The sequence below is a fragment of the Bos indicus x Bos taurus genome, chromosome 1 (assembly GCF_003369695.1).
Source record: "Bos indicus x Bos taurus breed Angus x Brahman F1 hybrid chromosome 1, Bos_hybrid_MaternalHap_v2.0, whole genome shotgun sequence".
NCBI classification, from domain to species: domain Eukaryota; kingdom Metazoa; phylum Chordata; class Mammalia; order Artiodactyla; family Bovidae; genus Bos; species Bos indicus x Bos taurus.
In genome coordinates, this window is record NC_040076.1 from 46,634,260 (window position 1) to 46,778,438 (window position 144,179).

The 144,179-nt window shown below is 37.7% G+C and overlaps 1 protein-coding gene across 1 annotated transcript; it reads left to right on the forward strand.

Annotated features, from left to right (window-relative positions):
• Positions 1 to 29,616: 29,616 nt before the first annotated feature.
• Positions 29,617 to 81,211, forward strand: ZPLD1 (zona pellucida like domain containing 1). Its single transcript, XM_027552117.1, has 10 exons — positions 29,617 to 29,722; positions 53,498 to 53,718; positions 58,699 to 58,880; positions 61,239 to 61,311; positions 65,768 to 65,865; positions 67,277 to 67,357; positions 71,079 to 71,250; positions 73,232 to 73,340; positions 80,064 to 80,093; positions 80,733 to 81,211. Exons 1-10 carry the CDS (start codon positions 29,617 to 29,619, stop codon positions 80,906 to 80,908), a joined length of 1,248 nt encoding a protein of 415 aa, XP_027407918.1. The 3' UTR covers positions 80,909 to 81,211.
• The last annotated feature ends 62,968 nt before the right edge of the window (positions 81,212 to 144,179 follow it).

The following is a 144,179-nucleotide window of genomic DNA, read 5'->3' on the forward strand; positions in this document are numbered from 1 at the left end:
GACAAGGGAGTCATTTTACTTTCATTTTTCAGCTGGAGGAATTCAGTCATTGGGATTTTAGTTACATAATCTTTAAAGGAAGTTGGGAAGGAGCCATCTAATTTAAGGAAACAGTTACGAATCAGGGTGCCTCCATAACCTAAATTCAGCCTTTTTAGGAACTAAAGGGTATTGGTCATGTCCTCTGATTATGAAACATTAAGTAAGTCCTTTTCTGGACAGGATGACAGTCAGATTTCCACTTCTGGTGCTATCAGATACTGATGAATATTTTATAAGGCTAAAATTATTCTTTGATACAAGCATATACTACATGGACAACTAAGTATATTTTCAACCAAGTCTCACAGACTGTAAGACAGGAAATCCTGTTAATAAAAGGCTCAGAGTTTTCAAACAACTGGTAAAAATTTCCCCTTGGAAGTCTGTAGAACATACAACATTGCTGCTCACTGCGTTTTTAAAGCAAAGTAGTAACAAATAATGTCAACCACTTCATCTTAACTATTTTATATCTTCCTTGCTGAAAGCCTCTAATGGAATTACTATCTTTTTAGCTAACCAACTAATGGTAATGGTATTCAATATTTATGAAATGCTTATTTTCAAATAGGATAGAAGCTACTGGTTTTTTTTTTTTTTTTTTTTTGCTATAAATGACAGAATTTATTAATTGCTACTTGATGTTGCATTTCTATTTAACTTTTAAAATAGTAGAAACCATGGCAGAAACCATGGCATTCAAGGTAAAACCTGAAACGTTACTTGAAAACATCTAACTGAAAAGTTTCATTATAAAGTAAAATAGCCTCTGGAGAATAAAGCTGCAGTTCTGTCAACATAATTCAGTTCAGTTCAGTTCAGTTCAATTGCTCAGTCATGTCCGACTCTTTGCAACCCCACGAATCGCAGCACGCCAGGCCTCCCTGTCCATCACCAACTCCCGGAGTTCACTCAAACTCACATCCATCGAGTCGGTGATGCCATCCAGCCATCTCATCCTCTGTCATCCCCTTCTCCTCCTGCCCCCAATCCCTCCCAGCATCAGGATCTTTTCCAATGAGTCAACTCTTCACACGAGGTGGCCAAAGTACTGGAGTTTCAGCTTTAGCATCATTCCTTCCAAAGAAATCCCAGCGCTGATCTCCTTCAGAATGGACTGGTTGGATCTCCTTGCAGTCCAAGAGACTCTCAAGAGTCTTCTCCAACACCACAGTTCAACATAATTAGGAAGGCCTAAAAAGAGGTTTCTTAGGATCATTTTTATGTTTTTAACCAAAAAAATACAAGGAATTTTATATTGATGGGATTCAAAAAATTGGTAGATTCATGTACCTCATATTTGCTCATGAGTAGAATAGTATTATAACTATGCTTGTTTATGCAGCTGACACCTCCCTGAAAAACATGAACCTGAATTTGTTAGGTATAGAAAGCACCAAACTCTTCTTCAATACTAAATAGGATATAGAAGGCAATGTGAAAAGCCCTGGCTATTTTTTTTTTTTTTTTTTTAGTAGTTATATTAGCTTTAAATTCATTCACCATTTAGGGAAAGAGGTTGGTTCAGGGGATTTACTAGACATCTTAAAAGGCTGAACTCTTGGATTTTAATCTCAGTTCACAGAAGCTATAGGCAACTTGCCTCTATCACAGAGGCAACTGAGAATGTAAATGTTAAAGTACCCTGAGCCAATTGAATAAAGTAAAATTTTATAAAGGTATGAGCTAGTGATATTACTGATAAGATAATGTGATTTTTCAGGATAGCCATTATTATTTAATAGCCTATGGAATAATATAAATCTATACAATGGGCTTCAATCTAGCTCACAGTCATTCCTAAGCACAGTAGTACATGAAGAAAAGCTTTACTCTGATCAGAATATTTCAAAAAACTTTCCCCGTGGCATCCAAGACTCAGGTTCCCACTTTTTACTCAAGGAGAAATATAATAGCTATTGGGGTGAAATAAATGAAGTCCAAACCTATCCCAAGGCTCCAAAGCCTGGTGGAGGCCTCTAATCAAAAGCAGAGAATATGAAGCAGGTTCAGTGTCTGGTTCTTTATTCATAATTGGTTCCTATTGGGTTTTTTGCATTGATGGCTTCTTAGTCATTATTATCCCAATCAAACCAGCTTTCACTATGATATTCCATATCCCATTTTCATCGCTGCATGAAGTATAGTATTGAAAGGACCAGGCATCTTTCACGAAGCACAACAGGACATTGATAACCATGCAGATTAACTCCCAATCCAGTCTCAGGTCTTGTTTCTTACTTTATGATTTTTTTTTTCTACACCAGCAGACTTTCCCTCATCAGGCTGATGATGGCTCACTTCATGCATACCACTCGAGACTTCTCTATAGTATAAAATAGAAGATCAAAAGCAGGTAGGAAAAAAGAGGGAATGAAATGAAAATTGAAAGAGATATAGTTGGAAGGAAACAAAAGTTTATAAAAGATGAGCTCAAGTTTCATGTTGGTGATGATTAGTCTTGTAAAACCTTCTGGGGCCTGTGGAAACATCTGCTTGTCTAAAATCCAGTTTTTTTTTTTTTTTTTTTAGACTTCTCATAATGAGCAGCTCTTCTCCCATTTGAAGGATACAGACTTTTCTGAATAAGTGTGGTAGGGCCAGGGATTTGAGCACTCAGCCACACGCCACAGAGCCAGGCACATGGAAGACAGCTGATTCCACCGATCTGAGGACTTGGGTAAGTGCCCAGCACTTAAGCCACCTAATGTGACTGCAAATGTTCCCCTTTTAGTAAGCATGGAAATTCATATTAATTTAATAGTGTTTTATGATGCAAGGAAGCCTCTAGTAAAACTCTTCTGATAGTGTGATTCCAGGGACGTGTAGAAGCTAGACTGGGAATTAAATATACCAAAAGGAAAAACATCTTCCCATATTTGGGAGCAGAAAGATAGAAACAAAACTTTACTTTGTGAACTGTATTCCCATGCATCCAAAATATTTTGATTAAATTTGTAGAAAGAACTGACCTTTTAGGAAACTTCTTCAATTCTAATGTTAGAGCTTCAGGTCAAATGTTGGACAGGTTTTTCCACACCATTGTATTCCAGGCTTGAGTCCTATACATGGTCCACCAACAATTGGCTTCGGCCCACAGATGTTCCATTAATAGAAACAAGCAGGCAATTTACATTTGAGATTTCTTATCTGAGTTCTATCATACCATAAAATGTTGGCTGAATATGGCATCATCGCTCACTGCAAAAATGATATGATAGTTAAAAATAATTATAATATATTTTTTTAATGAAAATTATTTTAAAGATGAACCTAGTATTGTTAGAATTGACATGGAATCTCACATAACCTGGGAAAAGTCATCCGTGACTTAGAGGGAATGTTGTGATTTCCATTTCTTGGGTGATCTCTAAGGCTCCTTCTTTCCAAGATTGCCTTTGGTAAAACCGGTTGTTTGGGGTGTTAAGAAAGATACCTCACTTCTTAGATTCCAGTGTTGGAGATAATAATCTTTTTGGTTTTTAGGAGTGTGACATTATTTGTTTTGCTACTGTAAATTGGTTTCTCATAATTCATTTTAAGGGCCAAACAAAAACAATTCTAAACTGTTTGTTTAAATAAACTTGGTAGCAAAACAAAGGAGTTGATTTTAGTTAAAACCTTAATATTTCTTTTAATACACAGTAGAAAATACTTCTTTATTATGCTTTCTTATGAGGCACGTATTAGAACTATTATTTGAACCATTGCTCCTAGTTATACATTTTTTAATGTCCCTAAATGAATTTTGATTTTTCTTCACTGATAGTTATAATGGTTAGAAGAATATATGTCTCTATGTCCATTTTCTTTAGAGATTTTCAGAAATGTCCTGAAAATCAAATATAGTCATCATTCGGTTCAGTTCAGTTCAGTCGCTCAGTTGTGTCTGACTCTTTGTGACTCCACGGACTGCAGAACACCAGGCTTCAGTTAATAGTCATATAATGTAGTAGCAAGATCATGTAAAATATTAAAACAAATTCTACATTCCTTGTAAGACATTTAAAACTTTTGCCCCCTCTTTAAAGAAGGCCTATAATAATATGAGAAGATAATAAAAATTGAATTTTTCTGCAAGGAAATCTTGTTTTAAAGGTAACTTTTGAACTATGAGCAGATGCTCAGACTATTATCTATTTAGTTAGGGTATCAAAGAGAATTACTGGCAATTTATGCTTCTGTAGCTTTTTCAAAAGCTTGAATAGTGTTAAGTTCATTAGGAGAGAATGATAAATCTTCTGCATCATTTAAACACCTATTAGCAGTATTGCTTCAATGAATTCAACTTTTTGTTTAATTTACCAAATTCATGTGCTTTTTCTTTTCCTGTATTTAAACTGGAATGTAAACTGAGTCAAGAATAAAAATTAAACTTGATCTGGATTGTTATGTTTTGTCTTCATTACAAAATGATATACCTGGAAACCAGGCGTAACAGCTTCACTGCTGCTGCTGCTCCTAAGTCAGTTCAGTCGTGTCTGACTCTGTATGACCCCATAGAAGGCAACCCACCAGGCTCCCTTGTCCCTGGGATTCTCCAGGCAAGAACACTGGAGTGGGTTGCCATTTCCTCTCCAATGCATGAAAGTGAAAAGTGAAAGGGAAGTTGCTCAGTCGTGTCCGACTCTTCACGACCTCATGGACTGCAGCCCACCAGGCTCCTCTGTCCATGGGATTTTCCAGGCAAGAGTACTGGAGTGGGGTGCCATCGCTTTCTCCGAACAGCTTCACTAAAATATGATAAAGTTAATATTAGCCTGAGTTTACAGATTCAGAGTCATTGATGATTGTTATTAGATATCTTGTTATTTGACTTCAAGTGAGGAAATATAGGAATTTCAAACTCTAAAGACTTCAGTGATGAGGTAAAAGAAAAAAAAAAAGTATGCCTCAAAAAAGTAAATGGTCAATTCCCTAGTTCAGTAGTAGTTTTCCAAATATTTTAAGAACATTGTAGTAAGTATTTGGTGGTAAAGAACCCATTTGCAAATTCAGGAGATATAAGAGACTCAGGTTCAATTTCTGGGTCAGGAAGATCCTCTGGAGGAAGAAATGGCAATCCACTCCAGGATTTTGCCCGGAGAATCCCATCGACAGAGTTGCCTGGTTGGCTATAGTCCATGGGGTCACAAAGAGTCCTACACGACTGAAGCCACTTAGCACACAATGGCCTTTAACCAAGGTTTACAGAAAAAATATGTTACTGCGAAAACAATATTGACTGAAAGAAATCCCCTTAGAAATGTACTGTGTCCTATTTCATAGATTTACATGTTGTATGTATGATATCCGTATACTAATTGTTTAAAGCAGGATCTCTAAACTCTGTAAAGGGTAGACAGTGACAATTTTAGTCTTTTTGGTCTCAGTCATGACTACTCAAATTTGATATGGTAGCCTTAGAAAAATACATACACAAGTGAGTGTAGTGATATTTCAATAATATTTCATTTGCAGATAATGGAATTTTAAAAAAGTGGCATTGAAACATGTGAAACGTCATGTATGAAACGAGATGCCAGTCAGGGTTTAGTGCACGATGCTGGATGCTTGGGGCTGGTGCACTGGGACGACCCAGAGGGATGGTGTGGGGAGGGAGGAGGGAGGAGGATTCAGGATGGGGAACACATGTATACTAATTAAATAAAAAAAAAAAAAATAAAATAAATATTTAGGTTAGCAGAGTAAAATTTATTTACTTTGTAAATAAATTAATTCATACTCTGGATTATCTCTATAAATTCATGTGACTTGTATTCTAATATGCTTTTCTGAGTAGAAGAGGAATAAATGGAGTTATAAATAGCCACCAAAAAAATAAATAAATAAAAATAAAAAAAATAAAAAAGTTTTTTGGCCAAACTCCACCTTTGCTTGGATCTTAGTTCCTTGATCAGGGATTAAACCCTTGCCTCTTGCAGTGGAAGCACAATCGTAACTACTGGGCAACCAGGGAATTCCAAAAAGTCTAGAATTTTAAAATTTCATATAATTTTGGCTTTTCATGAAATGAAAGAAATGAAAGATTTTTTCAATCATTTAAAAATGTGAAAACTGCTTTTGTTCATGATACATACAAAAATAGAGGATGGGTAGAATTCAGCCTACTGTTTACTGAGCCCTGGTTTAAAGCATTAATTTTCTAGAATTCACAGTAGGCTATATGTAAGGAATATGAAAACCAAAATTAGATACATGTTTATTTATGGGCTTTTTTATTTTTATTTTTTTAAGACTCAATGCAGCCAATAATTTATTTATTTATTTATATTTATAAGTAAATACTTTTTATTTTTAATATAAATTTATTTATTTTAATTGGAGGCTAATTACTTTACAATATTGTATTGGTTTTGCCATACATTGACATGAATCTGCCACGGATGTACATGTGTTCCCCATCCTGAACCCCCCTCCCACATCCCTCCCCATCTCATCCCTCTGGGTCATCCCAGTGCACCAGCCCCGAGCACCCTGTATCATGCATCAAACCTGGACTGGCGATTCGTTTCACATATAATATACATGTTTTAATGCCGTTCTCCCTAATCATCCCAACCTCTCCCTCTCCCACAGAGTCCAAAAGACTGTTCTATGGGCTTTTTTAAAGTAACAAAGTCATATAGAGAACCAACTCAGCAAAGTTAAATTTAGATTAATATGACATTTTGTTATTTTTATTGCTGTGTATGTGAAAAATTCAGATACTGGATACACAAAAAGTTTTGCTTGTTTAAAAGGTAACTGAGACCAAATGAAAATGTCACTGGCTTTATTTGTTATGTTAAGATTTTCTTTAAAATGAGGTTAACTTTAAACTTTCAATAATATTATAGTCATTTAATATGAAATCAAATCATTAGTATAAGAAGGAAGACCATTTATTGTCAAAATGTAGAATTTAAAATATGATATTTGTTTAAATATGCTTATCTAATAAATAGCCAGTGTTCATATAACTGCACTCTTATTGGAACATACCATCATTAAACCACTGAATGAAAATTTTTTGTACATTACATGAATTATACTTTCAAATTAAGCCATTTTCTTGTAGGTAAGATACACTATGGAATTGGAAAGAAAAAAACTCATGGCTAACTTTTCTTTTTGTTTCAAATGTAATTAATAATACTTTGGATATAAGAAATTAATATATTTGATAGTTTTTAAAATACTAATCTTCTAGAAATTTTAAGTCATTATCATAGAATACATTTTAAAAACTTACCTTTATTAGTGTACTATGTATATTTGTATTCATATGGTTGAATTCTGGCACAGCAACTCTATTTAAGAACTTATTTTGAATAAGTATTTAAAATTAAAGTATATATATCTGCATTTTAAAATTCCTTACTTTATCAATTCTATCATAGAATGTGTTCCATCAATGATAGCGGAGTGAAAGGAGACTTAGGAAGGGACTATAATTAATTAACTTTTGTGGGTTTTAGTTTGTAAAAAATTTAAGAGCTTAGAAATGTTATTTACAGGACATAAAGGTATTAGATGAACTTTTTTTTTTAAAGTGAAGTAATTAAAGCTATTCAAAGAACATAAAAATGCTAGCTGAATGTTTAAAAAAACTTGGAATCAGGTAACTAAACTCAATCAATTTTTACTCTAAGTTTTATAGGTGTAATTTCAAATCAGAGTTCTAGACCTAAAATCTCATTTTAAAAAAATTCAGTTCAGTTGCTGAGTCGTGTTCAACTCTTTGGACTTCAGCATTCCAGACTTCCTTGTCCATTACCAACTCCCAGAGCCTACTCAAACTCATGTCTATTGAGTTGATGATGCCATACAACCATCTCATCCTCTGTCGTTCCCTTCTCCTCTTGCCTTCAATCTTTCCCAGCATCAGGGTCTTTTCTACAGAGTCAGTTCTTCACATCAGGTGGCCAAATTATTGGAGTTTCAGCTTCGACATCAGTCCTTCCAATGAATATTCAAGACTGATTTCCTTTAGAATGGACTGGTTGGGTCTCCTTGCAGTCCAAGGGACTCTCAAGAGTCTTCTCCAACACCACAGTTCAAAAGAATCAATTCTTCGGCGCTCAGCTTTCTTTAGAGTCCAACTCTCACATCCATACATGACCACTGGAAAAACCATAGCTTTGACTAGACAGACCTTTGTTGCAAAGTAATGTCTCTGCTTTTTAATATGCTGTCTAAGTTGGTCATAACTTTGCTTCCAAGGAGTAAGCATCTTTTAATTTCATGGCTGCAGTCACCATCTGCAGTGATTTTGGAGCCCCCCAAATAAAATTTGTCACTGTTTCTATTGCTTTCCCATCTATTTGCCATGAAGTAATGGGACTGGATGCCATGATCTTAGTTTTCTGAATGTTGAGTTTTAAGCCAACTTTTTCACTCTCCTCTTTCACTTTCATCAAGAGACTCTGTAGTTCTTCTTCACTTTCTGCCCTAAAGGTGGTGTCATCTGCATATCTGAGATTATTGATATTTCTCTGAGCAATCTTGATTCCAGTTTGTGCTTCATCCATCCCAGCACTTCTCATGATGTACTCTGCATATAAGTTAAATAAGCAGGGTGACAATATATAGCCTTGACGTACTCCTTTTCCTAGTTTAATGTCCAGTTCTAACTGTTGCTTCCTGACCTGCATACAGATTTCTCAGGAAGCAGGTCAGGTGGTCTGGTATTCCCATCTCTTTCAGAATTTTCCAGTTTGTTTTGATCCACACAGTCAAGGGCTTTAGTGTTATCAATAAAGCAGAAATAGATGTTTTTCTGGAACTCTCTGGCTTTTTCTATGATCCAACACATGTTGGCTACTTGATCTCTGATTCCCCTGCCTTTTCTAAATGCAGCTTGAACATCTGGAAGTCCACAGTTCACGTACTGTTGAAGCCCGGCTTGGAGAATTTTGAGAATTACTTTACTAGCGTGTGAGATAAGTGCAACTGTGTGGTAGTTTGAACGTCCTTTGCAGTGCCTTTCTTTGATATTGGAATGAAAACTGACCGTTTCCAGTCCTGTGGCCATTGCTGATTTTTCCAATTTTGCTGGCATATTGAGTGCAGCACTTTCACAGCATTGTCTTTTAGGGTTTGAAATACTTCAGGTGGAATTCCATCACCTCCACTAATTTAATTTAAAAATTAAAGCCACATAAAAATCAATACAAATAATTTCTAGTGATGAGTGTGTGAATTTGAGGATTTTAATTTAAGTGACATTTTGCTGAAATTAAAAATTTTAACTTCATTAGTGATGTGATTCTTAAATTAAGTATTATCATGGTTCTACATTTTTACAGTGTTTTACTATCAGTAGCACTTTTGTAACAAGATAATCATTCATTGGGAAAAGGCAATGGCACCCCACTCCAGTATTGTTGCCCGGAAAATCCCATGGATGGAGGAGCCTGGTAGGCTGCAATCCATGGGGTTGCTAAGAGTCAAACACGACTGTGCGACTTCACTTTCACTTTCCACTTTCATGCATTGGAGAAGGAAATGGCAACCCACTCCAGTGTTCTTGCCTGGAGAATCCCATGGATGGAGAAGCCTGGTAGGCTCCAGTCCATGGGGTCGCACAGAGTCGGACATGACTGAAGTGACTTAGCAGCAGCAGCAGTAATCATTCATTTAACAAACATATCTTGAGAATCTACAGTGGACCTCGCATTATGCTAAATTCTAAATACAAAGATGAATATAATGTTCTTGCCTTCATGAAATTTACAGGTTTATTAAGGGATATCAATGGAGAAAGCAATGGCACCCCACTCCAGTACTCTTGCCTGGAAAATCCCATGGATGGAGGAGCCTGGTAGGCTGCAGTCCATGGGGTCGCTGAGAGTCGGGCACGACTGAGCGACTTCACTTTCACTTTTCACTTTCATGCATTGGAGAAGGAAATGGCAACCCACTCCAGTGTTCTTGCCTGGAGAATCCCAGGGACGGGGAGCCTGGTGGGCTGCCGTCTATGGGGTCGCACAGAGTTGGACATGACTGAAGTGACTTAGCAGCAGCAGCAGCAGCAAGGAATATCAAAGATGCCAAAATCTGGGATGATTTTGACAGCAGGAGGCATTTGGCAGTGTCTGGGATATGAAGTGCTCATTACTTGAGGGGGAGTTCCAGTAGACAGTTGGTAGAAGCCAGGGATGCCTTTAAACATCCTACAATTCTATTAAAACATCCTACAACAAAGAATTTATCCAGTCTAAAATGTCAATAGTGCTGGCTTTGATAAACCTTGTTCTAAGTGTAACACATTTTTAAAACTATTATAGAATGCTGTAAAGACTCTGATGGTCAATTTGACAACTCAATAAACAAGAACAGTTGTCATGATAGAGGAATATATTGAAAAAAGACCTGTGTTTGAGCTGATTCTTGAAAGGCTGAATGGAATTGGAAAGAAGAGTTTTCCAAACAAAGTCAGCCAAGTGAGCAAAGCTATAGATGTGTAAAATAACCTCTAATTTTTGGGAACTATGCAAAGTCTAGAGTGGGTTGGTTGGTTGGATGTTGGAGTTTAAAGACCTGAAGTTGGGCAGGTGAGTAGGAAAAGGTATTAGAAATGATGAAGCAATTTGAGCAGGTGCATATGATCAAAGCAGTCCATTTGTAGGATTCATCAGCCATGGTGTGAAGTGTCATGATTATTTGAGGAAACAATAAAATCCTACTTCACTTGACTAGAGAAGAACCACAAGAGGATAAGTCTCCCAGTGGGAAAGAAGATTCCCTACTTCTTTTCCTATAAATGTTTTGCTTCTGATTCAATATCTTTCACTTTATTTGTCAGAACTATATCAAAGCAACCATAGTTGAACCTTAACTCATTTTCTGTAGTTTCATAAATATGTTATGTTGCTGACTGGCTGACTCTTGTGGACAAAAGCTGCATGTTGTAACATCAGGTGGCACTGCCCTTCTTTGGAGGTTCTATTTTCAGACTCCTGTTGCAAAGCCATGGTGAAGAAAAAAAATAATCTGCTTACCAATAAAAAATAGACAACTATAAATGAAATCTTAATTGTATCAAAACCTTATTCTTCTGTCTCAGTGGTTCTCAATTTTGGATGCTGCATGCATGCTAAGTCACTTCATTCGTGTCTGACTCTTTGCAACCCATGGACAATAGCCCGCCAGGCTCCTCTGTCCATGGGATTCTCCAGGCAAGAATACTGGAGTGGATTGCCACGCCCTTCTCCAGGGGATCTTCCCAACCCAGGTATTGAACCTGAGTCTCTTACATTTCCTGCATTGGCTGGTTCTTTACCACTAGCACCATCTGGGAGGGATACGTACTCATTAGAATCACTGGAGGGAGAGATTTAGGTTTCAGTATTTCTTAAAACTCCCGAGGTTAATGCAGACAGCTCTGCTATGGATACAGAAAATTAACCTCATACTTTGGCTTTGCAATGATTTCTTTTTAGATTTTTTTCATTGTAAACACATCTTATTTTCATTAAAAGTTAAAATGACTCTTTTTTCTTTTTTTTTTTTTTTTTTTGCATACGCCAACTTTCAAAGAGTAGCTTTCTGGTTACAAGTGTAACATAACAAGAGGGAACTAGTCTGTAATTTCTTACATGATTCACAAGTTGAATGAGTCTCATGTATGTCACAGAGCAATAACTAGAGATTTGAACATGAAGCTTTGAACAATGATATTTACATTTTCAAAAAGTCTTATTGTGTGCCCGTTTCTGTGATCATATGGTTCACATGGCTAGTGAGTGTGGTGCAATGAAGCAGGGCTGAGTTTGATCTTCCTATGGCTCATTCCATCTTCTTTAGCCATAGATTATATTCTCTGGTCTAGACAGCACTTTTGAAATTGTTGAGTTTTCTTGGTAAAATGCTGGAGAAAATTGTACAGTGCTACTGTGGTTGTATTGACATGAATTCATTCCTGTAAAGAGTAACTAAAAATACCAGCCCCAGTCTTTTGTTTGGGCTTCCCAGGTGGCTCAGTGGTAAAGAATCCGCCTGCCAGTGCAGGAAACATAAGAGATGTGAGTTTGATTCCTCGGTCAGGAAGATCCCTGGGAGAAGGAAATTCTAGTATTCTTGCCTGGGAAATTCCATGGACAGATGAGCCTGGTGGGCTACAGTCAATGGGTTCAGGAAGTTAGACACGACTTAGCAACAACAATTTTTTGTTTACTCATCAGATAGATATTAATTATCTAATTCTGTGCAAGAGGCTGCCTTTTTTTTTTCTCCCTCTATCAAGAAACAGAATCTAGGCAAAGAGGGTTCAGTCTTCATTCTTTATGGATTTACAACATTGTACCAGTGAGCAAAAGAGGAATTTATCATTACAAATTGTCTTCTCTCCAGCCCTCAAGGGGTTTTTCAACTGTATTTCTCTTTTCTAGTATCAGTGATCCCTTTGTGAAAAATTTCCTCTAGATACTAACTGCCCTTTAGCTATCTTCCTCATTTTCTCCTTAAATTCAGAAGATTCCTTATATAAGTATTTATCACCTCTACTTCCTTAATATATATTTATAACATTAATCCTCTAAGACATAAATAATGACTCTATAATCCAGCTTTGAGTCCTTACTCAGAACATGGAATATGTTTTCTTTCATCATTGTTCTTGTGAACAGTTAAGGCTGGGAATGCTGTCTTCCTTTTGCTTGCTTCTTTTGTGTGGCAACATGTTTGTGGGTAGGGACCATGTAACCCATGGGTACCATGTTTCTACATTTAGTCTGTAGTCTCTTATGTTTCCAATTTGAGTACCTTTAGACTCTTACGTTCTAAACTCCTGAGTTTCAAACCTCTGACTATAACTCACAGTAAGATATTTTGCATTGTGGACTAGTAAACACACATCCATCTATACATGTACAGCACATACACATTTTACAAAAATAGTCTATCCACTCCATCCTATACTATCCCATATATAGTATGGGATATACACTATCTTGTATATAGTATGGGATATATACAGCAACATTGTTGTTGTTCCTGACCCACTAATATACTAGCACAGTAATTATTTCAAAAGGTTTTTCTAACCTAAACCCACCATTTTCAGCACAGCCTTTGGGTTATAGCATTCTTCTAAATGGGTCAGATAAACTCAAGGGATATTCAGATAGATTGAAAACAAAGCTGTTCTTTGTTTCATTGTTTTGATTTCTGTTTGTGAAGGGAGTTTATTTATTTAGATTTTCAAATATCACAAGAAGGAGAAAATGAGATTATTTTAATGTTTTTGAAAGATCTAATTCCTCCTTTTCTTTAAATCCCATTTATAATTTATCTTTTTCATGGAGTCCTTTAATGAATGGACCACACTAAACACCCACTGAAATTTACTTAGCATTTAAGTATGTATTGCTGTATAACACTTTTTGTGTAATTCTTTGGGTCAGAGACATTTGTCATGATAAGCCTTGGTTTTCATGCTGCTCCTGATAGACTGTTAACCAAAATGATCTTAAGAGGTGTGGTCTCCTCACCTCTGAGGATTTATGTTTAAATTTGCCAAAGGTACTAGCTACAATGAAACACTGTCTGGAATTCATCCACTTAAATAATACATCCTTTTGCTCACCTTTTACCTTTGCTCACCTCCTTCCCCTCACTTACCTTTGCTTGGAGAGTGACCATAAGGGCAGTTCACCTTGTCTCTTGTGACCCACAGCTATCTTTAGAGCTTGCTTGGTGCTTCAGATCCCAGAATCCATTTTGGTTTGTGAGAGAGAGCTGAAAATTGTATTTAAAATTATGTCTTTGTTCCTAATTCTGGATATTGTAGGGATATAATTTTATTGGAATTGTGTTCGTCTCATCTGGAATACAAAAAGCTCATAAGCTATCTTCTTAAGAAGTGATAATTTTCCTCCCCTTCAAACTCTCATTCTCTAATATCTTGACATCATTGACTCATCCTGTAAATGTAAGGTTGACTTCTGCCTTTTCCCCCACTAACTTTCCTTAATAAAAGATGAAATGTCCTTTTTCAAAGGTTCTATAACCCAGCTTTAGGCCATCACTTAGATCATGTGGGCCCTTATTTTACAGATAACAAGAAAGACCAAGAGAAGCAAAGTGAGTGCTCCTTATCACAGAGAATAAGCAACCAATAGTTTCCTTAATTTGAGTTTTTATTAAGATAAATTGCAAATAAAAAAGGCAAAACCAATACAATATTGTAAAGTAAAAAAAAAATAATAAAAAATATAAAAAAAGATATTGAAATAACAGGATAATCTTTAATATTTTTACTGTATTTCCTACACATACAAACTTTTTTTTTGATGAGTCATTTTAAAACAGAAATACTGCCTTTCCTTGAAAGTCAAGATTAATGCTTAATCTTTTCCCTTAATTATGATTTTTGGAGTAAGAATTTGATATAATAATCACTTCCAGTGATTGATGACTAACCTTTTAAATTCATAAAACAGAAACAATGTGGTGCTTATTGAAATGTTTAAATAGAAAGATTTACATTTTAGGTTTTCTTGGCTTTAACATCGATTCTTGAGTAATGCTTTTGTGCGTATATGCTACTAGATCCAACTACTAAACCTTTGCTGGATCTCATTTCATTATGTCCCAAGTGTTGTACTTTGTGGATGCAATTTTGTTAGCAGATAACTGAGTTAGAGATATTAGAAGTTATTACTATGAAAGCTGCTTTTAGTTACCTCCTTTTATATTACCTATTACAAGCATGCACTGCCTAGCAAAAAATTTAGCCGTTTGGCATCAATTCCCACGTCTAAAACACAAAAGCAGCTCTGTTCACCTCAATGTATTCCTCAGAGTGATGTCATGAAAGTTAATATTACAATCCCCCCCAAATAGTTCAACATGACAAAAAAATTATGAATGTTAATGAGAACCAGGGTTGAAAATGCATTTGAGGCAGAATAAAGCACTATTATAAATTACCAGCAACCTATTTTATTTTGTGATTATTGCTTCTTAAAAGCTTTTGAGACCTTTGAGAAACAAACAAAGATGTAGATGCAAGGAGAAATAAAAGTGTAAAACCAATAGCAACTTATTTTCATGTAGTTTTAATTTTACCACTTTTGTCTGTGGAAGGACAGTGCTGTTCAAAAGGCTATTGCCTTTTTGAAACATTATTGAGATTAGGCTGAGAGACCTCTTATGGTTTTGTTTCTTATAAAATGACAAGAGATAGACATGAGGGTGTTATAGATGCAATATTTGCCACCTCATTGATGGCTGTAGACAGAGTGAAAAAGGCAGTAGAGTATCTCTAAATCCTCCTGAAATGGTAAAGCCTAAATTCTGATAAGGGAAGTGATTTTAAAAAGAAGGCTCCAGGGAATTTGTCATTATATTCTCCTACAGTTGTTAAAACGTCATACATTCATTGGCTCTTTATAACTGGAAGTCATCTCACTCATTTCTACCCAAACACTTCATTTCACACATGAAGTAACTGAGGGTAAGGCACATTAAGTGACTTCCCTGAGACCACAATTAGTGATGAAACGGGAACTGGAGCCCAAGCCTATGGTTATATTTATTCAAAGGTATATTAGTGTAGCATAAATGTCACATTATATGAATTAATGGGTAACGTGAAAACAAAAATATCTCAATAAGCCTCTAGAAGGAAGTTGTTGGGGGGCCCAGCCTATAATTTATGATGATACAACAATGTTTTTTCCTAAGAAAGCTTTCATTGCCCCAAGATCAAAAAGATATTGTCCCAGGTCATGAAGAAATCTTTCATTATCCCAAGGTCGTAAGGATGTTCTACATAAATTAGCCTCCAGAAGCCCTAATGCTGATAATGTAATTTATGAAGCTGAAATGTCTCCCTTTTTATTAGAAACTTTCAGAGGAGAGAAACACATATTCAGAATGCATATTCTGTGTGTTTAGTGAAGTTGCATCAAACCGGCATTTATCATCAACAAATTCAACTATATAATCTTGGACAAAGAAGAAAGCAGAATTAATTTAGAAAGCATGTGCAGTCTCCCTGTTATTCCAGTCAACATATTTATTTATGATTTTATGTAAGTGTGAGAGAGACAACATCAAACTGATATCCCTCACTTGATCTTAGTTCCCCTGTAACTGAGTGTAAACATCTCAAGGTCTGGTATATGATTTTAGCGTTGTAAAGATATGATTCTATTTTGGCTTTTATCATGGCTTCAGAAGCAAAGCAACCATTTGCTTAGTGTTTAGTGTGAAATTTTCTTGATGTCCTATGAGTAATTGAAAATTATATTCTGAAAATTTTAAGGATTAATAAGTAATTAAAACTATAAATGACCAAACTTAGCTATTCTTGAAGATTTCAAGCTCAAATTCTGACTATTTGTCTGTAAGTATAAGCAGACTTTAATAGTCATTTTTAATGGGACTTTGAGTAATATTTGATTTCATAGGCAAGTAGTTAATTGGTGTACAAATAAGAGGTTGAATACACTATTTTTTTAATAAAATTCAAGTAAATATGTTTGAAAGAGTTTAATTATCTTCCATAATAATCCATCTATATTTAGTGCTTATAATAGATTTTAAAACTTATTCAATCTTACATTTTCTTAAATATCTCAATAATATATATGATCTTGGTAGCATGTTAATTTTACATTAAAAGTCTAAATTGTTTCCTCAGTTACACATCTCAAAAAAAAAAAAAAAAAAAGACCAACTTATTAGTTACATAGAGTAAATTCTCTAACACATTTGCATTATTAAGAATACCAACATGTATAGATTCTATAGCATGAAAAAAACGATTCTCTATTATCATTTTTAACATTTCTATGCCTATGTAATCCTGGGATTAATAGATGCTAACACACTTGGAAAGCAATTATCTTCTAACTGAAATTGCTTAATAGCCAGAGGCTTTGAATGGGACAAATCACCATACAGCATAACCTTATTTACAGTCTTTACAAGGACTTAATAAATTAGGGAAGAATTGTTGTACCCCACATGACTCATCTATCCCATATAATCCACACTTCTAATGTGCTTTGGATTCATATTACCTATTACTCAGATTTTCTCTCTACAGTCTCAGTCATGCAGCTCTTTTTTTTTTTTTTTTCCTGCAAGGCCCCACTGAAAAATAATTTTTTAAAAATTAATCTTTATTAAAGTATTGTTTTACAATGTGTGTGAGTTTCTACTCATAGCAGAATGAATCAGCCATATATATATGTATCTCCCCTCCCTTTTGGACTCCCTTCCCATTCAAGGGACAGTCTCCACAGTGCACTAAGTAGAGTTCCCTGTGATACACAGTATGTTCTCTATTTTATACACAGTGTCAATATTGTATATATTTGATTAACTTTTATACTTATGGACTCAAGCTATTTGAATGAATTTCATCTATTGTATTTCTGACTTGGACACAGTCTTGCATTTTCTCACATTGTTTGAACTGGTAGGAATATAGGATTCTTACCAATGTAAAGTGCTGCAAAACAGTCAGATTTTCTATATTACAAGAGACTAAAGGGCTATCATAAACTAAATGCAAAGCATAAACCTTTGCATTTAGTTATATTACCTCTTTCATCTCTTTTTTTGGATCTTGGATAAGGGAAATATAAAAAGTATATTTAGGACCTAAAGTCAGTTATTTAACCGTACTGTACTTCAATTTCCTCACCTTTAAAATGGGGGCAATTATAGTACTTGTTTCATAAGTTTTCAGTGAGAATTTAAATAGTATTTAATAATTATTAAATAATGGTTATCATGAGTTTGGGTGAACTCCGGGAGTTGGTGATGGACAGGGAGGCCTGGCATGCTGCAGTTCATGGTGTTGCAAAGAGTCAGACACAACTGAGCTACTGAACTGAACTGAACTGAATTGTTGTCAATAGTAATTATGTAAACAGATAAATTATAAGAATTGATAAAGAATATGATGAACAATTTCTTGCCTAAGTGGCTTATTAGAGCTTTTGGGGGAAAGCTATCAGAGTGAGATTTGTCAAAGTCAGTTCAGTATTCAGTATTACTAACTACTGGTAGGATTTTAGGCAAACTAAGATCTTCCCTGGTGGCTCAAACAGTAAAGAATCTGCTTGCAATGCAGGGAACCCAGGTTCAATACCTGGGTTGGGAAGATCTCCTGGAGAAGGGAATGGCAACCTACTCCAGTATTCTTGCCTGGCAAATTCCATGGACAGAAGAACCTGGTGGGCTACAGTCCATGGGGTCACACAGAGTCGGATATGACCTAGCATGCACTCATGTAGCAACATAGCAAGACCTCTTTCAGTTCAGTTCAGTTCAGTTCAATTCAGTCGCTCAGTCGTGTCTGACTCTTTGTGACCCCATGAATTGCAGCACGCCAGGCATCCCTGTCCATCACCAACTCCTGGAGTTCACTCAAACTCACGTCCGAGTTGGTAATGCCTTCCAGCTATCTCATCCTCTGTGGTCCCCTTCTCCTCCTGCCCCCAGTCCCTCCCAGCATCAGAGTCTTTTTCAATGAGTCAACTCTGCATGAGGTGGCCAAAGTACTGGAGTTTCAGCTTTAGCATCATTCCTTCCAAAGAACACCCAGGGCTGATCTTTAGAATGGACTAGTTGGATCTCCTTGCAGTCCAAGGGACTCTCAAGAGTTTTCTCCAACACCACAGCTCAAAAACATCAATTCTTCGGCACTCAGCTTTCTTCACAGTGCTAATCTCGCATCCATACATGATCTCTTTGGGTTTTAGTAAATGCAGGTGTCAGAAAAATGATTTCCAAGGAATTTTCCAGCTCTAAGGCTTTATGGTGTTACAGGAGAGATGTAAGTTCCCAATAAATGGATAAATATCAAAGTCAGTTGAACAGCATAATATATTTGATAAATGAATGTTACAAAAATCATCCTGTGAAGTACACTCACAGTGTGCTGAAAGGAACAGAATCCTGGGAGGAGAATGGCCAGAAACATTGCTGCTTGCTGACATCTTTTGCTATTTGGCCTCTGGCTTTCAGCCTGCTCAGTCATACACACTGCTTATTTTGCCCACATCTGCCTTCCAAATGAGAATTAATCTCAATGCTAAGGTCTCATGTGGCCATCAAGCTCTATCTCCATAGAGATAGAAGAGAAGCTTTTTGACAAATCACCTGCAGCCATGGAGATTGTAGAGCTGTCCTCAGATTGATTTGTTTTCTCAAGACAAAATTGGAAATTCAAATATTATGTTATAGACACTGTGTCTCCGTGTCACTATATACCCCACGTCTTTCCTTGCTATCTGTCTCTGTTTTGTTAGTTATTTCCATCATAATGCAGCAAGGCTAACAATGTGGGCATGGTACCAGTTCCTATTGCTGTCTGATTCCTAATGGGTTTTGGATGGTTATGTGCATGGTGAGGGAACATTTAAATGACTTTTGTGTGTTGCACAGTCAGGAAAACAACATTTCCACACCAGCTCTTTTGATCCCTCAAAAAACAGCTATCGTAATACAAGCAGATGTTTGAATGGGTAAAAATAAATCCAGGTGGCTCCATTCTACCCCAGGAGCCTCATACGACTCCACTGGGTCATCTAGGTTTGTCATTCTCCTGATCTTAGTGGGCACAATTATCACATTTCAAGTAGGCCTGAGTTCCAACCACAAACTTTAAACAAACAAAAAATACTTTTCTACCAGGATGATAAAGGGTCAATGTGAGAGTTGGGGGGAAAAGCCAAGGAAAATCAGTTTCTTTCATAGGAAAAATCAAAGAGAACAGTCTATGTCATGGATTATTAGCAGCTCTGGAGCAAAAGATGTACTTGACTTTAGTTTGAACCTGATCCAGTGTTAAAATACAGATAGCAACAAACTGTAAATACTTAGCAGGTTGCCAAATATGTTCAAAGCAAATTAGAAGTGAGAATAACTCAGGAGGGAAGCAGAATCAGAAAAGTCTCCACAAAGGAGGCATCTGACCTAGAGAAAAAGAGCATTTGAGCAGAGGAGAATGCATATGAGAACAAGAAAGCAAACACAAATGTGACATGTTCTGGAATTTGTGACAAGAGCAAATGCTGGACCATGTATTGTGTGAAGTTGGGGTGAATAAGGAAGAGGTAAAATAAACTAATAGGTAACATTGTAGTCTGATAGAGAAATGATGAGAAACTTAAACAAAGATGCCAGTAAGGTTGCAGATGGGCTTCCCTGGTGGTTCAGATGGTAAAGAATCTGTCTGCAACGAAGGAGACCCAGGTTTGATCCCTGGGTTGGGAAGATCCCCTGGAGAAGTAAATAGCAACCCCCTCCAGTATTCTTGCTTGGAGAATTCTATGGACAGAGGAGTCTGGCGGGCTACAGTCCATGGGGTTGCAAAGAGTCAGACACGACAGAGTGACTAACACGTTTACACTTTCAAGGTTGCAGATACAGGAGTGAAGCCTTTGGCATCTATGTGAGAAGGAGGATCAATAAAGTTACAAATAACTGTAAAAACTGTAGTTGGAGTTACTGAGTGAAATATAGGGCTAAAAATACAGGAGAAAAATGTGATTGGGTGAAAAGTTAAGGTTTGTGTGTACTGGATACAGAATGCTTAGACTGGAAATACAAGTCTGAATGTTAGGAGAGAGAGAATGGCTGAGAATTTGATGACAAGAGAAGTATAGGGACTGGAACTTTAAATTTCTATAAAGTTGGGAATTTTCAAGCATAGACAGACTAGGAGTGTGATTTCTATGGTAGTAAGTGAGAAATCATAAATGAAGGAGAAACAGTATAGAGGCCATGAACACTAGGGCAGGAAAGCATTTCTCAAGGTATGTAAACAACACTGCAAATGTCACAAAGAATCACAAAGTTGCGTGAGAAAGAGGTTGCTGGACTTGGTCATGAGAGGGTTCCTAGAACAAATAGAAGAGTAATTTTAGCAGAAATAAAGGAACAAGGAAACTCCCAGGGGAGAGCGGACAAAAGTTAGTGAACTAGAGATTTAGAATGTACTAATTTTTGAAGCAAGTTTCCAAGTAAAGAGACGAGCAGTAGGGCAGTACCTTTGTCTTTTGAGAAGGAGGTTATAGGGGAGAGGAAACAGCCTGGTGAAAGGAGAACATGAAGTGTGTGACAGGTGTCAGTTCTAACCAACAAACCTTTGATTATCTCTTTGCAGAAATTTTGAAAGAGGAAGTGTCTCAAATATTCTAGATTATGACCTTGGCTTCCATTTCTTCAATTACCCCTTTTAACTGTTATAACTACTAGAATCCTTGAACACTGTTCCCTTGATGTGATGTTGTATCCTCCGCCCAGGTCTAAGGAAAGGGACACATTGCAGTTTTTCCACATACCCATAGGCCAAATGGAGAAGGCAATGGCAACCCACTCCAGTACTCTTGCCTGGAAAATCCCATGGACAGAGGAGCCTGGTGGGCTGCAGTCCACGGGGTTGCTAAGAGTCGGACACGACTGAAGTGACTTAGCAGTAGCAGCATAGGCCAAATGTGTCAGTCAGTCTGTTAATGTGTTGGAGTAACTAAATAAAAATTTTTAAAAGGAAAAAATTAAAATAAAAAAATAAATTAAAAGTAGTAAATTATTCTATACATTAGTTACTTTAAAACTATTTATTGTTCTGGCATTGGTAAGGGCATTTAGTCCTATGTATCATCATGTGGTCCTATGGGCCTTAGCATGTGATGCTCATCTGTTTGGTCTTTAGGTAGCATCATTGCCCTTGCTGTATCCACCATGGCTGGCATATCTCACATCTTCTCTGTGGACTTTAACACTAACTCTAGGCTTCCAACCTCTTCAGTCTTCCAACTCTGGTTCTTAAAGCCAAGATGTTGAGAACCAAAATCTTCTTTGTCTCTGGCAGTCAAAAACTATGCAGTTTTCTTCACCTTGAGTTAAAATAAGACTCTTTGGAAGTCAGAGTTAGGCAATGTTTTTCTTTTAATATAGGTTCTATTCTCATCTTCCTAAAAGGATCAAGAACTGAGGGGCAACAGAGATGATTGGCAGGAAACCCATTCAAAATATTGTCATATTACTCAGGAATTCTGCACGAAGATGGGGAACTTGAGGAATTTCAAGAGTAATTTTGACTATATGAGGTACGACTCATATATGAATATATGAGCTGAAGATCCTAACTAATCAATAGAGTGCTATCCCTCTGAATGTGTAAGAAATATTCTCCTGTAAATACATACTATATACTTTCTTTAGTCACTCCTTGACTTCTTTCCATAGCACTTACCAAATATATTTTAATGTATGCCATTATTGACTTTCCCCTCTCTAGTTGTTAAACTCTGTGAGGGTAAAGACCATGTTTGTTTTGTTCACTACTGGATTAATTCCAAGTACCTTGAGTCTAACATAGAAACTGCTTATAAAAATTTTTGGAATGAATAAATAAATGAAAGAATTAACCAAGGAATACCAAATAGTGGAGTACAGATAGAAGAGGGCTCTTCTATTCTTATGCAAAAGTGTACCAAAGTATGAAGTAATCTTTATTGTTATTGGTACTCATACAAATACCATTGATTTTTTTGGAGGTGGGTTGATATTCAGCCAGAAAATATCAGCACAGTGTCCCTTCTCTTTGGCTGATTACTGTGCTATGCTTGCTCATATGTATTTTGTGTATCACCTCTATTGAGAAATATTATCATTCCAAAATGATCACACTAATAGTCAATTGTTTAATTAATTGAAGGAAATGAGCATTTAAGATAAATAGCTAAATTATCACTTTATTATTAATTTGTTATGATATTTCATGAAAGGATAAAGAAAGTCAATATACTAATATGTATCTTCAAAGCTGCTTCAGAATAATAAAATGTACACATATCTTAAAAATGAATGTAGTAAATTATTTAAAAAGGAGTTTTTAGAGTGACTTAGTTCAATCTGTCAGTAGCCCCAGAACTAAGGTACAGAATAAATGTTCTAAACTAAACACTGTAGATCATTTAAATGCTATAGACTGCTTGAGAAAACCCTCAACAAAAAGACAAATGAGAAACGCAAGCAAAGGGAAATAAATGAACACTCACTTTGTGTCAGAGAAAATTGGAGTAGGTTTTACTCTAAGGAACAGCCTTCAGCATTCATATTTCCTCATGGTATACATTAGGATCTTCAGAGTCATAAAATTTCTAGATGTCTTCTTGATGACTAAACCGGTTTCCTTCTTTGTTTGAGGCATTATTCAGGAAGCACACAGTGTATTTTATTCCTTGCTGAGCAAGACAAGAATGTTCTATGTTAAGGAATGTATATACAAAATAATATATTTGTTGAAATATATTTCTGATGAAAGTTTTATATTTTCATTTCCCTTTTATTATATATGTTGCCTCTAATGTCTCAGTGCAACACAGAAATAAAGAACATAGAGCTTCAGTCTAGACACCTGATCAGAAAACAGATTACTGTATTAGAGTATTCTTCAAATAGTATTGTCTCTAGCATGGTAAAACTGGTGATTTTGGAGGGTGAGCTAATATGTCTTTCTTCTAGAGGCAAGACCATGTAACACTGTAAAACTTGACTGAGAAAGATAGCTGCCTACCTGTACAACTACAGTGCACTTTGCCTCAGATCTTACCTGGGTCCCACTGGCTCCTTTGAAGGCTAACATAGGACTTTATTCTTTTGATTTAAACTTTGATCTCTTTTAAAATAACACATTCCTTCTCCTTTTCTCTGCAAACTCTTCCATCTATTTGTAGTCAATTAAAGCTTAATCAACTTTTTCTGAGGAACAGACTTGAGTGCGTACCATAGAAGCACCAGAAAAGAGGTTAAGCTCCCTGTAGGGGACAGCAAGTCCGTACAGGTCAGTAAGTGCAGAGGAGGGCTCAGAATGAGAGGATTAGGGTGATCTCCGATGTCTAAGAGCCAATTTCCTATTTTTGTGAATCTGTATGATTAAACAGTATGCTTTGGTTTACTAAAAAATTCACATCTTAGATTGATGATTAAATATTTGAAGAAATGATTTTTGGTTTAAATTTTCTATTTTTTCCCAACTAGAAATGTATTATATAGAGTGGCACATATAAAGGCAATAAAATTAAACACATATGAAACTTTGATGAATTGTTTCTGCAAAAGTTATTTCTCAAGAGTAGATAAAGTGCTTTTGAACAGATTCACTTTTTCTCAGGTCACAGGAGTGCTATTTAATAAATTACTCTTCTTGGGTGCTAAGAGCCACCTTTATTCATCTGAAAAGGTTAATGCAGCTGTTAAAAGTGTCCAAGTTGTTCTCAGAGAATAATTTATACACTGAAACTCTGTTTTATTTAGGAAATTCCTAACAAGAAAAGAAAATGTGCAGTACAAATTAAACACAAGTAGTTATAGTAGTTCATAACTGAAGTTGTTTTTTTTCCCCCTGAGCTCCATTTATATGGACTGATTTATATCCCTGACCATGTATAATTTTAGAATTCCCTGTCTTTCACCCCAGGATTTCCTATCTTTCCTTTTACTTAATTTTTTTCCATAGTACTTATTATAAATATACTGTGTTTCACATATAGATTTTGTTTTCTTCTGACTTCCTTCACTAGAATGTAAGTTCCATGCAAATAACTTTTTTTCTGATTGCATTACCTCAGTTTCCCTGGACAGTACTAGGCATATGTAAACATTCAATAAATGAATGTAGGGATAAATCAATATTGATCAAATTTATCAAGTAATTACCAGATTTCCATTTGATGTACCATTGAGAGCATAATTTACCTGTCTCATGATTAGAAAATATAGTAAGAAAACATGGTTAGAAAAGTGCTTTAAAAAACATTCTGATACATAGTCAGCCCTGAACACTCACTGGTACTATCATTAAATCAATTTGTGAAAAGAATACTTTTTTTTAATGACTCATTGCTTAAGTGAAATAGAGTCATGACAATTAAGTAGATATTAAACATATTTTGCCTCAATCGTCTGAATCCTTTAGTTCAAAGCATATTTTAAGAATACATTATTAATATAATTTACTTTTTGAAAAGTAACAAGACAATTAAATTTATTTGACAAACTCCAATTAAATCAAACAGAGTATTAGAATAATTCCAAAGATTAAGCTTGGTTTTGAATTGTGCTCTGCCATTTACTAGGTCTGTGACCCTGGGCAAGTCAATTAAAAACCTTAGGCTTCAGTTTTCACATGTGTAACATGGGTGAAAATTAAGTCTATGTCAGTAGTTTAATATTAAACATAGCACAGTACCTGACATATAATGATTCTTGATAAAAGGAAGATCAAAAAAATATTATTAAATGTATAAAATCTAGTGAAAAATGTTTGTGACAAAGCTATCTCAATTTACATAAAATTGAGTGAGGATTAAAAGTGAAATTATTTTTTTCTGACCCCAAGTTTAAGCAAATAAATTTGAAATTCACATTTTGGAAGAAATTATCATTTTCAAAAGAGAACTTAATACAAGAAATACTGACATTTGATGCAAATCACTTAGCATATGACTTCCTTTGTATTGCTAAGTATAAAACACAGAGCCTCTTAGTACCAGTTTAAGGATGCAGGTGTCCTTTTAAAATCAACACTTCTAAATTCCTGAAAAGCCAACATTATATATACAATCCTCTGCTTCCCTATCCCAATCAAATTTAAACTTATGGAGGTACTGAGTTAGAAAGATGTTCAAAAACCTTATGATACATGTCTTCAAGGTCATTGTTATCTAAGAATGTGTTATTAATGTTTTATTATATGGGCCATTTAGGCAGTCTTGTACAACATTTTTAGCACCAAAGTAGGGGCATTGGATGCCACACTTAGTTATGGTGGAGAAGATGGGAAATGTTTCTGCTCAGGTTCTCTACACAGATTGCTGGAGCCGCAGTGGGAAAACAAGCCTTTCAGGTCATCCCAAGGTAGACCACAGACACTGGGTTCTACCTTGTGATATAAAGCTCAACGAAGTTTCTCGAGCCAGATCAAGACTGGAATACACATGTCTATAATTGTCCAGGATCTGGGAAGCCTGAGCAAACAGGACATTGTGCTCTAATGAGTGTAAAGAGTCTCAGCATTGTCTCCAAATCCCAAGCAACCCCATTTCAGAAAAGAACTTTAGAAACTGTGACAAATAACATCTCCAAGCTTGCTACTACTGTGAGCTGATACTCGTTTCCTATGTACAAAGGAAATGATGGCGATAGGGTTGAGGATGGGGAATGTACAAGAAAATAGTCCATCTTGTTTTTAACTTGTGGATGGAATATAAAGAGCCTCTCAAAGTCTTGAAAATGCCATGCGTGCTGCTAATGTTACAAGGATCAGAATGTGGATATTGCCTACATGAGAGATGTGTGTGTCCTTCAAAATTCCCCTGCTTAATGTACCTTAATATTAAAACACAGACCAGTACAAATAATGTTTTTATATAATAATGTGATTCAACTAATCAGGGCCATTCCTAGGCTGGGGCCACCTTCATGTCATGCAGTCTAGCACAGAAAAAGATGGCTTAGCCCAAGGAACACAGGCCCTGTCGCTACCCCTCTCTATTGGATTGAGAAAATCTTCCATATGTTCAGACCATGCTATTGATAGCTTATGGTGAATGATGTCAGATTTGTGGTCTCCAAGAAAGATTTAGCTTTGGGACCAGGGGCCAGGCTTGAATACTCAGAGCTTTTGTGTGGCCGAAGTTTTATTACAGTGAATAAGGACAGAGAACGCTTCTGACACAGACATCAGAAGAGCAATGGAGAATTCCCCACTTGCTAGTCTTGTCAAGGCCTTACATACTTTTACCAGACTCACTCCCACAACATACATTTCAAATTAACAAGATTAGAACTAACAATAGAAAGGTCTTACCAGACCCACTCCCACATAAAATAACAGAATTAGTCAGAAGGTTCCTGTTAAGGAGATGTCCTTAAGCAAGATACATTGTTGTTATATAATTAGTACAGAGCTTAAGAGAAAACATACCCTTGAGAAATATGAGTTGTTTTGTTGTGTAATCATTATCTCTGGGATTAAAGAAAATAAATAATTAAAGAAAATAACTTATGTCTTATGTGACTAAGACAAAACAATGTAGAAAAAAACGTTTGTCCTTTTTTCCTGCTCCAGAGCCCTGGCCCTTTCCTTCTTGAGGGCCCCGGACTCCTTATTAACCTACTTAAGAATTAACTCTCTCACTATGTCCCTTTTGTGTTTGTAGTTTATAAAGTCTTATGATCATCATCTTGATTTTCAAATGTTACATATAGAAGATGCCTGAGGGAGGACTTGAATCTGTATCTGCTAAAATAAAAATCAGTGGGTTTTCTGTTAAAGCAAGCTGCCTTCTACCTCTACCTTCTACTCTTCAAAAAAATACTTATTAAGAATTTTAATATCTATGACAGGCTGTAAGTCTTGTTCAAAGAGTAGGGCTACATCTTTTAGACAACCTCAGATCTGATCTAAAGTTGTAAAGCAAAGGCTTTACTAAGCTGCTGTTAGTGGCCTGTTTCAAGTAACATGTGTTTCTTAACCATTTTTGGTAAACATATATGTGTCCAGTTTAGCCTGTAATAATAATTCTCAATTCTTCCACAATGAGGCCCTCCTCTCTGATTTTAAAAAATAATTTTCTTCCTCACAATGCCCATATTATAAAATACATCTATTAAACAAATTGCATTCACTACATAAGAATTTGTTTTTATATAAAAAGATTTATTAAAGGGTACACAATTTTAAAAGCTAAAAAAAAAAAACAACAAAAACAAATGATGATAAATGGCAACCAAAATAACACTAAATATATTTAATAACAGATGATGTTTAGGTAGCTTATGCAGCAAACTCTCATCAGAAAGATCTGGAGTTGAACTCTAGTCCCTCCACTTGTTTTCCATGTCACTTTAGTATCCTGAGACTTATTTTTCTTTTTCAGTACACAGAGTAGTAAATTCAATATCATCAGGTTATAAACACCTGATGTTTATATATGAATGAGGGACTATAGGAAAATTATCTGGCAATACACTGCTTTCTTTGTATACAGCATCCACTCAATAAATATTATTTTTCTCCTGTGGGAGAATATAAAAGCTAGAAAGCATTTCTGAATAATAAAAATGACTTGCCAATGAAAATTCCTGAGTCCCTCAGGCTGGGAGACCTCTCTAGATAGAGAGATAACAGTGTGTGTCTCCAGTGCCTTCTAGCAATTAATGGAATTCATCATGAGCAGGAAGTTGTGGAGACTTCACTGTGTGTGTGGTGGGATGTACCTTTCAGGCATAAGCTGCTGTCTTTCCTAACAATCTTCTGTAGACTCCAAAAGAACAAGGCTGTTGTAGTCTATCTGAAATGTCCCGAGGAGCTAGACATTGAAGGCATAGGTGTGGTCAAGAGACCCCAGGGTCTAGGTCAGCCATTTGTGTGAGCCTTTTGTTATAGAGTGTCCTACCAGATCAGGTATATGGTTGTTCTTCCAAAAGTCATTAGGTTTGTGTCTGAGTGGTAAGTGACAGTGACAAAGAAGGAAGCTCCTGTTGAATTAATATTTTTTTCTGTTTATTTTTGGGAAGAAACTTGTGCTTTCCTTTCCCACATCCTCACCAATGTGACTTTGTTAATAATAAACATGTTATACTAAAAACATGATTCAAAAGCAAGATGTATTTCCTTCCTTTTGCTAAAGGCTATGCTTGGTCATCTAAGGGCAGATCATTAAGAACAGCTTAGACGTTATTATTCCCCCAAACCCAAAAGCTTTAAACATGCAATAAATTATTTGAGTAAGCTATTTACAATTTTATTTTATTTTTGTTTTTTATTCACAGATCAAAACCACCAACCCAAAAGAATTATTTTCCCAATGCACAGACTGTGCTCTGATAACAAGCTGGCATTTCTAGAAGATATTTTAATTCTATAAGGCCAGTAAAAGACTTAGGAAAAAAAATTTAAACATCAGGCTTACTGGTATTTAAGTATTAAAGTCAATTTATATTTATTTGTTCAACACATAGACAATTTCTATTATACTCTTCTAAGAATTCAAGGTTTTCATAATTCTATATCAGATATCATCCACTAATGAGCAGTCACTGGAGGAACCATAATATTATTCCACACACAGTATTTTTCTGTTCTCCCTTTGCTTTATTCCTTTGTTTCCTGAGAAAATGATATATAAACCATCGATTTTGAGAAATATCAATATCCTGGGATTCCTTTGCTGAGAAGAAAGATTTCTTGACATTATTTGTTCATTAATAGCATTGAGGATTCTCTGAAAATCGACTCTTGGGGGTTAAATCCCTCAGACTATGGATATTCTACTTTAAATGGTATCGTTGCCTCCACATCATCAGTCTCCTTTGCTATGCTGTTCTACTCTACCAAATACTTGGTTTGAGTTCTTCCTATTTATAATAAAAATCTTTCATTTACAAATGTTTTGATTTATATCTTAGCTCTTCTACTACAAAAGTATAGCTTTGTTATACTTGGCAAACTGAAGTCAAAGAATGAGTTGAGATCAGCCTCAGTCTTCCCAGCAAGTAAGAGTGAAGGCTGGTGATGTCCACATGAAAAATAACTCTTTTCTAGGTTTTGCAATGGAACAGATATGGTTGCTGTTGCTACTAACAACTAGAGTGCTTCCAGGGTCTGCTCAGTTCAATGGCTACAATTGTGATGCCAATCTCCACAGTAGATTTCCTGGTAAGTCTGAAACCAATCTTTTCTCTAATTGTATCTGTAGAGAGTGATTATGTTTAAATAGAAAATCATTTAAATGCATATGTAAAATGAGGGGGATATCTGTCTTTATTAAGTGGATATTAACAAATGGAAAATGACAAAAGACATTTTTCTGAAGTTGTAATTTATAACCATATTAACATATAAAATGTTCATTGTATTAGTTTATATTATTATAATGGCTGCTCACAGATGTGAAAAATATTAGCTAATGATTCATAAAATTGGGAGAGGCTAATGTCATTCAAAGTTTGTCTACTTGATGGATTTTTTCACATAAATTAATTCAGACTTTAAAAATTTCCATTATATTCTAATAGATTTATTTAGGAAGAATACTTAGAAAATGATTGTGAAATATTATATAGTACTCAAACAAAATACTCTTCCAATGAAATGTTGGTCACCAAAATACACAGGCCAGCTTCAGAATGCATTTCAAGCAATCCATTAATATTTTGACAGACATGAGACTTTGACCATCTTGATGGATGTGTCCCACAGGTTGTTAAAATCTGCATTTTTTTAGAGGTAATTTAAGGTTTCACTTAAGTATTCATCTTTTTATATCAGCTGAAGTTATAGAGCCATAGTTCAATATTTACAAAAAAAGGATTAGGTAATCTGAAACTATTTTTCTACATATGTATTGCAAACTGAGATACATTCTGTCATGTTTTACATGCTCCTATGTTTGGAGCACAGCAGAGCAACAGCACATCTACACAGAGCAATCAGTAGGTAGTTATTTAGTTGATGTGAAGTATTGAACACAGGTAATCTGGCTTGCTCCAGAATAAAGAAAGAATATGTAGAAATATCTTCATAAGCCCAGATCTAGTAGGAGACTATTTGGTAGGTTAAGTAAAATAAGGAGTTCAGGATGGGGAATGTCTAAAAGCAAGTATACAAAGGTAAGTTCAGGCAGGGTTCTTAATAATTTTGAGTACACAAATGATAGGATTTTTTTTTAACTGTTTTACTATAGAAAATTTAAAACATATTCAAAAGTAGAGATTAGTAAAAAAACAAAAACAAAAACACACACCCATAGTAATCATCCAGCTTCATCAGTTGTCAGCATTTATAAATTTTGTTTCATATGTCTTTCCTACTACTCCCATCCCTAAAATATTTAAAATAAATTAATTATTCATGTTTCATTATATATAAGTGACAAGAACTTTAAAATCATTACACTTATTTGTTTAACAAACTTAATAATAATTCCTTAATATCACTCAATATTCAGTCAAGTTGCCTCTAAATCAATACGGTACATTTGTTGATGTATTTCTTGAGTCTGTTTTAATATATAGCATGCCTTAGCTTTCCTAAAATGCCATTTATCTCTGTAAGTAACTTGGTCATTTGTTTCTTAGAATTCCAACACTTTGGATCTGGTTGAGTGTAACTCCTTTGTGTCATTTAACATACTCCTCTTTCCCTATATAACCTGTTAACTTATTAGAGCTAGAGGTTTGAATAAATAAATGCAGGTTCAGTTGTTTGGGCAAAAGTAATTTGTGTAATGAAAGTGTTTCAACTTTATTTTGTAGGCAGTGAAGAGCCATTGCATCTTTTTAAACACACCTTTTTAAGGATTTTATATGGTCACATTTTATTTGAGAAAGTAGACATTGGGGGAAAATGTGAAAGACAGAATCAAGTTAGAAGAGACTAGAGGCAGAGAGCAGAGAAGGCAATGGTACCCCACTCCAGTACTCTTGCCTGGAAAATCCCATGGATGGAGGAGCCTGGTGGGCTGCAGTCCATAGCGTCGCTAAGAGTTGGACACGACTGAGCGACTTCACTTTCACTTTTCACTTTCATGCATTGGAGAAGGAAATGGCAACCCACTCCAGTGTTCTTGCCTGGAGAATCCCAGGGATGGCAGAGCCTGGTAGGCTGCCGTCTATGGGATCACACAGAGTTGGACACGACTGAAGCGACTTAGCAGCAACAGCAGCAGCAGCAGAGGCAGAGAGAAATGTCACGAAGCTATGGCAAGGGAAGCAGTATAAGGAGGCAGCTATTCAGAGATAAGTATTTTGTGGTGGATACATCAGAACTTGAGAACTGATTTGATTTGGGAGGTGAGCCAAGGAGAAGACCAGAGGGTATTTTGAAATTGAATAATTGAATGTTGATACTGTTAACTAACACTGAAAGCATAGGGCATTTACATGTTTTAGAAAGGAAGTTTGGATTTGAAAAGAATGACTTTGAAGTACTTTTAGAATGTAGAGAGGCAGCCTCTATCCAGAAATAGGAAATACAGACCTGGTTTGAGGAGAGAGGCTGAAAACGGAAAAAAGCTGTGTGAGAGTTGAATCCCCGTGCAGCGAGTGAGCAATGAATGAGAGACAGGAGAAGGCAGAAGGAAAGGTGTGGAAATACATTACTCTTTAAATAACTTTGGTGGTAAAGAAAAGAGGGGGAATAAGCTGAGCCAGCAATTAAGTGAAAAAAAAAGGATTTGGGGATTAGAGCACTAGAGACACCTAATCTATTACATAAGAATATGAATCAGCAAAGGAGAAATATTCAGAGACTGGGGATACTAACAAAAAAAATACTAACAAAGTATATACATGAGCAAAGGGAAAGTATTCAGAGATTGGAATACTAACAAAGAAATACTTCATGTAATGAGGAAAGTAAATATGGAAGAGATCAAAGGTACAGGTGGGTAGGAGTTCACTTTGGAAAAGTGGTAGCTATTTACTTGATTTAGGAAAGAAGAGAGATAAAAGATACAGGCTGAGAAGTTGAGAGGTTTTAATTGTGTTCATCTCCTCAGTGAAGTCGGAGGCTTAAGCCCTCAGAGAGGGAGGGGCCATAGGCCTGGCCGAGGCCTGGGAAGGGTAGTCAAGTCTTAATCTATTATGGATGGAAAAGAAAGCCAAAATGTAGGAAGATTGCTCAGTAGAGAGAATACAGCTGATGTTGTAGTTATTATACTTGTAAAGGTAAATTGAACATGTAAATGAGCCAAGGAGTGACTAGGACAGCAAAAGGAAGTATTTTTCATGTGAAAGTGAAAGTGAAGTCGCTCAGTTGTGTCCGACTCTTTGCAACCCTATGGTCTATAGCCTACCAGGTTTCTCTGTCCATGGGATTTTCCAGGCAAGGATACTGGAGTGCTTTGCTATTTTCTTCTGCAGGAGATCTTCCCAACCCAGGGATCAAACCCGGGTCTCACACATTGTAGGCAGATGCTTTACTATCTGAGCCACCAGGGAAGTCACCATTTTTTTTTTTAATGCGGTAAATTTTAAAAATGATGTGGAAGCTTCCATCTACAGTAGTACTTGCAGATCACCAGCATCAAAATCAGCTGAGATAGTTGTTATGTTTGGACTTCATCACTTCACCCCAGATGTGCTGTGCTGTGCTTAGTTGCTCAGTCATGTCTGACTGTTTGCGACTCCATGGACTGCAGCCCATCAGGCTCCTCTGTCCATGGGGATTCTCCAAGCAAGAATACTGGAGTGGCTTGCCATGCCTTCTCCAGGGGATCTTCCCAACCCAGGGATTGAACCCAGCTCTCCTGCATTGCGGGCAGATTCTTCACTGACTGAGCAACCAGGGAAGCCCTTACCCCCGATATGAAGTGTCAGAATCTCTGAACGTGGTACTGGGCATTTTTAAAAAATCCTGCAGGTGAGTCTCATATGCATTTTGATTGAGAACAATTGACAATAATGTGTTAGATTATTGAGTCCATTATTCCAGTCAAAAGCATAATCATGTATTAAGGAAATATAACTAAAAACAAAATCTTCTCCCAACCCAGAAATCCTTTCCACTAACATGGAAGATATGAAAACACTCATTGAATTAGCATTAAACCAGAATAGGATATTCAATACAGGCAATTCACTGAAAGTTTGCAAAGGCAGAAAGGAGTCTCACTCTTTTACATAGTCAAGCAGAGACAACAAATTATATGCATATTTTCAAAATAAGTAATAACTGTCCTAAAGTAAGAGGGCTTGGCAGCACCATTTGTCATGTATAGTTCATCCTAAATTTACCTGGTTATTGGAGTGACCATTCATGCTAGTGTATTAGCTTTATCCAGAGAAAAAATAAAATTCTCACATCTTTATGAAAGGAGGTACTTTTGCAATTTGAAGCAAGGTTCCAACTGAAGTTAGGCTCCCAGCCTTCCCAAACTGTGATATAAGGGTACTACTTTCCTTGATGTTTATATTTCTAAGAGATAGTTCCCAAGTCCTTGAGAAAGAAGTCCCTCAGTCATAAAGCTAATTTTCAAAAGAATTTATATACATTTCACGAAGATGAGAAAGTACTTATGTGTTTTCTGATTTAAAATGATCTCTTTATTTTCAACAGGGAAAATTAAAATTTGTATTTGTTCTTACACATTTTTGCATTTTTATTTCTGGTGGGCTTAGACAAGTATCCAAACTTCCCAAACCTATGCATATACAAACACATATTGTTGCAATTTAAAATTTATATTAAAAAGTATCTAAAATTCAGATAAATTAGAAAGCCCAAGAGAGGCTTTAGTTATATGGATATTCTTTTCAAGAATTTTTGCAGCCCAGTTTTTAAACCCATTTTTGCAGATTGCTTGCAAAAGAAGATCAGAGTGAATAAATAAAGCCTGAAGGTTAATTGCTCACTTCCCTCTTGACTTGTGGCTTCTCTTCCACATCAAGATCACCCTTGATGTCATCAAGAGTTCCACAAGCTGCTCAGATACTAAGCAAAGGCCTAGAATGAGAATGAGTCTGGCAAAGGAAGGAGCTATCTAAATGCAAAGTAATGTTAATAATGATGAGAGTAATCATCTCACCCTATCTGACCTTTGCTGTTTCATGATATTAGAACTATTTTCTTTAATTTCCATGGCATTTATCCTTGAGTCAAGGGAACTATCATGGTTTAATTTATTTTAAATTTAAAGGGACACCATTTAATTTTAAAGGTAGTTAACTCTTGGCTATCCAAACTAATAGTAGGGAATAGACTCTTGCCCCACTGACATTATAATTATGCTCTTCCAAGAATAAAACTCAAACCATAGTTGACTTTTCGAATACCAAGGAATTATTTGGCTGCCAAAGTGAAATATACAGGTAAGTCTTTTTGGCTCCTGCAATAATGTACACTAGTCTCTTTTTTAGAAGACGGTGTATATAAGAGTCTGCTAGAGCTTCTAAGTCCCTAAAGAAATCTGTAATGATAAAGGCACAATCAAGGAAAAGATTAGGTTTATGACACCAGAAACTTTGTGACCTGACATTGTTTTATGATGAACTAATGAGTCATAGGAAACTGAATGTTAGTGTTATATAACTTGTCATTTTGTATTCTATTTGAAATAGCACCAAGAAGGAGTAAATACAATACATTACATAATTTTCTCTTTTATTTCTTAAAACAAACCTACAAAACTGTTTTTAATTTTCATTTTACAATACAAAGATTGAGAATTAGAATTTGTCTAGTATTGGGAAGCTAGCAATTGTCAGAGATATAAAACTAGAACTCTTTTCATCAAACCATGATGCTTAAAGTAATTTTGAACACTAAGTTTAAAAAATGTTATCTGTAGAAAACCAAACAATCCAATTATAAGTGGGCAAACAAATGAATGGACATTTTTTTCAGAAAAGCTGTATAGATGGCCAAGAAACACATGAAAAGATACTCAATATCACTAATCTTCAAGGAAATGCAAGTCAAAACCACAATGAGATATTATCTTACATTTTTCATAATCGGTATTATGAAAGAGACAATAGATAACAAATGCTGGTGAGAGTGTAGGAAAAACAAGAATACTTGGGCACTACTGATGGAAATGTAAATTGGTGTAGCCCCTACGGAAAACAGTTTTATAAAGATTCCTCAAGAAAGTAAAAACAGTACCACCATACAATCCAGCAATTCCATTTCTGTGCATATTATGTGAAGGAAATAAAATCTTTGTGACAAAGAGACATCTGTACCTGTATATTCACTGTAGCATTATTTACAAATAGCCAAGACATGGAAACAATTGAAATGATTATCAATAGATGAATTGATGAAGAAGATGTGAGATACACACACACACATATGTGCACAATTCAACTATAAAAAGGAGGGAAATTCTGCCATTTGTGATAACATGGATGGGCTGTAAAGGTTATTATATTAAGCAAAATGCAATACAGAGAAATACAAATCTACATGATCTCATTCATAGGTAGAATCCAAAAGGCAAAACCAAAGCTCATAGAAAATGAGAATAGATTTTTTGTTACCAGACTCAGCGGTGGGGACATAGGAAAATGAACGAGAGTGGTGAAAAGGTACAGACTTCCCATTGTAAGATAAGTAAATACTAGGGGTGTAATGTTCATTGGAAGGACTGAGGCTGAGGCTGAAACTCCAATACTTTGGCCACCTCATGTGAAGAGTTGACTCATTGGAAAAGACTCATGCAGGGAGGGATTGGGTGCAGGAGGAAAAGGGGACAACCGAGGATGAGATGGCTGGATGGCATCACTGACTCGATGCACATGAGTTTGGGTGAACTCCAGAAGTTGGTGATGAACAGGGAGGCCTGGAGTGCTGTGATTCATGGGGTGGCAAAGAGTCAGACACGACTGAATGACTGAACTGAACTGAATGTTAAACATGAGATTATAGTTTACACTGTTGTGTATTTAAAATATATTAAAAATTGCTAAGAGAGTAAGTCCTAAAATTTCTCATTACAAGGGAAAAAAAGCACTTTTTCCTTGTTTTTTTTTTTTTTTTTGGGTATTTATATGAATGATGGCTCAATATTCAGATCAGATCAGATCAGATCAGTTGCTCAGTCGTATTTATATTAAATTTATTACTTAAATTTATTTTTATAATCATTTCACAATTAATATAAGTCAATTCATTATGCTGTAAACCTTAAACTTATATGGTGTTGTATGTCAGTTAGGAAAGAAAGCTTACAGTGAATGGTGCTGGATTCTTGATTTCCAAAGAAGATTTAGCTTTGGGACCAGAGACCAGGCTTGATCACTCAAGAGCTTTTGTGTAGCATGGTTTTATTTAAGTATGAAGAGGGACAGAGAAAGCTTCTGATATAGACTTCAAAAGGGGGACAGAGAGTGTCCCCCACTCACTAGTCTTAGCAAGGGAGCTATATACTTTTTTAGTTGGTTATTCAGTTCAGTTCAGTTTATTCACTCAATCGTTTCTGACTCTTTTTGACCCCAAGAACCACAGCACACCAGGCCTCCCTGTCCATCACCAACTCGCAGAGTTCACACAAACTCATGTCTATTGAGTCAGTGATGACATCCAGCCATCTCATCCTCTGTCGTCCCCTTCTCCTCCTGCCCTCAATCTTTCCCGGCATTAGGGTCTTTTCAAATGAGTCAGATCTTCACATCAGGTGGCCAAAGGATTGGAGTTTCAGCCTCAACATCAGTCCTTCCAATGAACACCCAGGACTGATCTCCTTTAGGATGGACGGTTGGAACTCCTTGCAGTCCAAGGGACTCTCAAGAGTCTTCTCCAACACCACAGGTCAAAAGCATCAATTCTTCTGCTCTCAGCTTTCTTTATAGTCCAACTCTCACATCCATACACAACTACTGGAAAAACCATAGCCTTGACTGGATGTACCTTTGTTGACAAAATAATGTCTCTGCTTTTTAATATGCTATTTAGGTTGGTCATAACTTTTCTCCCAAGGAGTAAGTGTCTTTTAATATCATGGCTGCAATCACCATCTGCAGTGATTTTGGAGCCCCTCAAAAATAAAATCTGACACTGTTTCCACTGTTTCCCCATCTATTTGCTATTAAGTGATCAGACTGGATGCCATGATCTTAGTTTTCTGAAATTTTTCTGAATTTTCTTAGTTTTTCTGAAGCCAATTTTTTCACTCTCCTCTTTCACTTTCATCAAGAGGCTCTTTAGTTCTTCTTCACTTTCTGCCCTAAGGGTGGTGTCATCTGCATATCTGGGGTTATTGATATTTCTCCCAGCAATCTTGATTCCAGCTTGTGCTTCCTCCAGCCCAGTGTTTCTCATGATATACTCTTCATATAAATTAAATAAGCAGGGTTAATTGGTTATTACAGTAAATCAAAAGAATGTCTCAAGGCTGTATAGATCTTACTAGACCCACTCTCACCATTTACATTTTAAGATGACAGGTTTAGAACTAACAGTAGAAAGATTTTACCAGACCAACTCTCATAAAATACAGTTTAGGATAACAGGATTAGTCAGAAGGTTTTCAAGAAGGAGAAACTCTCCTCAAGAAGGCTACATTGTTGTTATATGATCCTTAGTACAGAGTTTAAGCTGAGTTGTTTTGTTGTGTAATCATCTGCTCTGGGCTTAAACAAAAAACATTTTATGTGACTAAGACTAAGGAATGTAGAGAAAATAAATGTTTGTCCTTTTCTCCTCCTTGAGAATTCCAGATCCCTCTCTCTTCCTCTAGGACTCCGGACTTCTTATCAACCTGCCTAGGAATTGAATCAATTAATTGTATCCCAATAAAAGTGAAATTTGCTAATAACCTCAGATATGCAGATGACACCACTGTTCTGACAGGAAGCAAAGAAGAACTGAAGAGCCTCTTGATGAAAGTGAAGAGGAGAGGAAAAAGTTTGTTTAACTCACCATTCAGAAAACTAAGATCATGGCATATGGTCCCATTACTTCATGGAAAATAGTTGGGGAAACAATGGAAACAGTGACAGCCTTTATTTCTAGAGGCTCCAAAATCACTGCAGATGGTGACTGCAGCCATGAAATTCAAAGACACTTGCTCCTTGGAACAAAAGTTATGATCAACCTAGACAGGATATTAAAAATCAGAGACATTACTTTGTCAACAAAGGTCCATCTAGTCAAAGCTATGGTTTTTCCTGTAGTCATGTATGGATGTGAGAGCTGGACTACAAGGAAAGCTGAGCACTGAAGAATTGATGCTTTTGAACTGTGGTGTTGGAGAAGACTCTTGAGAGTCCCTTGGACTGCAAGGAGATCTAACCAGTCCATCCTAAAGGAAATCAACCCTGAATATTCATTGGAAGGCCTGATGCTGAAGCTGAAACTCCAATTCTTTGGCCACCTGATACAAAGAGCTGACTCATTTGAAAAGACCCTGATGGTGGGAAAGATTGAAGGCAGGAAGAGAAGGGGAAGATAGAGGATAAGATGGTTGGATGGCATCACTGGCTCAATGGACATGAGTTTGAGTAAACTCTGGGAGTTGGTGAATAACAGGGAGGCCTGGTGTGCTGCAATCCATGGACTCGCAAAGAGTCAGACATGACTGAGTGACTGAACTGAACTGAACTGAACTGAAAGGTAAAAACAGCATGTAAATGGAGAATCACAATAGAAATTTCCATATTAAAGAATTTGAAAAATGCTGTGGTAGAAAAATTTATTTAGCTTTTATCCAGGAGCATCTTTACTAAGGAAATCTTTTTTTCCTAATTCAGTTTAGTTCAGTTGCTCAGTTGTATCCAACTCTTTGCGACCCCATGAATAGCAGAGGCCTCCCTGTCCATCACCAACTCCCAGAGTTTACTCAGACTCACATCCATCGAGTCAGTGATGTCATCCAGCCACCTCATCCTCTGTTGTCCCCTTCTCCTCATGCCCACAATCCCTCCCAGCATCAGAGTCTTTTCCAATGAGTCAACTCTTCGCATGAGGTGGCCAAAATACTGGAGTTTCAGCTTTAGCATCATTCCTTCCAAAGAAACCCCAGGGCTGATCTCCTTCAGAATGGACTGGTTGGATCTCCTTGCAGTCCAAGGGACTCTCAAGAGTCTTCTCCAACACCACAGTTCAAAAGCATCATTTATTCGGCACTCAGCTTTCTTCACAGTCCAACTCTCACATCCATACATGACCACAGGAAAAACCGTAGCCTTGACTAGATGGACCTTTGTTGGCAAAGTAATGTCTTTGCTTTTGAATATGCTATCTAGGTTGGTCATAACTTTCCTTCCAAGGAGTAAGCGTCTTTTAATTTCATGGCTGCAGTCACCATCTGCAGTGATTTTGGAGCCCCCCAAAAATAAAGTCTGACACTGTTTCTACTGTTTCTTCATCTATTTCCCCTGAAGTGATGGGACTGGACGCCATGATCTTCGTTTTCTGAATGTTGAGCTTTAAGCCAACATTTTCACTCTCCTCTTTCACCTTCATCAAGAGGCTTTTTAGTTCCTCTTCACTTTCTGCCATAAGGGTGGTGTCATCTGCATATCTGAGGTTATTGATATTTCTCCCAGTCATCTTGATTCCAGCTTGTGCTTCCTCCAGCCCAGCATTTCTTATAATGTACTCTGAATATAAGTTAAATAAGCAGGGTGACAAGATACAGCCTTGACGTACTCCTTTTCCTATTTGGAACCAGTCTGTTGTTCCATGTCCAGTTCTAACTGTTGCTTCCTGACCTGCATACACATTTCTCAAGAGGCAGGTCAGGTGGTCTGCTATTCCCATCTCTTTCAGAATTTCCCACAGTTTATTGTGATCCACACAGTCACAGGCTTTGACATAGTCAATAAAGCAGAAATAGATGTTTTTCTGGAACTCTCTTGCTTTTTCCATGATCAAGCAGATGTTGGCAATTTGGTCTCTGGTTCCTCTGCCTTTTCTAAAACCAGCTTGAACATCTGGAAGTTCACAGTTCACGTATTGCTGAAGCCTAGCTTGGAGAATTTTGAGCATTTCTTTACTGGTGTGTGAGATGAGTGCAATTGTGTGGTAGTTTGAGCATTCTTTGGCACTGCCTTTCTTTGGGACTGGAATGAAAACTGACCTTTTCCAGTCCTGTGGCCACTGCTGAGTTTTCCAAATTTGCTGGCATATTGAGTGCAGCACTTTCATAGCATCATCTTTCAGGATTTGAAATAGCTCTACTGGAATTCCATCACTTCCACTAGCTTTGTTCATAGTTATACTTTCTAAGGCCCACTTGACTTCACATTCCAGGATATCTGGCTCTAGGTGAGTGATCACACCATCGTGATTATCTGGGTCGTGAAGATCTTTTTTGTACAGTTCTTCTGTGTATTCTTGCCACCTCTTCTTAATATCTTCTGCTTCTGTTAGGTCCATTTCTGTCCTTTATCGAGTCCATCTTTGCATGAAATATTCCCTTGGTATCTCTAATTTTCTTGAAGAGATCTCTAGTCTTTCCCATTCTGTTGTTTTCCTCTATTTCTTTGCATTGATCGCTGAGGAAGGCTTTCTTATCTCTTCTTGCTATTCTTTGGAACTCTGCATTCAGATGCTTATATCTTTCCTTTTTTCCTTTGCTTTTCACTTCTCTTCTTTTCACAGCTATTTGTAAGGCCTCCCCAGACAGCCATTTTGCCTTTTTGCATTTCTTTTCCATGGGGATGGTCTTGATCCCTGTCTCCTGTACAATGTCATGAACCTCCATCCATAGTTCATCAGGCACTCTATCTATCAGATCTAGTCCCTTAAATCTATTTCTCACTTCCACTGTATAATCATAAGGGGTTTGATTTAGCTCATACCTGAATGGTCTAGTGGTTTTCCCTACTTTCTTAAATTTTAGTCTGAATTTGGCAATAAGGAGTTTACGATCTGAACCACAGTCAGCTCCTCATCTTGTTTTTGTTGACTGTATAGAGCTTCTCCATCTTTGGCTGCAAAGAATATATTCTATCTGATTTTGGTGTTGACCACCTGGCGATGTGCATATGTAGAATCTTCTCTTGTGTTGTTGGAAGAGGGTGTTTGTTATGACCAGTGCATTTTCTTGGCAAAACTCTATTAGTCTTTGCCCTGCTTCATTCTGTATTCCAAGGCCAAATTTGCCTGTTACTCCAGGTGTTTCTTGACTTCCTACTTTTGCATTCCATTTCCCTATAATGAAAAGGACATCTTTTTTGGGTGTTAATTCTATAAGTTCTTGTAGGTCTTCATAGAACCATTCAACTTCAGCTTTTTCAGCGTTACTGGTTGAGGCGTCGACTTGGATTACTGTGATATTGAATAGTTTGCCTTGGAAACAGAGATCATTCTGTCATTTTTGACATTGCATCCAAGTACTGCATTTCGAACTGTTTCGTTGACCATGATGGCTACTCCATTTCTTCTGAGGGATTCCTGTTGTTTGAATGAGTACCAGTATTTCACAGGAAATACAATAGTTAATCAGCTTATTTCATTGATAGACTTCTTGGGTGAGTCAATCAAAATGAGCTGTCCTATTTTGTGTTAAACTTTGCTTGCCCATTGCACTGTTCTGTGCCCAAAGCCAGGGTGGAAAATGGGATAATTATTCCAGGGAATATGCTCTGGCCCTCTGTGCAGATCAGAAAGGCCAGCACTCCTTCTTTCCTACACAGCAGTAGTGTTTGGCCCCAAGCTGTGAAGAGGATGCCTGCTTTCACTTTGCAGAAGAACTAATCCAGACAGCGATTGCTGATCACATCCTGATTAATCTTCAGTGATGAAGTGCACTGTTGAGAAGAGGAATTCGTCAGCAAGTGCATTGACTGAACGATTCAGAGTCCCTCCCTTTCTTTATTTTAATAATGAAGTTCTTTACTGCATGAAATTTTTTATTTCTTCTACTTGTGTAAATAAAACCTATATTCCTTCTTCTGCTTGAAAAAGTCTGAACTCTTCTAATTCCAAAGAATGTGCAGCAGCAAGTTCACATAGAAGTCTGCAGTTAGTCTGAGACTGTATATTCATTTCTTACAACCCTGCAAACCACAGCTTTCACTCACTAATGAAAAACAGATGTGGAAAATTGAGGTGGCTAGGTACCTGTTCAATACAGAGAGGAAACCTGAATTCCTCATCCACTTTAAAATCTTCATCAACTGCTGATATTTGGGGTAGATAAAATATCAGTACCCCTTTAAACTTCTTGCTTTTTTAGCACCAAAACCTTAATATTGTATAAAAACTCAGGAGGAGAAGTAGTTTTCAAAAATGAGTTAAAACCACGCAAATAACATCTGTTTTCTAAGCAATTTTTAAAAAGTTTATGTGGTGTCAAATATCACTACTCTCATTTTATAGAGATAGAAATGGAAATAATATATAAATTACTTTTATAATCTGCTAAGATTATATAGTTTTGGAACATCTATTGGAGTACAAGAAATAAATAGAGTTGACCCTCTGTATCCACAGGTCCACATCTGTGGATTCAACCAAACTTGGGTTGAAAATATTGAGGAAAAAAAAATAAAAATTCCATGAAGTTCCAAAAGTAAAACTTGAATTTGCTGCATGCCAATAAATATTTACAAATAATTTACATAGCATTTACAATTACTTACATAAAATTTACATTTGGCACCCTACTCCAGTACTCTTGCCTGGAAAATCCCATGGACTGAGGAGCCTGGTAGGCTGCAATCCATTGGGTCGCTAAGAGTCAGACAGAACTGAGTGACTTCACTTTCACTTTTCACTTTCATGCATTAGAGAAGGAAATGGCAACCCACTCCAGTGTTCTTGCCTGGAGAATCCCAGGGACGGGGGAGCCTGGTGGGCTGCCATCTATGGGGTCACACAGAGTCGGACACGACTGAAGTGACTTAGCATAGCATAGCATAAGTAATCTAAAAATGATTTAAAGTATACAGGAGGATGTGCATGTAGGCTATATGCAAATACTATGCACGCTATTTTAATTAAGGGATTTGAGCATTTGTGGATTTTTATTTAATTTTGGTATCCAAGGATGGTTCTAAAGTCAACCCCACATGGATATTGAGGGATGACTGTCCTGTATTTCCAGGTGAGATTTCTATGGCACTATAAGGCAGCATGGGGCTTCCAGGTGGTAACGAATGGTAATGAATCTGCCTGCCAATGCAGGAGACCTGAATTCGATCCCTGGGTTGGGAAGATTGCCTGGAGCAAACAGCAACCCATTCCAGTCTTCTTGCCTAGGAAATCCCATGGACAGAGGAGCCTGGCTGGGTATAGTCCATGGGATTGCACAGAGTCAGACAGGACTTAGTGACTGGGCATGAACTCACAAAGTGCACTCTTCGGCTTACAGAAAAGGCTCTTCCTCTTGTATTGAATATCCAACATCCGCTGGATCATGGAAAAAGCAAGAAAGTTCCAGAAAAACATCTATTTCTGCTTTATTGACTATGCCAAAGCCTTTGACTGTGTGGATCACAATAAACTGTGGAAAATCCTGAAAGAGATGGGAATACCAGACCACCTGATCTGCCTCTTGAGAAATTTGTATGCAGATCAGGAAGCAACAGTTAGAACTGGACATGGAACAACAGACTGGTTCCAAATAGGAAAAGGAGTTCATCAAGGCTGTATATTGTCACCCTGTTTATTTAACTTATATGCAGAGTACATCATGAGAAACACTGGACTGGAAGAAACACAAACTGGAATCAAGATTGCTGGGAGAAATATCAATAACCTCAGATATGCAGATGACACCACCCTTATGGCAGAAAGTGAAGAGGAGCTAAAAAGCCTCTTGATGAAAGTGAAAGTGGAGGGTGAAAAAGTTGGCTTAAAGCTCAACATTCATATCATGTATGAAACGAGTTGCCAGTCCAGGTTCGATGCACGATACTGGATGCTCGGGGCTGGTGCACTGGGACGACCCAGAGAGATGGTATGGGGAGGGAGGAGGGAGGAGGGTTCAGGATGGGGAACACATGTATACCTGTGGCAGATTCATTTTGATATTTGGCAAAACTAACACAATATTGTAAAGTTGAAAAATAAAATAAAATTTAAAAAAATACATTAAAAAAATTGAAAAAAAATTGAAAAAAAAAGCTCAACATTCAGAAAACGAAGATCATGGCATCTGGTCCCACCACTTCATCGGAAATAGATGGGGAAACAGTGGAAACAGTGTCAGACTTTATTTTTCTGGGCTCCAAAATCACTACAGATGGTGACTGCAGCCATGAAATTAAAAGACGCTTACTCCTTGGAAGGAAAGTTATGACCAACCTAGATAGCATATTCAAAAGCAGAGACATTACTTTGCCAACAAAGGTTCGTCTAGTCAAGGCTATGGTTTTTCCTGTGGTCGTGTATGGATGTGAGAGTTGGACTGCGAAGAAGGCTGAGCACTGAAGAATTGATGCTTTTGACCTGTGGTGTTGGAGAAGACTCTTGAGAGTCCCTTGGACTGCAAGGAGATCCAACCAGTCCATTCTGAAGGAGATCAGCCCTGGGATTTCTTTGGAAGGAATGATGCTAAAGCTGAAACTCCAGTATTTTGGCCACCTCATGCAAAGAGTTGACTCATTGGAAAAGACTCTGATGCTGGGAGGGATTGGGGGCAGGAGGAGAAGGGGGCGACAGAGGATGAGATGGCTGGATGACATCACTGACTCGATGGACGTGAGTCTGAGTGAACTCCAGGAGTTGGTGATGGACAGGGAGGCCTGGCATGCTGCGATTCATGGGGTTGCAAAGAGTCGGACATGACTGAGTGACTGATCTGATCTGATTGTATTGAATAGGTTTTGGTTTCTATGATCAGTTTTAAACTAATGCTACCTTAAAACCCACTGATACAGGGACAATCATATTCACAGGAATACCTGCATCACAACTGCACAGAGCCCTTGTCTGCTCACAATAGATTCACCCAGCTCACCAGTGTCTGCTTTAATTGTTTCAAACAGTGTTCAGGGAATAGTTGCCATTTGAAGTGAAGTTCCTGCTCTTCTGGATACTAAACTGCTATGAATTGTGGAATGGGGTAGAGTAATGTAGGAGAAAAAGGTTCTATTTCTAATTTTATTTCACACATGGCCACCTGAGCACTAAAGTAGACCTATTTGGGCTCAATCTCACAAAGCCTTTCACAAGTGCTCTTTCATTGCAATTCAAACTAGTTAGTTCCTCAGAAAGAAAGTGAATGAGACACACACCCATCCCCTTCATTATTCGGGTCTCTCTCTTTCCTGTTCCTTTTCCATTTAAATCTCTCCCACTTATAAGCATATAAATCTTACAATTTGGTGGGAGTGCTTAATCCCACCAGATGGAACCCATCTAAGGATTTGTTTCTGCGTAATCAAAATGTATTGTGTAGGGGAGAAAAAATAATTTTCCCTTTACCCTTCTAAGTCCTGAGGTGAGGGCCCCTATAATAAAAGAGAGATTAACAGAAGAAAAACAAACAAAAGTTTCGTAACATGTTAATCTTTTTGGGCTCTAAAATCACTGTGGATGGTGACTGCATCCATGAAATCAGAAAATGATTGCTTTTTGTCAGGAAAGGGATGACAAACCTAGGCACTGTGTTGAAAAGCAGAGACATTACTCTGCTGACAAAGGTCTGTATAGACAAGGCTGTGGTCTTCCCAGTCACATATGGTTGGGAGATTTGGACCATAAAGAAGGCAGAACGCCAAAGAATTGATTCCTCTGAACTGTGGTGCTGGAGAAGACTCCTCAAAGTCCCTTGAACAGCAAGGAGATCAAACCAGTCAATCTTAAGGGAAATGAACCCTGAATATTCCCTGGAAGGACTGATGCTGAAGCTCCAGTATTTTGTTCATCTGATGTAAACAGCCAACTCATTGGAAAAGTCCCTGATGCTGAGAAAGATTGAGGGCAGGAGAAGAGGGCATCAGAGAACAAGATGGCTGGATGGCATCACTGATGCAACGAACATGAACTTCGGGCAAACTCCAGGAGATGGTGAGGGTCAGGGAGGCCTGGTGTGCTACAGTCCATGAGGTCTCAAAGAGTTGGATACGACTGGGCAACTGAACAACAAAACCTCCTATATTCATGGGTGATACTTAGAAAAACTGAGTAATTCCCTGAAATGGCCCAAGTCACCTCTTTAAATACTATCTCCAGTTAAAGATAAAAGAGATGTAGGGGAAGCTGGCTATGGGACATTATCAAGCAAAGCATAGCAAACAAGAGTATTGTTGTTATGCAGATTTAGGTCAGTAGCCTCCATTTTTAAGAGTTTCTGAAGATCTAGTTGTTCTACTCTTCCTTCCTGGTAGGAAGAGGGAGACACACAAATGGAGAGTTCCCTTATAAATGTAAATGTCTCTTTGAGAAGAGTAACTTCCACTTGTTTTCAGGGATTCTCTTATGTATGCTGTTTCTTAAAACTAATCAACTTAAGATAGTCCTTCTGCCCAGGAGGCATATTTTGAGGTAGCAAATTCTTCTCCCTTTCACTTACAACACTGGCATCACATGGGAACTTGTGAGAAATGCAAAAATGAGGCCTCATCCCAGATCTACTGAATCAGAATCTGCATTTTATTAAGATTCTCTGTAATGCATATTCATAAGAAGTGCTGATTGGAGCATGGTAGTCATGATGTCTTGCCAGATTTGTGTTGTTACATAACCACAGTATTTATGCTAACCTCAACTGGGTGCCACATACTTGCTCACTGTTAATGACAAGAGGGATTAGCAAATCCATTGCTATTAAAGGGAAGTGATTTGTAAGATGAATTATTAATAATAAAGCAAGATAATTAATTGCTAGACTAATACACTTAAAAAGGCTAAATACCTAAACAAATAGCAAGAATTCATTAATTTCATATTATTTACCATATTGAATTAGAAAATATCTGATGTAGAGAATTTTGATGTTCATTTAAAATTCTGAATCTCGCAATTGGCAGAGAAAGGATAGGATATATGAGTTCTGGATGAACAGTGAAGATGAGCCCATATCATTGTGTACATATTTTCTTTGTGAATCTTGAAAGCTGATATTAAAGAGTTAGACACTGTGAATGCAGTTTGTCAAAGAGTTTAATTAAACATATTTTAATAGACACTTCCTGAGTATTTGTTGGGCACTCTGACAACACCCCGGAGAAGGCAATGGCACCCCACTCCAGTACTCTTGCCTGGAAAATCCCATGGACTGAGGAGCCTGGTAGGCTGCAGACTATGGGGTCGTGAAGAGTCGGACATGACTGAGTGACTTCACTTTTACTTTTCACCTTCATGCAATGGAGAAGGAAATGGCAACCCACTCCAGTGTTCTTGCCTGGAGAATCCCAGGGATGGGGGAGCCTGGTGGGCTGCCGTCTATGGGGTCGCACAGAGTCGGACACGACTGAAGCGATTTAGCAGCTTAGCAGCTGATAAAACCCACAGCATTTAATGATTTCATAATCTAGTGGAGAAACAAATATCCACTCTCAGGAATAATGTATGCAACTTTGTAGACCCATAGGGTAATGTGGAATAGGGCAGAAGAGAATGATTATATATCATTGGAAAGATGAAGTCTTATAAAAGGACACCGTAGAAATTACTTTTCTGTTCTCAGCCCACTTCTATTACCTGACTGCTATCAATGAATATTTCATCTATTATTAATTGATATACTGAGTATTGATGATTATCAAGTTTATAATTCTTACTCTTTACTATCCTCTAAATATTAGAGGGAGGCCTGGTGTGCTGCAGTCCATGGGGTTGCAATACTCGGACACAACTGAGCGATTGAGCTGAACTCATAAATTATGAAGCAATAGACTGGTCTAAGGATTACAAAGTAGTCCTTTTTCTCAAAGAGATCACAGTCCATAATGGGAGATAAGTATGGTGCACATTTACAGAATGATTGGGCAGATAGTGGAGTGGGATAGAAAGAGAGCCTCGCCCATACTAGCTGATAAGGAACAGTTTCCTGGAGAAGATGGCACTGAGCTGAATTTTGAAGTATCAGTAGGAGGTAACAACATAAAGGAGTGGAAAACATAGCACAAAGGGGACAGCGTGAATCAGGACACAAATGTGAAGTAAACATGCTCAGGCTGGTTGGGAGCTGGATGATTCCATTTTCCTTTGACTTTAAAAAGCAAAGAAGTAAATGGTGGGGAATGAGATCAAGTAGCAAGCACACAGGCAAGACCACAGGAAACCTTCCCATGCAAAATAATCTCTGTAAGGTAGCAAAATATCTACTTAAATATGAAATCAAATTGTCAACTACTAGAGCATGCACTGAGAACTCTATTTATGCCTAGGGAAATAGAGAGTGAGTATCACTGCCTTATTTGGCATACCATAAATGTATGGAAGTGAATAGATAGCATTAAATATGTCACAAGAGAGATATCATTCCCTTAATTTAAACCAATTGAAGATTTGATCTTCTTCACCTTTGTTTGAGAGGAATTAATTGATCCTGTGCTAGCTTAACAAGGGCAATGATTGCTTTGTCCAGACTTTGTGCTCTCTTTTCTTTTCTGTTTTATAACTGGAGACTAACCCGAGGAATGGAACTGAATTTGCTACAAACTGATCCCACTTGGAGAAATGATAACAAACTAAAGACTTTACATTTTAAGAAAGGGACCTGTTCAAATCCATCCTAATCTAGCTTTCTAAAGACTTGTCACTCTCCAGAGAAACACATTCTTCCCTGGTTGTATATAGTAAAGACATCTATTCAGCACACCTTTTCCATTTGTGAGGCTGTGAGGGAAGAAAAAAATACTACTTCATGTTGCCAAAGGGCACTTCTTTGAGTAGAGACATTTTTTTTAAGTTGTTAACAGTTGCTCTCAACAACAAATTTTTTTTAGCCTTTTTATTGTCCAATCTCTGGCCAGAATTGCAACAATCCTTTGAACAATCAGTTCAATTCAGTTCACTTCAGTCGCTCAGTCATGTCTGACTCTTTGCAACTGCATGGACTGCAGCATGCCAGGCTTCCCTGTCCGTCATTAACTACCAAAGTTTATTCAGAACTCATGTCCATTGAGTCAGTGATGCCATCCAGCCATCTCATCCTCTGTCGTCCCCTTCTCCTCCTGCCTTCAATCTTTCCCACCATCAGGGTCTTTTCAAATGAGTCAGCTCTTCATATCAGGTGGCCAAAGTATTGGAGTTTCAGCTTCAACATCAGTCCTTCCAATGAATATTCAGGACTGATTTCCTTTAGGATGGACTGGATGGATCTCCTTGCAGTCCAAGGGACTCTCAAGAATCTTCTCCAACACCACAGTTCAAAAGCATCAGTTCTTTGGCACTCAGCTTTCTTCACAGTCCAACTCTTACATCCATACATGACCACTGGAAAAACCATAGCCTTGACTAGACGGACCTGTGTTGGCAAAGTCTCTGCCTTTTAATATGCTATCTAGGTTGGTCATAATTTTCCTTGCAAAGAGTAAGTGTCTTTTAATTTCATGGCTGCAGTCACCATCTGCAGTGATTTTGGGCCCCCCAAAATAAAGTCTGTCACTGTTTCCCCATCTATTTCCCATGAAGTGCTGGGACCAGATGCCATGATCTTCATTTTCTGAATGTTGAGCTTTAAGCCAACATTTTCACTCTCCTCTTTCACTTTCATCAAGAGGCTTTTTAGTTCCTCTTCACTTTCTGCCATAAGGATGGTGTCATCTGCATATCTGAGGTTGTCGATATTTCTCCCAGCAATCTTGTGGGATTTCTCCCAGCTTGTGCTTCTTCCAGTCCAGTCCAGTTTCTCATGATGTACTCTGCATATAAGTTAAATAAGCAGGGTAACAATATACAGCCTTGACGTATTCCTTTTCCTATTTGGAACCAGTCTGTTGTTCCATGTCCAGTTCTAATTATTGCTTCCTGACCTGCATATAGGTTTCTCAAGAGGCAAGTCAGGTGGTCTGGTATTCCCATCTCTTTCAGAATTTTCCACAGTTATTGTGATCCACACAGTCAAAGGCTTTGGCATAGTCAATAAAGTAGAAGTAAATGCTTTTCTGGAACTCTCTGGCTTTTTCGATGATCCAACAGATATTGGCAATTTACTCACTGGAGTGCATCATTGAATATCTTAGTTTCCTGCTCTCTGGGACTTTCAATTTATTGAGAAAACAATTATGCAAATGTGTATGTGATTCAAAGTTAATATGATAGTATAGGAACAGAGTAGCATACTTTAGGTTTGGGATCATGAATGTGTTTGGGAAAGAGACAATGAAACTTGAAACCTGAGGGGTGAGTAGGAGTTTCTCAGACAAGGACTGGGAATAAGAGAAGCATCTATGGAGGTGAAGAAGACCATTTAAAGGTCTTATGTAAGCTTTATTAGGCTTTTTAAAGTGCTCACGGTATTTTATTGAGGAAGAACATATAAAATAACATATACCAACTTTAAGCGCGTGGCTTAAAAATTTCACCATAGGTTTACACTCATTATCAACACTCAGATTAAGACAGAGAACAACTTTGTCACCCTCCAAATTTTCTTTATTTCCCCTATTCTAGACAGTTTCCCTCCGGAGGTAACCACTATTCTGGCTTCTGTCACTTAGATACATTTAAAGAACTGAAAAAAGTTCAATGAAATGGTTGTAGAGACCGAGGGGGATAGTAGAGAGATGAGAATGCAGTGGTAGGTAGGTGGCGGGCCACAGAGAATCTTGAGGAACTGGTTCAAGATTTGAACTTTTGGCTGGAATGAAATGAATAGCTGTTGAAAATCTGCACAAAGAAATAAAATGATTAGATTCACTTTTAGCAGTTGTACTAAACAGAGGGCATTAAGAGCAGAATTAAAGGAACCAGTTAGGAAGTTAATGTAATATTCTAAGAGAAAAGATAATGGTTTACATGTGCAAAGGAACAGCATGAAGATGGAGAAAAATCAACAGATTTAAGAGCTAATTTGAAGTTTAAATGTTTGAAACACTTAAACATTTGTTAAAAAGAACTCATTATTTTAATAAGAGCACCATTTAAAAATTATAGTTGCGTTTGAACAGCTACTGTCATTGAAAGCTAATAGATATATTCTCAAATTTAAAATGGTATTTATTATATTCTATCTTGGCACAGTATAACTTCACAATGAATTCATTTTATTTTCCACCTACAAAGGGAATGTTGTTTGGAGTTTACCATAAGAACTAGTCTAATATTTTCCTTTTGGCCATAAACAAGATTTTCCATCTTTCTTTCACTATGAGAAAATTTAAATTTTTTTGTATTGAGTTTAAAATCATAATCAAACATAGAAATTTCCATTTTGATTTATTCATGTCCTCAAAATATGACTCATTTTACTAACAAAAACCAGTATGGAGAATAAACACTCCAAAGAAACATGCCATTGAACATTTTTACCCTGAGGTTAGAACTGATATATTTAAGAAAATTTACTTTATGCTAAAAAATCATGAGTGAGATTTACATATTATTTAGATCATTAGCCAAAAATATTTTATTTTGCTTGTTTTACCTTTTTGGAACAATTAGGGTGATTTCTCCAAATAACCTAATCCAATTTTGTTTTTTTTTTCACATTTTGAAAACCAATTGTATGTTTCAGATTCTTTATCCCAGTGGTAATAGCAAGAGTGGTAAAGAGTAATAAGGTTACTGTATTAATTTCCTAAGTCTGCTGTAACAAAGTGCCACAAGAGAGTGACTTGAAACAACAGAAATTTATCATTTTCCAATTCCAGAGGCCAAAAGTCCAAAATCAAGGTGTTAGTAGGGCTAAGCTTCCTCAGAGGCTGAACAGAATTCTTCCTGGCATCTTCCTGGTGGTTTGCTGGTGGTCTTTGCTGTTCCTTGGGCTTTCAGGTGCATCACTGTAATTCTTTGTCTTCACATGGCATTTTTCCTGTGCCTCTGTCTCTTCAAATGATAACACCAATCATATTGAATTAGAAACCCATCCTATCCAGTATGAACTCATCTAAACTAATTACAACTTCAATAACCCTATTTCCACATAAGGTCACATTTTGAGGTACTGGGGGTTAAGATTCAATGTATCTTTTTCTTTTTTTTTCCTGAAGGGAGGGAAGTAATTCAACCTGTAACTGTTACCAAATCCAAAAAAATAACAGCTTCTGCCACTGCGAAATTACCTAGCAGCAATTGAATTGGCCATTTTTTACATATATTGTCTTCATTACATGTAGAAAAATAACTAAATAGATATATGAAAATGTTGTGCATGTATGTGTGTGTGTGTGTGTGTGTGTGTGTAGGCATGCCTGCTCACCTCTATAGACCTGGAATGGATCCCATCACTGATAACTCATGGAATCATGGAAAAGTGCAAATTTGTCTTACGTTTTAATGCTGAGCTCATTGCTTTTATTCAGTCATAGTCACTGGAAAATTTTTTTAGGATTGAGTATGCATTTCTGAATGAAATATCAACAGGTTAGTTTTCATTTTCTTCCTCTCTAGCATAGCTTAGTAAAATAAAACAATCTGGATGGATGGCTTCTGTTTCTATATCCTGGATAAGATGGGTTACAAAACACCAAGGTGCTCAAAACTTTGGCTTAGGAGATTTCTTCCTTACACTTGGGAAAATGCATCGTTTGTAGTGAGTCTCTCTACTCTAGACATGTGTTCTAAATAATTCAGTTACTTTCTTCTGAATTTCCTCGAGACCTAATTTTTTCCACTCAATTCTCCAACAATCATTTTACACCACTTGACCAACATTTAATGCACATCCACTGTATACCAAGCACTAGGAAACAGAGATGAAATATAATATCTACACTCGAAGATCTCTCCGGAAATAACAAAGTCAACGACTGCTTTTACTGGGTATTTATCTTAATACTTTCACAGTGGATTATGGTGTGTTCAAGTATACAAGCCAGTTAAACAGACAGAGGGGATGAAAATAACTCAGAGGATGTTAAAGTTATTCTTGGACCCTGTGCTATGCTTTTGTGACTTGTTTGTTTTTTATATTTTTTATTTCAGCTGAGAGAGATATCAATGTCTACTGTGGGGTCCAGGCCATTACAATGAAGATTAATTTTTGCACAGTTCTTTTCTCCGGTTATTCTGAAGCAGACCTGGCACTGAACGGAAGGCATGGGGATTCCCACTGCAGGGGGTTCATCAATAACAACACCTTTCCTGCTGTGGTCATTTTCATCATCAATCTCAGCACCTTGGAGGGCTGTGGAAACAGTTTAGTGGTAAGATTAGAGTGAAACTATGTGCTAGGTTTGGCGATCATAACTAAAAAAACCAAAACAAAACTCCCCATATCATGAAATACTCAAAAACCCAATCTATCTTTTAACAACAAAACCCCAATAAAACTGAACAAACCGCTTTCCTTTGCCTGTTTGAGGCTTCTGATCCCAAACGTATGATTTCATTTTCCAGTAGTGGTTCTGTTTATTGTAGCTGGTGGTTGAGGGGCCTGAGATTAACTGTGCTACTCTAACCAGCATTATTTTGTATGAGAGACACTGAGGAGTATTTCTCTACAGTTTTTCATTAGCTGTGTTCCTCATGCTTTTTATGGAAGTATCTTTTATATTCCAGTGAGTTTGGCACTGAATCACTTGGCCTATTATTTCTTAGTGACCTCGTTCAGGAAGAAAGATGGAATACCGAATGAGAGAATCATCTAGGTATCGTGTTTACCATTGAATAAGCCACAACACTGTTTTGTAAAAGAGGGCTGTTAGCATTTCCAGCATGAGTTTCTTCATACTGTGGATCTATCCTTTGAATTAAAAAATGCTTATCATATGAAATCTTACCCATGAAATCCCTGCAACATGCTCCATCCAGTCATTGTGAAAATTAAAGCACCACTTCAGATATTTCTACCTTGAATGAGAGCCACTTATCTACACTATTCATTTACTTATTCATGTATTGAATACAAAAAATAGAATTATAACAGGCATTCACTCTCCTGGGACTTAAAAGTTAATTGAAGTAAAAGATAATTGTGATTTGGTGGGGGTGTTAGGCTAAAATTTATTTAAAACAGTTTTTCCTTTTGCTTGTTTAAATATAGTTTTATTGGTTAATCCTAGCAAAGACAAAAAGAAGATTCATTGAACATGTCCACTTAGGCCAGTAAAGAAGGAGAGATTGGCTTTTCCTCTTGATAAGTTATTGTTTGGGACTAAGGGGGAAAGCTTGATTATTCTAAGGACAGAGCTTTTAAGACCTGATGGGAGATAGGAGACAGGAAAAAGGGATTTCTTTGAATCTCCTTTATCTTTTCTCAGAGGGCAGTTAGAATATTGTGCCCATGACAGTTTCCAAATATACAGCTTGAGTATTGTTGACTCTTTTTATTAAAAACGTTTATTCATCTCTCGCGGTTGTGTGCAGAGAGGTTATGAAGTGGGCCTAAGGGACAGTGAGGGGAAGTGAGGCAGGTTGATTATTATACATCCAAGTTTCCTTGTGGAGGGAGGGAGGGAGGGGGAAAGGAAGGGACAGAGGGAAGTAGGGAAGAAGGGAGGGAGCTCAAGTGGAGAGAAGCAGCACAGCCTCTCCCCTCAAGGACTTTGCTTCAGGGAGCTTCCTATTCTCCATTTCAGTCTTATCTTGCTCCCTGTTGCCAAAAAAAGAAAACAATTCCAGAGAAATGCCAGGCAAAGCACCCACGTGTGTGTGTGCATGTGTGTGTGTGTATGTATCATTTCTTTGTGTGTGTTTTTTTTTTTTAAACTGAATGAGCCTGGTATGTAATGTACATGTATGTTTGTACACACATACTTTTTTTTCATAGATAGAATTTGCATGTTTAGCTAGCCAGTCAGGCAGGCAATGTGTAGAGAGGAAGATTTACTTAGTTTATATTTTTGTCTTAGATATCACCAGCTTTGGTATCTGCTCCAAGGACAGTTCTATATGGGAAAAATTAAGTAGACTACTAAATCATATGGATTAGAATCAAAATGTTTTTTCATAAGGGTTCTGGTTCTCTTCATGAATCAGTTAGATAATTGCTTCAGCTTTGCCCATGTGCTCTTAGGTCCATGTATAAAGTGTATTCTCTTGTTGAAAATTAAATGTTATAGGTCTCCATAATAGCTGCTAGAATATTAATTGATCATCATATTGTATTTGACATGGGGGGAGAAGTTCAACGGTATTATGACAACCAAGAACATTATTGATGTCAGAATTGTTAGTTCTCCATGAGCACAGGGGAGGCTACCCTTCCCAGCCCCTTTGCAGTTAGTGAGGGCTTTGTAACTGGTTCAGTCCTGTAGACTCTTATTGGACTTGACATGTACACAGCAAAAAGCCTCTACATGACCTACTAGCTCTGGCATTTTCTGTCTTAGCAGTACTAGAAGCCACATGCTGAGATGGCAGTGCTACAGGGAAATAGACCCAGTCTGAGGCAAAAACACTGTGTAAACACTTGGAATGGAACCCCCTTTACCAAACTATATTGGACATGTAGCATAAACAAAAGGTGAACTTTTGTTGTGTTAATATACTGAGATATAGGGGTTGAATTGTTACTCCCATATTACATAGCCTGTGCTGACTCAAATAATATGTTACCATGGTTTAAAAATCCTCAGAGTTTAATGATCATAGGCCCATATAAAGTTTGTTTCACTGGAGAGCCTGAATTTTGACAAACATACTGCTAGTAGTCACTGTTGATAAAAGAAGTATTCAGGCGACCCTCTACTTGGTAATTCACACATGAGAACAGAGAGCCTGGGCAATAATAACCTTAGAGCTGAGTCACTTAGTCATGTCCGACTCTTTGCAGCCCCTTGGACTGTAGGCTGCCAGGCTCCTGTGCCCATGGAATTTTCCAGGCAAGAATACCAGAGTGAATTGTCATTTCCTTCTCCAGGGATCTGCTGAACCCAGGGATCAAACCCATGTCTTTTATGTCCCTGCATTGGCAGGTAGATTCTTTACTATCAGTGCCATCTAAGAAGTCTAATAGGCAGTCATTCCTGTATGTCATTACCATCTGAGTGTTTTAAGATATTGATACTATCATCAGAGACAGAATTCATCCAAAATCCTTGACCTCCAGGTTAAAATATGTGACCGTGAGCCTGTGCTGTGCTATGCTTAGTCTCTCAGTCATGTCTGACTCTTTGCAACCCCAAGGACTGTAGCTTGCCGGGCTCCTCTGTCCATGGTGATTCTCCAGGCAAGAATACTGGAATGAGTTGCCATGCTGTCTTTCAGAGGATCTTCTCAACCCAGGTCTCTCACATTGCAGTTAGATTCTTTACCAGCTGAGCCACCAGGGAAGCCTAAGAATACTGGAGTAGGTAGTCTGTCCCTTCTCCAGAGGATCTTCCTTACTCAGGAATCGAATCAGGGTCTCTTGCATTGCAGGTGGATTCTTTACCATCTGAGCTACAAGGAAGCCCAACTGTGAGCCTAGTGCTTCCCAATAAAATGTATGATGTCAACTTCACCCAAACAATATTTCATCAGAAAAACCTTCATCTAGTTATAGACTTGAAAAACATCTATAACTATGGTAACATAATTTAAGGCCTCAGTTTTTGAAAGTCTTCCTTCTTTGACTTATTCTAGATATTTCAGACTCGGAATTGCAATTTAAATGTTTGAATTTTCTATTAACTTTTTAATTAAGATATTAACATGTAATAAAATAAGTGGCAGAGGATGAGATGCTTAGATAGCATTAACAACTCAATGGACATGAATTTGAGCAAACTCCGGGAGACAATGAAGGACAGGGAAACCTGGTGTGTTGCAGCTATGGGGTAGCAAAGAGTTGGACATGATTTAGCAACTGAACAACAAGAATAAAATCATTTGTGTTAAGTGTAACAAAAAATATTAACAATTCCTTAAATGATGTTTATTAAATTTTAGTGGAATTGGAGAATCCAGTGAAAACTGTTCAGTCCCAAGAGAATACACACATGGACAATATTTTTATATAAATTCTAGAAGTTCATGATCCCTCTGCATCATCCCTGTGAACTATTGCCCTGAAAGGAGATGAGAATCTCCATGTACCAGAGGAAGACCCTAGGGAGATCGATCATCAGAAAATTTGTGACCTTCATTCATTTGTTTAAAATTTATCTCAGGGGTCCCAGGATGCTGTTGTCACTGAAGGGACAAAGGCAAATAAGACCTAGAGGGTCTCTGCCTGCAAAGAGCTCTCTGATTATGGATGGAGGTGTGCTGAGTCAGACCACTCATGCGCTATGACTGCTTCTGTGAGACAGAAAGTATGTGGGGTCAGGAGAAGTTCCCAAGGAAGATGAGATCCAGGGAAGTAGGATATGTTGTGGTGAAGAGGGCCAGAGAGGAGGCAGTAGTATGCACAAATGCTAGAGCAACAAGGGCCTTGATGCTGGGGCATTACTAACCAAGAATGGGAGCCTGGAGATATGAAGCTAACACTGAAAACAAGATCATGTTAACAGGGGTCTTTTAGTCCAGGCCATGAAATTTGGCTTTACCCGTGAGTATTTTCAAATTACTTGCTCTTGCACAACAAGTAACATATAGTTTCTCTCCTTTCTTATTTATGAAATATGAGTAAACCATCTCTGGTAATATGAAGCTTTATTTATTTAAAAGAAACATATGAGTCAGATAGAGAAAGACAAATATGATACTGCTTATATGTTGAATCTAAAAAAATGTTACAAATGAACTTATGTACAAAGCAGAAATAGAGCTACAGATATAGAAAATAAAGTTACAGGTACCAAGGGGGAAAGTGGCAGGCGAGGGAAAAATTGGGAGACTGGGACTGACATATGCATACTACTATATATGAGATAGATAACTAATAAGAATCTACTGTATAGCACAGGGAACTCTACTCAATACTCTGTAATGATCTACATGGGAATAACATTTAAAAAAGAGTAAATATATGTATAATCGATTCACGTTGCTATATCACAGAAACTAACACATTGTAAACTAACATTGTAAATCAACTATACTTCAATAAAAATTAATTAAAAAATTAAATCACCCTCTTATTGAGAGAAAAAAAGACATATGATCACTTAGAATTATGTGTGTATAATTTCAAAATTATGTCATGTTATAGTTGCAACAGCCCCTGGAAATGATCTGATCTAATGTTTTATTTTGCATATGAAATGCCTAGATTTATGAGTAACTATTTAATCACTGAGCTTGACCTACAATTCTAACAGGTATCCACAGTTCCTGGAGTCAGTGCTTACGGAAATGCAACTTCAGTACAAATAGGAAATATTTCAGGATATATTGATACTCCAGACCCACCAACAATCATCAGCTATCTACCTGGGCTTCTTTACAAATTTAGCTGTAGTTATCCATTGGAATACCTGGTTAATAATACCCAACTGGCTTCGTAAGTCGCATTTTATTCTTACTTTCTCATGTTGTCTTTTTATTTGGGTCATTTTTATCCTTGAGGAACTTACAAAGATATTAATAGCAGGATTTGTTGAGAAAGTTCAACTGAATCTAATGGAAACTGTATATGGTCTTATGTATCTATCTACTTAAGGCTATGGTTTTTCCAGTGGTCATGTATGGATGTGAGAGTTGGACTGTAAAGAAAGCTGACCACTGAAGAATTGATGCTTTTGAACTGTGGTGTTGGAGAAGATTCTTGAGAGTCCCTTGGACTGCAAGGAGATCCAACCAGTCCATCCTAAAGGAGATCAGTTTTGGGTGTTCATTGGAAGGACTGATGCTGAAGCTGAAACTCCAATACTTTGGCCACCTGATGCAGAGAGCTGACTCATTGGAAAAGACCCTGATGCTAGGAAAGATTGAGGGCAGGAGGAGAAGGGGATGACAGAGGATGAGATGGTTGGATAGCATCACCGACACAATGGGCATGGGTTTGGGTGGACTCTGGGAGTTGGTGATGGACAGGGAGGCCTGGTGTGCTGTAGTTCATGGGGTCACAAAGAGTCAGACATGACTGAGCTACAGAACTGAACTGAACTTATCCATCTATAACGATTATTGTTTTGAAGAACATCAACAGTTCAGTTTTAATCTGTTCCCTAAATTAATACCAGCTCATGTTAGTCAAATATTTGCCTTTGGTTCTCCTGGCTCCCTTTAGAACTGCCCAAGAACCCAAGAATCCTGGGGGCTTATGCAGTCCAGAGGATCTGTCATGTTTCCAGTGTGTAGATCATTTGGTCACTGTAGTGTTGGGTCCTGCTTGGGTTCAGTCTCTGCCGTCTGTGCTCACTGTTGGACTGCTGCCTCAGAATCTGAGGTCTCCATGCCTCCTGCTAAGGTGTCCCCTGCACAGATGCTGATGATTCCCGGCAAAGGTGGTATCACTCATAGCCAAAGAGCTTCAGACATGGATTCATTGCCCAGGTGGCTCAATGGTAAAGAATGCACCTGCCAAGCAGGAGATGCAGGCTTAAAATCCCTGGGTCAGGAAGATCTCTGGAGGAGGAAATGGCATCCTCTCCAGTTGCCATAGGAAATCCCATGGACAGAAGAACTCGGCAGGCTATAGTCCATGGGATCTCAGAGAGTCATATCAGACTTAGCGACTAAACCACTACCACATTTATTCATTACTCCCAAAGCACACACTCCAAGACGTGTTTACATCCATATTGCAATATAATCATATGGATTTGTGAAATATTTTTGACAAAATGGGGTGATTAAATAAAAACTTTCCCTCTTCAGCTGTAGGGTTTTCTTTCACAAAAGTGAAGTTATTGTTTAATCTCAGTCGTAAGGGAACATGGAGGACACATTTTGCTTCAGTTTAAAAAATATTCATAGATAATTTAATGGTACAGTTATGATAAATGGCTTGGTCAAAAGCAAGATTTTGATGTAGAAAACAAGAAAAGAAAGACATTGAGTCAAAAAGAAGCAGGTGCAAGAGAAATGGGTCATAGTCTTTCACTCTGCTCCCCTCAACTTCCTCACTAAATTCATTCCTGAACTTCAGTGCACATGGATATGCATTCATTTAAATGGGACTTCCCTGATAGCTCAGTTGGTAAAGAATCTGCCTGCAATGCAGGAGACCCTCAATTCCTCAGATGGAAGATCTGCTGGAGAAGCTAAAAAGCTACCCACTCCATTATTCTGGCCTGGAGAACTAGTCCATGGGGTCGTAAAGAGTCGGACAGGACTGAGCAACTTTCTCTTTTGGAGAAGGAAATAGCAACTCACTCCAGTATTCTTGCCTGGAAAATCCCATGGATGGAGGAGCCTGGTGGGCTATAGTCCATGGGGTTGCAAAGAGTCGGACAGGACTGAGCGACTTTACTTTCACTGTTTCTTTATTCAACAAATATTTATTATACACCTAATATGTACCATGCAAAGTTCTAACAGTGAAAAAAGTAAAACAAAATTCCTGGTCTCATGAAGCTTGTATAGAAATGGAATTGATGAAAATGTATTCACATTAGATTCAGACTTTATTGGAATGACTTTTTTTTTCTGCAAGTCTCATATAGGTAATAAAAATGTAAAAAAAAAAGTTTCCTTTATAAATAAAAAGATCAGAAAGAGCAGTTTGCCTTTATTTAGTCCCTCTTGCTTTCTGATTACTTATCTGTTCAGTGTTTTAAACAATATGCTCTTTCCAGACCTAGTTATGTCAGGATTGCTCAAGAATTTTGGTGCCTTGAATCTAACATTAAGGTGTGATTGAAGCTGTTAATTTAAAAATCTCATCAGTGCCTCTCTTTTCCTCAATCTGTTTTAGGTCCTCAGCTGCTATTTCTGTGAGGGAGAACAATGGTACGTTTGTCAGCACTTTGAACCTGCTCCTTTATAATGTAAGTTGATCGTTGAAGGATGCTATTTTTTTTTCTCTCACTGTTCTGAGGAGCCATTTATGTGAATGGCTTTCCTATAAAGATCCACCAAAAGTTACATTAACCCTGTTATACTTTGGTAACATTTATTCATCTTCACCACCATTTCCAAATATCTTAGTGATAAAGGTATGCTAACGATTCCATTATTTTCCAGAAGTTGATAAATGATTTAAATTTTACTTCATATATGTGATTCTGCATAGTTACTCCAAGTGTCTATCTACATTTATATGTATATATTTATTTGTGTGTGTGTGTGTGTAAACATATTCAGGGTCAAGATTTTGGAAATAATATATATGTGATAAAAAGGTAGGAAAAGTCCAGACGATACTTCATTTGAAGGCAAGATACTTGGTGTTCAGTGTGTTACCATTCCCAGTGTGGGTTTTGACTGTTGTCAATTCTGTCATATCTGAAATAGTTTGGGTTTGACTACATAGTATTGTCTAAACTTTTGTCATATAAATATTGACAGTGGCAGCAAAATGTGAAAAATATATGAATTTCTATTTATAACTCTAACGTTAATCCCCCAAATGATATTTTCATGTTGATTAAAAATTTTATTCATACATTTTAAATGCCTGATTTAAATATCAATTTTTCAATATATCAACCAACATTTTTGTAAATTATGAATCTGATTTTTACATTATTATTCATGTCATCATGGCACTGAGTTATAATTCATGCAACTGATTTAAAAGTCAGTGCTTTATACTTTGCATATAATGAGCTATAAATATTGTAGTAGGACACTTTCCAAAGGCATTTAAAAAATCATGTTTATAAGTTTGTAGTCTGACACCACAGAGTTCTAAACAACAAATTAAAATGTGTTGGAATGAAGATTGCCTTTCTGTCATTTCTAAACTTTCTTCTGCAAGGAGAAGCGGCCAAGATACTTGGTTTTACAATACTCAGCAAATATGTGCCAATATTAATTCCCAGTATGACCAGATATTTATTATTGTTGTAAACAATATTTTTAAATTGGAAAGTTTCTATCTGTTAATTTATATGTGTAATCTTCCTGAGATAGCACTGTGATGACTGCCTTGGATTCAATATTATTTGTTCCAATTGACTGAAACAAAGATGAGAATTCCTGATCAAAAGAGTGAAAAATATACTCACATGACATTTAAGGATACCACTATTTTCTGTGAAATTAAGCTATTCTCTTAATAAAAATTAGAAGTGTGGACTTGAGGAGAGCTTTGCTATTAAGCTCTTTCCTTTATCATTAGAAATAGTATAGTAGTCCTATTGTTAAACTACACCTAATCCTTCAAAGAGTTCCTAGAATCTTAGTGCCAAATGAAAGCCTATAATCTGATGATAACCTAAGATTTTAATTTGATGGTTAAAAGGTAATTATTTGATATGACTATAAACAAAATACATAGTATCAAAATCATTCTCATTTTTAACCAATTTGCAATGATATTACTAATGGTTGAATTAACACATTGAAATTTAAAATTTGTTTACTAAACAGTTATTTAATAAAATTCAACCACTTCCCTACAAACCAGTTTTTTTTTTTTTAATCAGCAGACTATTTTTTAAGAGCAGTTTTAGGTTTATAGAAAAATTGATCTAAAAGTACAGAGAATTCCTATAGACCTCCAGGGCCTACATACAATTTCCTTTATTACTTACACCTTGCATTATGGGGCATGTAGCATATTTCTTATAACTTATGAGCCAATATTGATATATTAAGTAATTTTCATAATTTACATTTAGGTTAATGCTTCATGTTATATATCCTATGGGTTTTGAAAACTGTGAATGGCATGTGCCCATTATTGTTGCATCATACAGAAGACTTTCACTGCCTCAAACTAGTTTTTTAACTTGGCACCATTGTAGTATTTTGCCATCTTTCAGGACATTAAAAAAAACTAGCAATTTATACTGGAAAAGAATTTTTGTTATTGTTCAGTCACTAAGTCACGTCTGACTCTTTGCAACCCCATGAACAGCAGCATGCCAGGGTTCCCTTTCCTTTACTATCTCCCGGAGTTTGCTCAAATTCATGTCCATTGAGTCAGTGATGCCATCCAATCATCATCCTCTGTCGCCCCCTTATCTTCCTGCCCTCAATCTTTCCCAGCATCAGGGTCTTTTTCAATGACTCGGCTCTTCAAATCAGGTGGCCAAGGTATTGGAGCTTCAATTCAGCAGCAGTCCTTCCAATGAATATTTTGAGTTGATTTCCTTTAGGATTGTCTGGTTTGATCTTCTTGCTTTCCCAGGGATTCTCAAGAGTCTTCTCCAGCACCACCATTTGAAAACATCAATTCTTTCGTGCTCAGCCTTCTTTCTGGTCCAACTTTTACATCTGTACATGACTACTGAAAAAAAACTATAGTTTTAACTAAACAGACCTTTGGTATACTTTAATGAAATTATCCAAAACCATATTTATTATTTGTTTGGAACTCTAACACTTAGCTACCCAAATGTGATTTTATTGCAGCATTTCAAACTAAGTATTATGTTACAACCATTTGGGGCCGTATTTTCCTATTTTACATGCAAAGGTTTTGATTTCTAACCCTTGGGAATTACGAAAAGTTATATTATTCACCTACTACTCTTATTCTGTGGTTAGCTATTTGAAAAGGAAAAGTTGTACTGAATATGGATTCAGTACAATTATTTCTGTGTGTTATGGGATTCATTGAATGTACTTATGAAAATTTTACCTGTAAAAAAATGACATTTATTGATTTTGTGATTTCAATATGTGCAGTTTACTTCGAGTTGACCTTGGCCCTTATTCTTACATAGTATAAATATATTAGTTTTCTTCTCTGTGGAAATTAAGTGAGGATGATTTTGAATTTGAATTGCACCTAAGTAATAGTGTCTTCTGAGCAGATAAAGAAACAGAGTAAATCTAAAACTGTGCTATGGTAATTATGAATTATTTTTAAAGTTGAAGAAAAAATCTAAAATAAATATCATTGATTTTAGGGACAATATTTACTAACAGGAGTAAGGCAACTATACAAAATAAAATCTAAACATTACTGTTTAGAAGAATTTTAGAAGAAAAAGGTGATAATTAAGATTAAACCATAGCTGAGTCATATCATTTGCAAATGACTTTGTAGTATAATATTTGTAAAAAAAAATGAAGTAATATCCTTTGGGACAATACTGATGCAAGTACAAGATGAATGAGCCATAATAGTCGATGAAGTGTGTATAACTTGAAGAAGTTGGAAAAGGGAGCCAGGAAGAGAATTAATTAAAAATACTACCTATGAGAAATGGTTAGAGGAGCTGTTATCATTTATCACAGAAATCTAGAAAATAAGTACAGCAAATAATCCCTCACTTATCAGGCTTAATTTGGGAATGAAATACTCCACATGAATACAACCCTTTTAAAAGTGAAGCATCCAAGTTACTACTGCGTTAAGTTTCAAAATTCGGTATCTGTTGTTTCTTCCCAGCCTTCTGAAACAGAGTGAGCTCTGTATTCCGCCTTTGCTTGATGATACTGAGATTTCATTAAATATTTCCCTTTGCTGCAAAATAGCTTTATCTTCAGAGTTACTAAATTTGGGGGAAACAATTTGCCTCCATGATAAATGATTTGACAACTTAGATTTTGAGTTTCTTCTTTATTCTTCATTTTTTTTTCTGCTTTTCTTTACTATCAATTTCTAATTTACTGCCTTAATCTACTGTAAATTGGGGAATTATATAAATAAACTCTGCAGAATTGATCTAAACTAACAGTAAAAGGTAAAAATTAAGCCCTAAGACACCCTTCTGTAAGTCCTCACCACGTTATCTAGTACAGGAATTCCATGGCATGCATTTTTGGCAACTTGGAGAACACACTGGTCCCTTTTTTGTTTTTGTTTTCAGTTAAATTATTGTAATTTAAAATTGCGAGATAAGTGACTTTGGGTTAATGAGAGATTATTAAGAGTATAAAGATTTACAACTCCAGTGGCAAAGGGCTTAAACTGAAGCAGATATAATTTAAATAAACTGAATATTAGCTACTAATATAATTTAAATAAATGAAATATGAATTTAAATAAACTGAATAGTGATAGTTGAATATTAGCCAAACTAAATACTAACCTCTTACTAGTAACCATTGCATGTAATTTAAATACATTGAACATAAATCATCATAAATGATAAACTATGGACATGAAAAGATTTATGCATGGAAGTGAGTTTGTTACTTGGATATGATTTAAGAACAGTTCTGCCAAAAACTAGAGGATTAACTAGGTCCTTTTAGGAGATGGTTCAGTAAATTTATGTTGATTTGCTCTCTCTTTTTTTTAATAGGCCATTATTGTCTTAAGTAAACGTGCTGTTGTTGGGAAGGCAATGACGGGTTAATTGCTTATTTATTTTTTATTATTAGGATTCGACCTACAATCAGCAGTTAATTATCCCAAGTATAGGACTACCTTTGAAAACCAAAGTATTTGCAGCTGTACAAGCCACTAATCTGGATGGCAGGTAATTTCAAGCTCCCATCTTTTGTTGGTTAATACATTTTGGCTGCCTAAAGCCTGATGTTGGAGAAGGCAATGGCACTCCACTCCAATACTCTTGCCTGGAAAATCCCATGGAAGGAGGAGCCTGGTAGGCTGCAGTCCATGGGATCGCGAAGAGTCGGACATGACTGAGCGACTTCACTTTCACTTTTCATTTTCATGCATTGGAGAAGGAAATGGCAACCCACTCCAGTGTTCTTGCCTGGAGAATCCCAGGGACGGGGGAGCCTGGTGGGCTGCCGTCTATGGGGTCGCACAGAGTCGGACACGACTGAAGCGACTTAGCAGCAGCAAAGCCTGATGAATCATAAAGTTAGCTTATTCACAAAAAAAATATTGTCATTGCCGCATCATTTAGGAATGCCTAATAAATAGAAATAAATTATAGGATTAAAGGGTGATACTTTAAGTCATTAATTGGAAAATAACATTTTTTGCCTTAAAGAAGGAGAGATAGTGATGGGAAGAGGGCATGGGGAGAGCTCTGGGATACCAGAATATTCTGCTTTTTCATTGAAAGGTGATTAGTCAGATACAGTAATTTTGTGAACACGTGGTCTGTACATTTTCTATGTACACATTTTCTATGTGTGTGTGTCCGCGTGCTCAATTGCTCTAGTCATGTCCGACTCTTTGTGACCCTGTGGACTATAGCCCACCAAGCTCCTCTGTTCATGGGATTCTCCAGGAAAGAATACTGGAATGGATTGCCATGCCCTCATCCAAGGGATCTTCCTGACCCAGGAATTGCACCTGCATCTCCTGCATTTTCTGCTTTACAGGTGGATTCTTAATTGCTGAGCCACAGGGGAAGCCATCCTATGTTTGTGCTAATATTCAATAAATGTTTATTTAAAACAACAAAAGAACTCTGGCCCACAAAATATTTAACAATCCCCAGAAACATCTCTTCAAAATAACCAAATAAGTCATTTCGTCTGATTCTTAGAAAATCAGGATGATCAAAATTGAAAGGAAATTCAAAAGTAAAGATCCAGTTCTACCTTAATAAAAAATTGTAACATGCATATGATTTATTTTGGGTTTCTCGTATATTATTATTTAAACTTTGCATCCTGAAGAGATTGGTGGTCTTGAGAAATTTGGTTCTACTTTGCCTTCTCCCTTTTTGTCTTCTTGGCATTTCTGTTCTTGGTTTTATGTGATAGTTGATGTGCAATGGCAATCTGTTGCAGACTTTTAAACATTCTGAGTTTAGGAGAACATTTTATTAAACTAGAAGTCTCAGGAAATAATTAGTTAAACAACTATATTCCCTGGAGTAAATGTTTGTGAATATCTACTTCCTTTGGGTTAATAACTAATATCCAAAGGAGACTCTGACTCTAGATTATTCTTCCTTTTCCTTGCAGATGGAATGTCTTAATGGATTATTGCTACACGACCCCATCAGGGAACCCAAATGATGATACTCGATATGATCTCTTCCTTAGGTAGGTGTCTAAGTCTTGTATTGATAGCAATAATTCAATTGTAGATAATTCCAATAGAAAATTGAAGACAGATGAATTACAAGGTACTTTTATAGCTTTTAAATTTAAAGTTCTGAACATTCTGAACAAAAATTAAAATATAGTTGGAAGTGTAAAAGTGGAGAACAGTTTTCAACATGAAATGCTGAAAGGGCTATTGTTGGATGAAAGTTACAAGTAAGTTTGGCACATCAAAGATGTTTTATTCATGTTTAGGTCATACGGGAATATTTCATTGTCTTAGGAAAAGCATGGTTAAGAGATTATTGGCAATAAGAGAAAGGCAGTGACTATTTTTATGAAACTAGACTGTCTCATGGTATGTCAAAAGGAGAGTAAAATTAAAGTAATGGTCTAGATAATTTAGACCCCATAATGCTTTTCTTCATTTATCAGCATTTAAAATGAAAACCTACCACTTTTTTTTTTTTTAAATCAGATGCAATAACTTTGACTTCATTCCCCAATAGACAGTGATAGAGTGAACGTAATCTACATTTGGGAAAAAGGGACATGGATCATAAAAACATTCAATCATCCTAGTTCCTTTTCAGCTTTTTTATCTGACAGGAGAACAGACTTGAGAGTCAAGCAATGGCTTCTAATCATGCTTATAAAATACAGTTGGCTCTGATCACTGCTGCTTATTGACACATGATGGGAATAATATGATGGGAAATCAAAAGAATAAATTTTATTGGTTAATCAAGGTTAAGGTGCTACTCAGAGTGTATGATCAAACTGACACTCATCCTATTGCTGGAAGTGTTCATTTGGTTAACATTTTTGGGAAACAATATCCTTAAAAAAAATTCTTAAAAGATTTCATATCTTTTGATTCTACATTTGTGAGTTAGGAAGCATATTCTAAAAGTATTTATCATCTTCTTGTCTATCAGTGCTATTTAGAATAGTAAAAATAGGAACCAACTGCATGTTCAGCAGCAAGGAAAGGGGTAGGCAAATTATGGAGAAGCAGCAAGTTGAAAGCTCACATAGGCATTATAATCACACAAAGTTATTTATAAAATATAAAAAAAGATTTGTTCTATTTTATCTCTTTCCCTTCTGTCTTCTCGATAGTCCTATCTTTATAAATATGTGGTTGTTTACAATTTAAATGTATTAAAATATGAAATGAAAGAATTAGCATACACAATTGTACAATTGACCTCATTTATATATTATAGAAAAGAGTGTAAGGAAATATTAATACATCCAAAGATTCACCATGGTTATGTATGCACAATGAGATTGTGGATCATTTTGCTTTGACATTTTTGTTTTTCTATAATCTATAGAAATTTCACAATTTCTATAATCATTGCATATTATAATCTGGAATATGATCGTTAGACTTCTAGTATGACTATGGTTTCAGCTTAGTTCTTTCAGTTTTCTTCTTGGAAACTATAGAGACCGAAATGGTTCCCCAAATGACATTTTCAGTGAGATTAGGATGAAAAGAAAACCTAGAAATTACAAAATATTTGTTAGTGTTGATAAAATTAGTTAATAAGACCAAAACATACAGTATAGGAAAAGGCTGGGAGGAAGTGGTGTGGGAAGAGGTGGCAGGAGAAGTGGGGAAGAAAAGTGAATGCTGAGGGTGCCAGTGCTGTAGAACCTAGAAACAGTCTGGAGAAATGCACACCTACAAGGACAGAGAATCATAAGCTAACTGAATCGAGAAAAAACAGATGAACAAAAAATTTATAAAATACAAAAGAAAGGGGGAAATCTACAAGGAAATGAGAAGGATATGATACTACCAGAGGCTGCAGTTAATAGACACTCTAAAGTTATTAAGAAGTATGATATTATGTGAGGCTAGACACGTAGATAAAAATTTACAATACTCAGTTGAAAATAGATCCAAAGCATGGTCATTTATTAGGTGATCAGTCAGTTCAGTTCAGTCGCTCAGTCGTGTCCAACTCTTTAAGACCCCATGAATCGCAGCACGCCAGGCCTCCCTGTCCATCACCAACTCCCGGAGTTCACTCAGACTCACGTCCATCGAGTCAGTGATGCCATCCAGCCATCTCATCCTCTGTCTTCCCCTTCTCCTCCTGCCCCCAATCCCTCCCAGCATCAGAGTCTTTTTCAATGAGTCAACTCTTCGCATGAAGTGGCCAAAGTACTGGAGTTTCAGCTTTAGCATCATTCCTTCCAAAGAAATCCCAATAGAGTGCGATAATTGCAAATCAGTGGGATTGACAGAGAGTTTTAAAAACAGTGCAGGGCAGTAGATAATCATAAGAAAAATAAAGTATGAGATCTGTACTTTGCTCATTATACCATGATAAACTTTAAATGGATTATTAATTTAAATGTAAAAACTACAGATTTAAAAGTGATGGGAGAGAAAATGCAAAATATCATTAGAACTTTGGAGTATGGAAAATCATCTTTAGCCCACATACTAGAAGCCATAAAATAAAACATTTAAAATTAAATTATATAAAAATAAAATTTCTCAAACATATGTACATAGGCACATGCACACACAGACACACACACACAGTGAGGACTGGCCAAAGCCAAGCAACAAAGTAAAACAATTCACAATTTATAAAACAAACAAGGAACCACATTTCTTAAAAACCAAGGATTTAAAGGAATCAGAAAGGAAAGGCCAATAATACAATTAAAATTTGGGCAAAAAACATAAACAAATTTCAGATAAAGAAATACGAATGGCTCTAATATATATGATAAATGCACATATCCATTCACACTAACAAAAAGCTGAAATAATATTACATGATGATGGTTTATTGTCCCTGTCAAATAGGGAATAATCCAGAATTTTATGCATATACTTTGTTGATATAGCTCTGAGGGAAATTAAGTATTTTTTATACATTACTGGGACAGTACAAAATGTGGCAATACTTAGGGCAATATGGCAAAGTCTGTTGAATGATCCTTACAGACATATAAGGATATATGTAAGATATATATATATAAGATAAGATAACCCTGCACATTTTCCAAATGATGCATTGTAATGCTGTTCATTATTATTTGTAAAATTCAAAAGATTCAAAACAAAGCAAGGAAATATACATGGGACACAGGTTTTGTCAACTCCAGCACATGTGCATGATGAAATAGTATACAACTGTGAGAAAAGATGAAGGAGGGTCTCTACTGATACAGAGAGATCTCTAAGTTACATTGTTAAACTTTAAAAAGGCAAGATACAAAACAATATAGAGAGTTTGCTATGATTTGTTTAAGAAGAGGGGAACATTGAGAATATGGCTTCTGTTTCTACTTGCATATGTCCTGTGAGGCTGCAGTAACATGTGAGATCACCTCAGGCAGGTTTGTGTGTGGGCGTGCAAGGGCATGGCCAAGGGCAAAGACAGATGTTTTACTTTGTATATTTTATGCTGTTTGGATTTTTCAACATATAAGGGTATGATTCCTCTAAAATTTGGCAGAAATATTGTAATCATAAACTGATTTGTTTAAATTTTATGAACTATGTCACTCCTACCTCTGTTGAGTTAGCTTGTTTTCCTATTACAAATCTGTAACACGGCATAATTTTGTTAGCTCTTAATGTAATGGGCGCTGGGGAAACCCTCTTAATATTGCAGAAATTAATGTACAAGTCATGGTGGGTTCGTACTTTCCAGTATTAATTGTTGTCACTTTCTCTAACATGCAGCTGTGACAAAGATCCTCAAACTACCGTCATTGAAAACGGCAGAAGCCAGCGGGGCCGCTTTTCTTTTGAAGTGTTCCGATTTGTGAAACACAAGAATCAGAAAATGTCTACTGTCTTCCTGCACTGCGTTACCAAGCTCTGCAGAGCTGATGACTGCCCCTTCCTCATGCCAGTAGGTTTTTGATAACTTTATTCTGAACTGTTGTATTAAACTAAGCTGAAGGTTATCAAGTGTTAGGAACTTATTTCTACATAGAAAGTGAATATGCATCAGGTCAGATAGTTTGAAGTACAATTTTTTCATTCATCCAGTAAAGATGTCTTGAATACCTACTTTGTGCCAAGCATTATACTGGGAATACAGAGATGCGTGCATGAATTCTGAATTTAATTAGCTTAATTGTTATAAGCATGAGATAGTCAAGGAATAAAATATGACAAAATGTTATGATGCAAAGGCAAACATATATATGCGTTGTAGCAAAAGGCACTATTCATCATTGTGAGAGAGGTGAAACAGAAGAAGATGAGAGACTTGATTGAAGAGATGTGATTTTGAAGACAGAGACATTCTACACCAAAGGATGGTCAAAGCACAGACACAAGAAACAGAGTAACCTGCGAACTTCCAGTCTCAGTAGGGCTACGGAGCAGATCAGAGGATGATGGGCAAGCCTGTGGTGGGGGCAGCACTGACACTAGAAAGGTTGATTGACCAGATGGCCAGGGAATCCCTGGTATTAAAAGATAAAAACTATAAAAGATGTGGATCTGTACTACATATCTGTTAGTCACTCAGTCATGTTCGACTCTGCAATCCCATGGGCTGTAGCCCAGTAAACTCCTCTGTCCATAGAGTTCTCCATGCAAAATTACTGGAATGAGTAGCCATTTCCTTTTTCAGGGGGTCTTGCCTATCCAGGGATTGAAACCTGGGTCTCCAGCATTGCAGGCAGATTCTTTACTATCTGAGCCACCAGGGAAGCTCATATAGCTGCCACTAAAATATACACCCATTTACTAGTGAAGAAATAAAATTCTATTTCTGATAGGCCCTCTAGGATCATACCAATATTAACATGGATTAAATAATGGCAAGCCAATCTGGTATTCTTGCCTGGAAAATTCCCTGGGCAGAGGAGCTTGGTGGGCTACAGTCCATAGGATTGGAGAGTTGGACATGACTAAATGACTGAGGATACACACACAAACTCAATATTAACCTGAGAAAAATGCAGCCTTTTTTTTGATTTAAAATAGCTTTAATGTCTGTATAGTCAACGCTATGTTTTTTTCAGTAGTCATATATGAATGTGAGAGCTGAGTGCTGAAGAGTTGATGCTTTTGAACTGTGGTGTTGGAGAAGACTCTTGAGAGTCCCTTGGACTGCAAGGAGATCCAACCAGTTAATCCTAAAGGAAATCAATCCTGGCTATTCATTGGAAGGATTGATGCTGAGGCTGAAGCTCCAATACTTTGGCCACCTGATCCAAAGAGCTGACTCATTGGAAAAGACTCTGATGCTGGGAAAGATTGAAGGCAGGAGAAGGGGACAACAGAGGACGAGATGTTTGGATGGCATCACTAACTCAATGGACATGAGTTTGAGCAAGCTCTGGGAGATGGTGAAGGACAAGGGAAGCCTTGGGTGCTGCAGTCCATGGGGTCACAAAGAGTTAGGCATGACTGAGCAGCTGAACAACAACAAGCTTTAATGTGTTTATATGTGTGCTCAAATTCATGTATTTCTTTACAATCATTGATTATATTCATTCTGTATCAGGTGGGGTTAAATGATGAGTCTGCATTTCCTTGGCTCTATGCTGACCAATTTTTCAGGGAAAAATTTACTAAAGGCTTGAGAGAAATAAAAGTAGAAAAGTTTGATAAACACATCTCTTTTTCAGGAGAGCTGTTGAGCTATGTAAATTAATGAGGCGATGCACAATTACATCAGAAGGAAATAAGAAATGTGGCCCAAGCCAGGATAAGAAACACTGTAGCAGTTATATGCAAAGTAATTAAATGCACAGAAGTAACTGAATAAAATTAAACATGTGGTATCTCTTCTAAAAGAATCTGCTTTCCAAATGGCCATAAAGAACCAATTTAGTGCTGGTGTGGAATTTCACTTCTTTTCATTAACTCCTTAGGTTTGTGGCCACAGAGAAAGGCGAGATGTGGGGAGGAGGACCACTTTGAATCCCCAGAGTATTTCTGGAAACGCCGTACTCTCTGCGGGTCCCATCATTACTCGGAGTGGTAAGAGTGCGCCTCCTTTTGTGTGTAGTAATAGATGGTTCCAAAACAGCTTGTTCTTTGGCTTATAGGCATAACTCAAAATAGTTCCTAAATAGCATTAATTAACTGTGAGACAAGATAAATTGCTAGACAACTTTAATTTCATGGTAGTTTCCTCTTTATTCAACTGACTCACAAAGGGCAATATTGTCTTTACCACATTTCCCTTCACACATACACACACACATACACAAACACACACACACAGTACGCTTCTGGACATGTTTCATTTGCCCATCCAGATCTACTCTGCCCTTCCCAGCCCCTCTCTGACCTAAAACACTTATCTCTGTGAACTGCATCCGCTGGATGGATGCCTTGCCAAGTATAGTTTCTGGTTGGACTAGACCCATAGGTGGCGCTGTCAGAGGATGGGTGTGAGGTTCACATGGCTCCCACCAGACAACAGTCTCCATTCAACTACTCTCTCAGAGTTCTGGAATCTCTCCCTTTAACCCATAGTCCTAGTAACTTGACTTTCTCTTGTGAATTCCCTCCATCTTTATAAAGTGAGTGAAGTGAAAATCTCTCAGTCCTGTCCTACTCTTTGCGACCCCATGGATTGTTCATGGAATTTTCCATGCCAGAATACTGGAGTGAGTAGCCTTTCCCTTCTCCAGGGGATCTTCCCAACCTAGGGATTGAACCCAGGTCTCCCACATTGCAGGCAGATGTTTTACCAGCTGAGCCACACGTTAAGCCCAAGAACACTGGAGTAGGTAGCCTATCCCTTCTCCAGGGGATTTTCCCAACCCAGGAATCAAATCAGGGTCTCCCACATTGCAGGCAATTCTTTGCCAACTGAGCTATCAGGGAAGCCCCCATTTTTATAAATTGTCCTAGTCGGTTCAGTTCAGTCGCTCAGTCGTGTCCGACTCTTTGTGACCCCATGAATTGCAGCACGCCAGGCCTCCCTGTCCATCACCAACTCCCGGAGTTCACCCAAACTCATGTCCATCGAGTCGGTGATGCCATCCAGCCATCTCATCCTCTGTCGTCCCCTTCTCCTCCTGCCCCCAATCCCTCCCAACATCAGGGTCTTTTCCAATGAGTCAATTCTTCACATGAGGTGGCCAAAGTACTGGAGTTTCAGCTTTAGCATCATTCCTTTCAAAGAACACCCAGGGCTGATCTTTAGAATGGACTGGTTGGATCTCCTTGCAGTCTAAGGGACTCTCAAGAGTCTTCTCCAACACCACAGTTCAATAGCACCAATTCTTCGGCGCTCAGCTTTCTTCACAGTCCAACTTTCACATCCATACATGACCACTGGAAAAACCATAGCCTTGACTAGAAGGACTGTCTTATTAAATCTCCTTAAATTACCAGTTTGAATACCAATTGCTTCCTTTCAGGATCCTGAATAGCAATAGTATGTAAATACCCCTACCAGTACACACATTTGTGCTCTTGAATCTAATGGCCACAGTTGTTTATATAATACATTCTCATATATACAATTATCTGTGCATGTGCGTCCATACACATACACTTACAAACACTCTCCAAAGGGATACTGCTTTTATGAATGTGAACCCAGAGACATCCAGAATTACTTGGATCAGGATTCCCCAGCCTCTGGGATCTAATGCCTGAAGTAGATCTGAGGTAAAGCTGATATAATAATAATAAAAATAAAGTACACAATAAATGTATTTCTCTTGACTCATCCAGAAACCATGCTCCTATTCCAACCATGGTCCATGGAAAAATTGTCTTCAATGAAACTGGTCCCTGGTGCCAAAAGTTTGGGGACTGCTGAGTTGGATGAAACAGACATGCATTATAAATAACACACACTGAAGTTTGAAAAATTGGTTCTAGTTCAGCTTATGTCCTAATAAGATGTAGGACTTGGGATATTACTTCACTTCCCTGGGAAAATGTTTCTTTATTTCTTTATTTTTAAAATAAAAGGTTTGAAAAAGTGGACTTTCAGATTCTATCTAACTCTATTGTTCTAAATTTGTCTAAAAAGAAAAGTGGAGTTCTGATTTGGATTATATGGTAATCATTTTTCTCCATTTTATATTAGGCATAGGTTATTATTATGTTTCAATTAGATTATCTTTACCTTTTCTCCCATACCTCCTATCCCAAAGTGAAAAGAAAGTTTCATCTGAAAGAGATAATTAGGAAAAAAGTCACTTGGTTCTGAAAAATCCAGATAATTGCTTTAATTATTTACTTCTTTGTGTTTGTGTAGACATATTAGTAATTAAAAAAAGCAAACAAACTAATAGGCCATTAAAAAAATTCATGAATTTATTAAATATAAAATTTCAAACTTAGTTCATCCTCCTTGATAATTTGGAATATTTTGAATGGTTTGAAAATGACTGGTTTGTGGTTTGTCAGAGGCCCAATTCTTATCTCTAGCTGTCAGAAATAGCTCATAGAGTTATGCTGCATGGAAACTCAGTTCTTATTGCCAATAATTATGAATGCTTTTGAGTAGGCACAAAGAAAAATATTCTTATTTCTATGGAGCATTTCAGTTTGTTGTAAGAAAAGAACCTTGAAAATCACATCTCTCTGCGGATGTTGAGATGTAGGAAAGTGGATTACTTTCTTCCTTATTAACCTCCTTGCTTCTTTCTTACATGGATCAAATCAAACTAATGATAACAAATTTTAAATAATTTGCAATTATAATATAGGGCTTCTCTGCTGGCTCAGTGGTAAAAAATCCTCCTGCAATGCAGGAGACCCAGTTTCAATCCCTGGGTTGGAAAGATTCCCTGGAGGAGGAAATGGCAACCCATTTCAGTATTCTTGCCTGGAGAATCCCATGGATAGAGAAGCCTGGTAGAGTCCATAGGGTCCCAAAGAGTTGGACATGACTGAGTGACTAACACTTTCACTTTCAGTATAATATAATTTTAAAAACAGATCAAAATTATTAAGATATCCAAATCCCAGTAGCAGTTTCTATTCCTACTGTAGCTAACCAGCTATCCAGGTTTATAAGTTTCACCCATATCATGTCTAGTCATCCAAAATATCTATGTTAAAACCTCAGAGAACTAATGCTTTTGATAACAGTACATCTGATGTCATGCCTGAATTTCTTCCTTTCCAACTGAGACTTATTTCCACCTCAGAGATGACATTTATTTCCCAAAGCACTAAGATTGTCTCTTAGTCACCTTGGTCTCTCTACTGGTACAGCTCCACAGGGTCATGTTTAAAGTTCATTTCTCTCTCACTCTCTGTGGATTTATTTATCATGATTTTGATAAATAACAGTAGGATGGTCTTTATTTGGATATCATGGTGACCTCACTACCTAGAGGACCATGTATAATAATGTTTTTGCTATAATACTATAATATCCTTACAATTAAAAAACTTTAATTCCATGTAAACACGACTCTGGAGAAGGAAATGGCAACCTACTCTAGTATTCCTGCCTGAGAAATCCTATGGCTAGAGGAGCCTGGTAGGCTACAGCACATGGGGTCGCAAAAGAGTCAGACATGACTTAGCAACTAAGCAACCAATGCAACTCAAAAATCAAGCCGTATCCATCCACGGGCAAATTCTATATAAATTATATGTCCAGCTTAATGATCAGGGATACCTTATTCCCTGAGTTTCACTTTATTTTTACCTTAGTTCAGCTAGAATTTCTCTCTGCAGATCCTGTGACTTTCAAAAGCAAGTCTAATTTCAGGCATGATTTCCTCTCTTTAGAGTTCTCTGATACTTGGAATTTTTGCTCTGTTTACTCATTGAACCACTCCTTCCCATAGACATCTGTCTTGGATCAAGTTCAAAAAGTTGTTAAACCTCAGAACTTCCGTCTTGTTTTTATTTTAATGAAATCAAATCCATTCTGGTTATTTTTTACCCAATATTGTTTATCTTTTGTTAGCTGATTTAGAAAATTATATACATCCTCAGAATTCAAAATCCTCAAAGTTCATGAAGTGTTCTTATTTTAGGCTCTAAAAGGCTATAATTATTTGGTAGGGAAATGCTTATCATGGGGTACAATTCTGGAAATTTAAAGGTACAATCACTGAAAAACAATAGTACCTAATTTTTTAAAATATAAATTCCTGTGGAGAAGTCCAAGCCAAACACTTGTTAAACTAGGGTCATTGAGTTTCATGGATAGGGAATAATTCACTCTAGCCTATTTATTTAGTCCCTCCACGGACAGCAACTCTTCTAGGAACTGGAAATAAAGCAGAGAAGAGGCCACAGTCTTTGCCCTCGGGGATCTTAGAATTCAAAGGTAGAGATGAAATGGCTACTCCATGACACAGTGGAGAGTAAAAACTTCCAAGGTTCTCAACTTGAAATATGTGGTTCCTTTTACCACATAGGTAATTGAAGACTTAAAAAAAAAAAAAAAGTTTGCTTGTGCTAAGAAAGGAGAATATTCATTCTGTATATATCTTTGTACAGATGTTTACGTTTTCCATCTATTTCAGCTACTTATCTGAGAGAAAAGCAGAGAATGACAATTTATCTGCCACTTCTGGCTTTTAAACAGCTGTGGTATTGCTGCCATCACTTTCCTGCTATGAGTCCTCAGCTAGCTATGTGTTTTTTTGAAGATCTCCCCAGGTTTAGATTTCCAATCTGGTCAAATTCCATAAGATGACTTTTAGTGTAGAAGTGTGTAAGACCAAGTTGGTGTGAGAAAAAAACTGAAGTGTGTGGTGATAGAAAGTTCCTGGAAAATCACTACCACCTCTTTCTAGACAGAGCTTTGATTTTCCTTTTAATTGCAATGATCCTAACATTGCAGGATGCCAGGAAACAGCAGATAACGGATAACCTTATTCTCTCTGACCTTATTTAGTATCAAGTACACTTGCAAACAATATTCAAGTGTTACACATTCTGATTTCAGCCATCTGCCAAAGGTAGGATGCTTTCCGTTTTTCAGAGTCCTGGAACCTGCAGCGCATGTAGCTCCTTCGGCACTTCTGTCTCCACATGGAGATTTTGTCCACATCCAAGTCCTCGTGGGTGACAACTGGGATGTTGTTCTTACAAAAGTGCTGGTAGTAACGTAAAAGACGAGGGGATATTCTGATTTCTTCTGTGAATCTGAAAGTGCAAAAAATAGGTCATTACAGTCATGGAACTTTTGCTTAATTTGAGATATATACCAGGAAGCTTTTCATTCTTTAAGAGAAACCTTTTTTAAAATAACAAATAAATGTAATTCCTAAACAAAGAATAACTTTTAGAAAGGAATTTTACAGCATTAGATATCCTCTTCCATATCCTAGTGAGGCATCTCATTTTGGGAACATGGATCTTTTGGATCAATTAATCACAGTGTGCAAATCCTATCTGTTTCCATGAGAAGCAGTTGTCCTTGTAGGATAGTGTTAGTTGGAGGTAAGGATTTTCCTGAACATGTCTTATAATGAAAACCGATATTTTTTTCTATTTGTCCTATAACAATGCACTACACCATTTAAAGAATACTATGAATGAGTGCTCTATTTATTTTGGACATTGTACTTCAGGACCAAACAGCAGAACCATCATTTCTGCCAACACTCATATGTTTGAAAAGAAATGCCATCAGCTGTTTTATAAACATCTCACAAGCTTCTCCCATCAATTGTTTCAAATATTAATCCTAGAGTTTTGTCACTTGAGATATTTATCTTTTTACTAAAAACATTTTTCACACTTGCTAGTTTATATTATTTTAGGAAAAGGATTCTGAAACTAAGCTTTTATTTAAGTGTATGTTTACTTTATTATAAAGGCTGTGATGGAAGTTTCTTCATCTGTAAAATGGGAGTAGCAATAATATCTAAACCATATGGCAATTATGAAAATAAATGTGATAACATATGAGATAGCACTTTGTATACTGTGTGGCATTACACACATATTAATTATAATAATATTTATATTCCAGAAGCACTAGCCAACTGCACACACTTTGTGATTCAAATAATACAGGCACACATATACACCCACATGTTTAAACACAAATATAAAATCCACTGGTTGTATAAGTTCAAGGGTTAATTGCTATATGATTAAAAAATGGGTAACAAAAACTGGGAAACCAAGTGAGAGTGGTCACTGCATCTGCTGTGTTTGTCAGGGAAAAGTGAAGAACCAACAGCTTCAGTCTCTTACTTAACAAATGCAAATAATTACAACTCAAGCTCAAGAGTCATGTTTTCCTTTCATTTAGTTATTAAGTATGAATTTATCTTCTGGGAACTTGATGTTTTCTGCAGAATATGATGGAAAAATCAGCATTACTTAAAATAGAGTGGCACTAAATAATGACTATTTCTCTATAAAAGAATTAAATAGCACGTTATACTGCTCTAAAAAATGTATTAATAGTAAGATGTTAACAATTACTTCCCCCACTAACCTGACTAGAGATATAATAATAAAGTGAAGTCAGCAGGAAAGAATTTAGCATAGTATGTTGTACGATTTTATTTGTACACTCAGAGTAGTGTCAGAGTATAGATATGGAGGAATGGATAGATGAAGAAATCTTGGACATGTGGAACAGGAAATGAGAAAGCAGAGAGTCTAGGAGACTTTCATTATTGCCTTTCGCAAGGAGCTTGTGGATGAAGGTGAGGGGACATATAGGTGAAAAGCAATTACAGAATTAGACATTGGTAAATATTTGGAGACACAATATTACTTTCATTTCTCTCTTCTTCCCCTCAGATGAGACACCGACTAACAATTCACAGCTTGGTAAGATAATTAACATATATTGAGAGTGAAAGTATAATTTTTAAAAATGTTAAGTATTTTTTGGTAATTAGTTGCAAAACTGTCATCAACTAAATATAATGAGCTCTGGTTTTACAAGTTTACTGCATTTTAAATAACAGTTCACTGAGAATTTCTGAACTCATATGCAATCTGTTGGTCAATTTTTTAACATATTATAAGTAAAATTTTTGGCTACTCAGGGGATACCAGGCCTCTAAATTGTACAGTCCTTTGGGCTTCCCTGGTAGCTCAGATTGTAAAGAATCTGCCTGCGATGCAGGAGACCAGGTTCAATCCCTAGGTCAGGAAAATTCCCTGGAGAAGGGAATGGCTACCCAATCCATTATTCTTACCTGGAGAATTCCATGGACAGAGGAGCCTGGCAGGCCTACAGGCCATGGAGTCACAAAGATCTGGACATGACTGAGTGACTAACACTTTTGGGTAGTGAATTGAAGTCAAATAAATTGTAGCATAATCTGATGCTACTATTGTAGCATAGTCTGATGCTATTATTCTACAAGATACTGCTGACAGAGGCTTTGCAGGCATAAATTGGGATAAGTTAAGATAAATCTGATGTTGAACCTTTCTATTGAGTGTGTTTATTACTTGCAGGTTCTCCGAATGAACCTCCTTTTCAGCTGAACGCTGTCACCAGTGCCCTGATATCAGGAATGGTCATTCTGGGAGTCATAAGCTTTTCCCTTCTTCTGTGCTCACTGGCCCTGTTACATAGGAAGGCACCCACCAGTTTGGTGTTGAATGGCATACGCAACCCAGTCTTTGACTGACTGTCACAGGCCCCAGCTCTCGAGAAAGGGCTTCACTGACTCTACAGTGTGTGACTGCAGTTGAATGCCAGCCAGCATTTGATATTTGCAGGCTGGATAGAGTGTAGCTTGTTAGCATAACAATAGTGAGAGAATTTTGATAATATTACTTTTGTCACGTATGTTTGTGGTCAACCCTATTTGTATGGCACCTCTGGGTATACTGACAATAAGCAAACAACATTCAGGATTTAGATCTTACAAGATCTGTCATTATTTCATTTCATTTCAATTTTCTTTTGATTATTGGTTTTGGAGAGAAAAGGTGGCCATAGGAAAAAAAATTGTTGCATTTTATCCCCTAAGTATTAAAAATTATTGTGATGGCACTTAGATTTGCATATATAGTCCTGAAATGAAAGTTGTTTTTTGTTTTATTCAGATAACTGCAGCTTGGGGATAGGTTTTAATTGGATTAGCCAATTTGGACACCTGAGATTTAATTTCTCATTCTATGACCTCCTACATTTTTGGGTGATTTCCATGTCTGAAAACATATATTAAAAAAAACAAAAATAAAAACTCGGGTAATGTATCCTAACCTGGAGGGAGCATCCATTTTTGCAGCAAACAGTAAAAGTAGTTGTAAGCCTCTAAAGGATACTAAGTGACACTTGATCATTATTCATCTGGTAGAAGAAGCTGTGATCAGTTTTCTCCTGGTTCAAGCAAGAACATCAGCACGTGTTCACTCTGCTCCCAGGTAAACCCCTCAGCTGCTTCTGCAGCTGTGCAACAACTGCAGATTATTCTTAATTCAGGAACCATCATGTGGGAAAACAAATAGTAATTGTGGGAGAGGACATTGTCCCCACACACAAGCATAGTGTTCCTATGCGGGTTTTTAACAACCTAGGTTCCTTTCTTTCCCTAGAACAAAGAGGAAACAGGTTAAATATGTTTTGCAGAACTTTGTTGGGGTCTGCATGGGGGAAAAAAAGTTTCTTTTCTTACAAATTTTTCATGTAGAGAAAACATATAGTCTGGAGGAGGCCTACTTTTTCAGAAATAGTATTTTCCTCTAATAGTAACCTACAAGAAGCATTTTATTTTTTATCAGTTTTGGAAAAAGTTTTAAAAAGCCAACTTTTAAACCTATATTCTTACAGAAAAAAATCAACCTTTCCTTTGTCTAATTTATTCATGCAGTGGAGCAAATAAAACAACTCAGTGATAAACACCAAAACCTAGCACATGCAGCTACTCAAAGTGCTGTTTTAACTGTAAAAACTGCTGTACAGACTAGTTACTATTTAATATTTGTGACCCATTATTCAGGACTCAATTTTACCAAACAAGTTTGTGATGCAAAGCACTATGCAAGTTTAGATTTGTTTTAAATGAAGTGCCTATGCGCTAAAGTTAATAATTAAATCAGTTATCAAATCAAAAAACACCTTTTTTCCAATTTTCCTGAACAGTTCAGAAAAAAGTATTTGTATTACACTAATTAGCTATAGAGTAATAACTGCCTCAACTTTCTCTTTCAAGGAAAAGACACAATCAGAGGAAAGTGGGGTCTATAAAGTCTCTGGATAATTTCTTCAATATAACAAAGTCTAAGACTTAAAAAGCCAATCTCCTCTTCCTCATGTTACTTCAAACTAACTTCAAAATGATTGAAGTAACCATTCTGAACTTTGTCTGTATTAGCAATTTATTTACTAATATAAAGGGAAAAATCTTACAGAAAAAGCATGAACCGTGCTATTTATATGACCCTCCATATACATGGATAGCATTGGAATATTCTGGTAAATCTGTTTCAGATACTGTAAATGACTTGACATTGATCTAAGTATTAAATCCCGTGAATAGGACATTATATCATTGAAACTGGTTTGTCAGTTTGGTTTTTGTGCTTTGGGGATAACTACCATTTCAGTTGTTAACCTTTCAAATTCTAGACACTGTTCTCTAAAACAGAATAATGGGCATATCAATTTGCAAGCAATTTAAATTACATATTATTTTTGCCACCTTTAATGTCACAAAGGTGAGGTCCAAAACTATAATGAGACAAACCAGTTTGCTTTAAATAACTTTATTCTTATATATGTGCAGTTATATGTAGCATTTAGTTATACTGAATATTCCAGTTATTATAGTGTGAAAACCTTACAAAATATGTGCAAATATTCCTTCAGTTTTAATACCTCAAACTGTTTTTTGCACTTCAGGGGTAAGGTGTGATGACATGTAAAAGATGATTGTTTAATAAAATAATCGTAAATGAATATCTTTTAAAAAGTGACTTTTCTGTTGGGTGTTTTTTATTTTTTTAAGATATATTTCTTGTGTTGTTTTTAAGTCATAATGGAAATATATTGTGTCCTACTCTCAACATTTTATTCCTACTTTTACCAACTTTAAGAAAGATTAAACTTGAAATAAGCTGCCTAATGCAACAGGGAAGGGCAGTAGCTCTGGGCGAGATGAAGCCTGCCCTCTCCACCCTGAGCTTCAGCAGCCCTGTGATGGGAGCATATTCATGAGATCAGCCGAGGGTAAAGAAATACTTTACCTTGAGTTTGGGCTCTGATTAAAACTGAGCCTACGGTTTTTTTTGTTTTTGTTTTTTGAAATTCTGAGGGGAAAGTAAAAACTGGAAAGACAGGAACTCAGCTTCAGCCCAAAGTTGCATAGTCTCTCATGACAGTTCTGTCAGGGTCTGGCTGTCATTCCTTGTTTTGGAATATGACATAGAGCTGAGGAGAAATCCTTTTCCTCACTTAGGGAGAATCCAATCTTACAGAAGTGAGTACTTCTCTGGGTCCTCAACTATTGGCAATTAGTTTTGGGAGCAGCACAGACATCATGGTCCATGAAGGAGCATTATTCCCTCTGGAGAATGTAAGGCAGAGAATTTCTAGAAGTTAGAAAACAGCAGCAGAGAAGTATATGGGAGACATTTGTTTGCAAACACACATGAGGCATAGTCTGAAGGATTCTCAGAGCACTTGGCAGGAGAGAGCTGTAACAGGATGGAGAGCCTTCTGTCAAGGCAGTGGGGGCTATTAGGCTAGCACACATTTGCTTTCATTTTATATTTATAAGGGAAATAGCAAGCTGACCATAGATCAATTGCTTTCAAAAATTAAGTTCCTCAATTATTTATGAGTGGGGAGACATTTAATACAAACCAATCCAAATCTGTAATTTAAAAAATATATATACTTGGGTAGTAAACAAAACAAATACCAGGATTAGCTGGTGTTTTAGGGTTCTCCAGAGGAAAAGAACAAATAGGATGTATGTATTTAAGGAATTGGCTTTCTTTATTATGGAGGCTGACAAGTCCCAAGGTTACAAAGGGCAAGATGGAGACCCAGGCGAGCTGATGATGTGTTTCCAGTCTGAAAGGCAGCAGGCTCAAGCCCCCAGAAGAGCCCTTGTTTCAGTTCTAAAGGAAGGACTAAACCAGTGTCCCAGTTAGAAAGGCAATCAGGCCTTCCTGGGCCTTTCAGGGAGGAATTTCTCCTAGTCATGGGAGAGATAGACTTTTGTTCTATACTGACTTTCAACTGAATAAATGGGGTCCAACTCACATTAGGGAGGGCAGTCTGCTTTACTTGTGTATTCAAATATTAGGTCTCACCCAGAAACATTCTACAGACACACCCAGGGTAATGTTTGACCAAATGTCTGGGCAAGCTGTGACCCAGTCAAATTGACACAAAATGAACCATCACAGCTGGTAAGGTTGCAAACATACCATCAATATGTGTCACACTACTAAAAGAGAACACGTCCTAATGTTCTCTTTTTAGGGGGAACTAAGGAAATGAATAAATACAAATAGCACACAATTTGATAATCTCCACTTGAAATTATTTTGAAATATTTAATGTCTTGAGGTAGGGGCTTGTAAGCAGGGGGTCCTCTTTTACCTTAGCTAAAAATACAGATCAAATAGAGAAAAAACAGGGCCATGAGTTGGTGGGCAGCAATGTGCTTGAAAATTACAGTGAATTATCTCCCTCCTCTTATCAGGAGAAACAGAGCAGAAGAAGACCTGGCATCAAAGTACTGATTGGATCTACATCCTGCAGGCTTGGCATTGAGGGTGCTGGGAGCCAAGGATTGGATTGAGGGAAATCATCAGCTGTGACAACAGGCCAGAAGCACTAAGCAACATAAAACAGCAAAGCAGAATAATAGGAGCAAATGCAACAAGGCAATTGCTGAAATCTGGGAAGAGAGGCAGCTTCTCAGAGGGTATGAGTTCACTAAAAGTGAAAATGTTAGTTGCTCAGTCGTGTCCCACTTTTGGGGACCCATAAACTGTAGCCCACCAGGCTCTTCTGTCCATGGAATTCTCCAGGCAAGAATACTGGAGTAAGTAGCCATTCCTTTCTCCAGGGGATCTTCCTGACCCAGGGGTTGAACCTGGATCTCCTGAATTGCAGGCAGATTCTTTACCATCTGAGCCACTAGGGAAGCCCATGAATTCACTGGTAGATGACAAAAAACAAATCTCCTGGAATTGTTACCCATATTCCTCATGACAGTGACTTGTCTCCTCCAGACGCTCAAAGGAAGTGAAAACTTGATAAATATAAATTATACTTTCATGTTTCTGAGAATACCTTGCCTGATAGCTTATAAAAAGCACTAGTCTCTACAAATTTGAATGACACAGGAGAACTAAGATAGCCTTGATTAATACTACTTTTTGCTTAGATAGAAAAGAGAGAATTCGTTTTGGGTTCTAGACATAGTATTTGGAAATCTCTGTTCAATAAACTTCACTTAAAAAGTGCTTTGTATTCTTGGCAAAGTGAAATTGAGAACTCAGATTTTCTGCACAGTTCAAACCTCCAGTTCCTTTTTGACCTGAGGATCTGGCTATTTTTTGTTTTACTTAAATTGCCAACATAATCACCTCAATTTTCTCTTCCATTTTCCATGTTGAAAAGAGAAGTGACATCACTATAAGGAAGTTTAGTCAAAGGCAACTTGGCCCAGATGTTGACATTAGTTTTCATCAGGAGCTTAGCTGTTTAGGGCTTCCCTGATGGCTCAGATGGTAAAGAATCCACCTGCAATGCAAGAGACCCAGCTTTGATCCCTGGGTTGGGAAGATCCCCTGGAGAAAAGAATGGCTACCCATTCCAGTATTCTTGCCTGGAGAATTCCATGGACAGAGGAGCTTGGCAGGCTACAGTCCATGGGGTCACAAAGAGTCAGACACAACTGAGTGACTGAACTGATAACTTTTTTAGCAATGCCCAAAGTGGAATCCATTACTAAATAATCCTGCTGGTTTGGCTAATCAATTAACACTGGAAGATGCTGGGAGAGTTTGGGTTTGACAATTTCATGCAACTCTTATAAAGGTCCTGAAGCTATTTTTCCCTTAGTACTTAGTTTTCTAACTTTAGAAATTATTTACCACTTGGGGATTGGAACTGATTTTATTTTAAAAGCTATTGATTTGCTAATATATATTTTGTTGTTCATAAACCGAGATGGCAGAGAATAAGGCAGAGTGCCCACTGAGAGAGAACTGAACAAATTTTATCTCAAATTCTCTAAAGGTAAGTCACAATTTGTTTTTGCATAACACTCACTCTCAAAACTCAATATGGAACAAAGGTTATTCACTATCTCTCATTAAAAGATTTTTCAATATTTTAGTTTTGATACTGCCTTCTTTCCAGTTTGTCAACAGATCCATAATGAGAATTTCTCTTATTTCACACTCCATAATCCCTGGTCTGCAGCCCTTGTCCTATGGTCCAAAATGGAAAAAAGGTCCAAAAATAGAGATAAAAGCCATACACACACCATAAATACTTTAAGGAAATTTCATGAAAGCTGCTGCTGCTGCTGCTAAGTCACTTCAGTCATGTCTGTGCCACCTCATAGACCGCAGCCCACCAGGCTCCCCCACCCCTGGGATTCTCCAGGCAAGAATACTGGAGTGGGTTGCCATTTCCTTCTCCAGTGCATGAAAGTGAAAAGTGAAAGTGAAGTTGCTCAGTCGTGTCCGGCTCTTAGCGACCCCATGGACTGCAGCCTACCAGGCTCCTCAGTCCATGGGATTTTCCAGGCAAGAGTACTGGAGTGGGGTGCCATTGCCTTCTCCAGGACAATTTCATTATTTCACTGGTTGGAACTTAGTCACATGGTCACACTACCAACACGGGTGTCCCGGAAATGTACTGTGGGTGTTCATGTGCCCAGCTGTCAACAGAGGATCTCACTTAAACCTATGTTACCAAAATAGTGTCATTATTTACTCACAGCTTTAAAACATTAAATATATTGATGTATGTACAAAGACTTTTATCACCATTATTTTTAATAAAAATATTAGATGCCACAAACATTTCTAAATACAGAATTCTTAGATGTATTATGGTACTTTGCTGTGATTTAATGATATGTAAGCACTAAAATCAGTTATAAAAATCCTTTGTGTGCTCAGTCACTCAGTTGTGTCTGACTTTTTGTGATCCCATGGACTGTGCAGCCCACCAGGCTCCTCTGTCCATGGGATTTTCCAGGGAAAAATACTGGAGTGGGTTGCCATTTCCTTTTCCAGGAAAAAATCTACCCAAATAGAAAATGCATATATGACAGAACGTGAAAAGTAGCAGAATAGAATAGAAGGGGAAGAAGTGGAAGAAGTGACAGACTTTATTTTCTTGGGCTCCAAAATCACCACTGATGGTGACTGCAGCCATGAAATTAAGAGATGCTTGCTCCTTGGAAGGAAAGCTATGACAAATCTAGACAGTGTGTTAAAAAGCAGAGACATTACTTTGCCAAAAAGGCCTGTATAGTCAAAGTTCTAGTCTTTATGGTAGTGATGTATAGATGTGAGAGTTGGACCACAAAGAAGGCTGAGCACCAAAGAATTGACGCTTTCAAATTGTGGTGCTGGAGAAGGCTCTTGAGAGTCCCATGGACAGCAAGGAGATCAAACCAGTCAATCTTAAAGGAAATCAACCCTGAATATTCACTGGAAGGACTGATGCTGAAGCTGGAGCTCCAATACTTCGGCCACCTGATGCAAAAAGCTGACTCATTGGAAAAGACTCTGATGCTGGGAAAGATTGAAGGCAGGAGGAGAAGAGGGCAGCAGAGGATGAGATGGTAAGAAGACATTTCCAACTCAATGGACATGAATCTGAGCAAACTCTGGGAGATAGTGAAAGACAGGGAAGCCTTATGTGCTGTAGTCATGGGGACACAACTTAGTGACTGAATAATAGCAACATATATAATATGAGCTCACACAGAAAAAAGATAGGCAGGAAATTGATAGAAAGGTTAACTATGGTCAGTTTGGGAAAGTAATTGGTTTTGAGATTAGCCTTCCTATATTACTACTCTCTAACATGGTTTCTTTTTTTCTGTTTTTTTTTTTTTTTTTCTTTTTTGAGAAAGTATCCAGATAATTTAAACTACCAGAAGGTAGTTTCAGTGGTCTGGTAATTTGGAAGCTGAAGAAAGTGTTTTGTCTATATTATAATTGTCTATAGATAATTGTATCAATTCTTGGCTTTATTTCATCTACTGAAAAAAAAAATTCTTTGAATGTAATCTAATGAACATATAGGAAGAAAACAAAAATCCAAACCTTTCTGAGAGACAATGGAAATGCAACTACTCTATTTATTCTAAAACAATTCTAACATTTTACTCAACATGAAAATGGTCTGCAAAGTACTTAAGATTATACAGTGGAAGACACTAAGCAAATTTGGGGAACTCAGGATTCCTGACAACAATAAATGAGCTGTTTTACTTGTTTTTCATTTGTGCATTTGTTTCTCCCATATCACTAGTATTCATTATGGTCACACAGCCAGGCTCACAATGAAACTGAGTTTATGCTCTGGGAAATGCTGGAAAGCACCATCTTCATTATGTCAACAATGAAAATTACGTTTGTCCATGTTCTCTGGAGCTGGTGGCTGAAATGTCTGAAAACAACATGCAGGCATTTTCCCTCTCACTCTGGGGGAAAAATATACCTACTGACATTATTATTATTATTATTTTTACTAATAATCTGTTTCCCCTTTGCCCTTTAAGACTGAGAAAAACTGCATGTAATGAATGCTATTTGTACATAAAGGCAATTTCCAGAATAAGTATAATGCCACAGCCTGTCAATTCTTGAGAGAAATGGCTTATGAAACATTATCCCCTTTAGCTGAACACTACTCATATTTTGTAATGAACAAATGACCATTTTCTGTGCATTTTTGCCTTACCCTGTCATCTCATCACACCCTGAAAATTGCTTTGTTGTTGTTGTTCAGTCACTAAGTCGTGTGCCACTCTTTGGGACCTCCTGGACTGCAGCATGCGAGGCTTCCGTGTCCTTCACTATCTCTCAGAGTTTGCTCAAACTCATGTCCATTGAGTCAGTGATACTATCGAACCATCTTATCCTCTGTTGCTATCTTCTCTTTCTGAGTTCAGTCTTTCCCAGCATCAGAGTCTTTTCCAGTGAGTCAGCTCTTCCCATCAAGGGGCCAAAGCACTGGAACTTCAGCTTCAGCATCAATCCTTCCAGTGAAACTTCAGGGTTGATTTCCTTTAAGATTGACTGGTTTGATCTCCTTGCAGTCCAAGGCACTCTCAAGAGTCTTCCCAGCACAACAGTTCGAAAGCATCAATTCTTTGGTGCTCAGCCTTATTTATGGTCCAACTCTACATCCATACATGACTACTGGAAAAACCAGAACTTTGACTACACAGGCCCTTGTTGGCAAAGTAACGTCTCTGCTTTTTAATACACTGTCTAGGTTTGTCATAGCTTTTCTTCCAAGGAGCAGGCATCTTTTAATTTTGTGGCCGCAGTCAGCATCTGCAGTGATTTTGGAGCTCAATAAAATAAAATCTGTCACTGTTTCCACTTTTTCCCCATCTATTGACATAAAATGACGGGACTGGATGCCATGACCTTAGTTTTTTGAAACTTGAGTTTTAGCCAGATTTTTCACTCTCCTCTCACACCCTCATCAAGATACCCTTTAGTTCCTCTTCATTTTTTGAGAGGAGAGTGGTATCATCAGCATATCTGCAGTTGTAGGTGTTTCTCCTGGCACTCTTGATTCCAGCTTGAGCTTCATCTAGCCAGCATTTAACATGTTGTACTCTGCACAAATAAGCAGGGTGATAATATACAGCCTTGATGTACTCCTTTCCCAATTTTGAATCAATCCATTGTTCCATGTCCGAGTCTAAGTGTTGCCTCTTGACCTGCATACAGATTTCTCAGGACACAGGTAAGGTGATCTGGTATCCTCATCTCTTGAAGAATTTTCCACTTTGTTTTGACCCATGCAGTCAAAGGGTTTAGCATAGTCAATGAAGTAGAAGTAGTTTCTTTTTTTTTTTTTTAAATTCCCTTGCCTTTTCTATGTATGATCCAAGGGATGTTGGCAATTTGATCTTTGGTTCCTCTACCTTTTCTATATCTAGCTTGCACATCTGGAATTTTTTGGTTCACAGACTGCTGCAGCCTAGCTTGAAGGATTTTGAGTATTACCTTGCTAGCATGTGAAGTGCAATTGTACATTAGTTTGAAGATTCTTTGGTGTTGCCTTTCTTTGGGATTTGAATGAAAACTGATATTTTCCACCTGTGGACACTGCTGATTTTTCAAATTTGCTGGCATAATGAATGTAGCACTTTAATAGCATCATCTTTTAGGTTAGAAATAGCTTGGCTGGAATTTCTTCACTTTTAGTAGTTTTGTTCCTAGTAATGCTTCCCAGCCGCTCACTTGACTTCATGCTACAGGATGTCTGGCTCTAGGGGAGTGATTACACCATCCTGGTTATCCAGGTTATTAAGATCTTTTTTGTATAGTTGCTCTGTGTATTCTTGCCACCTGTTCTTAATCTGTTCTCCTTCTGTTAGGTCTTTCTGCTAGTTACCCTTTCTGTCCTATATTTTGCCCATCTTTGTTTATATTCCCTCCATGCCCTACTCAGTATCCTTTGGATAGGGTGGCCAGGACTCCATTATAAAAAAAGCAGTAAGGTCTGAATCCCTGCACCTTTCAGGCAAAAGGCTGTAGCAGCTTCCCTGCATTAACTCAAGAAATCTTTGAGTTAAATTTTTTAAAGCAGAGATCTTTTCTTAAAATGTCAACCAGTGACAGTATCTTCATATATACCCAGAGGGTTTGAAATAATGCCTTGAATACTACATGGTTTTTTCTACATTGGTAACTGCAGAGTTCAAAGGGATCACATCTTGCCTCAGCCAAAAATCATCGTTTTTCTTTCTTGGAATGGGATTCAGAGAATTTTGGGGACCCAGGGGCGCGGGGTTGGGCGAGGCCAAGCCACTGGGCACCAGGCATGCTAGGGCCCGCTCAGGAGAGCTGCTGGGAAGAGGGTTTAGCTGCTCTGTGTATCAAGAGGGCCAGGCAGCCGACTTGAGGGACACGTTGTTTGTCGTATGGCATTACAAGACTGCCATCTTTACAGACGCCAAGGAGTTAGACGTCATATAGAAGCCGCAGCGCATCTTGAAGGGCACCGTCAAGCCGCTGCCAGACGAGCTGCGCCAGCTTCTGGACGCCTGTGAGTGTGGCTCTCAGGCCAGCCTCTGTGGGACTAGCCTTCGGGGCAGATGGAGCATTTGAGGCCCTGTGCATGGAGCCCTTCTCCAGCTCACCTGAGCTGCGGATGTGATCACTCAAGAAGCAGCGCCAAGGAGCAAACAAGCTGTGCAGTGAGAGACCCTTCCCTCACCACTCCTTCCACCTACCAACACCCACGTTCCGCGCCCCCCACCCCCCACCCCCGTGTGCATAAAACAAATTTGGGTGTCTAAAAAAAAAAAAGATTATTCTCTTAATCCCATCAGAAGAAAGAAAATGTATATCTTTTGCTCTTCAGTTTAAATGACTTGCCCCAATATCTGAACTCTGGGCTAACTCTAAATGCAAGGCGAGAAGCAAAGAATAATGTGCTGTTTTAAATGTAGATGGAAGATAAGATGTTGAGGCTAAATTTTAAAACCACACCAAGATATATTCATTCCCCTCTCACATTTAAATAATGCTCACATTAAATAATTGTTCCAAAGGAACTGTCAAATGAAACAGTCAGTTATAGCTTTTCCTAGCTGAGCTCTGACAACCATAAGAGTCTAAGGCTTACAGTGAAGCTATGAAAATAATTTTTTAAAAAACTCATTTGCAAAACATGAGCAAAACCTTATTTCTATCTGATATTGGCAGAAAAATGAGCAAGTTCTACAATATTGATTAGGTGAAGCTTTCTAGATTATATTGATTATGCAGGGCTAGCTCAAGGAATCTAAACCACGTAGGACAAAATTGAGTTTTGAGGACCTATGCATAAATTGCAAAGACACAGGCATTATTGTTTTTAACTTTTATCTTAGATGATATCTTTATCTGTGCTTTCTACTCTCAGGGAAAATGTAGAATTGACTATGAAATGCAGAAGCTCTGAAAATCAGTGCTTAGAGCTTCCTGGGGGCCTTACTTGAAGTCAAGAGATTGAGCACTTTGCTTGTAAAACAAGTTGCTCATTCCTGAGAGCTGATAGCACATCATGGCCAACATTGGTCTGGAATAAAGAGAAATAAATTGGAAACTTACAATAACCCTAGAATGCTAGTCCTGGATGTATGATCCCCTGACCCTCACTTGTCAGAAATGGAATTTCTCAGAACTCAGTTCAGATCTATTCAGTCAGAAACTCCAGAGGTGGAACCCCGTATTTTCTATTTAGCAAGCTGTCTAGTTGATTTTGGTGCTTTTTAAAGTTTGAGAACCACTGCTTGGAAATAAGCTTGAAGGCAATTCCAGAAAGCTGAAAAGAGATGACCGTGGATATATGGCATCATCTGTATAACCCCAAACAGAAAGAAGGAGCCACTACCTAGTGTGTGGAGCTCTTAACACCTCGATTAAGAAGTCCTCTATTATGTATAGCATTTTGACTCGAATGTTTACAATTATCCATCATTTATGATTACCGGGGCTGATTCAGAACTGGCTGGGCAGGTGTGTACCTTCTCCCTTATTTCTCCTTGCTTATTATCTATGCTTAGTATTTTATATGCTTAGTGAAAGGGGATGAACATTCCAGATTGAGGAGGATGGTTCTTTGGTCAAAAACGTCCACACCCCTGAATTCCTCTGTACCATATTCTTTAAGGACAGAGAGTGCTCCAGAATTTGGAAAGTTTTTATTGTCTAGATTGTGTTGATTTGGTCTCTAGAAATATTCTGTAGTAGAAGAAAATAGGCAGACCTGATTTCAATCAGTTGTAACTTGTTAGCTGTATGACCTTGAGAAAGTCATCTAGGTTCTTTGAACTTCAGATTCTTTATCTAGGAAAGTGAAGATTCTTATACCAACTTTTGGGGTTAATTTGAAGACTAGAGATAATCTGAAATGAAAGTCACTCAGTCATGTTCAACTCTCTGGGACTCCATGGTCTGTAACTCATCAGCCTTCTCCTTCCATGAAATTCTCCAGGCAAGAATACTGGAGTGGGTTGCTATTTCCTTATCCAAGGGACTCTTCCCCACCCAGAGATTGAACCCTGGTCTCCTGCATTGTAGGTAGACTCTTTATTATCTGAGCCACCAGGGAAAGGCCTGCCACTTGGAAGATATTAGACCCTCCACTCAACTTGATTTCCCCTTCCTTTTGCATCTTTGTTGGCTATTATTGTGATTTCTGATTTAATTTTGTTTCTAATAGGGTGGTGAGAAGTTAAGAGCATGGGCTGTGGGTTTGAATCCCACATATTTGTGTTTTCCTCGTGTGTACAGTGTGAAAAATAATACTGTTTACCTTCACAAGGGAAGGGAATAAATGAATATAAGGTGCTTTTCAAATGACTGACAGACAGTAAGCATGCCATTAATGTTAGCTATTACTTTTAACCTCATTCCTCAGCCTGTTGTGATTTCACTTTTATTTATTATTCTGCTTGTACCCTGAAAATAGTACTTTAGTGGAAAGAAATCATCTATTCACTCATTCATTCAGCACTTATTTTTGAAGATCTACTATGTGACTGAACTGAACTGTGTGAAAGGACTACAGCAGGAATAGATGGCTGCCTCAACCTGTCTGTTCAAAATCTGTTTTTAAAGACGTATTTGAATTTACCACTTACTTCTTCTCCAGGTCTCCAGGTTAGTTTTCTAATCTGTAAAACATGGATAACAATAATTCTTTCTGTATCCATGTTAGAGTGTTGTAAATAAAATGAGATAGTAAATGAGATTCCAAAAACTGAAATGAGAAGCCTCAAGACCTTACATATATAATCAAATCATATACAAATAGCATAGCGTCAGGGTAGAGGAATACAACTACTGCTCCTCCTTTCCAAACACATCCCCCAGCTTCCTACTTGTATTTTCTTTAACAACCTTCGTGCTCTTAGTAGGATGAGATGAGTGAGAACAAACTATTTAACAAGTGTGAAATAAAGTAGACAGGCCAAATTCACAAGATTTTCCTCTTTTTCAAAAACTTAAAGCTCTAGACACTACTGTAATGTTGCATATTACCAAGGTTATTTGTTGGAAAGAAAGTTTATCAACCACCAAGATAACACTCTGAAAACGAGGACTGGATTCTTGCACCCTGAATGACATCTGAGTGTTGGGGGAAGTGTGGCTCCTTGACTGCTCCAGGCTGCTGAACTACAGGTTACTACAGATCCACTTCGGAGCCAAGAAACATGGCAGTGATGAGGGCCCTTTCTCCCTCAGGGCTGTGATGACAGGGTCTTAAGTTTGACTTGCTGCTTTTCAGATTCATTGCTGCTGGATCTTTGGGAACTCCCTGGACATCTGTGTGTTCATCAGGGCGCATGCTTTCCTGTTACTTGTCACATTCCACGACTGGATTCTAATTCCTGACTTGTTCTCCATTTTCCTGACAGCCTGCATAGCACTTTTCTCTGCCTCTACTCCTATCAGTTGCTGCCAGGTCCTGTCCTGCTGTTAACTAGAATCATGAGCTGCATTGTTCCTGACCAAAGGTGTCACTCGTATTAGAAGATTTCCCTCTGGGGACTCTTCTTTCACTTCTCCCCCATGGAATTTTACACCAGCCCAGCTTATGTCTAACTCTGACCATGGTTTGATTTTTAATTTTAGATGGTTGGCCTTCAGGGGAGTCACTGCATGTAGGTTCTTAACCGTGTACATTTTTGGCTTATTTCTTTTATGTTGTAGTCTGCTGAGCAGTTTCAGAATCTTACAGCCTGGAACATGTGGGTCAAGGCAGGGAATCTATTGAGGAGAAAGGGTCATTTCAAACTTTCCTAAACAGCAATTTAGGAGACCCAAGCCATTCAAATCATAAAGTTTCTAAGAAGGCAAGCAAAAATATTGTTAATTAAATGTTTAATCTTTATTATAGCTAGCATATTAATTTTAAGTAGTTTAAATTTATAGCACAATTTTATTTATGTGTGGCATGTAGCCTTTATAGTGTAGAGTGCCCTCTTGTGTATTCCATGCATATAGGGATGCTCATTTTATTGGGCTCTGAACATCATTTTAGTATTAAAAATATGGAAGAATTTAATGCTTGTTTTTATGGCATCATTGGCCTCAGCTAGTCTTACTTTTATGCCAGTCTCTTGACAAGAATATAGCTCCCAATTTCAACATTGTTTCTATGGGAAAATACATAAATACACTGTCTTTCATGAACATTTGCTTGTTTATAATTTCAATAAACCTAAAGGACAAAGACCTAGGTTTTCTTCTTTCTGTTAGAACTTTTTTCCTCTTTATTTTTCCTTTTGGGATAATGATTTCCTTTTAGGTTATGTGGTCATGCCATGTGGTGGTTGAACCTTTTACTGTGAATGAAGCATTCATTTCCTGAGTTACTAAATTCTTAGGAAACTAACGTTCTTAACAATGCATCTAAGTATGGGGGGTTGTTGTATATATAAATGTATTACAACCAAGAAAAGAATCCTTAATTAGAAAGCAATTTCATTTTAAAAAAAAGCTATTGAAATAGAAAATAAAAGTTGATTTAAACCATATCTGTCTTTTATTGTTGGCACTTTAACTGCTCTTCTCTCAGTATATTTTAGCTCACAGTCTTGTCCAGAGATCTAGATTTTATTTGGCCAGTGAGGCTGAAAACCCTCTCCCTGGTCATCTGGAACAAGATGGAATCTGACAGATGCAGCTGCAGTGCATAATATTCTCAAAAACACTGAACTTCTGGAGGTTGATAACAAAGTAAGTTGTACCCAGGGTCTTAGGTAACATACAAAGCAGTAACAATTGGTGATATACCAGAAAGAATACTGAACAAGAAGTTGAGAGACTGACATTCACTTTGACAAATCGTAATTTCTCTAAATTCCATTCGATCCCTTATTTTTGTGCTTTATTAATTTCCTGTTGGAAATGCAATCAGCATTTCTTCTACTTCATGTGTCAAACTACTTTAATACATTAACATTTTAACAAAAGTGGTATAATTACATGTAGAAACATATGCATTGCAACCTTAAGTTGTCTGTCCTTGGAGAGAGGGTAACTGTTAAGCCTAATTATGAAGAAAAAAAAACTAAAAGCCTAACTATGAATATTTAGGCTAAGCCAGCAATAAATATAATTTGGTATTTTAAAACTCCCATCTTCAGACTTTATATAATAAACTATACATGCTAGAATAATAAGATCTTATAAACAGCAAACATATAATCATTTTTTGTTTGTACTTAAAAGCTTTTAATTTTATGTCAGTTGTTGTCATTATATATTGTAAGAGGCAAATCCTCAAAACTATCTTTCTATATGAATGAAAAGTCATATATATTGGGAGACTATTTCATTTCATCCATGTGCTGTTCATTTCAGTCCAGAGTTAGCAAATATTTCATACGCACACACTGAAATCTCTTATAGTCCAATTTTAAGGTTGTCAGGTATTCTGATTTCAATCTGACTTGACCAATTAAAATTGCAATTTAAATGGTTAGATTCTGCCATTAGATTTTTAATTACCTTCAATTCTATCAGAGTGCTTCCAATCCTTTGTAGCAGATTCATTTCCTACTTTACCAAAAAGACAATACTCTAAATAGGCTTTTTGCCCTGCTAGTGATTTCTTTCTCTGCAAAGAGTTTTAACACATCCTGTTGTTTATTTCCTCTCTTACTCAAGGACAAATTTATGTATAAAATAAGTAACACACCATACAAAGGAAAGACAAGATGAGAAACATGATAATATTTACCTTGTGAAAAAAGATATTCATAATTTCTTTAATATATGTGACTGAGCGTGTTTGTCATTTTAACTAGGAACTGTAAATGTTCATAATAGTATGACTCTCCATTGTTAAGCCCTCCTTTGCCTAGGTCATTTCAAATACAACCTTACTCTAGAGAACATAATTATGTAATTAAATACGAAACCTTCACTTACTGGCCTCTGGTTTCAAACACAACATTGAATTAAATCATAGAGAATCCATCTGAAATGTATACATGTACACTTATATAAAAATATACTGTAAAAGATGTAGCAATAGAAAGTTTCATTCTTTTTCTTGATGCTATCACCAGGCATTTCTGGGCAAGTCATTAACTGTTTCATGCCATCAAGGACCGTTTAGTTGACTGAAGCAATAACCTTCTAAGTGGCCTCACTGGCTGGAAAGATTTGTTAGGTTCCAGAAGAAGCCCATGATAGTTTATACAGGAGTGCGAAAAGTCAGGCATGCTGGAAATGATTTTGTTACTGCATCTAATAACTTTGAGAATATGAATGTTATTATATGTGAATAGGTGATTAAAGGAAAATGGTTTTCTTTCCTTGATGCTTGAGGATTTTTGATGTAACCAGTGTCCAAAAGTGAAGGTGACTCTATTATAATGCTCCAGCATCTTGGCAGAAAAGCGTCCCATTATTTGTAAACCCTTAATCAAAATCTAGTGTGACAAGAGATTGCCAGTTTCTCTAAACTGGATCTGTTGCCATTATAATCAATTCCGACAAGCTCCTGGCTCATTTTTAGAAGGATGTACTGTTTATCCTTGAATCAAATAATAACCTAAAAAAAGCCAAATTAAATTTTTTATAAGATCTGCATATCTTACATAGGAAATTCATATATAAACAAAGAGTTTGCTTCTGTGCCTGTCACTGACTGGTATTATGTGAAGGTACTACAAGCTAAAGTGGTTGACAGCTTTGGATTCAGGCAAATCTTAGGTCTGCCACTTGCCAGCTATGTGATCTTACACAAACTTCTTAATATCCCCTAAACCTCAGTTTCCTCATCTGTGAAATGAGGTGACCATATGTGGTTGTGAGGATTAAATGAGATTGCCTAATACAAATTTTGAACATAGGACCTAAGACAAACTTTGTCTAATACAAATTTTGAACATAGGACCTAAGTGTGTCCTAAATCCTTTGTTCCTGGTGATGATGGTGAATAGCTTTCAACTCAAACTGAAGTTCTTTGATAGTTTTCCCTTTGTCCATATTCAAGCAGTAGTCAGACCCTTTAATTCAGCCTCTACAATAACTCATGCGTGCATGAGTGCACACTAAGTTGTTCAGTCGTCTGATTTTTTGTAACCCCATGAACTGTAGGCTGTTAGGCTCTTCTGTTCATGGGATTACCCAGGCAAGAAAACTGGAGTGGGTTGCCATTTCCCCCTCCAGGAGATCTTCTCGACCCAGGGATCAAACCCACATCTCCTGCATCTCCGGCATTGGCAGGTGAATTGTTTACTACTGATTCACCGAGGAAGCTCACAATATCTTATATCTATGCTTTATATTTAGTCCTAGCTTTCTGCCCTGTATCGGCCTGTATTCAAATGAGAGTGTGTGCAAGAGAACTTTATAAATTCTAGTAGACTAAAGAACTATTGGTTATTTCTAATATTTTATTGCAACTTCCCAGAACTATGGTAATTTATTAACAGGTATATCTGCCACTAGTCACTTCACATTCTAATCCATTCTTAGCAGTGCTACCATAGGTATGTTTTGAAGCATTTCTTTTTAGATCACTACTTTTCTCAAATACTTTATATCTCCCCTAGGTGTGATAGGGGAGATGGACAACAATCTACTAAAGTGGGTCATTGCCTCTCTTTTTAACCTTGCCTTCCAACATTTCCCCTTAAATACCACTAACAGTCTTCTCTTCATCACTTCAAAAGATGTCTTCCTCTGAATTTGTTCTAACATTGCCTTATATGAATGGTTAACTAAGTAGTTCTAATATTTAAAGATTTATATTTATTGAGGTATAATTGAGATATAACATTATATTCATTGATGAATACTTAGGATATTTCCATATCCTGGCTATTGTAAATTTTTCAGTGAACATGGAGCTACGTATATCTTTTTGAGTTAGTGTTTTCGTTTTCATTTTGATAAAGACCCAGAAGTGGAATAGCTAGAGCATATGATAATTACATTTAAAATTTTTTAAGGAACTTCCTTGCTACTTTCCATAGTGGCTGCAACAATTTACATTCCATTATATACATCATAGTTGATTCTTTAATTGGACAAATATTTATTGAAAAAAATTTTGTATGCTTTCTCTCTGTACTGAATGGTCTATTACTCTCCCGACTACTTAAATTCCTATCCTCCAAAGCTTTACTTAATTTTTTTTAAATTTAACTTTCTTGCGTCTCTCAGGTGGGAATCCACCTCTTCTTTACCTGTTCTCCATTTTCTAGACTCTATTTATATTCACCCTTTCCTCTTAGTTTGCCATTTATGACTTAATCTGAGAAGTCTGGAGGATGAAGGCTGGGTTGTTATTTTCCCTCCACCCTCCACAGTGCCTTGTGTAACATCTTTCACAAGGAAGGTGCTAAATTAGGAGAAAAGACATTGTCTTTTTCTCTATAGATGTATTTGCTAATAGTAACCTGCAGTAAAGGAATAGAGGGACAAAAGATGCAGCAGCAGGCAAACTGAAGAAAAAAATCCCCCAGTATCCCCCCCAGAGGACATAGAGATTGGCTCTGATGCTCCCTTCTCTTTTTCCACGTACTCTTCTTAGTCTGTACATTATTTTGATATTTGTTTTAACCAGAATTTGCCAGGATAAAAATGGTAGGTGAAGGCCACAGATGAAAGATGGAGGGAGAACAAGTTTCTTCCCAAACCAAAGTTCCACTGTGGACTGAATCTGTGTAATGAAGTGTCTTACTGAGATGTATGACACATCTGCACTGTCATACAGCAACAACAGAAAACACACCTATAACTCTATTTTTTTTTTTTTTTCCATTTGATGACGACTGGTATTAGCCTGATGGGGTCATTTGGTATTCAGAGTAAGGTGAAAATGCACAGAACAACACAGCCTTTTCTCAATGGCCATTGTCCTCATTTTGTGCTCCTACCTCTACCCCAGTATTTTGTGGTTTCTCTTTAGCTCCAAATTGCTTTGTGTGTGTGTGTGTGAGATGTGGAAGATTGAAAGATTCAATTAGAAAATACTTTATTGGCCTTCCACACCACCAATGTGTAGGATTATCAGTGTTTACCACAAGTACCAATTAGGCAACATTGAGAGGATTGCTTCAGTCGTCTCAAATCTTCTTTCATCCTTCATGTAAATCACTGTGAACTCTGCAGAAGATGTAATGGGAAGGGTCACTTGGGAATCACAACAATATTGATAGCTCTGGGTAAGATACTGTTATAAATTTTTGTTGTACCTCTCATAGAGTAATTAACTGGATAAAAAGCATTGTGCCTTAAAGAATTTTAAAATCTAGGGAGAGCCATTCATCTTTCTAAATAAATGAATGAAATTGGTCATCAGCTACAGTTGTATCTCACCGTATGGACAATAAAGACTAGTCATCTTTATTGTGAGAAATGTAATATCTTAGTCCTCCTGTTTTAAATTCCACTTAAATAAAAGAATAGATGGACTGAAAGATAAAGAAAATACATTCATCCTCAAATTAGCAATTATACTGGTTAAAACAATAAGTTTGTTGTTGGCAGGTCGCCTGACTGACAAACTATTAATGAACAGAGTGGAGAAAGCATTACCTCCCCACCCCCACCACATGCATTAAAATGTTGTTCTGGGTTCCTTGGTTCCTGAAATGGCCCTGGGGTGATGGCTTTCATTCTCCCGACATCACATGAGTTTTACTTTGTGTCAGATTGGGAAAAGAGATGTATTGAGTGCTTTTGTTTCTGTGACCAACTCTTCTCCTTTCATTAAAAGGTGCATTAAACACAGTTTACAGGGATATTCAAATCACACAGGTTTTCTTTTTAAAGTTTTCCACTTGATGGAACAGAACAACCATATCAGAATACATTGCCATTTGTACCAAATCCACTGTTTCAGAAAGATATTGCCTGCAAAACTGCTGCTAGCTATAAAATGAATAAAATATCAATGCTGCGCTACAAGTTACACACCAGATGTAACCAAGCTTTTCTGGAAACTATATCCACCAACAGGAGCTATGTGAGAAATTGGCCTCGAGCTCTTTCGGTCTCATACACAGGACTCTAATTAGAATGCTGATAAATACTTCAACAACTAGTATACAGAGTTGGCATTCTGTGGTTTAATTTATATAATTCTTCTGACATTCTCTGGTAGGGAATGATAAACCATACTGCTGATATCAGGCTTTCATGAAAGCAATAACAACATTAGCCAAACTCTATTTACAAAATAATTGCATTAAACCTCAGTCATGAATATGCCTGCAAATGCTGAATGAGAACAGCTTGAATAAATGCAACTGATAGATAATCATCTCATATAACTTTTAGTTTTTAGTTTTAGATTCCTTGGCTTTTTATCCCTTTCCTAAAATGCTTTACTATAACCTGAAATATAGACTGATGTGGGTTTTACAGTCAGTCCTTTTTGCCTACTCTTGTTGAGATACACTGGGATTTTGCATATATAGGAAAAAGCCCCTTTATCATGGTAATCAAAGTCTATGCCCCGACCAGTAATGCTGAAGAAGCTGAAGTTGAAAGGTTCTGTGAAGACATACAAGACCTTCTAGAACTAACACCCAAAAATGATGTCCTTTTCATTATAGAGGACTGGAATGCAAAAGTAGGAAGTCAAGAAACACCTTGAGTAACAGGCAAATTTGGCTTTGGGATACAGAATGAAGCAGGGCAAAGGCTGAGAGAGTTTTGCCAAGAGAACACACTGGTCATAGCAAACACCCTCTTCCAACAACACAATAGAAGACTCTACACATGGACATTACCAGTTGGTCAACACTGAAATCAGATTGATTATATTCTTTGCAGCCAAAAATGGAGAAACTCTATACAGTGAACAAAAACAACACCAGGAGCTTACTGTGGCTCAGATCATCAACTCCTTGTTGCCAAATTCAGACTGAAATTGAAGAAACCAGGGAAAACCACTAGACCATTCAGGTATGACCTAAATCAAATCCCCAATGATTATACAGTGTAAGTGAGAAATAGATTTAAGGAATTAGATCTGATAGACAGAGTGCCTGATGAACTATGGACGGAGGTTCATGACATTGTACAGGAGACAGGGAGCAAGACCATCACAAGAAAAGAAATGCAAAAAAACAAAATGCTGTCTGAGGAGGCCTTACAAATAGCTGTGAAGAGAAGTGAAAAGCAAAGGAGAAAAGGAAAGATATGCTCATTTGAATGCAGAGTTCCAAAGAATAGCAAGGAGAGATAAGAAAGCCTTCCTCAGTGATCAGTGCAAAGAAATAGAGGAAGGCAATAGAATGGGAAAGACTAGAGATCTCTTCAAGAAAATCAGAGATAGCAAGGGAACATTTCATGCAAAGATGGGCTCAATAAAGGACAGAAATGGTATGGACCTAACAGAAGTGGAAGATATTAAGAAGAGGTGGCAAGAATACACAGAAGAACTGTATAAAAAAGATCTTCATGACCCAGATAATCACGATGGTGTGATCGCTGACCTAGAGCCAGACATCCTGGAATATGAAGTCAAGTGGGCCTTAGGAAGCATCACTGTGAACAAATCTAGTGGAAGTGATGAAATTCCAGTTGAGCTATTTCAAATACTAAAAGGTGATGCTGTGAAAGTGCTGCACTCAATATGGCAGCAAATTTGGAAAACTCAGCAGTGGCCACAGGACTGGAAAAGCTCAGTTTTCATTCCAATCTCAAAGAAAGGCAATGCCAAAGAATGCTTAAACTGCCACAAAATTGCACTCATCTCACTAGTAAAGTAATGCTCAAAATTCTCCAAGCCAGGCTTTAACAGTATGTGAATCGTGAACTTCCAGATGTTCAAGCTGGATTTAGAAAAGGCAGAGTAACCAGAGATCAAATTGCCAACATCTGCTGAATCATTGAAAAAGCAAGAGAGTTCCAGGAAAACATCTATTTCTGCTTTATTGACTATGTCAAAGCCTTTGACTCTGTGGATCACAACAAACTGGAAAATTCTGAAAGAGATGGGAATACCAGACCATCTGACCTGCCTCCTGAGAAATGTGTATGCAGGTCAGGAAGCAACAGTTAGAACTGGACATGGAACAACAGACTGGTTCCAAATTGGGAAAGGAGTACATCAAGTATGTATATTGTCACTGTGTTTATTTAACGTATATGCAGAGTACATCATGAGAAACTCTGGGCTGGATGAAGCATAAGCTGATATAAAGATTGGTGGGAGAAATATCAATAACCTCAGATATGCAGATGACACCACCCTTATGGCAGAAAGTGAAGAAGAACTAAAGAGCCTCTTGATGAAAGTGAAAGACCAGAGTGAAAATGTTGACTTAAAGCTCAACATTCAGAAAACGAAGATCATGGCATCCAGTCCCATCACTTTATGTCAAATAGATGGAGAAACAGTGGCAACAGTGGCAGACTTTATTTTTTTGGACTCCAAAATCACTGCAGATGGTGACTGCAGCCGTGAATTTAAAAGATGCTTGCTCCTTGGAAGAGAAGTTATGACCAACTTAGACAGCATATTAAAAAGCAGAGACATTACTTTGCCAACACAGGTCTGTCTGGTCAAAGCTATGGTTTTTCAGTAGTCATCTTTGGATGTGAGAGTTGGACTATAAAGAAAGCTGAGCGCCAAAGAATTGATGCTTTTGAACTGCGGTGTTGGAGAAGACTCTTGAGAGTCTCTTGGACTGCAAGGAGATCGAACAAGTCCATCCTAAAGGAGATCAGTCCTGAGTGTTCAGTGGAAGGACTGATGCTGAAACTGAAACTCTGATACTTTGGCCACCTGATGTGGAGAGCTGACACATTTGAAAAGACATTGGGAAAGATTGACGGCGGGAGGAGAAGGGGATGACAGAGGATGAAATGGTTGGATGGCCTCACTGACTCAATGGGCATGAGTTTGAATAAACTCCTGGAGTTGGTGATGGACAGGGAGCCCTGGCGTGCTGCAGTCCATGTGGTCAGAAAGAGTTGGACACCACTGAGCAACTGAATTGAAGTGGACCAGATACAACCATTGATTTTATTATGTAGTTATTTATTTGGATTATATATATATTTTTTTAAAAGGTTTTTTTAAATTTTTTTATTTTTTAACTTTACAATATTGTATTGGTTTTGCCATGTATAAAAATGAATCCACCACAGGTATACATGTGTTCCCCATCCTGAACCCTCCTCCCTCCTCCCTCCCCATACCATCCCTCTGAGTCGTCCCAGTGCACCAGCCCCAAGCATCCAATATCGTGCATCGAACCTGGACTCGCAACTTGTTTCATATATGATATTATACATGTTTTGATGTCATTCTCCCAAATCATCCCACCCTCTCCCTCTCCTACAGAGTCCAAAAGACTGTTCTATACATCAGTGTCTCTTTTGCTGTCTCGTATACAGGGTTTTTGAAATATATGTGTATATATTTGAAGTATAGCTGATGTAGGTAGAGCTAGTGATAAAGATCCTTCCTGCCAATGCAGGAGACACATGAGATGAGGGTTCCATCCCTGGGTTGGGAATATCCCCTGGAGGAGAAAATGGCAATGTACTCCAGTATTCTTGTCTTAAAAATCCCAGGGACAGAGGAGCCTGGCAGGCTACAATCTATAGTGTTGCAAAGAGTTGTACACAACTGAGGCAACTTAGTGCACACACATTTGAAGTATAGTTGATGTACAATATTATATGTTACAGGTGCACAATATAGTGAGTCACAGTTTTTAAAGGTTATACTCCGTTTATAGGCAGGCTTCCCTGGAGGCTCAGATGGTAGTAAATCCCCCTGCAATGCGGGAGACTTGGGTTCGATCCCTGGTTTGGGAACATCTTCTAGAGAAGGGAAGGGCTGCCCATTTCAGTATTCTGGCCTGGAGAATCCCCATGGACAAAGGAGCCTGGCAGGCTACAGTCCATGGGGTCACAAAGAGTCGGACAAGACTGGGCGACTTTCATTCCATTTATAGTTATTATAAAATATTGGCCAAACCCCCTGTGTGGTACAGCATATGCTTTTAGCTTATTTTATACCTAATAATTTGTACCTCTTAATTGCCTCCCCCCTTCCTTCTCCCCTTGGTAACCACTAGATTGTTCTCTATATCTGTGAGTCTGCTTCTTTTTTGTTATATTCACTGCTGCTGCTACTGCTAAGTTGCTTCAGTCATGTCTGACTCTGTGCGACCCCATAGACGGCAGCCCACCAGGCTCCCCCATCCCTGGGATTCTCCAGGCAAGAACACTGGAGTGGGTTGCCATTTCCTTCTCCACTAGTTTGTTGCATTTTTTTAGATTCCACATATACGTGATATCATATAGTATTTGTCTTTCTCTGACTTATTCCACTTTTTGAACCTTACTTGTGTTGTACTCTTTCAGGTTGCAAAGGATAGAAAGATATGAAAGTTTCTTTTCATGATATGAGTTTTTGGTCTGGATTCACATGGAGGAGTCATGGAAGTGTTGAACAATGTGTTGAACTTTGTTCAACAGATACATAATCAGGTAGATACATAATCAGGCCTCATGGAGAACTGGAAGTTGGTAAGAATGAAAGCTGCTCTAGTGGTCCTACACTGGAGAAGAAAATGGCAACCCACTCCAATATTCTTGCCTGGAGATAACCATGGACAGAAGAGCCTGTTGGGCTACAGTCCGTGGGGTCACAAAGAGTCGGACATGACTGAGTGACTAACACAGTGGTCCAACAATAATTCTAGTAATGTATTATCTCCATGTCAGTTTCACATTCTCTGTAATTCTTTCTCTACTGTTACTGCTATCGAGATCAGGCTACCTTCTGCTTTCATTTACACATGGTTCCTCCTGTCTCATGGCTCCAGTTCATTGCAGACTTTCCACGTGTCTTTCCATCTGTGCTACTATACATTCTATGTTTCTTATTTTTTATTCAAATTTCTCAGGAGAAGGGATCTAATCAGGGCAGATAATTATGGTCCAGCAAGGAATACCTACAATAAGTAGATGTCTAACTATAAGACACACATCACAGACTAAGTCACTGTAGGGTTGAGTGCCTTTGGTTTACGGGTTCTTCAACTATAACAAAGTGTTGAGGTGATATGTTCCAAAGAATATTGACATATGCATTGGAACTGAATATCTTTGGTTATGGAGAAGACCCTTGAGCTCTTTTTTAGCCCTTGAAGAAACTTAGGTAATGAAATTGTCGACCAAATCATCCACCAAAAATATAGTATATAATTGTTCATTTGAACTTGGTTTGCAAGAGATTGAAACTGTCCTGCCACTCTATAGGAAGTCAGGTGTAAGTACCCTAGAATTTTTAACTTAATAGTTATGAGGGGATATAGATGGTCTTACCCAAAGCTTTTATTTCGCAGTTGAAGAATAGACTAAGTGAATGGTCTGAGATCACACAGCTGATTAGTGTCTATCTGCTACATTATGAATTACTAGTTAAATGGGTGCAGAAAACATTTTTCCTCTAGATTTTGTGTTTTAGCTAGAACACTGAGAGCAGTGCTTCTGCATACTGACAGGGAAATCCTATTAGTTTCGAGTGATTTCTTCACCACTTAAAATCCTTAATCAACAGATCAAAGAAAGGCCACAGAATTCGTTTGAGTTATTGACAAATGGCTGAAATAGCTATATTTCTCCACATTAAAATACTTAAATTCATTTATTCCTCCATGTTTATACACACTAAATTGTAATGCCATTTTACATTTTTCAAAGGATGCGATCATACTGTGAGTCACAGCATCAATACAATTCATAATTATGCTTTCTTTTTGGTTTATTTCACGGCCACATTGAAGCTTGGCAAACGTACATGCAAGACCTTAAGCCAGGAATTTGCAGCACTGGAAGATTTCACATATTCTGATTACCCTTTATTATAGACATTGTTATTTATATACTCCCAATTACAATTTTGTAATGTTACCTTCCATGGAAAATATATCAGATTAAGCCAGCCTTTTAAAGTGTAAGAAATTAAATCAAACTGAGAAATCCTGGGGTATAAATTATGTCTACTTAGGCAATTTCAAGTGCCCAGGTTAAGTGATAGATGTCTTCCTCTCTCAGGTTCACCCTTTTCTCATCCCTGTGAAGCTCAGCCTGTTAGATTCCTATTAGATTCACAGTTCTTGGGAAAACAAAGCTAGCCTTTGAGCTTCATTTGGAGGGCACACTCCTAGAGTAAAGATAAAACCATTTTGCATACCATTTACTAACACTACAAGCCGGACAGAGGAGAGAAGGGCTTTGCGGGTAGAAAAGCGATAGTGGAATCTTATTATGAAGGAAAGAAAACAAATACATACAAATACACCTGTTGGAAATAAAACAAAAACCTCTCACCCATCAAATGACCACTCCAGCCAGCAATTGAATTTAAAGCATTTCATAGAGCCATCCTAAGCTGGCAACAGTAAATTACTGGATTCAAATATGTTGTTGGTATTCAGAGTCTCAGAACAGTCCTCAAGTCTCAGCTTTGCTCCACTTATGGTCATATTTTCAGTGAGTTATGGCCAACAATCACCTAATATGTTTTAACTGTCAAACTTTATGCAGTTGGTAATGATCCTTCCAGAATGGTTTCTGTGGCCAATGAAGCTTTCACCCATAAACCATAGACTTCGGAAGGAAACAGGGAATAACCAAGGCATTTTGTGTTTGTATTTGTATTCATTTGGATACAGACCCATACTTCCTAATGGTGCATCCTTTCATTCTCTAAATGTCACTCTTAAATGCTAAGGTAGTACATATGGCTCTGAATAGCACTAAGAATTTAAAAACAAAACTCTTGTCCTTTTTATATCTTGGACTATGATTATCAACTGTAGCCAATTAGGACAAAGACATGGGGTAAGTCTGAAACTGAGTCCTCCTACCTAAACTCATAGTATAAAATTATAATATTCAGCAGGTGTAGCATAGTTCATCAGTGGGTAATTCAGTGAAGCTGTTCTCTTCAGTGAAGTTAGGATGTGATCATTGTTAGCGGAACCCAGCTATGGGGAATCTGGAAGGCAAGGACCCACCATCCATCATTTGGATCACCAGGTATGAAGGCAAACTTACAAACCAGGGTTTATGAACAAGAATCCAACCTCAGGAAGATGGAGTTTAACTGACAAGATTATTCAAAGTGAAAAGGGCAGAGAGGTGGATTGGGGGTAGTGGTTGTGTTAATAACACTGGCAAGAATGGTAGCAGTCATAGCTAAAGCTCTTTGGAAGGAATGATGCTAAAGCTGAAACTCCAGTACTTTGGCCACGTCACGCGAAGAGTTGACTCATTGGAAAAGACTCTGATGCTGGGAGAGATTGGGGGCAGGAGGAGAAGGGGATGACAGAGGATGAGATGGCTGGATGGCATCACTGACTCGATGGACGTGAGTCTGAGTGAACTCCGGGAGTTGGTGATGGACAGGGAGGCCTGGCGTGCTGCAATTCATGGGGTCGCAAAGAGTCGGACACGACTGAGAGACTGATCTGATCTGATCTCATCTGATATACCAGGTGCTTTGTGAAGTATTATTCCATGAACTAGCTCATTTACTTATTACAATAATTCTGTAGATATTGTTATTTTCATTCTGAAAGAAAGGAAACTGATGTCTTATTTGCATTTTTATCTACCATTTCAGATAGGCATCTTGAATCTTTTTCCCTTGGATCTTTACCTCGATCTTTACCCTAAGAGACAGACAGAAGAGTGTTAGAGGGAAGTTAGAGTTAGGGAGAAAAGTGAGATCAAATTACTTTTTCCCCCAGGTCCCTCTCTATCGGGTCATGTCAGGCTGCCTGTGTCCCTCATTTCACAGAACATCTGCTACTGAAGCACAGTCACTAGCAGTGTGACATGCCACTTGCCATACTCTAGTAGGGAAAGAGAAAACCGAACACCAAGTGATGCAAAAATCCAGCTTGTGGGGCAGGAACTTAGATCTCCTTTGGCTGTGATCACAGACCTAGGTGGGCTGAATGAACTAACTAGGGAACTAACTAGCTTTATCTGTGATGTCAGGAGGGCACCACAGACTCAGGCAAGGCACAGATGCAATTAGACTCCTCTGAAGATTGTACAAATTTGACTCTCTACCTACTGGGAAACATTTTTTCCTCTTATTAGTTTTTCTTTTATCTAATTGTTATGACATCATGATACAGTGGGCCTTTCCCTAGGAACTTTGAAATAAGGAAAATCTAATTGCTCTGAGTAAAATTTAATGTCAGTTGAGCTGAGAAATCCACAGAACTGCCAAAGAGACAGACTAGCTCTTAGGTCTATAAGATTTGATACTAACTCTCCTAGGTATGTAAGATTTGATAGTAACTCAATTTAGTATGCTTCTCTTGTGGCTCAGATGGTAAAGAGTCTGCCTGCAATGCAGGAGACCTGGGTTCGATCCCTGGATTGGGAAGATCCCCTGGAGAAGGAAATGGCAACCCACTCCAGTAATCTTGCCTGGAAAATCCCATGGATGGAGGAGCCTGGCAGGTCCAGTCCATGGGGTCGCAAAGAGTCGGACACGACTGAGAAACTTCACTTCACTTCACTTTCAATTTAGTATGTTAATATCAGTTAAAACAGCCTCTAGGACAAAGAAAAAGAGAAAGGTAAAAGGGGACTAGATCCACGTTGGCACAGTCTGGTTTAGTGGAAAAAGATCTTTGGTTAATGATTTTGACTATTCCTGGCTCTTTTGTCAAGACTGTCCCTATAGGAGATGGTGGCTTTATATGAATATCCAAGTTTTCAATTGTATTCTCATTAAGGAAATGTTTGGACTTCTCATACATTTTGTCTTTAGGGAAATAATGTGTCAGCTAGAATTGAGAAACTGAATTAAGTAGATTTTATACTAAAATAAGTCACTTGTCACTCTGGTTTTATTTAATCAGTTTTGTGAGTTCAGTTAATACAAGTCTGCAGCTGAGAGACAGATTATTGTATGTGTGCTAACAGACAAGGCTTCACTGTCTTCAAGATGAAGGGCCAGGGGCTGCCATGGGGAAATTATCAAGCTAATCTCACCCCACAAAGCATTTTGGGAGGAGGGCAAGTTGGTTTTCCACAGAGAACCCCTACTCCTCTATGGTAATCTGGGGTTTTGCTTATTTATTTATTTTTAAAGGTGTTGAGTATCCCTAAAGTGTCAGGCACTTTACTTTGTACCAGCAACATAGTGGTGATCCAAGACACAGCCCTGGCTGTCAATGACCTTAGAGTCAAGTGAGATTACAAGCGTGCAAGTCCTCTTCTGTCTTCTGTTCAGTTCATTTCAGTTCAGTCTCAGTCGTGTCCAACTCTTTGCGACCCCATGAATTGCAGCACACCAGGCCTTCCTGTCCATCACTAACTCCTGGAGTTCACTCAAACTCACGTCCATCGAGTCAGTGATGCCATCCAGCCATCTCATCCTCTGTCATCCCCTTCTCCTCTTAACTTCTGCCTACCAGAGACTACAAACACTAAGGATGATTTAGACACATGAGATGCTTTGGGACCTGTGTAGATAAGTTGCTAAGACAGGAGGAATATCTCTTGGTTCGTAAAAATACTTGGTTACCAAGTAAGCTTCTGTTATGGCAGGAGTATATACAGTTCTATAGCATCCGGGATTTATCCCTGCTTGCTCCCTCTGATTTGAATGTTCAGAACTTGCCAGGTGTCCTGCACCACCCTCACCTGGACTGGGACTCAGTTCCCACCTTGCTCCTTACCATAGACATGTACCCCTGCCTTCTCTTATCCCAAGGCCAGAGTAGAACCAGATGTTCTTTTTTCCTGGAGGGGAGGCCTCTAGGAAACATCCTGTCAACTATTATGAGTGTTGATGTGTAAATATTAAAAAACAATTATTTCCTTTAGTTAACAATTCCATTGGAGAAGGCAATGGCAGCCCACTCCAGTACTCTTGCCTGGAAAATCCCATGGTTGGAAGAGCCTGGTAGGCTGCAGTCTATGGGGTCACTCAGAGTTGGAAACAACTGAGCGACTTCACTTTCACTTTTCACTTTCATACATTGGAGAAGGAAATGGCAACCTGCTCCAGTGTTCTTGCCTGGAGAATCCCAGGGACGGGGGAGCCTGGTGGGCTGCCGTCTCAGGGGTCGCACAGAGTCGGACACAACTGAAGCGACTTAGCAGCAGCAGCAGCAACAATTCCATTAATTTATCCATTAATTCATATTAAATATAATATGTCTTTGGAACAAGTACTGTATGCAAGACTCACCAGTTCTTTCCTTTTACTGCTTTATTCTAGAAAAAGAGATAAGCCACATCTTATTATTCTATTTAAGACATTTATATCGATTGCTTGTGGGAACGTTGAGGCATTAGGAGCTTTGTGTGGTAGGTGGTATTGAGATAGATCTTGAAGTAAAAAATATGCTTTTACAGGCAGAGACAGCAAGGACTCAAAACAAGGCAACTATAATCATAGGGAATAGGAAAGAATGCTGGCTTTGAAATCCACCTGGCCTTCTAGACTAGCTCTGCCAATTATCATATCTGTGACCTTAGAAAAGTCAATTTATCTCTTTCAAGCTTCCATTTTTTTTTTCTAATGAGCAAAATGGGATAAAAATGTATATCTTTACACAGTTGTAAGGATTATGTGTAATGATGAATGCTAAAGATTTCTGTAAACTTTAAGTGCTATATAATGGTAGGATTTTGTTCACACACAATTCATGAAAGAAAAGCTCAAAGGAGTAGCATAATGTGTTTTAGGAATTCTAAGTGTCTTGGCCATAAATTCTGTTTAGGTATTTAGGCTAGTTCTCATCTGAGTGACCCCAGAAAAGAGTTACCTTTTTTCTCAATTACTCAGCTGGAAAATGGAAATGCTAATTTCTACACACCATGGAGTATGTTATGGAGATGCTGTGATGACTAAAATAACTGGACATGGAACAACAGACTGGTTCCAAATAGGAAAAGGGGTACGTCATGGCTGTATATTGTCATCCTGCTTATTTAACTTATATGCAGAGTACATCGTGAGAAACGCTGGACTGGAAGAAGCACAAGCTGGAATCAAGATTGCTGGGAGAAATATCAATAACCTCAGATATGCAGATGACACCACCCTTATGGCAGAGAGTGAAGAGGAACTAAAAAGCCTCTTGATGAAAGTGAAAGTGGAGAGTGAAAAAGTTGGCTTAAAGTTCAACATTCAGAAAATGAAGATCATGGCATCCGGTTCTATCACTTCATGGGAAATAGATGGGGAAACAGTAGAAACAGTGTCAGACTTTATTTTTTGGGGCTCCAATATCACTGCGGATGGTGACTGCAGCCATGAAATTAAAAGACACTTACTCCTTGGAAGGAAAGTTATGACCAACCTAGACAGCATATTGAAAAGCAGAGACATTACTTTGCCAACAAAGGTCCGTCTAGTCAAGGCTATGGTTTTTCCTGTGATCATGTATGGATGTAAGAGTTGGACTGTGAAGAAGGCTGAGCACTGAAGAATTGATGCTTTTGAACTGTGGTGTTGGAGAAGACTCTTGAGAGTCCCTTGGACTGCAAGGAGATCCAACCAGTCCATTCTGAAGGAGATCAGCCCTGGGATTTCTTTGGAAGGAATGATGCTAAAGCTGAAACCCCAGTACTTTGGCCACCTCATCCGAAGAGTTGATTCATTGGAAAAGACTCTGATGCTGGGAGAGATTGGGGGCAGGAGGAGAAGGGGACGCCAGAGGATGAGCTGGCTGGATGGCATCACTGACTCAATGGACGTGAGTCTGAGTGAACTCCGGGAGTTGGTGATGGACAGGGAGGCCTGGCCTGCTGCAATTCATGGGGTTGCAAAGAGTCGGACACAACTGAGCGACTAAACTGACTAAACAACTGATAAAATGCAAAAAGTGTTTGGAAGTGAAGAGTTAACATAAATAAGCTCAACTGAGTACATTTCTGCAAATATCACTCTACAGAGATTTCTTTTAATGTGATACTGTTTTCTTTTTAATCGGAAAATAGGAAACATTTGACAAAGCTCTTGAAATGATGGCAGATTAAGTAAATGCATTAAAATTTGATCTACAGTAAGTGACTGTCTCCTTTCAAAAACTGTCAACTTGGTTTTTAAAAATTGCAGTATTCAAGTACTTGATTTTGGTTAATAACCATCAGAGCCATTTCGGGGTTTGGAGACAAATTTCATTTTAACATACAACATTGGCATAATTTGGGAATGATGCTTATTTCAAAACTAAATTCCTAATGTAAATGTCTGAAAAAACCCTCTATAAAACCCAACACAGAGGAGTTATGTCCTCTTTACAATGTAAACATAGTCTAAAATTGCAGTAAAGATATAAACATAAGACTTTTGCAACAGTCATGTGTAAATGATTGCATAATTCCTAATGTTTTGTCCCTTTGTTTTCCAAATGCTGCCTTTAAACTCTGCTTAATCTGTTTCTCTGACAGTCTGTGGTGTTGTATGACATATACTGAAGAAGTATTTTCTTCAAGATTGCCATTATGAGCAACATGTTGCCATATAAGAAAATGCTATGGGCAATGCTTATTTGAATGGCTTCTAAGACAACATCTTCAGCTCAGTTCAGTTCAGTTGCTCAGTTGTGTCTGACTCTTTGTGACCCAATGGACTGCAGCAAGCCAGGCCTCCCTGTCCATCACCAACTCCCAGAATCTACCCAAACTAATACCCATCGCATCGGTGATGTCATCCAACCATCTCATCCTCTGTCGTCTCCTTTTCCTCCCACCTTAAATCTTTCCCAGCATCAGGGTCTTTTCAAATGAGTCAGCTCTTCGTACCAGGTGGCCAAACTGTTGGAGTTTCAGCCTCAGCATCAGTCTTTCCAATGAACACTCAGGACTGATCTCCTTTAGGATGGACTGGTTGGATCTCCTTGCAGTCCAAGGGACTTGGACTTGGACTTGCAGTCCAAGAAGTCAAGAGTCTTCTCAAACACCACAGTTCAAAAACATCAATTCTTCGATGCTCAACTTTCTTTATAGTCCAACTCTCACATCCATACATGACTACTGGAAAAACCATAGCCTTGACTAGACGGACCTTTGTTGGCAAAGAAATGTCTCTGCTATTTAATATGCTGTCTAGGTCGGTTATAGCTTTCCTTCCAAGGAGTAAGCGTCTTTTAATTTCATGGCTGCAGTCACCATCTGCAGTGATTTTGGAGGCTCCCATCCAAAAAATGTCTGTCACTGTTTCCACTATTTCCCCATCTATTTGCCATGAAGTAATGGAACTGGATACCATAATCTGAGTTTTCTAACTGTTTAACTTTAAGCCAACTTTTTCACTCTCATCTTTTACTTTCATCAAGATGTTCTTTAGTTCTTCTTCACTTTCTTCCATAAGGGTGGTGTCATCTGCATATCTGAGGTTATAGATGTTTCTCCTGGCAATCTTGATTCCAGCTTGTGCTTCCTCCAGCCCAGCATTTCACATGATGTACTCTGCGTATAAGTTAAGCAGGATGGCAATATACAGCCTTGACATACTCCTTTCCCAATTTTGAGCCAGTCTGTTGTTCCATGTCCAGTTCTAACTGTTGCTTTCTGACCTGCATACAGATTTCTCAAGGGGCAGGTCAGGTGGTCTGGTATTCCCATCTCTTTCAGAATTTTCCGCAGTTTTTGTGATCCACACAATCGAAGGCTTTGACATAGTCAATAAAGCAGAAATAGATGTTTTTCTGGAAATCTTTTGCTTTTTCAATGATCCAACAGATGCTGGCAATTTGATCTCTGTTTCCTTTGCCTTTTTCTAAATCCAGCAAGAACATCTGTAAGTTCACGATTCATGTATTTTTGAAGCCTGATTTGGAGAATTTTGAGCATTACTTTACTAGTGTGTGAGATGAGTGCAATAGTTTGAGCATTCTTGGCATGTGTTGCCTTTCTTAAGGATTGGTATGAAAATTGAGCTTTTCCAGTCCCATGGCCACTGCTGAGTTTTCCAAATTTGCTGACATATTGAATGCAGTACTTTCACAGCATCCTTTTAGGATTTGAAATAGCTCTACTGGAATTCCATCACCTCCACTAGCTTTGTTGCTTCCTAAGGCCCACTTGACTTCACTATCCAGGATGTATCCATTGCTCGGGCAGTGTATTTTTGTATTAATTGAATCTTGGAATTTGAAGACTCCAACAGTTGTGTCCTTTTCTCTGAAGCTTATTTCTGCCACCCTTAGTCACATTAATGATGATTCATCTCCGTTACATGATGATGGTAATGGCAGAGTATGCCTGGAGACACAATTCGTAAATGTCTCAGTTTCAACATTGAGACAATGCAAAAAATTGTATATACAATGGACTCCCTGTATTCCTATGTATTGTACTTCTTCCCCATATTCCATGATAATCTGCCTGTTTCTAAAAGAAAAAAAAAATGGGAACAGTGAATACAAAATCCAGTTAGATACTTATAAAATTGGTAAAATTGGTTAAAGGGGAGTATAAAAATGAATATGTTCATGATTTTGTTTACATGTATTTGGTGAAATAGTATAAATAAATAGAGCAGGGAATTCCTGCCTGATCCAGAGGACTCAAATTACATTGCAGGATTTAGAATTATCTCTTGAAATTACTTTGTAGACAGTTAACATACTTCAGGCTAAAGCATTCACCTTTCTCTCTCACAGGCAATAAATGCTAAATGGTCTAAGGTCCAAATTAGCTTTTTTCACAATTCAAATTCACTGAAATATTTAATTACCAAAGCTTAATTTTGTTTTGACAGGAGAAAAAGAGAAGATGAAGCTCTTCAGGACAAAAATCCATCTGCCACCAGTAACAGCCTTTGTATTTAAAGGGCGGTCAGTGTTAACATGACTTTCCTTCCCTGTACTATTTTTGTGTTTCAGTTATTTGGGAAGAAGGGCATTTAAAAATGGACAACTATCAAAATATGATGCAACAACAACAAAGAAATAGACTTCATGGACTTTGTGAGGAGATAAAGGGAAAATGGAATATGGTCAATATAGGGCCTCTCAAACTTGCCCCACATCTTCTGTGTTGAACAGAAATGAATGGATATTGGTGATATTTAGCTCCGTAGTAATAATGACTGGAAATGTTAACATGAATAACATTACTGCATAAACCACATTTGGAAAAAACATCTCTTTGAGACAGTATTACTTTGGCTGCTCTTCAAATGAGCAGGAACAAATGAGGCATTTATACAATTATTTTTTTTTCTTACTCAAATCAAGCTAAATCTCATTAAGAAATGATTCTACCAAAATGAGCCTATGCAATTAAAAATAACTTAGAGATAATATTTTTGACAAAAGTTGATGTTCTATATATAGATGCACTTATTTATCATGGAAAATAAAAATCAATTTTCTGTTAAAGGGCCTTCACTCATGACTGAGGCAGGTTAGATCTAATGAATGCAAATACATTATTTCTTTTTTCTGCCAGGAAGTTCTATTATCAAACAAGGAAGTAGATTAGTGAAACCTAAATCCATTTGATTAAAAAAAAATAGCCCCTCCTCTTTTTATGTTGCTCATCCCATATATGTATTTTTAAACATATAACTGCAATTTGGCTGCTAATTATTTACAAGTCAATTGGAAAACCTTTAATATGCTACTTTAAATCAGATACAGGGAAAGAGTGACTCAGTGATTTGAATCAAATACAGGAAGCCTGGCAATTGTGGAACTAATCTCTGTTTTGCCCAATTATCTGTGACTTCTTGGTAGTTATATTAGTCCTTAAGGCAGAATTTTTGAATCTGTGGGAGGGATTCTTTTACCTCCCATCTTCAGCTGCTGTGCTTAGAAAATAATGAATATCTTTTTTCCTGATAAAGCTTGATTTTATTAAATTATGTGGGCACTTTTGTTGAAATGGATTGATTTATATGTACAGGTCTACTGTTGAACACTATTCTTTTCCACTGATCTGTATGCTTACCTTTATGCTAATATCACTCCCTTGATTAGTGTAGCTTTAGCAACTAAGTCTGATAAGCTATCCGACTTTTGTTCTTTTTCAAAATTGTTTCTTTCTATTCTAAGACTTTGTGTTCTATATAAATTTTAGAATAAACTTGTCAGTGTCTGACAAAAAAAGCCTGTTAGAATTATATTTGGAATTGTGTTGAATCTATAGCTCAATTAAATGAATGACCACCGATATTTAATATTTTGGCAATATTGTTTTGCATATTTTAAATTCTGGTGTTAATTGCTGATGTATAGAATATGCTTTTTAAAATTTTGTTTATATATATATATTTAAATTTTTTTATTACCATTTATGTGATTTACAGTTTGTGTTAGTTTCAGGTATACAGTAAAATGAATCAGTTATACATATACATATATCCACTCTTTTTAAGATTATTTTCCCATATAATGCTTTACAGAGTATTGAGTAAATTTCCCCATACTATACAGTAGGTCATTATTATCTATTTTTCATATAGTAGTGTGTATGCTGCTGCTGTTCCTGCTAAGTTGCTTCAGTCGTGTCCGACTCTGTGCGACCCCGTAGACGGCAACCCACCAGGCTCCGCCGTCCCTGGGATTCTCCAGGCAAGAACACTGGAGTGGGTTGCCATTTCCTTCTCCAATGCATGAAAGTGAAAAGTGAAAGTGAAGTCGCTTGGTTCTGTCGGACTCTGAGCGACCCCATGGACTGCAGCCTACCAGGCTCCTCCATCCATGGGATTTTCCAGGCAGAAGTACTGGAATGGGGTGCCATTGCCTTCTCCAAAGTAGTGTGCATATGTCAGTTCAAATCTTCCAATTTATCCCTCCCCCCACCCCTTAATCCCTGGTAACCATAAGTTTGCTTTCTACATCTGTAGCTTTCTGTTTTATAGATTAGTTCATTTGTACCTTTAAAAAAATTCCACATATAAGTGATATCATATGGTATTTGTCTTTCTCTGTCTGACTTTACACAGTATGACAATCTCTAGATCAATCCATGTTGCTTCAAATAGGATTCTTTTTCTCTTTTTGTAATGGCCAAGTAATATTCCATTAGTGTTAGCCAGTCAGTTGTGTCCAAATCTTTGTGACCCGATGGATGCAATTCTGCAGGCAAGAATACTGGATTGGGTTGCCATTCCCTTCTCCAGGGGATTTTCCTGATACAGGAATTGAACCTGTGTCTCTGGTGTCTCCTGGGAAACTGTCGGCTCAGATGGTAAAGAATCCTCCTGCAATCAGAAAGCCTGGGTTTGATCCTGGGTTGGGAAGATCCTCTGGAGGAGGGCATGGTAACTCACTCCAGTATTCTTGCATGTAGAATCCCATGGCGGGCTACAGTTCATGGGGTCACAAACAGTTGGACATGACTGAACTACTAAACACAGCACACAATATTCCATTATATATAATGTACCTCATCTTCTTTATCCGTTCCCCTGTTAATGGACATTTAGGTTGCTTCCATGTCTTGGCTATTATAAATAGTGTTGGCAATTAACATTGGAGTGCATGTATCTTTTCAAGTTATGGTTTTCTTTCCATATATATGCGCAGCATTGGGATTGCTGGGACATATGGTAGCTCTCATTTTAGTTTTTTAAGTACCTCCATACTGTTCTCCATAGTGGCTGCATAAATTTAATTCCTACAGAGTAGAGGGGTTCCCTTTTCTCCACAGCCTCTCCCGAGTTCATTATTTGTGGACATTTTAATGATGGCCATTCTGACTTGTGTGAGGCTGTACCTCATTGTAGTTTTGTATTTGCATTTCTGTAATAATTAGTGATGTTGAGCTTCTTTTCATTTGCTTTTTAGTCATCTGTATGCCTTCTATGAAGAAATATCTATTTATCCATTTTTTGACTGGGTTGCTTATTTTTTTGATATTGAGCTGTGTGAGCTATTTGTATATTTTGGAGATTTAATCCCCTCTCCATTGCTTCATTTTCAAATACTTCTCATTCTGAGGATTGTCTTCTCATTTTGTGTATGGTTTCCTTTGCTATGCAAAAGCTTTTAAGTTTAATTATGTGGTTGTTGTTGTTCAGTTGCTACTGTGTCTGACTCTTTGAAACCCCATGAACTGTAGCATGCCAGGCTTCATGGAGTTCTCCAGGCAAGAATACTGGAATGGGTTGTCATTGCCTTCTCCAGAGGCTCATCCTCGACCAGGGATTGAATCTACCTCTCCTGCATTGGCAGGTGGATTTTTTACCACTGGGCCACCAGGGAAGCCCTTAATTAGGTCCTATTTTTTAATTTTATTTTCATTACTCTTGGAAGTAGATTGAAAAAGATCTTGCTGCGATTTATGTCAGAGTGTTCTGCCTATGTTTTCCTGTAAGAGTTTTATAGTGTCCAGGTTTAAGTCCTCACTCCATTTTAGTTTAATTTTGTGTATGGCTTTAAGGAGTGTCCTAATTTTGTTCTTTTACATGTAACTGTAAAGTTTTCCCAGCACCACTTATTGAAGAGACTTTCTCCTTAGATATTCTTGCCCTCTTTGTCATAGATTAGGTGACCATATGTGCATTTATGTGTGGGTTTATCTCTGAACTTTCTATCCTGTTTCATTAATCTACATTTCTGTTTTTGTGCCAGTACCATACTGTTTTGATGACTATAACTTTATAGTATAGTCTGAAGTCAGAGAGCCTGATTTCCCTAGACCCATTTTTGTTTCTCCAGTTTGCTTTGAAATATGGGGTCTTTTGTGTTTCCATACAAATTAAAATTTTCTTCTAATTCTGTGGAAAATTGCCATTGGTGATTTAATAGTGATTACATTGAATCTATAGATTGCTTTAGTAGTATGGTCATTTTCACAATATTGATTCTTCCAATCCAAGAACATGGTATATTTCTCTATTTGTTTGTGTTGTCTTTGATGTTTTTCATCAGTATCTTATACTTTTTTGAATACAGGTCTTTTGTCTCCTTAGGTAGGTCTATCCATGTTGTTGCAAATAGCAAGGTTTCATTCTTTTATATAACTAAGTAGCATTCCATTGTGTGTGTATGTAATATGTACATGTATATATGTGTATGTGTGGATACATATAATATACCACATCTTCTTTATCCATTTGTCCCCATTCATCCATCAGTGGACACTTATGTGTTTCCATATCTTGGCTATTGTAAATAACACTGCATTGAACATAGGAGTACATGCAACATTTTTGAGTTAGTGTTTTTGTGTGCTTCAGATAAATATTGAAAAGTGGGATAGCTGGGTCATATGATAGTTTTATTCTTAATTTTTTGAGATATCTCCATACTGTTTTTTATAGTGGTTGTAGCAATTTGTCAGAGAAGGCAATGGCACCCCACTCCAGTACTCTTGCCTGGAAAATCCCATGGATGGAGGAGCCTGGTGGGCTGCAGTCCATGGGGTCGCTAAGAGTCGGACACGACTGAGCGACTTCACTTTCACTTTTCACTTTCATGCATTAGAGAAGGAAATGGAAACCCACTCCAGTGTTCTTGCCTGGAGAATCCCAGGGACGGGGAGCCTGGTGGGCTGCTGTCTCTGGGGTCACACAGAGTCGGACACGACTGAAGTGACTTAGCAGTAGCAGTAGCAGTAGCAATTTATAGTAACACCAATAGTGTATGAGTGTTCCCTTTTCTCATATCTTCTCCAACATTTGTTCTTTCTTAAGTTTTAGAGAATAGTCATTCTAAGTGGTGTAAGATAATATCTCACTATTGTTTTGATTTGCATTTCTCTGGTTATTAGTGATGTTGAGCATCTCTTCATGTACCTGTTGGTTATCTCTGTGTCTTCATTGGAAAATTCTTTTTTCATGTCCTCAGTTCAGTTCAGTCACTCACTCATGTCCAGCTCTTTGTGACAGCATGGAATGCAGCACACCAGGCCTCCCTGTCCATCACCAATTTCAGGAGTTTAGTCAGACTCATGTCCATTGAGCTAATGATGCCATCCAACCATCTCATCCTCTGTCACACCGTACTCCTCCTGCCTTCAATCTTTCCCAGTATCAGGGTCTTTTCAAATAAGTCAGTTCTTTGCACCAGGTGGCCAAACTGTTGGAGTTTCAGCTTCAGAAATCAGGCCTTCCAATGAATATTAAGGACTGATTTCTTTTAGGATGGACTGGTTGAATCTCCCTGTAGTCCAAGGGACTCTCAAGAGTCTTTTCCAACACCACAGTTCAAAAGCATCAATTCTTCGGTGCTCAGCTTTCTTTATAGTCCAACACTCACATCCATACATGACTACTGGAAAAACCATAGCTTTGACTAGACGGACCTTTGTTGGCAAAGTAATGTCTCTGCTTTTGAATATGCTATCTAGGTTGGTCATAACTTTCCTTCCTGGGAGTAAGCATCTTTTAATTTCATGGCTGCAGTCACCAGCTGCAGTGATTCTGAGCCCAAACAAATGAAGTCTGTCAGTGTTTCCATTGTTTCCCCATCTATTTGCCATGAAGTGATGGGACCAGATGCTATGGTCTTAGTTTTCTGAATGTTGAGCTTTAAGCTAACTTTTTCACTCTCGTCTTTCACTTTCACCAAGAGGCTCTTTAGTTCTTCTTCACTTTCTGCCATAAGGGTGGTGTCATCTGCATATCTGAGGTTATGGATATTTCTCCTGGCAATCTTGATTCGAGCTTGTGCCTCATCCAGCCCAGCATTGCGCATGATGTACTCTGCATATAAGTTCAATAAGCAAGGTGACAATATACAGCCTTGATATATTCCTTTTCCTATTTGGAACCAGTCTGTTGTTTCATGTCCAGTTCTCACTGTTGCTTCCTGACCTGCATACAGATTTCTCAAGAGGCAGGTCAGGTGGTCTGGTATTCCCATCTCTTTCAGAATTTTCCAGTTTGTTGTGATCCACATTGTCAAAGGCTTTGGCATAGTCAATAAAGCAGAAGTAGATGTTTTTCTGGAACTCTTTTGATTTTTCAATGATCCAATTAATGTTGGCAATTTGATCTCTGGTTCTAGTTGAATTTGTTGCTGTTTTTGAGTTATATGTGTTCTTTATCTATTTTGGATATTAGCCTCTTATCGGGTATATGATTTATAAAATATATTTTCACATTTAGTAGGTTGCCTTTTCCCCTTTGATATTTCTGCTCCATTTATTCTTTTGTCTTTTTATTACTCTATATTCCTTTCCTACTTCTTTGAGACTAATTCAATGCTTTTAGCAGTAAATTGTATTTTATCTATTTCTATTCATTTGTAATTAAGTTGTTTTGTTGTTATTTTTACTCTAAGCCTAACAACATGCAGCCTAACTTATCAAATTCTATGTAAATTTAATATTGCATGGATTTCTACTTTCCACTATTCATTTCATATCTGATAGTCTCCACCTTCCATTTCCTTCTTGATAAATGTAAAAAACATGACATTTAATTTCATTTACCCACATATCCATTTTTGTACTCTTATTTTCATGTTGTTTTCTTCAACACATGTTATAAACACCACCTTACAGCATTATTAATTTTGCCTTAGAGTCAGATGTCTTTTAAGAAAGTTATGACCATAAAAATGTAGTTATTTATTTTACCTCTTTATCTACCATTTCCAGTATTCTTTCTACCTTCCAATAGACATGATTTCTACCTTACATTATTTTTCTTCATTTTGAAGAACACCTTTTTTACCTTTTGTGAAGTTCTGTGGGCAATGAATTCTATCAGATTTAATATTTCAACATGTTTATAATTAATTCTTATTTTTGAAGGATAGTTTCACTGGATCAGAATTCTGAGTTAACATTTTTTTTCTTTTAGCACTTAACATTTTTTCTTCCATTATTGTCTGATTTACATTATTTCTTATGAGAAAACAATTATAATTTATATCATTGTTAGCTATAAGTTCATTGTTTTCTTCTTGTGTGTAATGAATCTCTTTTCTCTATTTTCCAAGAGTTTCTCTTTATAGTTATATTTTAGTAATTTGAGTATGATATTGTTTTCTTTGCATTTATACTATTTGGTGTTTATTGAGTTTATGGATACATAAATCAATGTTTTGCATCAAAACCAGGAAAAATTGATTGCCTCAAATACTATGTTACATTTACTATCTTTTCTGCTCCTAAGGCTCAGGTTACATACCTGTTTAGACCATTCTTTCTGCCTTCCAGCAGGTTACTATTACTCTCTTCAGTTTTCTTTATTCTTCTTGCTATTCTTCAGATTGGGTAATATCTACTGACCCATCATCAAATTTACTGAGTCCTTGTCCCTTCTGTTGATAAACAGTGACTTGCAGTGATTTTCTTTTTCATTTCATTACTTTTGCAGCTCTAGAATGTTCTTTTATTATTCTAAATTTTCATTTTTTCCTGCTAAGGACTCCTTTCAGTTTACTTTTTATTACTATATTTTCCTTTAATTTTTTGTTTATATTTTTCTTGAGTTCTTAGAATATATTCACAATAGTTTGTTTAACAGCTTTGTTTGCTAAAGTCAACAATAAGCCTGTCACAGGGCTGGTTTCTGTTGATTGCTTTCTTGTGTCTATGGATCACATTTTCCTATTTCTTTGTATATCATATAATTTATTATTACATACTACATTTGGAATAATAAATTGTAGAGAATATGGATTCTGCCATATCCTTCTAAGTGTCTTAATTTTGTTCTAGTAAAAAATTTAATAATTATTAAACACCTTGAGTTTTTATAAGCATGGTTTTCATATGGTTAATGTATATCTGACAAAAGTATAAAGTATTTCCCAAGATACTGCAACTTCCCAGGATTCAAATTCCTCCAAATTATATCTTACTTGAGTTTTTGTTGTTGTTGTTGTTAGGATTTGGTTTTTCATTTTATTGGGCAAATCTAGAGAAATCTGTTCTAAACCTTGTGATGTCTCACCTGGATTCCCAGGATACCCCTAGTGTTTTATAAATATATAGATCTACACTGTCTATCTGGACAAGACCAAAACTTCCACTGCTGTCCAATACCTAATGTTGGCTCTGAACCCTATACCAGCCGTTTTCTGGTAGGTCTACTGAAGGCTTACCTTGTACATATGCAACTCAGCCTTTAATGAAGGGCTTGCCTGAACCCTCATATAAATTTCTATCTATCCCTTCCACAGCTTCTTCCTGTCTGATGCCCTCAGATTTCAGCTGCTCCAGCTACCCTAAACCCTGACATCTACTTCCTCAGTCCATTGCTCTTATTGTTTTTGTTCAATGGTCAAGTTGTGTCTGACTGTTTGCAACCCCATGGACTGTAGCACGACAGTCTCCTCTGTCCTCCACTATTTCCCAGAGTTTGCTCAAGTTCATGTTCACTGAGTTGGTGATGCTATCTAATCATCTCATCCTCTACCATTCCCTTCTCCTTTTGCCTTCAATCTTTCCCAGCATTGGGGGTCTTTTCCAGTGAGTGGGCTCTTCACATCATGTGGCCAAAGTTTTGGAGTTTCTGCTTCAGTAATGGTCCTTCCAATGAATATTCAGGGTTGATGTCCTGTAGGATTGGCTGATTTGATCTTGCAGTCACAGAACTCTCAACAGTCTTCTCTAGCACCACAATTCGAGAGGATCAGTTCTTCTACGCTCAACCTTCTTTATTGTCCTCAGCTCATTAGGACTTCCATATTCTCTCTGAATTACAGCTGTGAATTTCCACTGTGCCAAACTCAGGCACGATGGAAAACATGTGAGAAAAGTCAGTAAAGTTAGGAAATTATCTCCAGGTTGAGAACTAGGGTGACTGTGGGGTTGATCTCATGGGCTTTCTCTTCCCTCAAGGTTTATGTTCTGCCAGTCATCCAGTGCCCAAACATAGGGTTTTCATACATTTTGTTCAGCTTTACAATTATTCATGTTACAGGGATTGATTAGTATTAATCAATCCAAGTAAATCATTATATCTGGAATCAAAAGTCCTCTCTACGTAATTTTTTAAAAGATTGCCATATTCTTGTGTGAGTCTTCAAGTATATATTTTAAAATTCTATTTTACTTGCTCTAATAACGTCTAGTCAAGGCTATGGTTTTTCCAGTGGTCATGTATGGATGTGAGAGTTGGACTGTGAAGAAGGCTGAGCACTGAAGAATTGATGCTTTTGAACTGTGGTGTTGGAGAAGACTCTTGAGAGTCCCTTGGACTGCAAGGAGATCCAACCAGTCCATTCTGAAGATCAGCCCTGGGATTTCTTTGGAAGGAATGATGCTAAAGCTGAAACTCCAGTACTTTGGCAACCTGATGTGAAGAGTTGACCCATTGGAAAAGACTGATGTTGGGAGGGGTTGGGGGCAGGAGGAGAAGGGGATGACAGAGGATGAGATGACTGTATGGCATCACTGACTCAATGGACGTGAGTCTGAGTGAACTCTGGGAGTTGGTGATGGACAGGGAGGCCTGCCGTGCTGCAATTCATGGGGTCACAAGAGTTGGACACGACTGATTGACTGAACTTAACTGAACTGAACAGTGCTTATCTGAGGTACAAATTAGTTTTGCCAAATTTGTTTTTTCATGGCATTGTTCTTTCTGAAAAATATGGTGATTCTTGCTTGCATGCTTATACAGTTAAGGTCAAAATAAGAAACCCAGAGCAAAATTAAAATAAGGATTAGAGAATAGTTGCTTTGCAAAACTGTGCGTTTGGGGGAAACTTAAGAATTTTTAGTTCTAAATATAAAAAGTCAGTCTCTATAATATTATATGTAAACATGGGAATCTGGGGTACCTATATTTTCTGCCATGTATACTAAGGAAGACAAATAGTTGAACCAGTATTCAGAGAGAGAGAAAGAGGAAGGGAGAGAAGGGGAAACTTCTTATTGTGGTCAATAATCTGACTTTGTTCTAGCACCTGTATATTTCTTGTGGGTTGTTGGTTCAGTGCCATTGCTAGTGTTGATCAATAAATTTACCTGTTTTCCTTTCAGTTTGTTTAACCTGGGTCTGTAACTTGCTACATGAAGAATCTTAAACTAATGCTGACAATAAAGGGTTGAAGGAAAATAAAGAATAATTCAAGGGAATGTATTAAATGTGGGTGGGGCAACCTCAATTTTTCTAGTTAGATGTATTTTTAAAAAGAAATTTAGGCCCTGGTACATGTTGTTTTAGACTTCCTTGATCGCTCAGCAGCAAAGAATCCACCTGCCAATGCAGGGAAAGATGAGTGCTATCCCTGGGTCAGGAAGATCCCTTGGAGAAGGAACTAGAACCCACTCCAGTATTCTTGCCTGGAGAATTCCCTGGACAGAGGAGACTGGTGGGCTATAGTCTATGGGGTTTCAGAGTCGGACATGATTGAGGGACTAAACAAGAACAACCACCACCTGTTGTTTTGCTTATGATAAAAAGATTAAGTAAGTGTGTCTCTTTAGGTTTCTTTGCTGCTGCTGCTGCTGCTGCTAAGTCAATTCAGTCGTGTCCAACTCTGTGTGACCCCAGAGATGGCAGCCCACCAGGCTCCCTTTTCCCCGGGATTCTCCAGGCAAGAACACTGGAGTGGGTTGCCATTTCCTTCTCCAATGCATGAAAGTGAAAAGTGAAAGTGAAGTCACTCAGTCATGTCCAACTCCTAGCGACCCCATAGACTGCAGCCCACCAGGCTCCTCCATCCATGGGATTTTCCAGGCAAGAGTACTGGAGTGGGGTGCCATTGCCTTCTCCGGTTTCTTTAGGTTTCACTAAAAGGAAAATATTATCTGAGAGGTTGAATGGGGAAGAAGGTTTTACTTTGGATTTCTTAGATTTTATTTCATCAGCTAGATAGGAATGAAATGTATCATTAAGTATACTTGCTTACCAGCAAATATTTCACTGAATAATTCATATCCTTTATGCAGTGGTCTAGGGATTTACTTGATTAAAATCTTTAAATAATCCACATATTTTAAATGCTTATCCTAAAATGATTCTGCTTATTATCTTAGGCAAAATATCCATGTCTTGTGTCTTTAGATTACCAATTTTATTGCTACTTATGGAAAAAGAAGTTAAGGTAGTTAATGAGTGCCAAATTCATCCCTGCCAGGAGCCAGCGTGAGGAACTCCTCCTGTGGCAAAGGTCATGAGGAAGGAGGCTCGGCATATGCAAAGGCGGGATCGAGCCTCAGGAGTCCCCCTGGAAATTCTCGAGCATCTACCCCCAAAACCAGAGTCTGCCTACTTTACTACTTTGTACTCTCACCTACACCTCTGACTTTACGGGGGGCTGTCCCCCACCACCTCTCTTGGAGAAGGAGTTAACTTAGAGCTCCAGTTAATAATAATTCCTGGGCGTGACAGGAGTGTTTCAACCTACAAACTCCTTTGAAGGTTCTCTAGCCTGCCTGACAGGTTTGTCCGGCCACATGTGATTGTTCACAGCCTCCCAACCGTGAGAGGCAAGAGATGCTTTAAACCTTCTAAAAACAGGTTCTTTTGAGAAGTTAAGAAATTATTAGGGTAGTATAGTGGGTTGATTAGAAATTGTATTGGTGAAGGGTTTTTCATTTGTTGAGCCAATGTTTACTGCTAAGTCTCCACATCCCCTGCCTTTATACACATTAATGAATATGTAGAAGAAATAAGTATTAACCTTTGATATTAATCACGTTAGACCTTAGGCTAAGCAAATTCTTTCCTTAATTAAAACCTACTACACCCTCACCCTATAGGAATGTAACTTTATCTGGTGCCTTCAGAAGGTGGCGTCTGTTTTAAGAATAATCACTCCTGAAAAAATAAGTGTTCTGGTTGACTGACCACTGTCACAAGGAGAGGGTCATAAATTGTCAGCAGGCCCCCTGGCCAGAAGATGATGTAACACCCCTAAGACCTTGTATACATTTGTATGAAGCACCTGATTTTGATAAAAGTCAGGACTGCTGACCCCGCGTGACTTTTGTATTACATCTCTGTGTATAAAAGTGGACCCTGGAATATAAAGAATGGGATCAGTTCCTAGAAAGACTGGTCTCCCCATGTCGTTCTTTCTCTCACTTTCTGGCTGAATTCCCATCTGGATTGTGGAGGCTCGTCAAGCCTACTAATTATGCCTGGGCTTCTAAGATCTGACCAAGGAGGCCTTAGTGTCTCCTTTCCTTCAGTAGAACAGGAGGACGCCTGCGGCCTACGTAGGTGATGTAAATTTCTTGTCTTGAAATTTTATTGGCTTTCCACGTAAACCAAGTTATTCAGCCTCTTTTCTCCACTGAATTTTCCTACTGAGCTATCCTTATTTAATCACTCTTTATATCTTTAATTAACATTTAAATAAACTATTGTTTCCTGATCACCGACACCATCCCCGCTTCGAATTCCCTGGATCCACCGGTGCTGGACCCCGGTACATCCCTGCTAATGGAACAAAGGACTTGCTATTTCCTGTTCAGGAATTGAAGGTGGTTAATTATTACATTACCTATATTCATACAGAAGAATTAGAACTTGGTATAGAAGCTGCCACATAAACTATTTAATTGCTTGCACAGAATTTTAAAAAGAATTATGTTTGTTAACATAAGAAAGGCATAACATTTTCAAGTTTAATACTTATTAATTAGCTCTGAAATATACACAAGTCTAAGCCATGAATACAGGGCTCCCTTCCCTTAAAATTTTTATTCATACTATTTTTATGAACAAGATATGGCAATGAGATGAGGGGATGCATTAAATAAGACAAAGCCAAATTTTATGACTTGGTTGGGGGAAGGAAAACACTAGAGCTTTCAAAATAAGACTTACAATGATTGTTTATGGAATTAGATCCAGGAGAGGCTGTTAAGTAACTGGATGCCTTTAACTCACCAAAGGGAAATAGTTTTATCCATCATGGTGAAAAACTAGCAGATCAAATGTATGTTTAAATCATTTATCACTCATGAATTTAATCAGAAAATTAGTGTGTATTGAGAATTCTGGCATCTAATTTATGTCTTAGTTTGGTTGGTATGCAAAGAATTGGAGACTCTGGCATATAGAAAACAAGTATGGTTTCTGTTGAGGTTTGGGTTATATAAGATGTATAACTGATGTCCTTGCCCTGTAAGCCATTTTTATCTCTTCCTATTTTTTCCTGCATTATTGAGCATAAGAACAAAAACATCTGTCTGAAAAATATACATTTTGGAAAAGTCTATGTAAGGCAAGTTCATCCAAGCATAGTGTGTTATTTGCTCCAAGACATTTTTTTTCCACTTTGTTTTGATTATCTCCCCTAGCTTGCTGTCAGCTTCGGTGCTAGATTTTTGGTTGCCTTGTGCAAACCTTGATGTGTGGGCCTGCTTGTGTGTATCAGATGTGGCAGCATGTCAAGGTAGAGAGAAGAATGACTACAGGATGAAAAAATATTTTTTACTGAGGAGGTTCATCACACCAAATCCTAGGGTTGTTCCACAGTAGCCAGCACCCTCTCCAATAGAGTCATGTCTATTTGAAGCCAGAAAACTTTCTTCCTGAGAATGCTCTGTCTCATATTCACGTGGCCCTAAACCCTCCCACCATCCATCACAGTCACTAGTGCTTGGATCCCATCAGTCCTTATGGTAAGAAACTGCATACACAGTGTGAATCAGAAATAGGTAGATTCTTCATTTCCAGCCTTTCTCCATTGTTAGAATTTTGCTTCTGTAGCTGCCTATGGTAAATCTCAGTGGTTTACCAAGAGCTGGGCAAGTACTTTGAGAACTAACTACTGTTCTTTAGGGGCATTGGAACTTTGATTTTTTTTTTTTAATTGTACTGTTTCTGTAAATGACTACTGGTTAGACTTCCACCTCTATCAGGGGTTGTCAGAAATAAATGAATCATTCATTAATTGGTTCAATGAGCCATTGACTCTGAGCTCAAATGGCTATACCGTGGACACCAGGATTAGGCCAATAATTTAAACTTAAAAGAATGATGCCAAATGCCATAGCCAAGATGAGAGGGGACCTGAAATAGAGAAAAATACTACAAGGGTTTAAACCACACACATTAGGCCTGAATCATATTACTAGAGCTCTTCAGAAAGAGGCCTCTGCTGTCTTTGTACTTCTTTACTATGAATCTATTATGGGATGATACTGTTCAGTTCAGTTCAGTTCAGTTGCTCAGTCGTGTCCGACTCTTTGCGACCCCAAGAATTGCAGCACTCCAGGCCTCCCTGTGCATCACCAACTCCCAGAGTTCATTCAAACTCATGTCCATCGATTCAGTGATGCCAACCAGCCATCTCATCCTCTGTTGTCCCCTTCTCCTCATGCCCCCAATCCCTCCCAGCATCAGAGTCTTTTCCAATGGTCAACTGCTTGCATGAGGTGGCCAAAGTACTGGAGTTGCAGCTTTAGCATCATTCCTTCCAAAGAACACCCAGGGCTGATCTCCTTTAGAATGGACTGGTTGGATCTCCTTGCAGTCCAAGGGACTCTCAAGAGTCTTCTCCAACACCACGTTAGTAAAACATAATTACCCAATTTTCTTCTTTTGTTTTCCTTCTTTTCTGCCTTCCAGAAATAACACCATGGCCACTCTTTTCTGGTTATGTTCCTGTTGTTTAAAGGAGAGTTACCTCCAGTATGCTGCCCTACTTGGATTCTCCATACAACACAAGGTCAGGCAATTCTTTCCTCGGGATGGCTTTGATTGCATTTCCTCAGTTTAACAACTTCTCTCTCCCTGAAGTGTACATTGTATACAATTGTGCAGTAGCACTTTTGAGTTTCTCCTATGTGCCTGGCCCGAGGCTATGACATGAAGATATATTAGTGAAGAAGATACAGGGACTATTCACCCCCTTTCTAACCACTTAAAAATAGGTGGCATGCAGTAAAATCAGCCTGTTCTAGGCATTCACACAGGACTACAGTCCATAGGGTCTCAAAGAGTATGACACAACTTAGCATTTTCTGAAGTGACTTAGCATGTACACACAAACTCTTACCTCCCTGGCTCATTAAAGCCATATTTTTTCCCCAACTTTCAATATCCATGACTGGCAACTTTAGCAACTTTGTTTGCTAAAATATCCTTTTATCAAACTTCCTCTTTTGCCTTATCAATCTTTCACTGCAAAATCCCTTGATTGTGGCTTTACTGGTAATATCTAGTGAGAGTAATTCATAATAGTCTTCCCTGTAGAAGTGAGAAAATGATGAGTGAGTATTTATAGCTCAGAAGAAAGAAAAAGGAATAATATTCACAATTATTATGTGTTAAATGCTATGAGAAGTACCTAACATATTATTTCATTTAATTTAGTAGCTAAATATATAAAATATACTATGCCGAGTGAAGGAAGTGTAAATAAAAGAAAGGGGTAACATAACTGAGAGAGTTAGTTACTCTACCTGAGTACTGAGAGGGTGATTAGGTGCTTTTTGTATATGAGGTAAGTGTTGACTTGTGACACACAAAGATGATGCTGGTCAGCTACTGGGTAGCCATAACATGTCAGCTTGTCTTCTGCCTTCTCCTCTTGCTGTTCTCCAGTTCATTCTACACTTGGCAACCAGAGAGAATGAAATCTCAGTGATTTCTCATCACACTGAAATGCTCAAACTCTTTCAGTGGTAAACAGAGATGTAGATCTGATCTGTCCTTCCAAATTCAGCTCTGGCTGTCATCACTTTCACTCCTTTCACCCCAACCACTCTGGCCTTCTGACTTCTCAAAAATACCAGATACATTCCTCTGGGAGACTTTTTAATTCCTCTGTCCAGCATGTACTTCCCACCCTGTCTTAAAGAATGGGTACACTCTTGGGCCACAGCTTGTGCATCATGATGATTCCCAGATTGTATACATTTCAAACAAGCCTGTTCATCACCTACAAGAAATTCTTATCTGATAACCTGGCCTAATAAGCAGTTTCATTTCATATAGCCTTATTTGTTACATTGACACGTGTTTGCCTCAGAAACTTTAGCCAGTGAAAATGCTGAATTTACTTAGGGCATGGATTTGTTTATGGTTGTGGATATCAGTTTTGGTTTTTAGATTATCTTTGAATATTTAAACCTGAAAGTCCTTGTTCACATCAACAGTGTTGTGCATGTAACTGGCTATGGACTTTGAAGTTCTGATCTCTGGATACTGTTGCTGTATTTTGTGAAATTATCAGCTGTTATCAAATAAGGAAATAATTAATCACATTTACTGTAACTGAAATTAACACCAGGCTACCACTGATCTGCTTTTCCTAGCTAACTTGGATTTTAGGGATCATTTTACTGTCGGGAAACTCTTAAGCTCTCCAGGAGGACTTGATTTAGTTGTGTTTGTTTCTCATATGTTTGTACTTTTTCTCTACCAAGTTTGCTTAAAATCCCAGTGGTTGTTACTTGATAATGCACTTCTTTGGATGGAGGCTGGAGAGTGATGGGATAATTAACAAAGCAGGTGATTTTAGCAGAGTGGGCAACTGTCAGTGGGACAAATTTGATGGATAAAGTGAAGTATTTTGGTGACTCTTGTGGGCTTGGAATTTTCAGGGCTGTTCTCTGGGACTCAGTGCTGGTGGGAGCAGCTGGGTTGACCTAGGTGGTCAAACAGAAACAGAAAATCATATAGGTTAGTTGGGGGATATAAAACTGCATCAGACACAAAGCATCAGTTCAGTTCAGTTTAGTCACTCAGTTGTGTCCGACTGTTTGCAACCCATGGACGGCAGCACGCCAGGCCTCCCTGTCCATCACCACTCCCGGAGTTCACCCAAACTCATGTCCATTGAACGGTGATGCCATCCAACCATCTCATCCTCTGTCGTCCCCTTCTCCACCTACCCTCAATCTTTCCCAGCATCAGCGTCTTTTAAATGAGTAAGTTTTTCACATCAGGTGGCAAAAGTACTGGAGTTTCAGCTTCAAGATCAGTCCTTCCAATGAACATCCAGGACTGATCTCTTTTAGGATGAACTAGTTGGATCTTCTTGGAGTCCAAGGAACTCTCAAGAGTCTTCTCCAACACAGTTCAAAAGCATCAATTCTTCGGTGCTCTGCTTTCTTTATAGTCCAACTCTCACATCCAAAGATGACTACTGGAAAAACCATAGCCTTGACTAGATGGACCTTTGTTGGCAATGTAATGTCTCTGCTTTTTAATATACTGCCTAGGTTGGTCATAACTTTCCTTCCAAGGAGTAAGCATCTTTTAATTTCATAGCTGGAGTCACCATCTGCAGTGATTTTGGAGCCCCCCAAAATAAAGCCTGTCACTGTTTCCACTGTTTCCCCATCTATTTGCCATGAAGTTATGGGACCAGATTCCATGATCTTAGTTTTCTGAATGTTGAGCTTTAAGCCAACTTTTTTCACTCTTGTCTTTCACTTTCATCAAGAGGCTCTTTAGTTCCTCTTCACTTTCTGCCATAAGGGTGGTGTCATCTGCATATCTGAGGTTACTGATATTTCTCCTGGCAATCTTGATTCCAGCTTGTGCCTCTTCCAGCCCAGCATTTCTCATGATGTACTCTGCATATAAGTTAAATAAGCACAGTGACAATATACAGGCTTGATGTACTCCTTTTCCTATTTGGAACCAGTCTGTTGTTCCATGTCCAGTTTTAACTGTTGCTTCCTGACCTGCACACAGTTTTCTCAGGAGGCAGGTCAGGTGGTCTGGTATTCCCATCTCTTTCAGGATTTTCCACAGTTTATTGTGATCCACACAGTCAAAGTCTTTGGCATAGTCAATAAAGCAGAAATAGATGTTTTTCTGGAAATCTTTTGCTTTTTTGATGCTCCAACAGATGCTGGCAATTTGATGTCTGGTTTTTCTGCCTTTTCTAAATCCAGCTTGAACATTCGGAAGTTCATGTACTGCTGAAGCCTGGCTTGGAGAATTTTGAGCATTACTTTACTAGGGTGTGAGATGAGTGCAATTGTGCAATAGTTTGTGCATTCTTTGGCATTGTCTTTTTTAGGAATTGGAATGAAAATTGAGCTTTTCCAGTCCCATGGCCACTGCTGAGTTTTCCAAATTTACTAGTATATTGAGTGCAGCACTTTCACAGCATCATCTTTCAGGATTTGAAATAGCTCAACTGTAATTCCATCACCTCCACCAGCTTTGTTCGTAATGATGCTTCCTAAGGCCTACTTGACTTCACATTCCAGGATGTCTGGATCTAGGTGAGTGTGAGAGATTACATCATTGTGATTATCTGAGTCATGAAGATCCTTTTTGTGTAGTTCTTCTTTGTATTCTTGCCACCTCTTCTTAATATCTTCTGCTTCTGTTAGGTCCCTATCATTTCTGTCCTTTATTGAGCCCATCTTTGCATGAAATGTTCCCTTGCTATCTCTAATTTTTTTGATGAGATCTCTAGTCTTTCCCATTCTTTTGTTTCCCTCTATTTCTTTCTATTAATCGCTGAGGAAGGCTTTTTTTTTTTTATCTCTCCTTGCTTTTCTTTGGAACTCTGCATTCAAATGGGTATATCTTTCCTTTTCTCCTTAGCTTTTTGCTTCTCTTCTTTTCACAGCTATTTGTAAGGCCTCCTCAGACAGCCATTTTTCTCTTTTGCATTTCTTTTCCATGGGGATGGTCTTGCCCCCTGTGTCCTGTACAATGTCATGATCCTCCATCCATAGTTCATCAGGCACTCTATCAGATCTAGTCTCTTAAATCTATTTGTCACTTCAACTCTATAATCATAAGGGATTTGACTTAGGTCATACCTGAATGGTCTAGTGGTTTTCCCTACTTCCTTCAATTTAAATCTGAATTTGGCAATAAGGTGTTCATGGTCTGAGCCACAGTCAGCTCCTGGTCTTGTTTTTGCTGACTGTATAGAGCTTCTCCATCTTTGGCTGCAAAGAATATAATCAATCTGATTTTGGTGTTGGCCATCTGGTGATGTCCATGTGTAGAGTCTTCTCATGTGTTGTTCGAAGAGGGTGTTTGCTATGACCAGTGCTTTCTCTTGGCAAAACTCTGTTAGCTTTTGCCCTGCTTCATTCTGTACTCCAAGGCCAAATTTGCCTTTTACTCCAGGTGTATCTTGCCTTCCTACTTTTGAATTCCAGTCCCCTCTAATGAAAAGGACATCTTTTTTGGGTGTTAATTCTAAAAGGGCTTGTAGGTCATAGAACTGTTCAGCATCAGCTATTCAGAACTACTGATTGGGGCATGGAATCCATAGCCTTTCAGTATAAGCTCTCACCCTCTGTCCCTCTCCTTTGTCCTAACAAGATATTAAAAGCAACCATAAACCCATCAAAGGAAGAAGATGTTTTTTAAGAATACAGGGCTTTGTTTGTGTGTGGAGGTAGGGGGAGTGGGGTTACTAGGGGGTGGAGCAAGAGGAGAGTGGTATTCTTTTGTAAGGCATTATAAAATAAGACACCTCTTACTAAAATAGTGTGCAGTGATATGTTCTAATAAGATCAGAAAAAGTCTTTATCTTATAATCAGGGAAGAAATATTTGAACCCATTTTGCAGCATTAAAAAAATCACATTGTATTTAAAGGAAATACTGAGAGCAACAGTCTTCATTGGGTAATTCTTGATAAGGAAGTTGGACTAAAGGGAAATGCAAATACTGTGACATGCATGCATGCTAAGTTACTTCAGTTGTATCCGACTCTCTGGGACTCTATGGACTGTAGCCTGCTAAGTTCCTCTGTCTATGGGATTCTCTATGCAAGCATACTGGAGTGGGTTGCCATTTCCTTCTCCTGGGGATCTTCCCGACCCAGGGATCTAACCTGTACCTCTTAAGTGTACTGCATTGGCCAGGAGTGTTCTTTACCACTAGCACCACCTGGGAAGCCCCATGAAGACTGTGACAGAGATTATGAAATAGACTGGGAAGTGCATTGAAGGAGCAAAGAAAAACCACTTTCAGATAGATCAAAAGTGAGCCTAAGTAGAAAGGAAATTGCCAAAAATACTGTTTGATAAGACTAAATCTGAGAAAAATAAAGTCATCGTGACTTGAATTATGTTTCATAATACTCAGCTCTGCCTTCATATATTTTATTTGCCGAGAAACCTCTTCCACATTGATGCAAATGGTAGTAGAGTAAGCTTACACTAATGTATACTCTTTCAATAAGACACCTCAGCACTGACTCACCACACATCTTGAAAGCATACAAATAGAGTATGCCATGGGAGGGAAGGATTGTATTTTGAATGCATGGTAAGTAATGGTAGACCATTTAAGTACAGCATTTGCCGGAAATCAACAGTCTGGATTTTCTGTTTCTACCTCATTTATGAATGGCAAACCAAGATCAAGAAAGGGAATAGCTGAGAAAGGAATTCATATGAATACTGACAAATACAAATCACATGAAACCTTTGTTCTTTGGTCAACTGTGTCACAAGAAAATGAACTATCGTATCATCTCAAATAAAATGTCATTGATTACTACCCTTTTGTGATAATAAAAATATCAAGGAAGTTGAACATGTATTCTTGGAATGAAACCAGCCTTCTGAATCAGACTTTTCATGGAAAATGTCTAGTGTATATTCTTCATAGGAGTCACCATATTATATGAGGGATAAACATGCAGCTTGATGATGACTGAACGTGGATGACTTATGTGGTTATAATTCAAAGTAGCAGGGGCAGTTCAGCTGGTACTTATCAGAAAACACCCATTTTCAAAAATTGAATTTGGGTTTTCTTTGGACCATTTGCTGCCTGAATTGGTTTCTATTACATGCTTTACTCTTCTCTGGAAGACACATGCACTTTGTATATAGTTTTCCAAATAATTTTAATCATTAAAAAATATATGTCAGAGAGCTTTATACAAGTGTTGCATCCAATGCCCCTCTATCTGATTTCAGCTTTTTTTTTTTTTTTTGTAAAGTAGCTTTTTTTGCTAAAACCCCGGCTTTGTGTTATGAAATCATGGCTCCCATAAAATATAAGTCTATGAAGGAATCTTAGAAATTATCAAGTCTAATAGTTCTTAAATTTAGCTTGCTAAAAATCACATATGTCAAATCAACTGAATCATACTCTGGGGATGGACCAAAGCCAGATAGTTTAAACCGTTTCTCAAGGTGATTTTGATAAAAGCAGTGAAAATCATTGACTATTCTCCAGAGAGATACTTCTGTTCTTTAGGAATTCAACAACCTAGCCAAGGTCACAAAGATGGTTTGGACAAGTAAGAACTAAAATTCAAAACTGTGGACATTCAGGTCAGTGAGTGTTCTTTCTAAAGTATCAACAATATAGAAAAGTTAAAATATAAACTTCTCCTCACTATGGATGTACTAGATGCCAGTGACTTTTACACTTCAAAGTGATAGTTTTATCTTATGTGAATTATACCTAATAAAAATAATATTAAAAGTACTAATTTTATTTAATCTGCATATAGGCAAGTTAATTCATTTTCTAAATATCACCAGAAAGGGAACACATATTATGTCTGGCTAATACATTGAGATGGATCATTTAAGCTATTCAGTCAGCTTTCTTGTCTGTAAGACTGGAGAATGAAAGTGAAAATGTCTTTGTTGTAGAATTAATGTAAAGCTTTGAAAGAGGATATATGTAGTGTGCTTGGTACATAGTAGATGTAGATGTAATTATTCCCCTAGAATGATTTGTAATGACAAAACAGTATTTTTGTTTTTCTAAATCTGTAGGAATCATATCTCCTGCACAGGGATAGATAACTTCACTGGAATAAGGAGTTTTGATTATCAAAACTGCTAGTTTTGCTTGAGGATGTGTAGCCTGTTAGGTACTTTCTTTGCCTCCTCATCTTGCCTATCACATAGTAGGTGATTAATAATTTATTTACTGACTCACTGATTGATAGATACCTATAGAGATTAGCACAACCTTTTATTGGTGGGAAAAAACTTCCTTGAAACCTCTATTTGAGGCAGAGCTCAGTGAATTCCATTTACTCCATATGTGAATGTTCTGTTTTCCTGAATCTGATTAGGTTACAAGTTGTAAAGGCAGGGCTCATTTTGGGGGTAATTACAGCGTTAAATGCACCCAAAAGGCTATTAAAAACTGGCCATATCCAATGCATATAATAAATAATTAATTGGACAAATAAATAAATAAAAATTACAGCTCATAAAAGCTCTTCATTAACTTGCCCAGTACTAGTCTGGCTCTTGCAATTAATTTTAAACTCTCTTATTTCTCCTTTATTAAGTAAGCTGGAATGAAATAGAAATGATATAATTGTTTTTGCTTTCTCATTTGGAGAAACACTCATGCAGGCTCAGTTCTCAGAACACACAGAAAATGAAACTAGACGATCCCCATGCAATACACAAATAACCTCCTATTCCAGTGAAATTATCTATCCCTGTGCAGGAGATATGATTCCTACAGATTTAGAAAAACAAAAACAGTGTTTTTGTTTTTACAAATCATTGTTTTACAAATCATTCTAGGGGAATAATTAGAATTCACCCTTCTTTTATAACCACTGTTTTGTGAAGCTTCTTTGACATTAAGCCCATTTCCTCTCTTTTCGTGGGGAAAAACTCACATGGGTACACTTCCATGTCCTGATGATGACTTGTATCCTCCCTGCCCAAATTCCTGGTGTAAGAGTCAAAGGATACAATACAAACATCCAGAAATGAAGTTTGCCAGTATGGCTTCCATGGAAAGTATTGAGTGAATGAATCTGTCTCTTCTGTGAAGGCCAGCTGATGTAGTATTTCCAAAAATGGACATGATGTGGTATTGTTTTGCAGGATTTTGTAGATCTTAAGGCAGTGTGGTCAAAAATCACTGTAGATGGTGATTACAGCCATGAAATTAAAAGACACTTACTCCTTGGAAGAAAAGTTATGACCAACCTAGACAGCATATTAAAAAGCAGAGTCATTACTTTGCCAACAAAGGTCCATCTGGTCAAGGCTATGATTTTTCCAGTAGTCATGTATGGATGTGAGAGTTGGACTATAAAGCAAGCTGAGCACTGAAAAACTGATGCTTTTGAACTGTGGTGTTGGAGAAGACTCTTGACAGTCCCTTGGACTCCAAGGAGATCCAACAAGTTCATCGTAAAGATCAGTCCTAAATATTCATTGGAGGGACTGATGTTGAAGCTGAAACTCCAATACTTTGGCCACCTGATGCAAAGAGCTGACTCATTTGAAAAGACCCTGATGCTGGGAAAGATTCAAAGTGGGAGGAGAAGGGGACGACAGAGGATGAGATGGTTGGATGGAATCACGGACTCGATGGACATGAGTTTGAGTAAACTCTGGGGGTTGATGATGACCAGGGAGGCCTTGCATGCTGCAGTTCATGGGTCACAAAGAGTTGGACATGACTGAGCGACTGAACTGAACTGAACTGAAGGCAGTGTGGCAGTGGAAGTGAGCACCGTTTGAGAGAGAGTTCTCTTCTCACTCTGTTCAGTCAGTTCAGTTGCTCAGTCACGTCTGGCTCTTTGCAACCCGATGGACTGCAGCACACCAAGCCAACCCCTGGAGTTTATTCTAACTCATGTCCATTGAGTTGGTGATGCCATCCAACCATCTCATTCTTTGCCATCCCCTTCTCTGCCTATGCTCAATCTTTCCCACCATCAGGGTCTTTTCAAATGAGTCAGATCTTCACATCAGGTGGCCTAAGTATTGGAGTTTCAGCTTTAGCATCAATCCTTCCAATGAATATTCAGGACTGATCTCCTTTAGGATGGACTGGTTGGATATCCTTGCAGTCCAAGGGACTCTCAAGAGTCTCCTCCAACACCACAGTTCAAAAGCATCAATTCTTTGGTGTTCAGCTTTCCTTTTACTCCTACTTTCATATCCATACATGACTACTGGAAAAACCATAGCCTTGACTAGATGGACCTTTGTTGGCATAGTAATGTCTGCTTTTTAATATGCTGTTTAGGTTGGTCATAACTTTTCTTCCAAGGAGTAAGTGTCTTTTAATTTCATGGCTGGAGTCACCATCTGCAGTGATTTTGGAGCCCCCTCAAATAGTCTACCACTGTTTCCCCATCTATTTCCCATGAAGTAATAGGACCGGATGCCATGATCTTTGTTTTCTGAATGTTGAGTGTTAAGCCAACTTTTTCACTCTTGTCTTTCACTTTCATCAAGAGGCTCTTTAGTTTTTCACTTTCTGCCATAAGGGTGGTGTCATCTGCATATCTTAGGTATTCTTCTCACTACTGGTTTTATAAACTCTCCCACAGGAAGTTGTAGGTACTCAGGTAGAGGACACATTCTATTCCAATGACTTGGTGGATAGATCACTGATTATCTGTGTAGAAATGCCTCTTTCGAGCTCATTGTTTTGGGTTCTAAGAGCTTCAAATGAAATTCAATTATTATTTTTTTGAATTAAAAAATCAATAGATGAATAATGTCCAATATAATTATTTGAAGGGATCTTAACTTGATTAAAATGAAATATCCAGGCTTATTTAATGGCCTTGCATGTAATTTCACTTTGAATTGGCCATGTGGCTCAGTGCAAAGAGAACTGGACTAAAGTGAGGATGGCTGATCAAGGCTGGAATCTTCCCCAATAAGCTGTGTGTGATGTTTAACTCTTTGTGTCAGTTAGACAGGGTGCCAGGTATTTGGTCAAACATTATTCTGGATGGTCTGTGAGGGTGTTTCTGGAAAAGATTAACTTTCAAATGGGTAGACTGAGCAAAGCAGATTGTCCTCACTATTTTGGGTGAACTCCATCTACTCACTTGAAGGCCTGAATAGAACAAAAAGCTGGCTACATTTCAAATTGGAGAGAAATTCCTCCAGCCTGCACAGGATCTTGGACATAGCTTCAAACCTGAACAGAAATACTGGCTCTTCCTAGGTCCAGAGCATACCAGTGTTCAGACTAAAAATATACCATTGGCTCTCCTAGGTCTCAAGCTTACTGGCTGCAGATCTTGAGACCCATCACTTTCATAATCATTTGAACTGAGTTCTTATATTAATAATAAATCAGATCAGATCAGATCAGTTGCTCAGTCGTGTCCGACTCTTTGCGACCCCATGAATCGCAGCATGCCAGGCCTCCCTGTCCATCACCAACTCCCAGAGTTTACTGAGACTCATGTCCATCGAGTCAGTGATGCCATCCAGCCATCTCATCCTCTGTCGTCCCTTTCTCCTCCTGCCCCCAATCTCTCCCAGCATCAGAGTCCTTTCCAATGAGTCAACTCTTCACATGAGGTGGCCAAAGTACTGGAGTTTCAGCTTTAGCATTATTCCTTCCAAAGAAATCCCAGGGCTGATCTCCTTCAGAATGGACTGGTTGGATCTCCTTGCAGTCCAAGGGACTCTCAAGAGTCTTCTCCAACACCACAGGTCAAAAGCATCAATTCTTCGGCACTCAGCCTTCTTCACAGTCCAACTCTCACATCCATACATGACCACAGGAAAAACCATAGCCTTGACTAGACGAACCTTTGTTGGCAAAGTAATGTCTCTGCTTTTGAATATGCTATCTAGGTTGGTCATTACTTTCCTTCCAAGGAGTAAGCGTCTTTTAATTTCATGGCTGCAGTCACCATCTGCAGTGATTTTGGAGCCCAGAAAAATAAAGTCTGACACTGTTTCCACTGTTTCCCCATCTATTTGCCATGAAGTTATGGGACCAGATGCCATGATCTTTGTTTTCTGAATGTTGAGCTTTAAGCCAACTTTTTCACTCTCCACTTTCACTTTCATCAAGAGGCTTTTGAATTCCTCTTCACTTCTCCCATACACACACACATATTCACACACAGTGGCTCTTCAACACAAAGCATTTACTTGAGTCCACTTATATGTAATTTTATTTTTCCAGTAAATACATACTACAGTACTACATGATCTGTGGTTGGCTAAATCCACAGATGTGATACAGGGAGGGGTGATTATAAAGTTGTATGGATTTCTAACTTCATGGAGGGTCATTGTCCCTAACTCCTACCTTGTTCAACTCTGCATATATATGTGTATATGTTTGTATATAATACATATATATGTGTATATGTATGTGTGTGTGTATATCCTATTGGTTTTTTCCTCTGGAGAACCATAATAACTATGACCTTGAGAAAATCAACACAGCTTTTCAAACCCTATTTTTCTTTATCTGTGTAGTGAAAGAATTGGACAATATAAGGCCATTGTAGTTCCAAAGTACAATATGGCTCTTAAATTTATATGACAATTCTGGGCTCCCTCAGAAGAGAATTTTTGTCTTGTTACCCCTGGAAGTATATAGAATATATTTGTTTTCTTTCATCTCTTCATTTGTCAGAGGCCTTTAAAATATTCCTCTCTCTCCCTTCTTGATGTTCTCTTCTAACCCAGGCTACTCTGTGGGCAGAACAACACTATCAGTTGGGGAACCATAACTGGCTATACTCACCCTCTCCCTAAGCTGATCTGCTAAAGGAGAGGCATTTTCTCTTGGATAGAATTGCTAACAGTATGCTAATTATGTTGGAAAAACAAGTTTATACAAAGATCTGTGCTCAGTGAGGGTACCACCATGCCAGAGTAGGTGGATTTTCTGGTATTACTAGCATGACTGTGCACATAAGCTCTCCCTGGTGGGGACTGCCCTAGCCAGCCCGACATGTGTCTCCTCATGGTCAGCAGTGGTAGAGTGCAGTGGAACAGTCAGTTCCTTGGTTATCCTCCAAGGTGAGCAAGGTCAGTTTCAAATGGCTTTGTTGTCAATTAACCTCATATTTTACTCCAGGTTCCTGACCTCACAAATCTTAAGGCTGGCATTGAAGTCAATGAATCTTCTGCAGCCTGATTCCCCACAGTGACTTCTCTCTTCTGACAAACCGTGTCTCATCATGGTTCTGTCAGCCCACACAGGTTTTCAGAGAGCAGAACTGCAATTAGTCAGCGCAGCCATAATTCAACTGTAATACAGTATTTGCTTTCACCAAGCGTCCTTTTTCACAGTCCCAAATTAAGCACCCAATGGAAGGAAAACTGCCCTTGAAAGTTTGGCCCATCATATTAAATCACAGAGCTGACTTAAAGTTTCATCAAATGATTGTCATAGGAGAGGGTGAGGTTACACAGTCATTTACTTATTAGCATTTCATTTAAAACATTACCATATCAAATTGACATAATTCTTCTCAGGGTATAAATATTCAAACTTTCACAACTCTCATTATGTTCCTTGCCCCCATTTTATTCTTCATACAGGAAAAAAAATGAACATGAGACACAGAAATGCCTGTTAATCTCACTTAAGGCAAGGAGGAGTCTGAAGAGGAATATTTCCTTCTTAGGACAACAAATGTCCTAAGAAAGAAATATTTCCAAAACAAAACTTCTATACAGCTCCTATTGTTACAGGGATGTTTCTAACTAAAATTATATTTGGCATTTAATTTCAAGCAAATGAGCTAAATAGTGATGTCATTTGCAGATAGATACCTGTTCATGTGTAATGGGTTACTTGAAGACATTTACTATTGGGACAGAACCCTTTTTGGGTATGTGCCGTTGATCCTAGTTTACTCCCGACATGTCATTAATTTCTCCAGTTTACCAGCAGGAATATCAACACTCCATGGGGACAATCCTGGGAAAGAAATGAACAACTCTAGTTTATACTTCTGCTTCGAGGATTGTGGACCAGCAGAACATTAAGGGACCTGTCTATATCGTTAATGCATTGTAGGGACCAGCTTAGAAAAACTAACAATTCAAGTTCTCTTAAGTTAGTTAGTGCCCTGAGATTGTCCTAGAAGGACAAGAGTGAGTAATTTGCTCACCTCTTGATTTGCCTCATGTACCCCTTCTCTCATGGTTGACACCTGCTAAGTAGAAAATAAAAGTTGAAGATTTATGAAGAAAATTCTTTATAACCTGTGAA

Excerpts from the sequence above, each read along its gene's own strand:
- ZPLD1 (XM_027552117.1), top strand. The coding sequence starts at position 29,617 with ATGGAACAGATATGGTTGCTGTTGCTACTAACAACTAGAGTGCTTCCA. Across the intron at positions 58,881-61,238 it reads AATAATACCCAACTGGCTTC|GTCCTCAGCTGCTATTTCTG; the intron begins GTAAGTCGCATT and ends AATCTGTTTTAG. Across the intron at positions 67,358-71,078 it reads CGATATGATCTCTTCCTTAG|CTGTGACAAAGATCCTCAAA; the intron begins GTAGGTGTCTAA and ends TCTAACATGCAG.